Genomic DNA, 144179 nt, shown 5'->3' with positions numbered 1-144179 from the left:
ACCAATTTTTGGCCCAGATCCCTAAGTGGCCCCCTCAAGGATTGAACTCACAACCCAGCGTTTAGCAGACCAATGCTCAAACCACTGAGCTATCCCTCCCCCCAAGGAGAAGGAGCCAGAATTTACCAATGTACATTGCCAAAGAGCCACAGGAATATGTCGGCAGCCCTCCATCAGCACCCCCACCCCACTCCCAGCGCCTCCCATGCACCGGCAGCCCCATCTCCCCCTCCCTCCCCGCACCTCCCGATCAGCTGTTTCATGGTGTGCAGGATGCTCTGTGGGGGGAGGAGCGAGGGCATGGCAGGCTCCTGGGAGGGGGGCAGGAAGGGGTGGAGTGGGGGTGGGGCCTGTGGCAGAGCCAGGGGCTGAGCAGTGAGCACCCCCAGGCACACTGGAAAGTTGGCACCTGTAGCTCCAGCCCCAGAGTCGGTGCCTCTACAAGGAGCCGCATATTAACTTCTGAAGAGCCGCATGTGGCTCCGGAGCCACAGGTTGGCCACCCCTGGTATTGTACATCCTGGACCTGTTCCAAAGCTTGCTGAAATTGACAGACGTCATGACTTCAACGGGCTTTCGGATCAGATCCTATAGGCAGTGGAACTTTGCTCATTTAAATCCTTGTTACTGGACATTCTCGGTGGAAGGCTGGATATGTCCCCCAAGGTTAGACTTATTATTTCTATTTCTGTCATAGAGTTATAGCGTTCAAGGCCAGAAGGAAGCACTGGATCATCTAGTCTGACCTCCTGTCAATCACAGGCTACCAGGGCCTCCCAGCACCCGCACACTAAACCCAACAACCGAAAGGAGACCAAAGAATTACAGTCCTGAGAGTGCAATCATGGGCGACACACATACTCATGACCAAAGGTGTCCAATGAAAGTCAATGAGACTTTATTTACTATTTGTACTGTAGTAGCTCCACATCATGGACCAGGACTCCACTGTGCGAGGCACTGGGCAAACACAACCAAAAGAAGATGGCTTCTGCCCCAAAGGGTCCCGATCGAAGTATAAGACAAGAGATGGCTCCAGACAAGACTGACGGGGGAGCCCAAGGAAGCCACGAGGCAACACAGGTCAGTAAGATAGGCCGTGATCTCTGCACACCAGAGGCCTGACCATTGTGAAGTTTCTTGCAGGTTCTGGGCTAGAGGAGAGTTCTCAGGAGGACAATGAGGTGGCTTTGCAGATGTCCCAGAGGAGCTCCTCCCAAATATGAGGGCTAGCAAGGGACAAAAGAACAAAGAGGTTTGTTTGAAGTTTGAGTGAGCAATGGAGGCTCGAGTCCCGAGCAGAGGGGGAGGCGTGATGCTTTTGAAAGAGCCACCCTGCCTATTTAACGTACATACATGGCCCCCCTCACTGTTGTATCTGAGTGACTCACAATCTTAAATGCATTTATCCTTAGGGCACTCCTGCGAGGTAGGGCAGTGCTGTTATCCCCATTGTACAGATAGGAAGCTGAGGCACAGAGAGACCATTTGAAATTACTGGAAGTTAGGCACCTAAATACCTTTGAGAATCTGGCCCCAGGTGACTTGCTCAAGCTCATCCAGGAAATCTGTCGGGGATCCATGAATTGGATCCAGATATCCTAAGTCCCAGGCTTATGTGCTAACCATTGGACCATCCGGTGAGTCTCCAAGGTAGTGACTGGTTGAAATCTCTCCCTGGCCCCATGATGAACTCGAACACACTTGGCTGATTCAGTAACTCTTTTTGCTCAGGATCTGATGAAAACGTTAAGTCTGAGCTGAATTTATAATGCCTGCTGCCTGCTACAAACTCAGCAGGTAATGAAGTGCCAATTATTCCCTCTAAAGAGAGGTGTACGAGGAAGCGAAGAAAGATGCCTTCTCCCAGTCTAAGATGCTAGTCTCCCTCCCAGGGAGATGACTCAGGCATTTGAAGAAATGGATCTGAAATTAAATGACTCAAAGCGCCTTTGATGGTGTTTACAGGCGGAAGCAGATTGTTTTTCCTTCTTATCCGAAATATAAGTGCAGAGTTTTTATGAATCATCCCATATTTATTCATGCCTAAGAGATGGCAGCAAACTGCAGAGCCCTCCCAGACTGCAGAGCAGATACATAACGAACAAAAGCATAAGTGAAGCGGAGCAGATGGGACCAGAGTAAAACGTGTCTCTTGATGGGGGGGTTCGGTGGGAGAGATCGCTCAGTGGTTGGCGCATTGGCCAGCTAAACCCAGGCTTGTGAGTTCAATCCTTGAGGGGGCCATTTAGGGAATCTGGGGCAAAAATCTGTCTTGGGGATTGGTCCTGCTTTGAGCAGGGGGTTGGACTAGATACCTCCTGAGGTCCCTTCCAGCCCTGAGATTCTATGATTCTAAGGTGCTGAAAGTGAGGCTTGAAGAATGAACAGGGTCACTTCAGGGCTGGGCTGGGCTGGGCTAGGATGGATACATAGGGTGGGGGTGAGCAGTGCTAGAGAAGGCTCCTGCACTGTGTTCACCTAATCTGAGTAATCCTCAGTGGGAGAGTCTAAATTGCCCTCTAGAGGCCAATCCACATAAGAGGTCTGAGTAGGGTGACCAGACAGCAAATGCAAAAACCAGGATGAGGGTGGGGGGTAATAGGAGCCTATATAAGAAAAAGACCCTAAAATCAGGACCTCTGGTCACCTTAGGTTTGAGACTAGGCTGGCTTCTAGCTAACTTAGCTCATGATTCATCATGAAGGTCTTAGGGTCAAGTCCAGGGGCTAACCCACACAATAGGCACAGTGCTGGCCCTTGAACACGTGAAGGTGGCTAGTTCTAACAGCAGCACCAGCCTTCTGATGGGGGAGCTCATGCTCAACTCTATAGCAGCTGCCATTTCAGGGGGTGCGCCCACAGGCCTCAACACAGAAGCTACCAGCGTACCAGCAGGAGCTGGTGGCCTCAAGAAATCCATCTAACCAATTGCCATGCATGTGGCATTCAAAAGCCTTTGGCATTCCATTTCGTCACTCAGCTCTGACAAGGAGCATCAGTCAAACACGGCCTGAGCGGAGTCAATTAGCACCAGCTGACGCGACGCTTGGGACTGGAACCCTGTGTCGCTCAATCAGCAAAGACCAGGGCTGCAGCTGCAGCTGCTGGGAGCTGCGGCTTGAGCAATCAGGTTAATAGACACTCAGACTGGTGACATGCTGCATTCAGCTGACACGCAGCTCAGCTCATGAGCCAGAGCCTGATCCTGTGATGGGAGCACGGCAGGAGGGGTCCTTAGGCTGCAGGCTCCTCTTAGAAAGGGAACTGAGTCAACAAGCTGGGCTCTTCCATAGTCCATCCTGCACAACAGAGCGGGAGAGACTCTGCCCTCGAGCGCGGCCCTGAGCAATAGGCGTGTTTGTAACTGCGACTAAGCAGCAAAGGAGGATGTTCTGGTGGGCTGGGCACCAGCCTGTAACTCAGAAAACCCTGGTACTGGTCCCTGCTCTAACCACAGGCTCCCTGTGTGAACTTGGGTGAGTCACTGAGGCCTGGTCTACACGGGGGGGAATTGATCTAAGTTACACAACTTCAGCTACGTGAATAATGGAGCTGAAGTCGACGTACTTAGATCGACTTCCCATGGTGTCTTCACCGCGGTGAGTCGTCTGCTGGCAATCCCCCATCGCCTGCGCCTCTCGCGGCGCTGGAGTACAGGAGTCGATGGGAGAGTGCTCGGGGATCGATTTATCATGTCTAGATAGAGACGATAAATCAACCCTCCCTGGATCGATCGCTGCCCGCTGATCCGGTGGGTAGTGTAGACATACTCTGACATAGGTGGGTTACGCCTCTGAAATCAAATCCATTCATTTCAATGGGAGCAAGGCACTGAAACCGCTTTGAGGGTCTGGGTCTTCATTTCTCTGTGCCTCAGATGGGAACAGTCGCAATTGCTTATCACATGGCATGGTCAGGATAAATAGGTCAATGATTGTGAGGTGCTCAGATACTACAAGAAAGGGCACCAGATCCAGAAGTGGGAGTAGCTCTGGGAGCCATTGGCACTCAATGACTCCTCTGTGGGGCACAATTCTAGTGCCCCAGCAGGTCATGATCTGCTGTTGCCTAATAGCTATGGGTTTCAGTGGAACTCAAGTGCTACACAGGCATGGATTTCACCTGGCCGGCATGTGAAAGAGCGAGAAACAATCAAAACAAGGAAGCGAATGCAACATAAAGCCTGCACCAGTTTGCCTGATGGACCTAGAGCTCCAGAGAACAATTCCACGGGCGAGGGGGTGGATGGTTGATGGTTAACAAACAGCAACTGCTTACCGAGACAATGCTGAATGTGGTGCCGAACTCAGGAAAACAGCCTGATCAAGTTTCTTCTCCAGCTTTTCCAAGCCAGCTGCTGCCAAAGGAGAGGGAAAATAGTAGGAGCCATAAAATTATTATACATCGGAGCAAAACAACACTGTCAAACATAAACAAAGGGCTCGGCGCCCATACACAATGAGCCTGATCCACATTCTGTTGAAGTTAATGGAGAGACTTCCATTGACTTCCATGGGCTTAGATCAGGTCCAAAGTGATGGATACACTTGGCCTGCCTATTAGAACGCCCGTAGGCTTGGCCGGGTCAATCAAAACATTATCCTCTCAAGAGCCTATTGTTTTCGTGAGGTTAGGCTTGGCTTGGCTTTTGGAAACGACCCTCATCACAGCAGGACTGATGTCCTCATGGCCACATGCTGCCTGGCCATGTGAGACACCACAGGAGGGAACTTCAGACTGCAGGACGCATGCTCCAGCTTGTAGTGAAAAGGGGTGGGAGAGCTGCCGAAATATGATTGTAGAAGTGAGCTTCATAAACAATTATGTCTCATGTCCCTTAGCCAAGAGAACAAATCATGGGCGTGGTTAGAGTCTAAATGTATACCCCCACCGCAAAAAAAACCCAACAAACCCAGCAAGAGGACCAAAAAATGTCACCATGTCTAAACAACACAGTAAAAGAGGCAGTTAGAGACAACAGGACATCCTTTAAAAATTGGAAGTCAAATCCTACTGAGGAAAATAGAAAGGAGCATAAATTCGGCAAGTCAAATATAAAAGTATAATTAGGCAGGCCAAGAAAGAGTCTGAAGAGCTATTAGCAAAAGTCATAAAAACTAACAGCAATTTTGAAAGTACATCACAAGCGGGAAGCCTGCCAAACAATCAGTGGGGCCACGGGATGATCGAGGGGCTAAAGGAGCATTCAAGGAAGACAAGGCTGTTGCAAAGAAGCTAAATGAATTCTTTGCATCGGCCTTCTTTGCAGATGATGTGAGGGAGATTCCCACACCTGAGCCATTCTTTTTAGGTGACAGATCTGAGGCCCTGTCCCAGAATGAGGTGTCAATAAGTTTTGGAACAAACTGATAAATTACACAGTGATAGGTCCCCAGGAGCAGACGGGATTCACCCGAGAGTTCCGAAGGCACTCAGATAGGAAACTGTAGAACTACTAACTGTGGTACGTAACCTACTGCGGAAGTCAGGGCAGGTCTACATTGCTGCTTAAGTCAATCTAACTTACGTTGCTCAGGGATTTGAAAAAGCCCCCCCACACACACCCCTGAGCAACGCAAGTTACAGTGAGCTATGTGCTGCCCACACTGCGCTATGTCAGCAGGAGAGGCTCTCCTGCCAACATAGCTTCCGCCTCTCACAGAGATGGAGTAATTATGCCGACAGGAGAGTGCTTTCCCATTGACATAGAGCATCTTCACCAGACGTGCATCAGTGCAGCTGTGCTGTTTTAATGCTGCTAGTGGGGATAGCTCAGTGGTTTGCGCATTGACCTGCTAAACCCAGGGTTGTAAGTTCAGTCCTTGAGGGGGCCACTAAGGGATCTAGAGCAAAATCAGTACTTAGCCCTGCTAGCAAAGGCAGGGGGCTGGACTCAATGACCTTTCAGGGTCCTTTCCAGCTCTATGAGGTAGGTATATCTTGTTATGCTATATTATATTATTAGTGTAGACCTGTCTTCAGCCTCTGTACCAAATGACTGGAGGGGAGCTAATGTAACGCTGATTTTTAAAATGGGCTCCAGGGGCGATCCTGGCCATTACAAACTGGTGAGCCTAACTTCAGTCACAGACAGATCGACTGAAACGATAACAAAAGAAGAGAATTATCAGACACATCGATGAATACAATATGTTGGGGAAGAATCAACGTGGCTTTTGCAAAGGGGAATCTTGCCTCACCAATCTATTACAATTCTTTGAAGGTGTCAATAAACATGTGGACACGGGTGATTCAGTCAGTATAGTGTACTTGGACTTTCAGAAAGCCTTTGACAAGGTCCCTCGCCAACAACTCTTAAGCAAACTAAATGGTTATGGGATAAGAGGGAAGGACCTCTCACATGTCAGTAACTGGTTAAAAGATTGGAAACGGGGTAGGGATATATGGTTAATTTTCACAGTGGAGAGGGGTAAATAGCGGAGTCCCCCAGGGGTCTGTACTAGGACCAGTGCTGTTCAACATATTCATAAATGATCTGGAAAAAGGGGTAAGCAATGAGGTGTCAAAGTTTGCAGATGATATACAATTACTCAAGGTAAAAATTCCAAAGCTGAATATGAAGACTTATAACGAGATCTCAAAAAAACTGCGTGACTGGACAACAAAATAGCAGATGAAGTTCAGTGTTGATAAATGCAAGGTAATGCAGATTGGAAAACATAATCTCAACTATACATACAAAACAATGGGGTCTAAATTAGCTGTTGCCACTCAGGAAAGAGATTTGGGAGTCATTGTGGATAGTTCTCTGAAAACACCAGCTCAATGTGCAGTGGCCATCAAAAAAACTAACAGAATGTTAGGAACCGTTAGGAAAGGTATAGAAAATAAGACAGAAAATATCACAATGCCACTATGTAAATCCATGGTACGTCACACCTTGAATACTGTGTGAAGATCTGGTTGCCCCACTTCAAAAAAGATATGTTGGAATTAGAGAGAGTACAGAGAAGGGCAGCAAAATTGATTAGGAGTATGGAACAGCTTCCATTTGAGGAGAGATTAAAACGACTGGGACTATTCAGTTTAGAGAAGAGACGACTAAGGGGGCGGGTATGATAAAAGTCTTTAAAACATGAATGTCGAGGAGAGAGTGAATAGAGAAAAGTTATTTACTCCATCTCATAACACAAGAACCTGGGGTCACCCAATGAAATTAATGGGCAGCAGGTTTAAAACAAATAAAAGGAAGTTCTTCTTCGCACAGCGCACAGTCAACCTGTGGAACTCTTTGCCAGGGGATGTTGTGAAGGCCAAGAGTATAACAAGGTTCAAAAAAGAATTAGATAAGTTCCTGGATAGGTCCATCAATGGCTGTTAGCCAAGATGGTCAGGGATGCAACCCCATCCTTAAACCTCTGATTTCCAGATGCTGAGACTGGACGACAGAGGATGGATCACTCGATAACTGCCCTGTTATGTTCATTCTCCCTGAAGCACCTGGCATTGGCCACTGTCGGAAGACAGGATACTGGGCTAGATTGACTGTTGGTATGACCCAGTATGGCCGTTCTTATGTTCTCATGTATAGATATGCACTGAAAAGATTCCAAGCCAGATTTTCTCCTGCGATCCTGCCCCTCCCTGCCACTCTGGCAGTAAAAAGGGTCTGGAGAGCTACCAGATAGCTCCAACTGGATTTTCCCCACCATGTTGGAATCCCCAGCTGTTGCAGAGTCTGCATGGTCAGTTTCTAAGCCACCCACCCTTCAGCTCCTAGTGTAGTTGCAGCAGGGGGCCTGCCTTGGCTGCCGTACTGGCCACATAGGTCCATCGCTAGCCAGCATACTTTACAACAGCCCTCATCCTAAAGTGTGGTGTATTGAAAACTGCATTGAAGCAATCCCCTTATATCCTAAGGGGTTTTTTGGTGCTGCTTGCAGGGAAGCGGGCGATCTGTGTCCTTAGCAGTCAGTCTGCGAAGAGCCAGCCTACCGCCAACTGGGGCGAGTTGTGCCCATCTGCCTTAGGGAGCAGCCTGCTTTGTCTCACTCTGTTTTGGGTTCTTATGTGTTATTGTTCTGGATTCTACAAAATAAAGTTGTGTTATGGTGTAAGTTTCCAGCATAAGTATTTTATGTATTTCTCTAATTCCTCTGTCTGTATGCTGTGAACATAACACAACGTACACCAGGGCCGGTGTAAAACCTGCCTCAGAATCATGAAGAGCACCACATCCACGTCCTCTCCAAGCCACCTCCACTACCTGTGATTGGCTGACAATAGGCACAGCCACAACTCTAACTCTCTGTATCAGAGAGATGAGAACTTCCTGATGAGCAGGAACAGAAATAGACAAGAATGCTAAATGGATACAACTCTGAGCAAAATAATGGCACAGGATGAAACTTACCCAGAGTCCATACACTTCTCTTTCTCTGTTCAATTCAATGGTAACTGCACTGGAGTGCGACACCCCACCCACAGCCTGCTTCTTGCACTCCTCTTTACACACAATCTGTGCTTGGAATCAGGAAGTCAGCAGCCAGGAAATGTGAACCCTCTTGTGAGTCTCAAGCACAGCAAATTTTTTCAGACCTCGAAAATGGGTTGAGTTCTAGATGGAAGTTTGAGTCTCCTTTTAGCCCACTAGAGGGCTTCTTGCACCTTTTTCTGAATCAGCCAGTACTGGCCATTGTCAGAGACTGGCTAGATGGACCACTGGTCTGATCTAAGATTGCAACTTCTGCGTTCTTATGGGTCAGTGCTCACCCATCCCTTGACAGAACCTCATTAGTTTAGAGGATGGTTTTCTCTACCCCTCCTCTGCTAAGGAAAGCTCTGATTCATATAACAAATCTTACATCAAGTAAATTCCACATCACTGAAACTCTCAACCCCACGAGACTGCTGACATGGGGCCAGATCCTCAGCTGTAAATCAACACAGCTGTAATGTTATCGTTGGAGCTACGCTGATGTACACGAGGATTTGACCCAAAGAGATTTTAAGCTCCTGGGGCCTGACCCAAAGCCCGTTTAACTCAGTAGAAAGGCTCCTGTTGACTTCAGGTCTTTATTAGGGTCTGAAAATGCACTTGCACTCAATTTTTCTTCTGTTCATTTGCCAGAACGATGGAGGACGTGCTTGAAGGCGCTGTGCACTAGGCCAGGTCTCCTGCCTGGAGAGCCAACCGTGGTAAATACCAACGTCAGAGTTTTCAGTCAGACTGAAAGGTCAGTAGGGAAGGAAATCTGCACAGAGCTCCCAAACCTTACCAGGAAAACGGTGGCGAATGCTAGATCGCCTGAGGAAAGAAGGAAATTGCAAGCCGCCTCCACCTTGCTTAGGGGCCCATCGAAGGGTCTGTATGAGTGTTTGGGGGGGTGGCCTCTTTTTATTGTGGGAGGCAAGTGGCCTATCACTTGTTGGTAGCCGTGTTCAGCTGGGGAAGAAAGGGTCTAAAGTGCAGTTGTCCTGGGAAAAGCAACTGTTAAAACAGCTGTTGGGGGTTCCCTGTTTATTGTCTAGGACTTCTATAGTCGCCATCAGTCATAGGAGTTCGTGAAGGTCTTCCATGGGGTGCGAGGTGGCTCTCCATAGTCATCGGGACAGTTCCAATGTCCTCCTCTCTCCCTAACTGACCCTGCAGGCTTCCGACTATTTCAGTGACCCTGCATGTATTTTGGCAGATTCCCTTGGGTCTGTGCGGTACTTTGGCTGTGAAACTGGTGGAATTTCATTTTAAGGAATTAGTCTGCCGACATGAAATCCCTTTTATGTGCTTCGCTTTGGCTGTGACATTCTCCTCTCCCTGCCCTGCTCATGTGGCATTTCTGGGTATTGTTAAACAGCTGCTGCACTCCACCCAAGCAGTAGCTGAACAGTAGATGATTCAAATGGCAGTGCTGGGTGAAGTTAAATGAGAGACAGATAGGACTTTGGGACTGGGTCCAGTGGGTCAACTTTTTCTTTGGGATGAGTGAATTGAATATATTTAAAAATAGAAAACATGCTTCATCAGTCAGCTCTGTTGCTTTTATTCATGAGACGAAGGTGGGTCTTGGGGCTCAGGAAACCTGGGTTCAATTCCCAGCTCTGACACAAACATCCCCGATGACCTTGGGCAAGTCAGGTAGCAAGAGGGGGAAGAAGGAAGAGAGCAGAGAACAGGTTAACTCAACACTTTAGCTAGCTTGCTCAGTCCAATGATAAGACGCTGGCCCCAGTCCCAGGTCACGGAAATCTGGAGCAGCATTTATCTTTCACTCAGCCACAGACAGCCATGGAAAAGAAACAGTACACTGAACCAGGGCTGCAGAGATGGAAAACGCAGGTGAGACGACGAGGGCTGGGGGGAGAGGGAAGCAGAGCTGTGCATCCCTGGAGCTGGTGTGTTTTGGGGAAAGCTGAGAAGGCCACAGAAAGCCAGTATGAACTGGTACAAACAGCACCAGGAACAGAGGGCCCTGAATGAAAACACCCCCAAAAGAATCCAGGACTTAAAAACTCTCCTGAGAGCCAAAGCAAGTCAGAGATTACAGCGGACCCCGGATGACCTGGGCCCAGGACAGAACTCCCATCCACCCTACCCCCTCTTCTTATGTTACACCCAGGCTTGGCCAGCCGTGGGTAGAGCGTGTGTGAGTATGAAAGTGGGTTAGGGTTTGGGGCATTAACGCTCCCTTCCTTCCTCTGAGTGATGTGGGGAGCACCCATCACTCTCCGCTGTTATTTTATTAATAAAGCTTTAAAACTTAGAAACTTAGACACTTGGTGTATTTCGTCATCTCCTCCCCTAAAAAGATCCTGTGGCTTCAGCCTGATCACTTGATGCCTCGGCCAGATTGGTAACAGAAATCTGTCACACACTGAGAGTATAAATTCTGGGGCACTGACCATCTTTTTGTTCTGTGTTTATACAGCACCAAGCACAATAGGGTGCCGGTCCAGGACTGGGGCTCCTAGGTGCTCCGGTACTACAAATAATAATTGTAATAATTAATAAAGCATTGAGGCCCATCAGAGGAATGTGCAGTTCCTCCAGGAATCTCTGAAAATCTCTTCCAGAATCTTTACTGGAAAATGACACATCACTCACTGTTAATTCTCTGTCCTGCAGTCAGCGAGTGCCACGCTCAGCTGGGTTAATCTGACTCAATCTGCACAGCTGCAGTTAAAATTCTATTAGTTAGCTGGCCCTGTCTCCGCTCTAATCACACCAATAAGTGGTGTTGTAAATGGTAGAATCTTTTCGCAGCTCATCTTCAGAAGAACCAATTAAACTGAAAAGTAAATCTTTCTTCCCCAACTCCCACTTCCCTTCCCTTTCTAACTGTAATTATTGATTTGCTCTACAGACAAAGATACAGTAGGCATCTTACAGATCACTAAGAGGTCCCTGCCGCAGACTGCTTACAGTCGGGGTTGGAGAGGACATGCAGCTGAGTGGAAATGCAGACGCAAGGAGGAGATGGAGGGACAGGACAGGGTTCTCCTAACAAGATTATGAACTCTCTTAATTAGTCAACTGTGTTTTTATTGCACCCATCACTATGGTATCTGTAGTGCCGGCAGGGCCAGCTCCAGGCACTAGCCGAGCAAGCTTGTGCTTGGGGCGGCAGATTCTAAGGGGCAGCATTCCACCCAATCCTAGGGTGGCACGGCTGCCTTTTTTTTTCTTTTTGCTTCACCGCTCCACCCACCCTGCACCCTGTTTTTTTTTGTTGTTGTTTTTTTTTTTGCTTGGGGTGGCAAATGCTTGGGGTAGCTATGTCACTGTTATGATTTGCGAGGGTGGGGGAAGGGTTGCGTGTACGGCATCTTTACATTTTTAGCAGCTTGCTGGAGGCACCTGCCATTCTGTGTCCAGTTAAGATGCAGCCTGTTACAGAGAGAGCCGCATGCACTGTGCTCTCTCTCCTTGAGCCATTTGTTCTTTCCTCCCCTTTTACTTTCCCTTGATCTAAAATAAAAGTCATTCAGCCTGAAAGCCTACAGTCTCTTTTTGTGACTGGACAACATAATGTAAACATAACAATACCCAGACACAATATACAAACTGATAAGTAACTGTTATCTATATAAAGCATCAAAGAGTCCTGTGGCACCTTATAGACTAACAGATGTATTGGAGCATAAGTGTCCCACGAAGTGGGTATTCACCCACGAAAGCTCATGCTCCAATACGTTTGTTAGTCTATACGGTGCCACAGGACTCTTTGCTGCTTTTTACAGATCCAGACTAACATGGCGACCCCTCTGATACTTGGGGTATATGGGGCCAGATCTTCAGCTCTTGTAAACTGGCAGAGCTCCAGCAGAGCTACACCAATTGACATCAAGTGAAGTGATCTGCTCCATTATTATTGTGATTAATTATTTGTGTCGCAGTAGTACCTAGAGGTTCCAGCTGAGATTCATAGATTCCTAGGTCAGAGGGGGCCATTGCGATTATTTAGTCTGACACAGCACAGGCCATGATTACAGATCAGGTTCCCATTGTGTTAGGTGCTGTACATTGTCATAGTGTAATGCCAACAGACCCTGGTCGTCCACAGGCAGGATCGAACTGGGGAACCTCTGGAGCTTAGTGCATCACCACATGAGCTAAAAGCCAACTGGCTCTTAGCTAAGGCTGTAAAGCAGACTCATTTTAACTCTCTCTAAGTGGTCTTGGTGCCACGAGATGGGACAGAACACCCCACCCAGAAGGTATGTGGGTTACACTAGCAAGAGATAGTCCCAAGCCTGAAGACTTTCTAATAAACAAGACAGACAAAGGAAGTGGTACTGTCCCCATTTTCCATAACAGGAACTGAGGTGGAGAGAGAGATTAAAGCATAGATCCTGAAGATAACGAAGCCCCTAACTCTCAATGAAACCAATGGGAATTAGGCACCTGCATGCCCTTGAGGTCAGGTCCTAAGTGACTTGCCCATAGTCACACAGGGAATTTGTGTTGGCCTTCTCTGTACGGGGTGAATTTCACCTATTGCAGGCGGGGGTGGGTGGGGTGACGTGGGGGACTAGAATCAGGTCTTTAATAGCTTCCTGATCCCAGGAGAGGGAATGAGATGAGCAGTACTGTCTCGGTTCCCTGAACAGAAATCACCCATGGGAAAAGCTCATTGTTAACTTGCATTTCCTTGTAAGGCATCCTTCTGGAAAGGCATCAGCTGGGGCAAGTGCAGCTGGAACTGCGGAGCCTAAAAACATCTGCCATTGCAGGGACGCTGGGACAATTTGTATGGAGGAGCCCGGAGGGGCTGAGATTCACTGAACCAAACTGTAAACCCTGTGTATGATGAACACGACTTCAAGCCAAGGGAGGCGGCAGTCCCCCCAGTTCCCGCACCTATATGCCACTGTATTTAAATTGTGATGCAAGAAAGCAGCTCTCTTGGCCATATTTATGCATTTATTCACCAGCCCCTCAAGCCCCTTCAGAGCTGGCTAAACACGCTGGCGGAGAGAGTGCTTCTCCTTAAAGGTCGTTACTCACAGAGGCACTCGGTCCTCATGGGGAATAGGAGATGGAAAACGCTTTCATGGCTAACGGTGAATTTGTCTTTCCATTTTAACATTCATTTTTAGCCTCTCAACTACCTACGCCGTGATACAAGGGATCAGCAAAGGGGAAAAACAGCACTTCTCCCCCGCCCCATTAGCTTTAATAGCTCCGATTTTTCAAGTTACTCAGTGATGATCTTAGGTGTTCTGTATCCCTCTCTATGCTGTGATGTGCTCAGGACCTTTGAAATGCTAACAAGTTACCTGAGCTACTTTCTGCTTCCTTTTTTTTTAGAGGACATGAGTGGGGGAGAGAAGCTAACTGAAGCTGGATGGGTGCTCTCTTGGAATTGCAGAATGGCATGACTGTAGTGTAACTACAAGGGACCAGATCCTCAGCCGGTGTAATCAGTGCCACTTCTCTGATGTCAGTGGAGTAATGCTGGTTTACGTCAGCTGAGCCTCTGGACCTGCAAATGAACCGTTCTCTGGCACTTTCCTTCTGCAGAACACTTCGTGAAAGAGAGGAAGCCTCCCTCCAGGAACCCTGGCCTCTCCCAACATCACTATTTCCAAAGGAATGACTTGCACATTCCACCAGGAATGGCTCACTGGTGATCTGGGGACCACAGTTGGAGACCCACTATCCCAGAAGGCATAGTCAAATCCCTCCTCACACAACCCTGCTCTACTGCGATGCCTACAGGAAATCCAACAACTAAAGATGGCTGGGTTGACCTCAAGCCGGAATAAATTATATTGCTTATTTTAAAAAAAAATAGAATCATTTAACTGAGCACAATTTGATCCTACAGAACCAAGAATTGTTGTTATTTATTTATGGAACAGGCAGCAGGTTGAAACTAAATAGACGACAGTATTTCTTCATACAACGCACAGTCAACCTGTGTAACTCATTGCCAGGGGATGTTGTGGAGGCCAAAATTATAATTAGATAAAGTCACAGAGGATAGGTCCATCAATGGCTATAGCCAAGATGGTCAGGGACACAACCCAGTGGCCCGGGTGTTCCTAAACATCTCACTGCCAGAAGCTGGGACTGGACAACATGGAATAGTTCACTCGAAATTGCCTTGTTCTGTTCATTCCCTCCAAAACATCTGATATTGGCCACTGTTGGAAGACTGGGCAATGGGCTAGATGGACCATTGATTTACCTACTATGGCCATTCTTATGTTCTTATAATAGAGAAGTTCTTAGATGCCCCAACTAAGATCTTGGCCCCGTTGTGCTCAGTTGAGGCACATAGTGAGAGGCAGCCTGAAGCCCTAAAGAGTTACAGTCTAACTATAATCCACAGAGGGGTGAAGTGACTTGCCCTAGGTCACAATGGCAATAGAGGAGATGGATGGTCCAGTGGTTCAGGCACTAGCCTGGGAATTGGGAGACCTGCATTTGATTTCCTGCTCTACCTGCTGTTTTTACTGAGAAAGGATTAAATGGTTTCTGCTGGTTCAGCAGGGCAGGTCACTGGTTAGTCCACCTGGAGGGCTGGAAAGAGGATCCAGTGTAGGGGCTGAGAAATCCTGAAGGAGGAACTCTAGGAGCTCCCAAGCCTGGGAAGAAGGTGTGAGCTGATCTTTAAGTTGGAAGTGAAAGCTAGACATTCAAAATTGAAATAGGGCACAAGGTTTTAAAAGTGAGGGTATTCAACCATTGGAATAACTTACCTAAAGATATAGTGGATTGTTCATCACCTGGAGTCTTTATATCAAGATTGGATGTCTCTCTAAAAGAGATGCTATAGGTCAACCAGAAATTATGAGCTTGATGCAAAAATTATTGGGTAAAGCTCTCTGGTTTGTCTTCTACAGGAAGTCAGGCTAGATGATCAAAATGGTCCCTTCTGACCTTAAAATCTATCTATGTTACCTCATGGCTGTTTTGCTTGTCAATAAAGGCACCGCCTGGGAAGGGATGAGTTTGGACTTACTACGCAGACTGTTTGTGGAGCAAGCAGGGATAGGTGCCTACACTATCCAGATACCACCATGTGGTTGGAAATTGCTGACTCGTTCATGGCGACTGTGCAAGGCATTAGCCTTGGATGCCCAGATTCTCTAAGCTATTTAAGCACCTAATGGCCACTGAAATTAATATAAATTAATTAGGTGTGTAAATACCGCTGAAGATCCGGGCCTTATTAATTGGCCCTTCTCACTCCACTGAATTCTTTGCTTGTAGGACCTGATTGGTTTGGAATGCTGGTGTATGCTCCATTTTGCATTCTGAAAAGTGACAAACAAGTCAATAAGGTCAAGCGGTTCCCACAGTATTTCCAAGACTCTTAGACTCATAGACTTTAAGGTCAGAAGGGACCATTATGATTGTCTAGTCTGACCTCCTGCACAACGCAGGCCACAGAATCTCACCCACCCACTCCTGTAACAAACCCCTGACCTATGTCTGAGCTATTGAAGTCCTCATATTGTGGTTTAAAGACTTCAAGGTGCAGAGAATCTTCCAGCAAGTGACCCGTGCCCCACGCTGCAGAGGAAGGCGAAAACCCCGCAGGGCCTCTGCCAATCTGCCCTGAAGGAAAATTCCTTCCCGACCCCAAATATGGCGATCAGCTAAACCCTGAGCATGTGGGCAAGACTCACCAGCCAGACACCCAGGAAAGAATTCTCTGTTGTAACTCAGATCCCACCCTATCTAGTGTCCCATCACAGGACAATGGCATATTGGGCTATATTAGTAGGAGCATTCCCAGCAGATTGAGAGAAGTGATTATTCCCCCCAATTCTTCGCTTTCTCCCTGATTCTCTGGTTCAAAAACAATTTGCCACTCCAGTCTCCTGACAGGACAGATGGTGCAGGAGAGCCCACGAACGGCAGAATGCAAACTGAGCTGAGCACGGCGTGAAATGGAAACAGCTCAGTCAGTTGATGAATACGGCATATTAAAAGTCAGGATGGTTTAACCACAAAGTGCTCTTGGATTTTCCCAGATGGCGCGAGGAAGGCAAGGGGCTTAAGTTGGCTGGAGCATGTGATACCAGCAATAATCAAAATCATGCACCAATGCAACTGATTTGTCTGCACCTGGTAACTGCTGTAAGAAATAGCAGCCAGTTGGGGTATAAACCTGGTTGTAAACGGATTTGCATTTCAGTACATTATATGCTTCCAGTGTCTGTGGCTCCAGGGCAGTCCTGCCATGCCAGGGCTTCTGTGTTCCTTTCAGTGGAGCTGGAAGCCTGGAAACTCTGGTGTAGTAAGATGAGGCCCTGAAACATAAACTCTTGTGTCAGAGGCCTAGTCTGAGGCCTGAAGCTTGAACCAAAGTACTTCCAGGCAGGGCCGGTGCAACCATTTAGGCGACCTAGGGCGCTGGGATTTGGGGGGCATCATTTAGGCGGAGGGAGCTGGGGCAGGGGAGCGCGGGGAGGGCCGCCTGCAGCAAGTAAAAGGGGGAGGTGGTGGCACGCAGGGGAACTCCACGCCCCAGCTCACCCCTGCCCAGCCTCCTCCCCGAGCACGCCGTGGCTGCTTCACTTCTCCCACCTCCCAGGCTTGCAGCACCTAAGCTGATTGGTGCTGCAAGCCCAGGAGGCGGGAGAAGTGAAGCAGCCACAGCATGCTCGGGGAGGAGGCGGAGCAGAGGTGAGCTGAGGGGGGAGTGCCTCAAGGCGGAGGGTGGGCGGTGGGGAGCTTCCTCAGGGTGGGGTGCCTCAGGGCGGAGGGGGGAGCTGCCGTGGGTGGGGTGCCTCAGGGCGGGGGGTGCGGGGCGGGAGTGCAGGGGGGGAGGAGGGCGCAAGGTGGAAGTTTTGCCTAGGGTGCGAAACATCCTGGCACCGGCCCTGCTTCCAGGCATTGCTAAGCAAAAGCTGGGCTGTGAGCCAGATGTGGTGCCACATCTGGGAGCTCCAGTTTTAGCTGGGGCTCATCTTCCACCTCTACAACTACCATGGGGCCATGAGTTTGGAGGTCTGGGATGGGCTTCTAAGGTCTACAACTCCAGGACAGCCCTCTCCAGTTCCAGAGACAGCAGAGCTTCCAGCCTCCCAGCTAGCGAAGCCAGCTAGCTTGCGAGTTCAGAAGCCCAGGTGACTGTAGGAACCCTGGCTGCTGCTAAGTGAAACTGCCATGATGCTTGTCAGTTTCACCACCGCTTGCCCCACTCCTAATGAGGTCAGTAATTGAACGAGTTGAAAAATTCAGGGGGGGAGAGGGAATTGCAAAAAAAAAAAAAAATCGCAGCCATTTTCATTCTTCAGCCTTTGGAAGGGATCTCCTTTTAGCTCATTCCAAAGTTGTGACACCCATTTTTATTGAAAAATACGTCTCAAATATTTTGTTTTTTAATTTTGGGGGGTGTTTTGTTTCATCATTTTTTTCCCACTTGTTTCCCTGCTTCCCTCCCTCCCCTTTATGCTATTTTTTTAATTTTGTCCCTGGAAAACGCAGGGGGTTGTGGAGAAAAGAAAGAAGGAAATGGGAGAGAGGAAAAAAAGAAAACTGTAAAAAAGGAGAGAAAAGGATATATATATTTTGAAAAACATAAAACATTTAAAAAAATCATAACAATTTCTGATTTCAAAAAGAGGCTATTTCTGCTTTAACAATGATTTCATATACAAATTTCCACCAGCTTTAATGAACAGTAATCAAGCCCCAAATGAATGTCAAAATATTTCACGTATGCTAAGGAAATCCTAAACCCATAGTCTCCCAGCCATACTAGAGCAACCGCTTTAAGCTTCCCTAGACTATTGCGTGTTCTTTCTGACCTCCCTCCAAGGCACATTTTCTGCTTTGATGGCTTATTTTGGTCACTGACAGGCTGCATACGCATGGTCAGTTTGTCCTTTAAATTCTTCATCCAGCACCTGTTCAGCATTAAAACACAAGACTCTGCAAACGAGCATTTCCCAACTGGACATGAGGAACGTGGGAAACTCTGAACTTCGATGAACTCTCTCCTCCATTAACTTTTATAGTGGACGGTGTCCTTTGTTTTTGAAAGTCAATTGAACGGCCTTGGTTAAAGAAGGAACAACCTTGAGATCGGTCGAGCTGCAAGCGGCTCCTATTGAAAACAAGAGCTCGGTCTAGCTTGCCTCTTTTAGCTTGCTGCAAACTTGTGGCCAGCATATCTGTCCATTGGAAAAGAGTTGCTCTTTTGAATTGATGCTGCTTGCCTCGAAGGGGCCATGGGGAAGGTATTTTCCTCTTGGGAACAGAGACAAGAAACATGGAAAAAATAAGAAAAGAGAAAATAAAACTAATTAAACCCAAAATTAGGGGATTTAGTGTCTCCCCATATGGAATCTGTTCCATATTCTTGCCCTTCTCTGAACCTTTTCCAGCTCCACTCTATCCTATTTGATATGGGGCAACCAGAACTGGACATTGTATTCAAGATGTAGGTGTACCATATGTTTATATAGTGGTATTATGATATTCTTGTGTCTTTTTGATCCCTTTTCTAATAATTCCAAACATTCTATTGCCTTTTTGGTGGCTGCTGCACATTGAGTGGATGTTTTCAGAGAACTATCCACGATGAGACCAAGGTCTCTTTCTTGAGTGGTAACAGCTAATTTATCATCATAGATGCGTAGTTGGGATTATTTTTTTCATTGTGCATTACTTTGCGCTGATCAACAGTGAATGTCATGTGCCGTTTTGTCATCCAGTCTCCCACTTTTGTGAGATTCTCCTATAACAATTCGCAATCAGCTTTGGACTTAACTGTTATGAAAAATGGTGTATCATCTGCAAACTTTGATACTTCATTGTTCACTCCTTGTTTGAGATCATTAATGTATATGTCGAACCATAGGTTCCAACTCCATGGGTGCTCCCGGGCTGGAGCACCCATGGGGAAAAATTGGTGGGTGCTTAGTACCCACCGGCAGCTCCCCATCCCAGCTCACCTCTGCCTCCGCCTCCTCCCCTGGGTGCACCGCGTGCCTGCTTTTCCCCCCTGGCTCCCAGCACTTGCGCCACGAAACAGCTGATTCGCATGGCAAGCACTGGGAGGGAGGGGGAGGAGGCGGAATGCGGCGCACCTGGGGAAGAGGCGGGCCCGGGGTGGGGATTTGGGGAAGGGATCCAATAGGGGCAGGGAAGGGTTGGAATTGGGGCGGGGACTTTGGGGAAGGGGTTGGAATGGGGGTGGGGCAGGGGTGGGGAAAGGGTGGAGTTGGGGCAGGGCTAGGGGCAGGGGGTGCGAGCTCCCACCAGCACCGGGGAAAGTTGGCACCTATGTGTTGAACAGCGCAGTTCCCAGTACAGATCCTTGGGGGACCCTGCTGTTTACCCATCTCCATTCTGAAAAGTGACCACTTATTCCTACCCTTTGTTTCCTATCTTTTAAGCAGTTACTGGTTCATGAGGGGACCTTCCTTCTGACCCCATGGCTACTTAATTTCCTTAAGAGCCTTTGGTGAGGGACCTTGTCAAAGATTTTTTTGAAAATCCAAGTTCACCATATCAACTGGATCACTTTTATCCACATGCTTGTTGACACCCTGAAAAAATTCCAGTAGATTGGTGAGGCATGATTTCTCTTTACAATAGCCTTGGTGACTCTTTCCCAACAAATTGTGTTTATCTACATGTCTGGTCATTCTATTCTTTAATATACCATATATACTCGTTCATTAGCCCTTCATTTATAAGCTGACCCCCCAAGATGGTGAAGTAAAAATAGCAAAAACTGTATGACCCATAAGCCTATATTTCAGGGGTTGGCAAACTTTGGCTCCTGGCCTGTTAAGGTAAGCTGCTAGCGGGCCTGGACCTTTTGTTTACCTGGAGCGTTCACAGGCATGGAGCCCCTCGGCTCCCTGTGGCCGCGGTTTGCCGTTCCCAGCCAATGGGAGCTGCAGGAAGTGGCACACAGCCACAGGGAGCTGAGGGACTCCATGCCTGTGAACGCTACAGGTAAACAAAATGACAATGCATTAGATATTCAATTCAATGATTCCATATAGTTTAAAATCATCAAAAATATTTGGCTTATGAATAAGCATACACGGTAGTGTCTACCAATTTGCCTGATACTGAAGTTAGGCTCAGTAATTGCCAGGGTTGCCTCTGGAGCTCTTTTTAAAAATCAGAGTTACATTAGCTAACTTCCATGCTTCTGGGACAGAGGCTTGTTTACATGCTACAGTTACACAGTACAGGTGGCAGTTCTTCAATTGCATACCTGAGTTCCTTCAGAACTCTTGCGTGACTATCATCTGGTCCTGGGGACTTATTCCTGTTTAATTTATCAATTTGTTCCAAACCCTCCTCTATTATCTCCTCAATGTGGGAAAATACTACAGATTTGTTACCCAGAAAAACTAGCTCTGATGTAGGTATCTCTCCCGCATCCTCTGCAGGGAAGACCAGTGCAAGGAATTTAGCTTCTCTGCAATGGCCTTGTCTTCCTTCAGTGCTACTTTAACACCTTGTCATCTAGTGACACGACTGCTTGTTTTGCAGGCTTCCTGCTGCTGATGTACTTAAAAAAATTCTTACTGGAAGCTTTTGTGTCTTTAGCAACTTGCTTGTCAAATTCTTCCTTAGCCTGTGTTACTTTTACACTTAACCTGCCAGAGTTTATGTGCCTTCCTATGATCAACACTAGGCTTTGATTGCCAAGCATCAAAGATGCCTCTTTGCCTCTAACAGCCTCCATTACTCTACTGTTGAGCCATGGGGGCATTCTTTTGGTTCTCTCATTGACTTTTCTGATTTGGGGCACGCATTTAATCTGGTCATCTCTTATGGTGGTTTTTTAAAATAGCCCCCATGCTGCTTACAGGCATTTAACCCTTGTGACAGCTCCTTTTAATTTGCATCCTCAGTTTTTACTAGTTCCCCATTTTAAAGTGAAATGCTACTGGGTGGGTTTTTTTGGTATTCTCCCCCCTACACGGATGTTTGAGAAAGTTTGAGAAAGCTTTATTTATGGTATCAATAAATTCTATGTCTACATCATGCATGGAGGTGACAAATACCCGGTCTATGTGAGGATAGTTGAAATCACCCACTATTATTGCACTTTCTGCTTGTGTAGTCTGCCTGCTTTCCTTAGCATTTCACGGTCACCATCACCTTCCTGGTCAGGTTGTTGGCAGTACATTCCTGCTCAAACTTTTGTACTGGTGGCTCCTTTCACTCAGCAAGCCTCTGAGTGCGACCCCCCACTTATAAATTAAAAACACTTCTTTATATATTTAACACCATTATAAATGCTGGAGGCAAAGTGGGGCTTGGGGTGGAGGTTGACAGCTCGCGACCCCCCCATGTAATAACCTCGTGACCTCCACCCTCAGTTTGAGAAAGCCTGATTTATGGTGTCAATAAATTCTATGTCTACATCATGGGACAGACTGCAGTATCAGCCAACTCATCACTGGCAGGGAGGGTTTGGACCTGCTGCCTTGGCTTACCTGGGCTGTGCAACCCCAATACCTGTTAGCCCAATGCTAGGTGAGCCTGGGGCTTTCCAAGCTGGATCACCCAGCTATCAGCCTTTCTGCTTGTGTAGTCCTGGCCTGCTTATCCTTGGCATTTGGGGCATGGCCCCAGCTGCAGTCACCATCACCTTCCTGGTCAGGTTGTTGGCAGTACATTCCTGCTGCTATACTCTTATTGTTCAAACATGGCATTTCTGTCCAGAGAGAGTCTATGGTACAGTTTGTTTCATTTAAAATTTTTACCTTATTTGACCCTATGCTGTCTTTTCCATATAGTGCCACTCCCCCACCAGCGTGACCTACTCTGTCATTCCTATGTATTTTATACCCTGTATGATAGGGTCAGGCCAGATGGCTACAGGAGAGTGATAGAAGGCAGATATATTAGCCCCAGGTTAAGTAGGTCCCCTTTCTCTGGGTAAGGTAACAGGGAAGGTTTCAGAACAATCAGGAGCTTTCTGGAAACGGTTAAGGCAGACAGGCTGATTAGAACACCTGCAGCCAATCAAGAAGCTGCTAGAATCAATTAAGGCAGGCTAATCAGGGCACCTGGTTTAGAAAGGAGCTCACTTCAGTTTGTGGTGCGCGTGTGAGGAGCTGGGAGCAAGAGGTGCAAGGAGCTGAGAGTGAGAGGCTGTGCTGCTGGAGGACTGAGGAATACAAGCGTTATCGACACCAGGAGGAAGGTCCAGTGGTGAGGATAAAGAAGGTGTTTGGAGGAGGCCATGGGGAAGTAGCCCAGGGAGGTGTAGCTGTCATGCAGCTGTTCCAGGAGGCACTCTAGACAGCTGCAATCCACAGGGCCCTGGGCTGGAACCTGGAGTAGAGGGCGGGCCCGGGTTCCCCTCAAACCTCCCAACTCCTGATCAGACACAGGAGGAGTTGACCCGGACTATGGTTTCCACCAGATGGGAAGATCTCTGAAGCGAGCAAATCCACCAATAAGCGCAGGATCCACCAAGGTAGGGGAGGAACTTTGTCACGCCTGGTATTACCATGTGCCATTGATTGTCATCATTCCACTAAGTTTCCATGATGCCTAATATAGCAATATCTTCATTTAACGCCAGGCACTCTAGTTCATGCATCTTAGTATTTAGACTTCTAGCATTTGTATATAAGCACCAGTGTATTTTGTCAATATTCAGTTGCTTGGATGGAAGAGGGAAGAAAACTGTTGACTAAATGAAGCTACAGGGGTAAGCAGAATGTACTGAATACTCATCTGGAATATAGCCAGACCATTGGTGTTAACACCTTTATGCCTGTGAAAATTGGCACAGGATCCTTAATGGCCAGAAGTGGTGAGGACTTTGACATTACATTTTATTTGAAAGATACCACCTGCTCCATCAACATAAGAACATAAGAACATAAGAAAGGCTGTACCGGGTCAGACCAAAGGTCCATCTAGCCCAGTATCTGTCTACCGACCGTGGCCAATGCCAGGTGCCCCTGAGGGAGTGAACCTAACAGGCAATGATCAAGTGATCTTTCTCCTGCCATCCATCTCCATCCTCTGACGAACAGAGGCTAGGGACACCATTCTTACCCATCCTGGCTAATAGCCATTTATGGACTTAGCCACCATGAATTTGTCCAGTCCCCTTTTAAACATTGTTATAGTCCTAGCCTTCACAACCTCCTCAGGTAAGGAGTTCCACAAGTTGACTGTGCGCTGCGTGAAGAAGAACTTCCTTTTATTTGTTTTAAACCTGCTGCCTATTAATTTCATTTGGTGACCCCTAGTTCTTGTATTATGGGAATAAGTAAATAACTTTTCCTTATCCACTTTCTCAACATCACTTATGATTTTATATACCTCTATCATGTCCCCCCTTAGTCTTCTCTTTTCCAAACTGAAGAGTCCTAGCCTCTTTAATCTTTCCTCATATGGGACCCTCTCTAAACCCCTAATCATTTTAGTTGCTCTTTTCTGAACCTTTTCTAGTGCTAGAATATCTTTTTTGAGGTGAGGAGACCACATTTGTACACAGTATTCGAGATGTGGGCGTACCATGGATTTATATAAGGGCAATAATATATTCTCAGTCTTATTTTCTATCCCCTTTTTAATGATTCCTAACATCCTGTTTGCTTTTTTGACCGCCTCTGCACACTGCGTGGACATCTTCAGAGAACTATCCACGATGACGCCAAAATCTTTTTCCTGACTCGTTGTAGCTAAACTAGCCCCCATCATGTTGTATGTATAGTTGGGGTTATTTTTTCCAATGTGCATTACTTTACATTTATCCACATTAAATTTCATTTGCCATTTTGTTGCCCAATCACTTAGTTTTGTGAGATCTTTTTGAAGTTCTTCACAATCTGCTTTGGTCTTAACTATCTTGAGCAGTTTAGTATCATCTGCAAACTTTGCCACCTCACTGTTTACCCCTTTCTCCAGATCATTTATGAATAAATTGAATAGGATTGGTCCTAGGACTGACCCTTGGGGAACACCACTAGTTACCCCTCTCCATTCTGAGAATTTACCATTAATTCCTACCCTTTGTTCCCTGTCCTTTAACCAGTTCTCAATCCATGAAAGAACCTTTCCTTTTATCCCATGACAGCTTAATTTACGTAAGAGCCTTTGGTGAGGGACCTTGTCAAAGGCTTTCTGGAAATCTAAGTACACTATGTCCACCGGATCCCCCTTGTCCACATGTTTGTTGATCCCTTCAAAGAACTCTAATAGATTAGTAAGACATGATTTCCCTTTACAGAAACCATGTTGACTATTGCTCAACAGTTTATGTTTTTCTATGTGTCTGACAATTTTATTCTTTACTATTGTTTCAACATGGCATCCTCTAACACTGTATGGGGCCAGGGCCTGGGGAACACAATTTACAAGGAGAGGCTGAGGGAATTGGGATTATTTAGTCTGCAGAAGAGAAGAGTGAGGGGGGATTTGATAGCAGCCTTCAGCTAGGCTGGTCTCAGTGGTTGCAGATGACAGAACAAGGAGTAATGGTCTCAAGTTGCAGTGGGGGAGGTCTAGGTTGGATATTAGGAAGCACTATCTCACTAGGTAAAGCACTGGAATGGGTTACCTAGGGAGGTGGTGGAATCTCCATCCTTAGAGGTTTTTAAGGGCCAGCTTGACAAAGCCCTGGCTGGGATAATTTAGTTGAGGATTGGTCCTACTTTGAGCAGGGGGTGGACTAGATGACCTCCTGAGGTCTCTTCCAACCCTAATCTTCTATGATTCTTTGATCCTCAGCTGGTGTAAATCTGCATAGCTCCATGACCCAGAAGCAGTTCATAGGGAAGATCTTCTGCTATTGAATCATCACCCCTTTCTGCAGAACCTGAGTTTTCCATAAAGATCTCCCATCCAAGTTCTGCAAAGGACTTTCCTCCCTTTAGGAGTCTGTGGCCCTGGCTTGCTCAACAAGGGATGGATTTGACTCAGTTTGAAACCACAGAAGCCTGATGTTCAAATAGAGCATATGGACTAAACATTTAGCGTTGATCCCACAATGCTTGGGGTCAGCCCTTGGGAGAAGAGGAAAAGTTATGTAGCCAGAGTCTCTAGTCAGCAAAATACACATGGGAGCTGATCTTGTAACAAAGGGGAGTAGTTTGAAAATGACTGGGGCATTTGAGCAGTAAGCGACGCTGCTGCTCCAGATGGTGGGAACTGTGTTTCCTTATCGTGGTTGTTTGTGTTGTCGTACTGCCTAGGGGCCTCGTCTGAGATCAGGACCCCATTGTACTCGGCGCGGTTCACATGCATAGGTAATGAGAGATGCCAGATTGCATACTAGTTACATAGACACAGGAAATACGGTCAGCTCCGATTTACAGATGAGGAACACGGGCACAGAGAGATGAAATGACCCACCCAAGATCAAAAAGGAGACTTGCAACAAAAGCCTGCAAGTGAACCCCGAATTCCTGAGTCTGATGGCAGTGCCTTAGCCACAAGGTTTCCTCTGTAGCCCTAAAGAACTCTGGCCCTTGCTTTGAAGGTGAACCCCGAAGTAGGGGCAGGCAGTGCCTACCTTGAACGTCCTGCCCTAGAGAAAAGAACTCCTGGTTTTCTTCAATCATAAATGCTTCTTGTCTCCGTCTTGGACTAATTCATATAGTTCCTTTAAAATCTTTACAGCTTTGGCTTTGCAAATCAGTAACATTTCCCGCGCTATTCCCTGTAATAGCATAAAATATATACTTAGTAAAGGGAATATCTAGGGAGAATCGTGGTAAAGCTAATTGCCAAGGCATCTGTAAAGGATTTAATGGTGACCATTGTATAATGGAGTCACTGTTGCTGACTTTGGCAATTTGTTCCACATTTTCCACACCCCCCTCTATAAAGAAACCCATCCCAAATATTTTATTTGCTGCTTTGCCTCCAGCCCATGTCCTCTTTTTATTCAGATCTGCTGTAGAGAGAGTAGCCCATAAGTAGTTGACTTACTCGGCCTAAATCTGTTAAGGTTCAGGCTTTGCACAAAGGGTTTTCCCCGCCCCCTAGCAAATAAAGGGTTAATACTTGTGTTGATTGCATGTGGGTTAGTTAGAACACTAACTAATCAGCCAAGTATTGTGTGGGAGCAGACAAAAGGTGATGCACTGTTGCAACTAGTGTTCTAGCCAGCACCTGTTTTGTGAATAAGTCTGGACACCAGTCACTTGATACTGCTTCAGCAAAAAATGTGAGAAATTATGCATAAAATTAACACCTGCACATTTCGTACCGATTTTAAAGTCTCAGACTGAGCACCCCACTGCACGGGTTCCCCAAATTCAGCAACTACCTGCACATACATACATCAGTCCATCCTGCTCCCCCATCACTCTTATGTCTCCCCACAGGCCATGGCACTGGCCTCTAGGCTCAGGGTATACAGAGCACCCTACCAGACAGCTAGAAGGGACCAGAGCCTGGAGTGGGGGCGGTTACAGTGCAATCAACATCCGTTTAGCCCTTGGCTTGCCTTCTGCAATGGACAACAAAGATGCCAGTTACTGCACTGAGGTTCCCTCCTCTTTATTTTAAATAGGTCACAGATTAGCCATCAGGGGCTAACAACTTTTGGTTACTGCTCTCCTTAACTAGCTTCAAACTAGTGACCTCGCCCTCTCCCCCCACCGAGGCCTGCAGTAGCTGCCTTCCCTTAAACTTCTGCTTATCCTGATCTCCTTGGGTAGTGCTGGCCTTCAGGCAACTCTCGAAGTGTAGGCCTCCTCTTCTTCCCCATGGATCTGCAGGCACCGGGGTTGGTGGGACAGTTTTGGTCTTAAAGTAGGTAAGTGCTTCCCCCATTACTGTAGTAATGTTCAGTGTTTAACCCTGACAACCCCATTGTGAGGTAGGGCAGTGACATTGTCCCCATGTCACAGATGAGGAACTGAGGCCCAGAGCCTCACAGGTATTTAGAATCATAGCAGCATAGAAATGTCAGAGGAAAAGTTGAACAAAAAGGTTCAGTTTTTCATTTTGAAATGGCTTTTCTAAACGAAATCCCTTTGTTTCGATATGAAACTATTTTGAAGCGTTTTTAAAAGGTTGAAATCAGAGCAAAAGGGTTCGGTTTTATTAAAATGAAGTGTTTCAATTGACGCAAAATGAATTTTTTGAGGCATTTTGCGCCATGGGAAATTTTTGTAATGTTTTGATTTTCCTTCCGTTTCTGAACAAAAAAAGATTTCAACACTGTGGACTTTCACAGGAAGTGCAAAATCCAGGTTCCACTCTGCTTTACCCAGAAGCTCCCTCAGAGAATTGTGTCTGGCTTGTCTGTTTGACTGAGAACAACCACAGGAGGATGCGGAGCAGTCAGGGCTGATTGTGAGAGAAGCTCGGGACCGACAGGAAATTACGGCTAATGAAAAAGTGAATTTTCAGTGGAATGAACATTTTCACTGAAAGTGTTTGTTTCCCTTGAAAATTTCCGATTTTCCACAAGAAAACAAACAAACAAAATAACAGAAAAAAACCCCAAACAAACAGTTTTGGCAAAAATGTTTTTAGTTTTGGGGTTTTCAACAAAAAAGTTGATGGCTTCTGAGGAAAAATCCCCACCATTTTCCAACCAGCTCTATCTGCAGCTCCCAACTGGACCCCGTTCCCCACACAGTTAAGGGCCAGGCCCCATTTTGGGGACTGTAGCCCTGACCCTCCTTTGAGGCCCACCCATTGAACCGATGTGCCCTCTAGCATTGGTATGTTCATGTCATGGGGGTGTTTATACTCAGGTTAATTGCCTTGGAGCCAAAACAAGCATTTCTCTGCTGCTGAGGTGAGAATAGGGTGACCAGACAGCAAGTGTGAAAAATCGGGACAGGGAGTGGGGGGTAATAGGAGCCTATATAAGAAAAAGACCCAAAAATCAGGACTGTCCCTATAAAATCAGGACTTCTGGTCACCCTAGGTGAGAATGACAAAAAAAACCTGGTTAAAGGGCCGTCCCATTGGGCTGTTGAGAAGACACTTGCTTTGCGACCGACTCAGTGGAGTTTTGGTTACAATGAACGTCCTCCTGTTGGTAGCGGTGAAATGACTCCTAGATCACTAAACCGCTGCTCTCAATTGCTGCCAAGTGCCTAGGGATTCCCATCTCCTGCCCTCCACCGCTCACCCTCTTGTTTGCTGGCCTCTAAGAAACCCCTGCTTCTAGAGGTGCCAATGTGTTTCCAAACCTGTTCGGCTCCTCTCCAGAAATAACTTTCCTATGTTTTTTAAACAGTTACCAGGGCCTAAAAGTAGTTCATGTGCATAGAATTCCCCCGCCCCCCAATGATCTATTAAAAGGCAGCTTTCGCCAATAGCGAGAACCCATTCAGAGGTGTGAGTTATTTGGGATTTAATATTTAACTGTAAAATAAATATCCTGCCAATTTATAGAGTGGGATTCAAATGAGCCATGACCTTTTCTGACTGAGTCTGTTTCCTCCAATCGATTGAGCTGGAGAAGGGGATTGTGGGGGGAGTGGGGGAGGGGTGTTAAGTGATAAATTGGGTTAAAGGGGGTCGGGAATGAGATAAACAGTAATTTAGTGCCTCTGTACAGTGGGCTGCTCACTTGGAAACTGATATTCCACATGCATATGTACATTTTATGCACAATATCCCAGGTTTTTTTGTTGTACCAGTGCGGGAGGGCTTGTTCAGAAAAATAACCGAAGGGTAGAATATTAGTTGCAACAATGTCTCATCTTTTGTATGTTCCTAGGTGTTTACAGCTGACTGGAACACTGGGTTTTCAAGCTAAACCAGGTGCTATGGGCTCAAATTGTGGCTTTTTTTTTTTTGATGAAATAAACTATTGCCTTAAACACTTACCTACCAGCAGGAGATAGGGTGGATAGTCCAGTGGTTAAGGAATTAGCTTGGGATTTAGAAGAGCCAGGTACAATTCCATGTTCTCTTATGGAGTTTCTGAAAGATCGTCATCTTTTCTATGCCTTGATTTCCCTTTTGGGACCCAAGACATTAGCGCTGTCCTACCTCACAAGGGTGTTGGCAGGCTAACTATATTAAAGAGGTGAGGTGTTCAAATACCATGGTGCCTGGGGCCATATGTAAGAAAGATAGCTAACCCATTTATTTAGCCTTGTCTTTCGCATGGTCTACCCTCTGCGGTATCATTTTAAATCAAGAGGTCATACAGGAAACAGGCCATCTGGAATGAGTTCCTTTCAAGGGGGGATTGTGAAATGTGGAACAGACTTCCCAAGTCGGGTGATGGGTAACAGATTGAAACTGACCTGTAATAGGCAAGGAGACAGTGATAGATATGGAATAACTGCACCTTTTGGCACGGGTCAGTCAAATTCAGAAGGAGGCAAGAATGCCACGTCTACCCACTACCAGTCCATTTGAAATCTGCTGTTTGCTGCCCTCCCAGCCTCAGCAATGCACTCCTGGCGTACGGCTCACAGTCCTGAGGTCTGGAGATGGGAGTATTTATGGAAAGAGGTGAGCTTTGGATTTCACATCTGCAAGAGTTTGGGGTTGGGGCAGGGGACGTGAATTTCTCGTGGTTTTTTAATTTTGCCTTTTACAACATATTTTCCCCTCTTTTGACATCATGGTTATATAGATGAGAAAAAAGTAACCAGCAGTTAGATATTTACCCTCAAACCACTAAATCCAAGCAGTGGAAATCTATTCGGTCGTTTTGGTGCACACAGGAAAGCTATTGATGAAAGTTATTCCTTGGTTTCACTGCTGTAACGTGGGAGCATGTGTTACAGCTTTGAGGTTCCCTGTGGATGGTCCCTGAGCAATTTGAATCCTGAATGTCCATCGCAATGGGATTATATTTATAATGCCTCAGAGCCCAGCCTTTGGCTGCCTGTCATTTCTTCATCTTCTCCTTGTCTCTTCGATTAGCATGGCTCAGCGGGATGGACGTAGCTCCATGAGTCCCAGGGAAGGTGGTGGGATGGGGGAGGCCCCTGCCTTTGCACTGTAACTAAACCCAACAGTCCGGAGCAGGGAGCTGGGCCAGCCCCACAGGAGCTGCTCTGGGGTGAGTGTGGGGCAGGCTCATGGTCCAACCACCACCAGGGCCTCCCCTCCCCCTGGGGGCAGGATCTGACACATCCCACTTAGCCCCCCCACTTTAAATGGTGCTTCGCAGCCCCTGAATGGGAGGCTTTCTATTGGCTTTGATGAGCTTTGGTTCAGGCATTCACAGCAAAGAGGGCTGCTACTAAACCCGCCATTCATGTCACGGCCTCTTTTTGCAGCCGTTGGGCATAAAACAACAACAAAAACTCTTCCATTGGCAAGAGGGAAACTCTTTGGTGGGGGCTTTTCTTGGCATCTTTATTTCAAGAGGGAGCCGTGGTTGCAGCTCAATGGTGCGCTGGATAAAAGCAGAACCCATTAATATAAGAACATAAGAACGGCCATACTGGGTCAGACCAATGGTCCATCCAGCCCGGTATCCTGGCTTCCGACAGTGGCCAATGCCAGGTGCTTCAGAGGGACTGAACAGATCAGGGTATCATCGAGTGATCCATCCCCCGTCGTCCACGCCTAGCTTCTGGTGAACAGAGGTTTAGGGCCACTCAGAGCATGGGGCTGCATCCCTACCCATCCTGGCTAATCGCCATTGATGGACCTAGCCTCCATGAACTGATCTAGTTCTTTTTTGAACCCTGTTATAGTTTTGGCCTTCACAATGTCCCCCGGCAATGAGTTCCGCAGGTTGACTGTGCGTTGTGTGAACCCATTCAAGCACCTGAGTGGTTCAGGGTTTTCATCTACACCACAGCCAGTTGTTCCCAACAATGGCGGGGGAGAGAGTCAGTGTGCTTGGCCACCTCAGCTCCTGGCCCCGTGCCCACTCCCTGCTGTGGCCCCAGCCTCGGCTCCCTTACCCCCGTCCATGGCCCTGCTCCCGGCCCCAGCTCTGGAGGGGGTGGTGGAAAGGGGTAAGGGGGCTGGCTTTCAGCACCCCCACTATTAAAAGTGTCCCAGCACCCCTGCCTAGGTGGGGACTGTAGGTTGCTGAGTTCTTTTGAAAATCTGGCCCTGGGTGTTTATTTGTGAGAGACAAGGTGGGTGAGATAATCACTTTTATTGGACCAACTTCTGTTGGTGAGAGAGACCAGCTGGCAGCTTTCGAGCTCCACAGAGCAGAAGAAGAGCTCCACAGAGCTCAAATGCTTGTCTCTCTCACCAACAGAGGTCAGTCCAATAAAAGATATTACCTCCCCGACCTCGTCTCTTGCATATCCTGGGGCCAGCTTGGTTACAACAACACCGTATCCTACAGCTAAGCATTTTGTGCCCAAGAGGATTTGAAGAACAAATAGCTGAACTTCACCAGCAGCTGAACTTTAAAAGTGTCACCACCACCCCCCGCAGAAACTCCCAACTCTATGTGCAGGAGATGAGAAAGGGAATGAACTTGATTCCCATGTGTCTTGGCTGCAAGGAGGTACTGTACCTAGTTGAGGTCTGAGGTCACCTCATTTTGGGACCTCTATCTGCAAGGTGCTAAGCACATTCAACTTCCATAGTCCAAACCCAATATTATTAAATGATTAAAAATTTTTTTTAAAAACAGAATACCACGTCCAGCTGACACTTCAGGGGGATTACGAAATGCTCAGGGCTGAGCGTGGCCAGGATAAATGAGAATTACAGACCAACTCATACAAAAAAGTGCCACAGGGCCATGGTTTTGCCAGTGTGTTTAAAATATTCATCTTGATCTCACTTGATATATACTCCTTAGATCATGTCACTAGACATCAGTAGACTAAATAGCGCCTGCTTACACCTGCCTTTGAGCCAATATGGAACAGCTTACATACAAGGAGAGATTAAAAAGACGAGGAGTGGTCAGTTAAGAAAAGAGACAAGGGGGGATATAACAGAGGTCTATAATTCATGACTGGTGCAGAGAAAGTAAATAAGGAAGTGTTATTTACTCCTTCTCATAACACAAGAACTAGGGGTCACCCAATGAAATGAATAGGCAGCAGGTTTAAAACAAAGGAAATACTTCTTCACACAACACACAGTCAACCTGTGGAACTCATTGCCAGAGGATGTTGTGAAGGCCACAAGTATAACTGGGCTCAAAAAAGAACTAGATAAGTTTGTGGAGGATAGGCCCATCAATGGCTATTAGCCAAGACAGTCAGGGATGCAACCCCATGCTGTGCTCCTAAACTTCCAACTGCCAGAAGCTGGGTCTGGACGACAGGGGATGGATCACTTGATAAATTGCCCTGTTCTGTTTATTCCCTCTGCAGCATCTGGCACTGGCCACTGTTGTAAGACACTGAGCTAGATGGACTATTGGTCTGACCCAGTATAGCCGTGCTTATGTTTTTATTATTATTATTATTAACACCTAGAGGCCCCAACAGGGATCAGGGCCCAGGGACATCAATGGAAAGTCTCTCATCGACATCACTGGGATTTGGATCATGCTTCAAATAAACAGGAGACAGACCCCTGCCTCAAACTGCATGCACTGTAAAGAGAAAAAAAATGCAGTGTTAACAGTCCCATATTATAGATCACAAGCTAAATATGAGTCAACAGTGCAATGCTGTTTCAAAAAAAGCAAACATCATTCTGGGTTGAATTAGCAGGAGTGTTGTAAGCAAGACGCAAGAAGTAATTCTTCTGCTCTATTCCGTGCTGATTAGGCTTCAGTTGGAGTATTGTGTCCAGTTCTGGGTGCCACATTTCAGGAAAGATGTGGACAAATTGGAGAAAGTCCAGAGAAGAGCAACAAAAATGATTAAAGGTCTAGAAAACATGACCTATGAGGGAAGATAGAAAAAACTGGGTTTGTTTAGTCTGAAAAGACTGAGAGGGGACGTGGCAATTTTCAAGTACATAAAAGGTTGTTACAAGGAGGAGGGAGAAAAAATGTTCTCGTTAACCTGTGAGGATAGGACAAGAAGCAATGGGCTTAAATTGCAGCCAGGGCGGTTTAGGTTGGACATTAGGGAAAAGTTCCTGTCAGGGTGTTTAAGCACTGGAATAAAGAGAAGCTGTGGAATTTCCATCGCTCAAGATTTTTCAGAGCAGCTTGGACAAACACCTGTCAGGGATGCTCTAGATAATATTTAGTCCTGCCTTGAGTGCAGGGACTGGACTAGACGACCTCTCAAGGTCCCATTCCAGTCCTACAATTCTATATATGGGAAACTGAGGCACAGGGAGATCAAGGCCACACAGAACGTCTGTGCCAGAGCTAATAATTGAACCTGGATCTCCTGAGTCCCAGCCCAATGCCTTAGCTTCAAAATAATCCTCCCTTTCCTGGATGCTAGTAATGAAACTGAAGAATCTGATTGAGTGAGGCTGTCACTAGGGGCCCACTCCTTCTACATGCTGAGTGGCTATGGAGAGTTAGTTGAGCATCTTGAGTGACCTGAGGACACTTGGCACTGCTCAGGAGGTTTTCTGTGCAAAGCGACATTCACCCCTGTGCAGAGCCCCATCACAAGGTTCATGCATCACATAAGCCCTACGTAAGGCCCACATGGTCCTTGTGGTTGGCCTCTGCTTAATTGCACCCGAAACAGTGCAGAGTCTGCTCATTTGAGAAGCTGCTGAGTCGTCACCGGAGACACAAACCCCAAATGAGTTGCGTTTTCTTGCCCTTTTTTTAATGTTGCTGGTTTCCGAGGGTTCATGTGAGTGAAGGATATTTGCTGAGTGAGCTGAAGACCAGGCCTGAGGACTGTGCAAAGACCCCCCCGAGACAACATTTGTCCACCCTTAGGAAAATATTTAGCTTGTCTGTCCTTTCCCATCCCCGCATCCCTTCATCTCACTGCATTGTAAGCCCTGGTAAAACGCACAGGCTATGACTTCTCCGGGAAGCCAGGATGGGGTGAGGAAACTGCCCCCTGGGAAGCAAATCCACCCAGAACGCGCAAACTGATCCATGCTTAGCGCCGGTGTGGGGGCTTGGGTGTAGCCCAAAACTGTTTTCTTGGACAGAGTCGCTCTGTCACCAGATGCTTTCGGTCTCTCTGAGGTTTCCTTCTTCCATACGGTAGCTGGCTCTTCCTTGGTATTCTAGCTCCCTTCCCACATGGGAAAACAATTCTTTGTGTATCCAGCGACAGAGGGAGAAAGAGAGAAAAATAGGAGCTTTCCATAAAAAATAACCCATCTCTCCACTCAATCTCCGGAGAACTCTTCCAAAGACAGTGCCCTGAGATAGACTGGCTTTTATGAATAGCCAGCGGCTTTAAAAAAATGCTTCCAAAGCAAAACTAGCGATCCCAGTTCCCCCCCCTTGCATTACACACATCCTTCATTGAAGAAGGGAGAGACAGCGGGATTCTGCCTGACACTGGAGATGGTATTTCCTTTTCATCGCCCTGCGTCCCAGCCAGAGTGCAACTGGGGACCCAGCCCGTGTTGTGGCTTTGCTGAAACACTGTGGCTCAGCTGGGTTCCTGCCACAGCCTGGAGTGCTGCAGATGCCACGTCTGCCACTGGCACTGTCGCTTCCTTCACACGCACCCTGCTTGCAAGGTGACACACCTTCACAGAAGTACATGGGCATATTTTCCCTTTAAATACACCCAGAAGCATGTATTCAGACACACCTGGAGACAGACACCCATGTGCACACCTGGACTCTGACACACACATGTGCATAATCACACATATTGCCCACAGACAACAAAATACACCTGTATGTATAAGCACACATATGCAGAGAGATACATGCACTGCTAGACTCAGCTGCATGCAAAAACGTGTAATTATACATACGCTCACTCAGGTAAACACAGTACCCACACACATAGAAACACCTGCACACACATATATGTGCATATGGAGGAGGGGAGTGGATTTGTTCATAAGTAGCTGAAGTGTTTCTAAATTATAGTATCATAGATTCTGACAAGAAAGAGAATTCCCTAGAAGGGTGGAGAGAGCTGTCCCCAAGAAGCTGGGAGTTCATCTGACTCCAGCCTTCAAGTCCACCTTGATTCTAACCTCCCCAAGCTGAATTGGAAGGAGGTCCAGAGCTGAGCAAAAATTTTCAGCTGAAACTTGTTGCGGGGAGAGGGAAGAGATGCTAAAAATGTAGATTCAGTAACACCAAAATGTCTGGCAAATTCATGTCAGTTTCACTGAATTGTTTGTGTCCAAAAAGACCAATACAAATGTCTGAAAAAGTCAAACTGTTTAATTTGGACATTTTTGAAAGGAAACGGTTTTTGTTTCAAAATTTCCTTCAATTTTATTTTTAAAAATTCAAAAACATTAACCAGTGGTTCAAACAAAAACAAAACATATTCTTTCGGGTCCAAGAAATGTCTCATTTCACCTTTAGAGATTTTTTTTTTACTTTTTGATTCACTGAAAATTTTGAATATTTTTGGTTTTCACCCAAAATGATTTTCTTTCCCAATTTTTCAGAATTTCCAGCAAATTGATAAATCTGGTATTTGCACAGCTCTAATCATGAATTGTGCAGCCTGGTCAGTTACAGGATAGCAGCCTACTATTGCAGGCAGCTAGTGGAGTTACTCTTTTAGCTCACTGTGACATACCAGGGTACGATCCAGACCAGTGAAGGGTTGTATCACCCATGCCCTGTAAACTGGGGTGCCTTGCAATGTTATAGCATCCAACCTGGACTTCTCAACATCAGCCACCGGCATGCAGATCACTCTCAGATGTGTTTGTGTAACTGCAGCCTGCCAGTCACACCTTGGCTTTCACCAGCCTTTGTTATACTGCAGAGTGACCCCAACATACTCCTAGTCCTAGACTTTTCCCCAGAAATGTGTGTCCTTCACTGCCCAGCCCTCTCCTCGACAGTCCAAATATATTAAGTCTTTTATTCTTTTAATGGAATAATATACAGCTTAATCCCTTATATAGAGTTACCCAGAAACTTTGATTTATACACACTGGATTAGATAAAACAATAAAACAAATTTGTTAACAACAAAGAGAGAGATTTTAAGTGAGTACAAATAATGAGGCATAAAAGTCAGAAATGGTTACAAGAAAAATAAACTTGAAATGCTTTCCAGTGCCTAACTTAATAAACTATGCTAGAATCAAGCAAAGTTTCTCACGACATGCTTCCAGCAAGATTACTGACCAAACTCCCCTAGAGTCCAATGGCTGTGTCCTTTGTCTTCTCAGGTGCAGAGAATGCCATGGGCAGGAAGAGAGAGAGAGGTGTCCCTTGGGTATTTGCCCCTCCTTTTTATAGTTTCATTCCCAATCTTGAAAAACATTTCCAGCTGAGAACCAAGAGACAGTCTATGTGGAAGGATGTTCCCTGCTGGTTTTTTTTTTCACCTGTTTGAGCTTTATTTGTTTTCCCTTCTTGCTTGACGACTCTGTTTACTGCTTATATGCAAATTTAGCAGTGCACACATTCCTTTGTTCGGGACAGATCTCTTTGCCAACTTCTGCCTCAGCAGGGCTGTGGGGTTTGGAACATGTGTTAATAACATCATACGGGGGGATCTTATAAGTTCATGTATAATTTTGTCACACATATTTTATCAGGACAGTACTGACCAGCAAATTATGAGTTTCCAGATTATACCTTACAAAGCCTACCTTGTATAATGATTGTTATAATAGTGTTTAGGGTGTATTCCATCACACTCACATGTAAGAGGTCTGTCCTGATCTGCTAGAATGCCAGGTGTGAACCCTGCTGATGGGCTCTCTGAGGGGCGAAGGGGTTGTTATACCAAAATCTCACAGCTCCTTCTTTGACAGCAAGCAGCCCCTGAATCTTTATCCACTGCTCCATCCATTGCCTTTTCTCTCCACTTCCTTTGGTTATTGAGTTCTCAATGGCTCTTTGAAGTCATCCTGGGCACAGAGCTGTGTGTGGCTGCTTCATATAAAACAGTGTCTTAAATTAGCTTCAGTGAGTTTCCACAGAAAGCTGCTTCGTTTTCTCATTCAAAGAACGTCTATTAAGTTTTCAGTTGGTGGCTGTATTTTAATCTCAGCCCTGGGAGCAGCATGGAGTTGTCAACACACCTAAGACACACCCGAAGCCACCCACAATTACATACATTTCACACTCAATATAACCCTCACTGAGAGAGAGTATTGTGAATTATTCCAAAAATATAAGTGTGACCCTAAGAGCCCCTGTATGGCAACTGGCAAAGGGTTCTCCATTCTACAACAGCAACTCCTATCAGGCCAGACAAACTCACTACACTTAACACTCTGCTTTCCCGGTATTTATCCAGAAGGGGTTGTGAGAGGCATCTAATAAAAGGTTATGTCACACCGAGCCTCATGACTGAAGTGAGATGTATGTACGGGTGATATGTAAGGAGTAGCACAATATATTTTGCAGGCTGCGTCCCAGGCAGGGTTGGTGAGCAGGTTTTGCCAGACAAAATCATAAATCTGCATCCACCTCCCTGCCGAGGTTCATATGTCAATTATGCATCGTAAACCAACACCAGGGGATCCCGTTTTGCACAGGCAGTCAACACGAGGTTGTGAGGACAACTTGGAGCCAACACACTAGGAAAGGAACCCAGAGGGTTAGCGTGTCTATGGGACAAAAGATTGAGTTTGGGGAAAAATAAACAGAAGCAAAAGGACATGTTGTTATCCCTCCCTGAGGTAGCAAAAAGGACAGTGCTTTTTGTATTCATGGAAGACAAATCCCAGCCAGGTGGATGGTGATGCTGGGAGATTGCTGTAGAGGAGAAATGACTTTAGACAGAGATTTTAGCCTGCTGAAGTTAAGGTTAGACTCTAAGAAGTGTGTTATCCTTTTTGTTTTATATGTGTAAGCAGGGTCTGAATGAGCTCTCCCCTGACATCTAGTGATGAGCTGTAGAAGAGGACTTCAGGAGCTTATCTCGTTTGCATGGGCACACCCACCTTGCCTAGGTGCTCAGCATGTTGGGCGTGCTTGCCCAAATTATCACTTTTGGCTGGTGCTGGATCCCCAGTCCCCTTGTTATTGGGACAGGAGTAATAAAGTGTTATTATCCTTGTTGTGAATCAAGGGCAGCAGAACTGTGCTTGGCATACCCTGATTGAGGGACTCACCCTCAACTAAATGGCACTCCCTAGGCAGGGGACATGGGTCCCAACACCTGGTGGGTGGAGAAAGGGTGGGTTTTGTTTTGGGTGTTATGGAGTGTGCCTTTCTGCTATCATGTCATTAAAGAAAAAAGAAGCTAGTTAAGACTCAGTTGAGAGTTTTGTTATATACACTTGAACCAAAATCATTGATGCCTATGTCTAGGCATTAGACTTGTTTTGGGACAGTGTCTCTGATGCAAGAGATTGCCCAGTGTCCACTAGCAGTGAGGCTCCCCCACTAATAGCTGAAATCACTGAGAGCTGTGTTAAGTGGTGGGACCTGAAGACATCCTAGTGAGAGGATGGCCTCTGGCGAGGAATGGCAAGTGAGTGCCTGGACAGCAGAGTGAGCAAGGTATCTTCTTACCTCCCATCCACCCAGGGTGGGAGGTGAACTTGGCAGATGCACCTCTGGGCCTGCACTGACCAATGGCAACAATTGTGAGTGAGGTGTGGAGAAAGGACAGGCACATTGAAGATACTTTTGGTTGCTGGACTTAAGAACCTGAGGGAAAAGAACACTGCCCAGTCTACTTGGGGGGTGGGTCTTTTGCTCATGGTTTATGTTATGAACCCTGGATGTGGCGTTTTTGCAAATTAGTGCCAGGTGACTTCCCTCTTTTTATTAAAAGTTTCTTTGCTACACTCAGACTGTGCTTGCGAGAGGGGAAGTATTGCCTCTTAGAGGCAGCCAGGGGATGGTTTGTAAATGTCTCAGGTCACTGGGTGGGGGCTTGAGCTGGCTTTTGTGTCGTATTGTTGAAAAGGAACCCCTAGATACTGAACTCGGCCCTTGTTGCTGCCAACTCTGACTGGCAGAAGGGTCAAATATGTAACCATTTCTGTTTCCATTATCCTTATTCAGAGATTGTCTGCACTCACAGCACTGCACCGGTGCAGCTGTGCGGCTGTAACGCTTAGGGAATCATAGAATCATAAAGTCGTAGGACTGGAAGGGACCTCAAGAGGTCATCTAGTCCAGGGATTCTCAATCTTTTTCTTTCTGAGCCCCGCCCCCTATGCTATAAAAATTCCATGGCCCACCTATGCCATGACTACTGTTTTTCTGCATATAAAAGCCAGGGTCGGCGGTAGCAGGGTAGCAAGCAGGGCAATTGCCTGAGGTCCCACACCACAGAGGGCCCCACAAAGCTAAGTTGCTCAGGCTTCAGCTTCCACCCCAGGTGGCGGGGCTTGGGGCAGAGGGGCTTCAGCTTTTTGCCCTGGGCCCTAGTGTGTCTAATGCTGGCCCTGCTTGGCAGAACCCCTAAAACCTGCTCACGGACCCGTAGGGGCCCTTGGACCCCTGTTTGAGAACTGCTGATCTAGTCCAGTCCCCCGCTTTCATGGCAAAACTAAATATTACAGATGCTACCTACACCAATGGCACCTACACTACAGAACCGAGCTCTTTCTGATTAAACTGGTTGGACTGCACTGGTTCAAGTCTGAACAGATTCATCGATCCCAAGGCCAGAAGGGACCGTTGTGATCCTCTAGGCTGACCTCTTGCATAACACAGGCCAGAGAGCTGCCCCAACACAATTCCTAGAGCAGAGCTTTTAGAGAAACATCCAATCTCAATTTAAAAATTGCCAGTGATGGAGAATCATGATCCTTGGCAATTTGTTCCAGTGGTTAATTACCGTCACCTAATTGCACAATGGGATCCTGGTTCTTGACTGAGGGTCCCAGATTTTACTGTAATACATGTAATAGCAATAAAAATACACCACAGCTAACACAATGAGGGCCTAGGCCATAACTGAGGCTCCCAGGTGCTACCATAATACACCTAATAGCAATAAAAATGTACAGCACCTATCACAATGGGGGCCTGGGCCATCACTGGGGCTCCTGGTTTCTACCACAACACTAAAATTAAATAATAATAATAATAATAATAATAGTTAATTAATAACGTCTGCTCACTCCTGTTTTCTCTTCACTCCAAACATGGTTCATTGTACTATAAATTCATTCTGCTGGACTGTTTGTTCCTAGTAAACTCAGAGTAAATTTCACTTGTCCTATTAGCATGTCTCTGAAACAGGGTAACTGGGCCCTCAAATGAAATCAGGCCCAGCATGCGTGTCCCAGTCCAGGTACATGCTGATTTTGTATAACAAGGAGGGCGGGGCTGCCCTTGAGAGTTATGAATGAGAGACAGCCCAATGGCAACTGGAGTCCAGAGTCCTGAGAGGAATGAAAAGGGAAACTGAGGCAGACACAACATTTGTGCCATGGCCTGCTGCAAGATGGCATCCCAGTAAAACAGGGACATGTTAGCATGGATGGAAAGTGTTCTACAAGCACAGTGTTGCCATTGTTTCTTACAGTAGCATCTAGAGGCCGCAACTGAGAGCAGAGTAGTTCCTACTGCCATTCCTACAGCAGCTCCTTGGAGACTGGCACCCTGGGTGCTGATGCCCCTCTGCCCCCCACCCAGCTGCCGTGCCCTGTCCTGCCCCCAACCCCCGACCCCAAGGGCTGTCACATGTGGTCCTGCCCCTCTGCAAGCCACGTGTCTCCGATGGGACCAGTGGCATCTGGAAGATGTGGCCAGGCTGGGCCAGGGAGCACTATCCAGTACATGAACTTGGCAATGTTGTTGCTAGTGTACTAGGCACTAGATATTTATGTAACTATATCCCGGCTAGTACAGATATATCCCCATCTAGGACAAGATAAGATGGTTTGAAAAAACAATGAATACGGATGTTTTGCCTAAGACATCAGGAACAAGGGAAGGTAACAAACAAATGTCACGACATACGTAAGGCGGGGTGTAAATTGTGTATGTTAGTTGTTTGTTTTAGCCTATAAATGTCGGGGTACTTCGCTTTCATTCTTTGTTTGGCCCAGGGGGCAGCAGAAGGTCCCGCCTCTGGCTGAGCCGTTTCTTGCCAATAAACCTGGCCTGGTGCCTTTGTCACTGAACCGAGCCTGTGGTCTTTCTTTATAAGTAACATCAAGGTCTGGTGAATGAACGTGCTGCACTATCTACTAATAATGTTGAAGCTTCAAGGACAGAAGGCCGGAGCAGCCTAAACTGTGTTATTGAGGTAACAACATTCCAGCCTTCAGTACTTAACAAGACCGGGTGGTATTATCGAGACCTGCTAACCCAGCTAGCTGTGCAGGGCAGCACACTGAAGGAACACAGAAGCATGCAAGCCCACTAACAACAGCCCTCACACAAACAAGCTGGAAAGATGTCCAAGGGTACATCGACACTGCATTGTAAACCATAGGTGCCGAGTTTCTAATCTGCTGGGGTGGGAGGGTGCTCCCCCCAGCTCCACCCAGCCCCTCCCCTACTCCACCCCTTCCCCCACTCCCACCCTGCTTCTTCCCACCCCCACCCCACCCCTTCCCTGCCCAGTTCTACCCCCTCCCCCAAGTGCACTGCGCCCTCGCTCCTGCCCCCTCCCCCACAGCGCCTCCTGACACCGTGAAACAGCTGATCTGCGGCAGGCAGGAGGCGCTGGGGGGAAGGGGAGGAACTGCTGGGGGGCTGCTCAGAACCCACCATTTTTTCCCTGTGGGTGCTTCAGCCCAGGAGCATCCACAGAGTTGGTGCCTATGTTGTCAACCCAGGTTTGTGGGATGCCGGCTTGTGGATTCAGTGTTTCCAAGCCTGTGACTGAGCATCCTCATTGTATTGTAAACCTGGGTTTACAATTACTTGACCCAGGTCCCACAGCTGTGCTAACACGTCCATACTGCACTGCACAGATCTTCCGGCTCGGGTCTGTGGCTTAAGCTGAATCTACATGGCAAAAGGACAGAGCTTGGACCCAAGTCACAGGGGGACCCGGGCTCTGACCTTCCCCCTTCCCCTCCCCAGCAGGGTCCTAGGACCTGGGTCATGAGTGTTTGCTATCCCTAGTCACACTAATTTGTGTGTGGACATAAGTGAGGCTTGGGCTCAAACCTGAGTCAGAGCCTGGGCGTAGTGTATAGTGTAGACATACCGTAGAAGGTCAGCCATGCATCCCCCTAGGCCAGGACACCTGCTCCATAAGGCAAGTCCAAGCCATTTTAACCACCATCATTTCTGCACTTCTCATGGTTTATACAGGCCTGGGCAGCCCAGAGAGTACTGTGTATCTGCCTCACTTGGCATCATTGTGAGATTCCATTGCAAGCTTGCAGGGGATTGGTGTGGAGAGCAGCAGCACAACTGAAACAAATGGCCTGGCCGAGTAGATAGACACTGGGCCTCAGGAGACCCTGGTTCAAATTCCGGCTCTGCTACTGGGTGACCTTGGGCACTTGTCTCCCTGTGCATCAGTTTCCCCAGCTGTAAAATGATTTTGATCAGCTTAGTAAAGCACTTTGAGATCTATTGATGAAAAGCACTACGTAAGAGTAATTGTAGGTTATTATTATATCTCCAGCAACACGATCTGCCAAGATGTCCCTGTTATTAACCCAGTAGGTCATGTATTAGACAGTAGGGGTGTATGGTGGAAATCCAGTTAGACTTTCCCCAATAGGCCACTGTTTTGAAAGCAGTTGATTGGCCTGATCTTGTCAGGTGAAATGTTCAGGGAAGGGTGGGAATGGCAGGAGATAGGAGGCAGAGGGGTGGGTGGACCTACTCTCAGCTTGGTATTTTCTTTCATCCCATCTCTTATTCCACCAACGACCTCTTCATTTCATTGGGCCAAATAAAATGCCATTCCCCTCTTCAGAATCCCATCGTCACACCCAGGTCTTTTCAAAGCCTTGCAAGGCCAGGTGTGTAGGAACGTCTCTCATGCTTGACTTATGAGCTGTAACATGTTCTGGACATGTCTATACGAGACGGTTACCGTAGTTAAACTTAAGGTGTGATTGTAAACTGATTTAGTTATAGCAGTGCAAAAAGCTGTGTGAACCTCATATTTTGGTTTAAACCAGAATTATTTCTATTTAGCTTAAATCCATCAGAAACAGGTTTAAGCTAAACCCAAATAAGCCACTCATCAACCAAAATCAGGGCACCCACACTAGTTTAATGAAATCTGTTTTAAACCAGTTTAACTTCTCTGTGTAGAGAAGACCTATAAATAATTACATAAGGAAAAAAGTAGGTGAAAATAATATTATTTAGTATGAACATAAGAATGGCAATACTGGGTCAGACCAAAGGTGCATCTAGCCCTGTATCCTGGCTTCTGCAAAGTCAAGCTCTCACAATTTAGGAAATGCTCAAATTAAGGTTGCCTGGATAACCTTAACTCTCCCCCCTTGTGGATCTACTTTATGATACAGTCTTAGACGTGATCACATACTATTTGTTTCATGATGGTTTGCAGGGATTAGCCCTGAGACAGCAAAAGGCATCTTTCTGTCCCTGCTCTGATTTAGCTGAGTTCAAAGTTGTCTTCAAACCGCTCCAGGAGATTGGCGGAAGGGTATTCCTAAATGACGAAGGTAAAATTTCTAAAACTACCATTCAAGTAAACGAGTATTGTCAATGACCTCAGCAGGGGCAAGATTGGGTCCTTTGTGGCAATAAATATTCAGAGCTGTGCTAACCACTAGCAGATGGTGAAATGAGCTGTTAGGAGAAAGAGCCTATTCTGTGTCAGAAGTCAATATAACTATATTTAGCTCTTGATAACAACTGCACATTGAGACCTGGGCAAAAGTACGAGATCCCTCAGAAGAATACTTGGGGGGATGGGAAGGCCTTGGGGGGTGAATTTATTGCTGTGGATAGTTGAGGCAGCAGCCAAATACCCGTATTTCAGTCATTATCAGCTCTACCCACCTGCATCAGACAGCTGGGTGGATTAAGTTCTAGGTTTTGTTCCTGCTGGCAGGGTTTGTGCATAGGGGTTTTTTTTGTTTGTTTGTTTTTTGCTGAGTGAACAGGTGTTCGTGTCATAAAACACATGAAGACTGGCAGGAGAAAGGCAGGACAAAGTGTCACATGCCTGAGCCGTGAACAATGTACTCCGAAAAGCTAAAATTATCAGCGGGAACAACTGATGACGCCGCCCCCACCGCCGCGCAGAGAGACAGACAGCAAGGCTGTGATGGAGGGGCAGGGAAGCTGGGCGCAGCGTACATTCATGGCTTCTAAGGCAGCTGAACAGAGTGAGGCAGGTTTTCTAGGTTTGGAGGAGGGGGGCACAGAGCCAGTCCCCATTTACTCAACAGCCGTAAGAGCTGAAGAGGTTGGTGGAAAGCCACCAAAGCTGAAAACTGGGAAGAGGGGATAATTAGCTAGTTAGGAGGAGGAGGAGGGGAGCCAGAGTCCATACTGCAAACTCCCTGTTTGTCCTTCAACAAGAAATTGCTAAAATCCCCAGGGAAATCATCTAGGGCAGCAGTTCTCAACCGGGGGTCCTGGGCAGGGGGGCCGTAAGCAGGTTTCATGGGGTCCATCAAGCAGGGCCGGCATTAGACTCACTGGGGCCCAGGGCAGAAGGCCAAAGCCCCACTGCATGGGGCTGAAGCCCAGGGCCCCGAGTCCCGTCACCCGGGGCCGAGGCCAAAGACCTGAGCAACTTAGCTTTGTGGGTGGCATGGGGCCCCGGGGAATTGCCCTGCTTGGTACCCCCTAACGCCGGCCCTTTTCTATGCAGAAAAACGGTTGTGGCACAGGTGGGCCATGGAGTTTTTATAGCATGTTGGGTGGAGGGTGTAGAGGGGGGTGCTCAGAAAGAAAAAGGTTTGAACCATAAGAACGGCCCTACTGGGTCAGACCAAAGGTCCATCCAGCCCAGTATCCTGTCTTCTGACAGTGGCCAGTGCCAGGTGCCCCAGAGGGAAGGAACAGAACAGGTCATCATCAAGTGATCCATCCCCTGTCGCCCATTCCCAGCTTCTAGTAAACAGGGACTAGGGACACCATCCCTGCCCAGCCTCCATGAACTTACCTAGTTCTTTTTTGAACCCTGTTATAGCCTTGACCTTCACAACATCCTCTGGCAAAGAGTTCCACAAACTGACTGTGCGTTATGCGAAAAAATACTTCATTTTTTTTTGTTTTAAATCTGCTGCCTATTAATTTCATTTGGTGGCCCCTAGTTCTTGTGTGATGAGAAGGAGTAAATAACACTTCCTGATTTACTTCTCCACAGCAGTCATGATTTTATAGACCTCTATTATATCCTCCCTTAGTCGGCTCTTTTCCAGGCTGAAAAGTCCCAGTCTTATTAATATCTCCTCATACGGAAGCCGTTCTGTACCCCTCATCATTTTTGTTGCCCTTTTCTGAACCTAGATGCGGTTGCTTTGCCTTGCCATAAGCAGAAGTAAACGGTTTGTGTCTTTCGGCTATAAACAGGGCGGGTTCTGTTTTGTGTTGGAGGTTAATTTCTTGGCATGGGTCAGTAGCTAGAGCACTGGAGAAGGAGCCAGGATACCTGGACTCTATTCCTTGGTCTGCCAGTGACCTGCTGCAAAGCCTTGAGCAAGTCCCTCGAGCATCCCCATCCCACCCTTTGTCTAGTTAAAGTGGAAGTTCTTTGGGGCTGGGACTCTCCCTTGCTGGGGATACGTCTCTGCTTCCAGCTCGGGGTGTAGTTCCCAGCTCGAGCAGATATACCTGAGCTAGCTCTGATTCAGCAAGGGTGTAGCTCAGATGGTAGGAGAGACGGTTAGCTGCTTGTGCCGTGGCTACACTCTGTGTTTAGTGCGCTAGCTCAATCCGCGATATCACCGGTATCTCTTCTAAAGCTGGGACTCATAGCTCCAGGGGTGGACGTACCCTGGGAGTCTGTACAGTGCCTGGCACAAGGGGCCCCTAATCTTAGTAAAGCCATCTAGACTCATAGACTCATAGACTTTAAGGTCAGAAGGGACCATTATGATCATCTAGTCTGACCTCCTGCACAACGCAGGCCACAGAATCTCACCCACCCACTCCTGTAACAAACCCCTAACCTATGTCTGAGTTACTGAAGTCCTCCAATCTAGGATGCTTGCCATAATAATATGGTACCTTTATGACTGTCAAACAAACCCCTGGCCACCAAAGCTGTGGCAGTTGTCGGTATGTGACATGCTGCGGCCTCTCAGAACTTTAGGGAAGACGAGAGAGGGCTTCCAGCTTCTAAATCAGTGGTTCTCAAAGGCCGCCTGCCACTTGTTCAGGGAAAGCCCCTGGTGGGCTGGTTTGTTTACCTGCTGCGTCTGCAGGTTCAGCTGATCGCGGCTCCCACTGGCTGCAGTTCACTGCTCCAGGCCAATGGGGGCTGCAGGAATGTGCTGGCCGCCCTTCCCGCAGCCCCCATTGGCCTGGAATGGCAAACCGCGGCCAGTGGGAGCCGCAATCGGCTGAACCTGAGGACGCGGCAGGTAAACAAACTGGCCCGGCCCGCCAGGGGCTTTCCCTGAACAAGCGGTGGACCGGCTTAGAGAAGCACTGTTCTAAATGACAGGCCCCTGTCACCTGAACAAAAGGAGACTGCCAGCTGCTGCGGGTACAGAGTTCCAACGGAAGCGCACAGAGTCCACTATGAGTAGCGCCCTGTCTAATTCATGGCCGTGAAATCTGGTCTCCCCCGATGAAATCTGGTCTTTTATGTGCTTTTACCCTGTACTATACAGATTTCGCAGGGAAACCAGCGCTTCTCAAATTGAGGGTCTTGACCCAAAAGGGAGTTGCCGGGGGGGGGGGTGTGTCACAAGGCTATTTTAAGGGGGTGGCAGTATTGCCACCCTTACTTCTGGGCTGCTGCTGGCGGCCGATCTGCCTTCAGAGCTGGGCAGCTGGAGAGTGGTGGCTGTTAGCCAGGTGCCCAGCTCTGAAGGCAGTGCCCTGCCAGCAGCAGTGCAGAAGTAAGGTTGGCAATACCATACCATTCTTACTTCTGCACTTCTGCTGGCGGCAGCTCTGCCTTCAGAGCTGGGCTCCCGGCCAGCAGCCGCCGTTCTCCTGCTGCTCAGCTCTGAAGGCAGCGCCGCCGTCAGCAGCAGCGGTGCAGAAGTAAGGGTAGCAGTACCACAACCCTCCCAACAATAACCTTGTGACCCCCCACCCCACCCCACAACTCCATTGTGGGTCAGGACCCCTACAATTACAACACCATGAAATTTCAGATTTAAATAGTTGAAATAATGAAATTTATGATTTTTAAAATTCTATGACCATGACATTGACGAAAATGGACTGTAAATTTGGCAAGGCCCTAACTATGGGTGTGTATATACACTCCAGATCTGATCCTCATGTGGTGTAAAATAGTGTAACTTCAGCAGAGCTATGGTGATTTACACCTGCTGGGACTATGACCTTATGCGTAGCTGTATATTTTGAGCTTTGCAAAAAAGACAACACAGTATAACCTTGGTTATTTGAACCTTGAATCCCCCCCCCACATGTCCTGTTTTCCACCATAGGGTCACGTCTTCTCACAATTGCTATTAATACAGAAATGTCCCTGGATAACCAGAAGCCTCCACTCTCCAGGCATAGCCAGGGCCCCCAGTGCTAGCTGGACAAGCAGGATGCTGCAGCGTATTGAAAGTGCCACAGAAAAACTAGAATGAATGCTTTCTATTACAAAACCAAAAGGATTTGTGCTTATGAACTAGCTGTTCCTGGGTTCTCGCTCTCTTCACCACAGTAAACACTATCCTTAGAGAGTTATGACTCATTTAACACGTAACAGACAGGAGAAGTAAAGATTCAGATTGCATATTTGTGCAACTGCTTCTGAATGGGGCTAAAGGAACTGGGATCCAGTCAGGAGAGCATTTAGTTTGGAACTGAACTTTCTTTTCTCCTCACCAGGAGGCGTAAGCACACACAAAGGAGCTGTTTGAAAAACAGGAAAGCTATTTTGTGAAAAACTTCAGAATTTCGCAGTTGTTTCCATTTGCAGAGTTCAATATGGGCCCATTTCCATCTTTTTTTCTTGCATTTTGTAGATCTCTTTATATTCATTGTAACTGAATTTGGATAATAATAACACCTAGCTCTTATCTAGCACTTTTCATCAGTAGAGCTGAAAGCACTTTACAAAGGAGGTCAGTATCATTAGCTCCATTTTACAACTGGGGAAACTGAGGCACAGAGCAGGGAAGTGACTTGCGCAAGGTCACCTGGCAGTCCAGGGGGAGATCTGGGAATAGAATCCAGGTCGCCTGAGTTCCAATCCCACTGCTCTATCCACTAGGCCACGCTCCAAATCATTACCAAAAGTTTTTGTACGCCGTGACTACCGTTATTACACGAAACACAATTGTGTCACTGTTGCTTTGTCCTTCCCATTGTATCCCCCGTTTATTTATTGGGTTCACCTGCTGTCTCTCATTATGTGCTTAGATTATAAGCTTATGGGGGTGGGAACTGTCTTTTTTATTGGGTGTGTACAGCACCTAGCACAATTCAGCCCTGATCCCTGATTGGGGCCTCTAGCCGCTACTACTAGGCAGATAAATAATAATGTGTGTTGTGTCTTTTGCTCTTTACCTGACATACTTAATATAAAGGAGCCGCACTAGGCACAGCGGGATCCAGATAACTATGGACAACATGCCAGGCCTAGCGCCGTATTTACACTGCTGCTCTGGCGTCTTTCTAAACATAGAGCACAGACAGCGCCACTCAAGAGCCCACAATCTATTTAAAGGGATACTACCCTATGGCTATACGTTACAAGGGTCATGTTTCATGAGCAATACTTGAGACAGGAGTTGCAGGAAAGAGATCTTGGTGAGAAGCCATTGTTGCGCACTGAGGCTCTAGAGTGGATTAACAGCGAGGCTTCTGCTTGCGTTCTTGAGCCCAGAAGGTCTGTCTACATTGCAGTGTAAGCCCAGGGCTAGTAGAACTTGAGTTAGCAGACCCCGGGTTTGTTAATCTAGGGCTTGAGCGTCTACACTCGTTTGTAACCCCAGGTTAGGAATTGTTGACCCCTGGGCCCCAACCTGGGTCTCCAGTGTCTACACTGTGTTATGCCGGTCCGAGTCCAACCCCCATGTCCCAGACTTCCTAATACCCTCCCAAAATGTGGCCACCAGCCCTTTGTTCGTGATGCAGTATAGGAAAACTTGACTGTCCATCACACTTGACTGTGCAGAGCACAAAGAAAGTCAGCCCATGGGATTGCGGGATAGTTTTGGCAGACGCCCAGAGCAGGAATCCGGTGGGGCTGTGTCTACACTGCAAAGCAATAGGGCTTGAACTCTGGGTCCTGCTTTGACTCACGCTTGGACCCTCCACCCTTGTAGGGTCCTGGGTTGAAGCCCTGGGTTAGTACGATTTGTGGGTAGACGGAAGAGAGGGTTAGGCTTAGTCTTAGTCTTGAGCCTGAGTTCGAAACCAGGGATTACATTGCAGTGTAGACATACACTTAGTGTCACACCAAACTAGGTCCCTCCTGAAACCTGACCCTCTTTCTCCAGTTCCACTCATCATAATACAGTACTAGATAAACGTGAGTTATAAGGATTCTTTATTAAAGCACTATTGAAGTTACATCCCAGAAGCCTTCCCTTCCCCCGTGGTTCCTTATCATTCCTATTATGCGTTGTACAAACACAGAGCAAAGAAGTCAGTTCCGGCAGCAGAGGATTCAGGAGCAGACCCTCAAAGGTATTTTGGCACCTAACTCCCTTTTATTTCAGTGGGAGTTAGGCGCCTAAGTAGGGAGGTGGAAGCGGACATCCCAGCTTCTGCTGAGGCTGCAGCTGCTCCGGGAGGGTTAGTGGTCCGAAGCAGGAGTGGAGCGGGAGTGTGGAGTGCTGGTTCTATCTCGGGGGGCAGAGGGCAGGTCTCACCGATGGCCAGGGTGACGAACACCACCAGCAAGAACCAGCTTAGTGTGTAGATGAGTCACATGGTGCCAACCAGCCCAGCCCAGCCCAGGCAGGGGATCTAGGCCGCTCCACACTCAGTTCCAGCCCAGGCTGCCTCTGCTGCTTCCTGTCCGGCCAGCAGGGGGTGGTGCTGACAATGTGGCGAGCCGGAGGCCCGGCCCAGCTTGGGGGAGACACCCCAGTGCTGGCTGGTGAGGAGCTGAGATGGGGATCCATCTGGCTACCCCAATCCCTGTGCTGGGGCAGGCTCCCCCCTGTCCCCCCACACAGCTGCATGTGTTCCAAGCTGCAGCAGTGCTGGGTACTGCTGGCTGCAGCGGTGGGATGGATCCTGGTCTCTTAGCTTCTTGCGTCTGGTTCTGTGGTATCTAGGGTGACCAGATGTCCCGATTTTATAGGGACAGTCCCGATTTTTGGGTCTTTCTCTTATATAGGCTCCTCTTACCCCCCACCTCCTGTCCCAATTTTTCACATTTGCTGTCTGGTCACCCTAGTGGTATCAGCACCTCCCATCTCTTTTCCCTGTCAGCCAGCCAGGAAGCAGCAGTCCAGGCCACAGCAGAGCATGGAGCAAGTTGGGCCCTGATCCCTACCCTGGCCCGGCTGGTGCCACATGGCTCATCTATGCAGTGAACTGGCTTTCGCTGCCTATGCAGGGGACGATTGTCACTTTAGCCATCAGTGAGACCCACTTCGCACCCCTCAGGATAGGACAAGCAGAGGTGGGATAGCACCCGCCTCCCCACCCCTCTCCAGGAAGGAATCAGCCTGCTAACCCCCCACGAGCAGCACCAGCATCACAGTATTGGGCTAATTTCGCGATTTCCACCCGGTCCATGAAATCGCATTTTCTCAGACCCATAGTTCGGAGCAAGGGAAGCCGAGTGAGCCCTGCAAACCAGCCACCTACCCATTGGCAAGCGTTTCATAGGCAGCACGGCAAGGCGAGTTATCAGGCAAGACGCACAGAGTGTGGCCCAGCAGGTTAGTTACATCCTGAAGCAGCATCTGCACAAAGAGCCGTCATACTGAAAACTGCTGCCGACTGGGCAGTGTAATTCCAGCAAACCTATTGGTGGTCAATGGGCTCAAACTGCCCAAACACCTAATGTCTGGTGCTAGAAAAATCAGCAGCGAAGGCGGCGGCCCAGACAGTCAGTCCATTAGCAGCTTAACCACAGCAGATGTAAAGCCACCAACTCTACTCCCAAATCTCCCAGCGAGCCAGATGCTCCTGCTATAAAAAGATCTGCGAGAAACTTGGCAAGTCTCCTGGCCCCATTTTAGAAAAAAAAGCAACATTCTCCAGATAGGATGTTGTTTTCTTAAGGGGGGTGGGGGAGGATATTGTTTGTTTATTCTTGTTAACTTATGAGTGAATCTTGTGCTCATGAAAGCCAAACGCTGTAACAGCACGTCCTGGGACAAGCCGAGCATGGACTGAACACTAGGCAAACTTCCAGCCCTCTCCCACACACGGCTCGGCCAAGTCGCCTCAGCACAGCACCTCCTGCTATTCCAGTTCCGTTCCCGCAAATAGCTCTGCTGATGCACATCACCTGGAACAGCGCCTGCTGTTTCGGTCTCGCCCCCTCACCCTGTTCTGCCAATTCACCTCCTTCCTTCCCCACCTCACACCCTCCCAAGGGCCCTGTGACTGCCCCCCTCCCGAGACCCCTCTCGTGGCCCAGGGCGGCCCTGCAGCATCCTGCCTCAGTTCCCTCCATAGCACCACAAAGGCTTATGGGTGGGACTTTTCGGCGCCTAGAAAATTACAGGGACGTGAGGTGGGGTGGTGCCTAAGCTAGTCAATGGGAAAAGCCCACCAGTGGGGGGCGCCCCAAGCCCCATCCCGCTCTCGGAGTTCGGCACCTAAGTCTGGACCGCCGGGAGGTGCCTAGGTCTGCTTGTGATCCACAAGCCAGGGGGAAGATGGGCATTCAGGGGCTGAGCCAGTCGGTGTGCCCAGAGGACGCTCACCCTGCCAGGTCCTTCAGGAGACGTCACACAAAGCCACCGGGGCTGGAGGACCATTTCCCTTCTAACCTGTAGCCCAATGGTTAGGGTACTCGAGTAAGGCGTTTGCTACGTCCCCCAGGTCAGGTCCCGCTGCTACCTGATGGGGAGCTGGGATTGGAACAGGGCCGTGCTATTTCTCGAGTGAGTCCCTAACTGCCAGGCTCTAGAGTCATTCTGACTCCTTCTCGGGCCCAATTAATATTTAATTATTCAGTTAATTAAAATGGACCGGCTTCAGTAGGAGAGACTGGGGGAGCCGCCATGGGAGAATCTCACAGGGTTTAGAGCACTTACCGCTGCGGTGGTAGAGCCCAGTTCAAATCCCCCCCTGAGGTGGAGAGGGGACTTGAATGGGGGAGGGTCTCCCACCCCCAAGTGAGTACCAAACACTGGGCTAAAGGTAATAAGGGAGCTCTTCCCCTTCCCCTGCCCAGCTGCTTTGTGTTGAACCTGCCTGAGGGGCCCGATCCAGGGGGTGGCCTCTGAGCACGCTGACTGGGTCAGGCCCCGCATGCAGCGTAGGCGGCCGAGCGCCCGTCTTCCCGGGGTGGTGAATCTCCCTAGGGCCCAGGCGGGAGCGGGGCGCCTCAAGAGAGGCAGCAGGGCACAAGACCAGAGGCAGACACCTCGGCGCCTAGGCAACGTTCGCTGCCAAGTGAGGTGAGGGGCCTACAGCGTTCGGCAGGAGTTTTGTGGCACCTAAAACTGGGCCTTGGGCATGTAAACCTGAGATTTAGGTGCCTAAGTCTAGGGTGTAGTAGCCTATGTACCTTTGTGGGTCCCACCCTAGGTGCCCAATACCAACAACCCATCTTGGGGTCTGGTTGAGTCACCTAAAATTCAAACTAGACACAGAAGGCCCTGTCCTGAGCAGCGGCTCCCAGGCCTGTCTCCCCAGAGTCTGTCCCTGCACTTTATAGCTGCAGGACTCCCTGGACTCTGCCACAGGCTCCCAGCAGCCAAGGGACCCTCCCAAACCCTTCCGCCAGCCAAGGGTCTCCTGAAGGGGCCTCCAGAGCAGAGCAACTGTGGCCACAGCTTCTTTTCTCTCTCTGTTTTCTGGCCCCTTCTGGCTCTGACAAAATATGGGTACCAATGGGATACTCGTTTTCATTATCAGGTCACATGACTTTATCAGGTCACATGACATTATCAGGTTATATCAGGTCACATGACTGGGAAACGTCACGGGTATTATCAACGTGGGCATCGGTGACCCTGAGAATAATGCTCTACCCTGTTAGGTTATATTTCTCTCCTGTTTAATACAATGACTTTGTGTTTGCGTTAATTCTTGGAAGTCTCCAAATCTCTGGAAAGTAAGTCGGGGTCACCCTGTGGTCAGAATTTTCCTCCCAAGCTGCCCTGGTGACCCTGCCAGGAAGGAGCAAGGAGGGGAGGGAAGCACTGCCAAATAAATGCCTATGGAAAGAGAATCAAGAAGTTACACACTGAGGAGTGGGTGGCAGGCTCCAGAAGAGCCCAGGCCTGTCCATCACAACCCGTAAGGAGATCGGCATTTAAGAAGGTAACTGGGTGATTAGGGGGTTCTACATACACAGCTTTCTCAGTGCCACCAAGGTTCTATCGCTTGCATGGGTAGCAAGTATTTGCAAAATGTTTTATATAGAACAGTGCATAGCAAATTTCATTGTGACCTAAATCATTTCAGGGGCTTGCCTAGCAGGCATCGAAGGGATGTTTTGTCTCCCCTTGGAGAAAATGGCTGAGTTTTATCTATTCAGTTGGACCTAACCAGAAACTCAGCTCCGGATTCAGATCCAAGTTTGCAGCTTGAAACTGTGCAGACTGTCTCAATGGAGGTTTTAAGCACTTGTGATCATGGACTCTGCATTCCTGCATAACACCAGCCATAGAAATTCACCCAGGGATTTCTGCAGTAGAGGGAAGTAAGCTCTAAAATGTACGAACACAGAATCCAAACGTCCTGCCATCAGATTTGGAATGCACCTCAAACCACCACAGTACAGAAGGGTTGGAGCCATGATTTTGTTATGCCCCTCACAGAAATGAGAAATTCAGACCCCGATCTGCAGTTCAGACTTGTGGCTTTATCTATGGCCCCTCTCTAATACACACCCACACGCACACAATGCAGCAAACAAGGAACACAGACCCCCACACATGAGAAAAGAATGCTTTAATGAGAAAAGCTACAGTAACAAGAGGCATGTGTATCAGAACATTCTCCAATCTGAACTGGGGTAGATGTTTCACTTACTCCATCATTCAGGCGGTTGAACTGGAAGAGCCCTTTATGGACAAGGTGGACTTTGTGACACCTTTTAACTGACACAAAAACAAGTTAAAATGCCCATACTTCATGCCAAAAAAAGGTGCTTTATTCAGGTTGAAACTAAACTTGTGCCTTCTACATCCCAGAAGGTGATGCATTAGGTTGCATTTGATGGTGCATTGGTGGGTATTACGCATCCCTTCCCCACGTTTCCTCAAGGACCAATACACCCCCAGAGAATATTTCCTGCACACCAGAGAGATCTTTACACTAATCGGTGTTAATTCCACCTATTCCACCCCACTTGTGAGCTAACTTTGAAGCCTCAAATTCCTCCAGACACAACAAATGCAAAGAGATGGATCCAGTTGTGTTAGAGGGAAAAAAAACTCTGCTAAATTTCAGATCTTCCAGTTCTTTTTGGTATGAAATAAGTGAAATATCCTTCCCCCAAGCCTATATCTATCAAGTCACTGTTTCCTCTCTTGTATCAGAGAGCAATGAGACTGCCAAAGAACTCATAATTCACCCCAGTTCCTTCTGATCACCACATTTCTGTAAAGGCCACCCATCCTCCCATGGGAAAAAAAATTATCCAAATAACCTCAGGGCTGGGACATTTTGTAGCTTTGTAACAGGAATCTGGGCTGGAAAATGAAGAGACATTCCTGTTACTTCGAAATCCAAGGCCAGCATTGGGGGTTCGTTGGAATCTGTCTTGTCCTAAAAACAAAGTTATTTTTAAGCACGAGGGGGAAAAAAAACAGCAAAAAGCAAAGCCCCAACAAGCTTCAGATTCTCTTGGATCTGTACTCGGATTCTCAATAATGAAACATCAAATTGATTCTCACTCTCGTGTTATTATTTAAATTGCAGTAAGAGCCAGAGATTGGGGTCCCACTGTGCTACAAAGTGAAAGACAATCCCTGCCCTGAAGAGCTTAGGGTCTTAAATAAAAACACAGAAAAGGGAGAAGAACAAAGAGGCAAAGTGACTTTCCCAAGGACATATGGCAGCCCAGTGGCAGAGCCAGGAACAGTGAGATATAGCCCAGTGTCCTATCCTCTATACCATACTACCTCCCTATCTCGTTTCTTATATTGCACTCATCACTCTTATCTGACCACAGTTTCCATCCCACAGAGAGGGAACAGCATCGCCTGTGCCTTGTACCTTTTCTGAGTTATTAGCGTAAGAAGTGAAAAGAGCAGCAAATCTGAGAATGCTTCCCTACGGCCAGGCTGAATGTGAAGCAACAAGAGCTGGCTGAAAGCCAGAAAAGCACTTGGCTGAGAGATCTAACAAAATAAACCGAGGATTCACTAGCAGAGGATGTAACAAATTATACTGTATTATAAAGAGTTTGCAGCAGCCGGTTGGAGAGTAAGTGGAGGGACCAGTCTATGGTTGAGAATAAAGATGCAAACAGGCAAACTAGTTGTGATAACCAATGACCATAAACAAGAAGAACACAGATCACTTAAGCTACTGCATTTGGCTCCAGATCCATGCTTCCCTCGGTGCTTGGGATGTTCAGGCCTGATGCTTTGGTTTGACCCATTAATCAGAGCCACGCTCCTAATTCAGATTCAGATCTAAATCGCCACAAAACTCAGATGGATTCATATCCAGGGTTTGGAGTTGGCTTGTTATACGGTTAGAAGTCTATTATCAGTTTGGGCTCCAGATCCGAATTTTTCCAAAGCTGCGGTGGGGAGGCCCGCGTTCGATTTGGGACTATCTCTAAATAATAATCATGAAGAATTATGTTAGCTGTGGACACGGTCCATTCTGGATGTGGGATGGGGGGGATTTAAATGTGCTAGGCATTAGCTAAAACAGTGTGTACATAGGGATGAGAGAGAAAGGCCTGAAAGAAAGAGAACTGGATGGTGACAAGAAAACAGCAGCTGTTTAAAGCCAACTCACATTTTGGTGGCAAATTATATTTTGGAACCAAAGTACTGGAGACCTGGACTTGACTCTGACTCAAATGAACTCACTCCCTTGGGCCTCGGAGAAACACAAAACCAAAAAGCTACAATTTTGCTGTCCTATCACTGTGGGCTGTGACAGTGTCAGATCTCACAAGCTAAGCAAAGCTGGGCCTAGTCAGTGCATGGGTAGAAAAATAAACCAAAGCTGAAGAGAAAGGAACTGGTCCAAATGAAGCCAATCTCTTTCCTGGCCTATCAGATCCTTTGCGAAACAAATGGGGTGGTTGGTTCTTAGGTCAAACTTTTCCCAGGGGCTGTCAAGATATAAATACGGGGATAAGACACGCAGAAATGTTTTCCAGGAAGGGATAAGAAAACCATGGGTAGTAAATACTGGAAATGAAGTTCAGCCAGTTTGGAACGGCGAGACTTGGGTTTGAGGTACTTAAGCTCTATTGTGGTTTGGAGAACGCATTGCTGAACGGGAGGCCAAAGGTACTGCCTGGAACAACCGAGGGCTTCATCTGGAAAACTGGGCGAGCTGCCCATAAAGATGGAGAATGAGTGTTGTGTGTGGCCAGTAATAGAGAATCTGGATTTAGAACCATAAGCTTGAGTTACTTCTTTCTATTTAGACAACCATTTTCGTTTACCCGTGACTTCCTCCCAAATCAGTTTCTTCTCGTTTTCCCTACAGGGAAAGACTATGACAGCAAAGCAGGGGTGAAAGTAAAATTGAGCTTTCACTGGTATGGGCCAGCTCTGACCCCCACCCACCCGACCCACCCCAGAAAAGGGGCGGGGCCTCGGGCAGAAGGGGTGGAGCTGGGGTCAGCATCCACCAGCCAGCCCATCTGTGCTGCCTGGTCCACACTGACCGGGACTTCAGCAGCGATTTAAAGGGCCCGGGGCTCCGGCTGCCGCTGCTGCTACTGCAGGGTCCTTTGCCAGGGCAGAGCTTTAACGTCGCTACCCCTTTTTATGCCCCTCATCACTGCCTCTTTTGTGCCCCCCCTTTGGCAGCCCTGCTGGTAGGGACCCAGCAGGGCTGCCCATGGGAGATGCCAAAGGGGCAGTGATGTTAAAGTGCTGCCATGGCAGCGTTTTAAAGTCAGCGGTACGGGCCGGTACTGGTGGCTACTTTTTCCCAGCACGCCGTACCGGCCCTTACCGGCTTACTTTCACCCCTGCAGCAAAGCCTTTAAATTACACAGCTATATTTTCAAAAGTGATGAGTGATTTTTAGGGTCTTCAGTTTTCAGGCGTCCAGCTTGGGACAACTCTAAGGGGCCTGATTTTCAGAAAGTGCTGAGCGCCCATCTTCTGAAAGTGAGGCCCTTTTAGGGTATCTTACATTGGACTACCAAAAATGTAAGCACCCTAAATCACTAGAGTTTTCAGAAGGTAGGTCACAGGTTCATTGCACTTTAGATCCAGTGTGGTGTGGAAAATTACGCGTAACTCCCTTGAACGGAAGTTCTCGTCCGAGTTCCTCCTACAGCCCACTGAAAATGTTCATCCCTTGTGACTGATCATTTGCATTTCACACAATGATGGGTTTTCCAAGCCCAACTCAGAGACATAGATTGATTCCATGGTTCCCGCATCCACCCTTCACCCTCTTCTCAAAGGCCTATATTATGGCAGCTAGCAAGAGATAAGCCAAAAGTAAGGGCGAGTTTCATTTTACTCTCCCCAAAATTGGTGGGGTGGGTGATCAGGCAATAGGTTCTGAATTGGGCCTCTTGTTATCAGGGTAATGGGGATACATTATTTCCAGCCTCTTGTGCAATGAACTATTGATTTAAGAGCTGAAAATCTAGCCCTGAAAGATTTTGTCTCTGAAATGCCCTCACACCCAAAAGTGCTGTTTTCCAGAACAGAGATGGAAGAGCAAATTGGAAATATAACCCTGGACAAAACTGAAATGAAAACATAGCTTCAGATTTCATAATGACCATTCACAAGGGTATTTGCCTTGTGGTCTCCTGAAAATGATCGGAAGGGGATAAATATCCCCAGTATATAACCTGAACTGTAGATACCAACTCACAGTGGAGGGCTAGCTGCTCAGGCAATTCTCCTCAGCATCCAGGGCATCTTAGACTGTGGCTTTGGAAACAAGGTCTTTGGAGAAAAAGGCTGAGTTCCAGCTACATGTGACCCCACACCCCCCAGATGAGGAGGAGGCTGAAAAGCCAACAGGGAAAACTGAAAACATGATGGGATTGAGGGATGAAGAAGGAAGAGGCTCACCGAGTGTTCAGTTGGTCATGATGTGCTTCACAAAAGCTGGAATGAATAGAAAGAGATCGTTTAGCATCTATTTCCTTCACTTCAGGAGCATTCTGCATCTGTTCAGCACTGTTGTTATTTAATTCCACTCCTTTCTCATCGTTTTGCATAATGAATGCAATTTAGCTTTGTAAATAAGCCCCCAGGTGCCATGGTGACAAGTACTCTACAGATCCTTAAAATAATATCTACAGTATGTTCTAATGGTCTCTCTAGCCCATATCTGAGTGGCACCCAAACTTTGGGGAAGGTCAGATCCAAATCATAGCTTTGCGGTTGAGGCCCATCGTTGAGCCAAACTTTCGCAGGCTTATTGACACTAAGTCTTGTGAGATGAATCCAACCCTAACCACCTCATACCTTCATAGTTGATACAACCATTGGCATCTTCCTGGCCAGCCATTAGCTTATCGACCTCCTCTTCACTCAACCTCTCACCTGGATAGAAAAAAAAACAAATTCCTGCTCAGTGTTTAGGAGTGTTGGTCCTGCTTTGAGCGTTGGACTAGATACCTCCTGAGGTCTCTTCCAGCCCTAATATTCTATGATTCCATGATTTTATGTGTCCGAACCATCGCTTGGGTTGGGTAGTGGTCACCATCCAAAAACTGCCTACACAATAACAGCACCTTCTTACTCATCTTAGCGGCTATCTGTCTGTTTGTCTTCAAGTCATAGCTGCTGACTTGGTGTGGAGAAATCAAACTTTTCAATTCTCCCATACAGGTGTGGGAGAGAATCAGATTTTGTGCTACCTCGCATACCTTCTTCATTTCACACTGAAGATCGAAGTAGCAAAAAGAACTCAGATGAAATAAGGTGTTGTTAATGTGTGTTTTTAATACTTAAGAAGTGCTCAGGTGCTATGGTGATGGATGCCACATAAGAAAAGAGAGAGAGAGAGAGAGAGAGATCCCAATGTTGAGTGTTAAAAATCCACTTTAGGGCTTGCAAATGGAGGAAATTTGATTTAAAAGCCAGTGACTCTGAACAAATGTGGAAATCCTCACCATATCATTTTCACATTATCACTTTTCTAAGTATAAATATACTTTAGGGGCAAAATCTTAAAGTCCTGAGGTCCAGATTTTTAGATGTGTTTAGGCACCTCACTTCCACTGAAATTAATGAAATCAATTAAAATCAATGGGATTTTGGCATCAATGGGACCTTTTCCCTCAGTTATCACTCAAGGAAATCTCATGGTAATGTCACTTCAGTTTAGCTTTGAGTTTTAGATCCAGAAGGGATCCAAGATGTAACCCAGGACCTCTGGTCTTTCAGGGTCTGCTCCAACTCCCACTGAAATCAGTGGCATGACACATATTGATTGAAATGGTGCTCTTGGGAGCAAAGCATGGAGCCATCTGGAGTGTTAACAGAGACTAATTTATAGAAATAATGTATTTTAGATAGCACTAACTATGATTATGATTTACAATGTTGCCAACTCTGGCAATTTAATTGTGAGTATAGTTTTCTTAAAGCCCCAACTCCGGGAGTCCTGTGATTAAGTGAGAATCTCAGCTCTCGTTTTTTTTCTAAAAAAGTGAGTTTCTAGTTGTAGAGAAAACCCTAAGACCATGACCCAGGTTAACCTAATTGCTCTGAGACCAGAAGACAAATAAAAAGAACTTAGTTTATTTTTTAAAAACTCTCATGTTTTTAAACTGATCTCATGATTTTTGAATACTTCAGGTTAGCAACACTGTGATTAATATTTTTATGGTAGTGCCTAGGGATTGCTTAAGAATGTGGCCGCATTGTGTGAGGTGTTGTACAAAGAGTAAAAGACAGTCCTGGCCCCAATAGTCTAAATAGGCAAGACAGATTCAGGATAGGGGACAAGGAGCATAACACACAAGCAAGGGTGATCATTTGTGATGGTTGGCAAATGTCATTTGAGTTCTGCTCTGTTAGGAGGGGATCAGAGAATGGAAAGGCAAGGGGAGGGAGAAGACTTAAAGAAGGAGGGCCGGCAAGGCAGAAGAGGGAGGAGAGAGAGAGGAGGGGAGAATGGGGGGCAGTTAGAGTGAGGCTGAAGTGAAGATATTGTGGGAGAAGGGTTGGGGAGAACAGTCAGTCAGCACAGGGCAGAGTCTGTCCAGAGTCCAACCTGTAGGAAGCATCCAGATGACATCATCAGTGCCTGGCCAATCCTTGCTACAGTTTCTGCATGGGCTGCGACGCTGCCTGGCCCTGTCCACAGAGCGGGAGGCCAGAGCATGGGTCCTATTGCCTCCATCAGTGGCTGGGAGTTCTCCCCTGCACTGTGCTGGTTCTGTGGGTGGGCCCCGCTGGGCCCCATCTCCCCTCACCTTCCCCCAGTGCTGCAGAGCCTGCACAATCTCTCCTGCCCCTTGGTTTGGATTGAACTTTCCTGCCCAAGTGACCACAACATGAGCTGAGCATTTAGCCCGTTCCCCACCTCCCTGCCCCCAGCCTGCCATGGTCTCTGCCCCTGAGCCCACTCCTGGCTTGTCTGCTCGTCTCCCCCTTGGCTTCCCTGCACCTTAGCACTTCCCATTTGAAACTGAAGACTGGCGCGGTGTCTGCTTTAAAATCAGAATTCTTCATGACGGCCCCATCACGACTGCACTGGACCAATCTGGATTTCAACGCTGGTGTAAACGAGAGCAGAGTCAGGCCCAAGGACTAGTCACACGAAGAAGGGAGTTTCTGCCTCTCTCTGGGCCCCTGTTTCTTCTCCCAGCCTGTGTCTGTCTAGTCTCTTTAGAGTGTAAGCTCTTTGGGGGCAGGGACTGTCTCTTTTTATGTGAATGGGGCCTCGGTCTTTACTGGTACCTTTAAAGCAACCCCATAGTAGCAGTATATAATAATCGCCTGGCACAGGCCCACAATGAGCTAACAATTTTACCCTGCTTCGCATGCCTGTTGCAATGAAACTTCAAAGTCGGATGCTGACAGAGCAGCTACATGTCTGCCTACTGGTGTGCAGAACGGGCCAAATTTTCAGCTGGTATAAACTGCTGGAGCTCCATTGAAGCCAAGGAAGCGACACCAGTTTTCACCGGCTGAAGATTTGGCCTTGCTCAAAAGTCCTTTGAAGTCAATGCAAATCTTTCCAGTGACTTTCGTGGGGTTTGTTTAAGGGTCTTATTCAGCACCGTATGTGACTGCCAGGAAAGTATGTTGCAATTTAAGTGTCCATGGATGTGAAGTCATACTCAACAGGTTTTCTATTAACTGCTTAATGGCAAATTAAAAAGCTTTCCCCCCGACATATAGAGCCAAATACATGCAAAAAGCCACTTCAGATCTGCTAATCAGTAACAAGATACGTGTGCAGATTTTAAAATGCCGGTGTCAACCTATTTTTCAGCTGGAAAGTGAAATTGGCAGGTAGTTTAGCCAAAAATATAGATGGCATTTAAAATAAAATATACTGGGCTGACTTCACCGCTGTGTTAATCCAATTTTACACCATTGATTTTGAGTGCATTGGGCCAGCTGGTGGAAATCTATGTCATTCCACTGAACCCAGATTTACACCAGTTGGGGCGCTTAGAAGTCTTAATCTGAATTAAAATGTACTGACTTTTTTGCTAACTCAATGATTTTCCTTTGGATTGAAATATTCCCCACTGGGGCTTGAAAGCCAGGCATGACAGTGTTGTGCTGGGGCAGGAGAACCAGAAAGGGGAAATGTCTAGCTAAATTGACAAAACTGAGCAAACTAGTTTCTTTGTCCAAGATGCTTTGAATGGACGCAGCTCCCCTGACCTCACTGGCATTGGGACCACTTGCCTCGGCACTGAATTTGGTCTAGGGTGACCAGATATCAAGTGTGAAAAATCAGGACGGTGTGTGTGGAGGGGGTGGTAATAGGCGCCTATATAAGACAAAGCCCTGAATATTGGGACTGTCCCTATAAAATCGGGACTCTGGTCACCCTAATTTGGACCCCAAAGTAAACAAACAGCATCAATGGTGAAAAGGGAACTTGCCATTTAAAATTGTGTTTTAATCTTGTCAAGTGTCATTAGCAGAGATAGACCTAAAATGGAATGCCTTCATCATAAGTCTATGCAACTAAAGAAAACCAGCAAAGACACAGATGAGTTTTTCACAGTTTACAAAGAAAGTGTCTGCCAGAGCTGGGCAATTCTTTGGCCATATAAATGAACAGTTATCAGGGCGAATAGGATGATAGAACTAGAAAGAGAGAACTCAGAACTCGGAGAGAGAGAAAACCTGTGAACATTTGAGCTGAAAGACAATGATCCTGAGCTGGAATCATTTTAGGACTTCTTATAACCCCTGACACTAGACCAGGCCTGCACAACTCGTAAAGCGGCGAGGGCCACATTACTCCAAAGAAAACAGCTGAGGGCTGAAACCTCCCGGCCCTGCAGAAACACCCCGCCCCAGGGCCGCCCAGCCCTGCGGAAACCAACCCTCCTTCCCCAGCGCCGCCCCACCAAAACAGCTGTGGGCCAAAAAGGAAGGTTAGGGTGGGGAGATGATACTTGATTTTAAATCAACCAGGGGCTCCCAGCTGAAGAGGTGGCTGGGAGCCCTCAGGGGCAAATTAAAGGGCTCGGGGCTCCGGCGGCTGGGGGAACCCGGCAGGGCCGGCTCTAGGTTTTTTGCTGCCCCAAGCAAAAAAAAAAATTGGCTGCCCCCCGTCCCAGCCCTGGGCTCCCCCCTGTACCCTCCTGCTGCCCCAGTCCTGGGCACCCCCCCACCCACACCCCCTGCCGCCCCAGTGCTGGGCTTCCCCCTTTCCTCCCCACCAGTGCTCTCCCCCCACCCGCAGCTGCCCCAGCCCTGGGTCACTGGTAACTCGCTCCCAGGGTGGGTCATTCAGCAGGAATTTTGGATGTGCACAAAACACGGACAGGATTGGTTCCCATATGGTTACAGAGCTGCAGTAAAGTAGAACAATTTTCAGCTTGTGTGATTGGAGGATATCTGGATGCATATTATAAGACTGTCCTCCATAAATGAGGAAAAGTTGAGGTGCCTTTATTATTCTTTTGTTCCACTCTTTCTTTCTATGGGGAATTTGCCAATGCAATATCACTGTCTTCCTTTTAAACAAACAAAAAGGCAATGGCTGTTGAAAATAGCAATTCCAGTGCTAATAAGCATTTCTTGCTCAATTTTATCTACTTTTTCTACAGCAAGTTACAGTGGATCAGTATATTTGATTTGGGAGAAATGAAGTAACAGCTGCCCAAACTGAGCTTGAGCAATCCTGAGGTGTTCAAATCGGGAAGGCAGGTGTGGGGGGGGGGGCGGTGGGGTCCGTGGGGGAGCATGGCAGCAATGTGTCTGGAGCTGCACGGAGCCAGACACGCTGGTCTGAGTGGCACGGTACGGGGGCTGGGGTTGGAGAAGGGGTAGGGAGTTCCAGGGGCAGTCAGGGGACTGGGTGCGGGGGGGGCGGGATGGGGCAGAGGTCCAGGGGGCCAGTCAGGGGACAGGCAGCAGTTGGATAGGCATGGGAGTCCCAGGGGTTTATCAGGGGACAGGTAGGGGGTGGGGCCCTGGGGAAAGTTGGGGGTCTCAGGAGGGCAGTTGGGGACAAGGAGAAGGGCGGCTTAGATAGGGGCTGGGGTCCCAAGGGGCAGTTGGGGCAGGGGTCTTGGGAGGGGGCAATCGGGGGACAAGGAGCAGCGGCATTTAGATAGGGGCAGGGGTCCCGGGAGAGCGGTATCAGGGGACAAGGACCAGTAGTGCTTAGATGGGGGTGGGGATGCTGGGGGGAAGTTGGGGCAGTGGTCCGGGGAGGGGGCAATCAGTGGCTGCGGGCCGGGATTCAAAGTGCTCTGGGCTGCCCGCAGCCGCAGGAACCCCTGAGCCCTTTAAATCCCAGCCAGCCCTGCCGCCGGAGCCGCAGCCGGGATTCAAAGGGCTCTGGGCTGCCGGTTGCTGCGGGGAGCCCTGAGCCCTTTAAATCCCAGCCGCGGCTGGGAATCTCTGCGGGCAGCCCAGAGCCCTCTGACTCCCAGCCGCGGCTGGGATTTAAAGGGCTCAGGGCTCCCTGCGGCTGCCGGCAGCCCAGAGCCCTTTGATTCCCTGCCACGGCCGGGATTCAAAGGGCTCTGGACTGTCCGCAGAGCGCCGTGTGCGGGGGATTTAGAATCCCCCTGCGGGCCGCACAGTGAGGCTCGGCCCACGGGCCTTATGTTGTGCAGGCCTGCACTAGACGGAGACATAATCATCCCAGATGCTTAAGTGCACCTGCCTTTCTGTCCAGCAGAGAGCAGTGATGCACATTCACAGCAGTCAGTATGTTACCAGCTGGGTTGAAAAGACCTCAAAGTTGAAATTATATGAAGAAAGTTTCTTCTTACCCAGAGTAGCCAAAACATGGCGGAGCTCAGCACCCATGACTGTTCCATTCCCCTCCTTGTCGAACACCCGCAGGCCTTCCACAAAGTCCTCATAGGTGCCAGTGTCTTTGGTCTTGGTGATGTGCTGGAGCATGGGCAGGAAGGTCTCGAAGTCAATCATTTTGCTGTTCATTTCTGTAAGAGCACAGGTTCAAAAGAAAGATGCAAGGGAATCTGTGGAGACGGTGGGGCTCAGGGACATTCAGAAGGTGAACAACACCTTGCAGGATGTGTGTGCCAGGGAGCTTGGCAAACTGTCAGCTAAACGGAAGGGCAGGAACATGGGACCACGATAATAACAGAGAGAGAGAGCGAGGGAGAGAGAGAGAGAGAGATGTATGGAGAATGCTAGGTAGATGGATATTTGCAGTGATGTTGTAGCCATATTGGTCCCGCGATATTAGAGAGACAAGATGGGTGAGGTAATGTCTTTTTACCTCAACAGAAGTTGGTCCAATAAAAGATATTAGCTCACCCAGCTTGTCTCTCAGATAGATAGATAGATAGATGTTTGAGTGTGGATGGATGGATGAAAGGGTATGAATGAGTATAGATGGTCAGATGGGCATGAATGAGGATGGATGGATGGATGGATGGATAGAAGGGTATGAATGAGTATAGATGGACAGATGAGTATGAATGGGGATAGATGGATGGAAAGGTATGAATTAGACTAGATAGATAGATAGGTATGAATGGGGATGGATGGATAGATGGATGGGTGCATAGATGAATATGTATGGGGATGGATGGATACATGAGCATGGTTGGGGATGGATACATGGGTATGTATGGGGATGGACAGACAGCATCTGCAAGTATTTGAAAATATGTAAATGTCAAGGAGTGGGAAACAATTGTTTAGGGTTAATCAATGCTTATTAATTAAGACTAAGTAGATGAAACTGAGCAAATGAAAATGAATATCTGGAAAACAGCCCTGGCAGTGGAATCAGTTTTGCTGTGCGGTTGTCTCCCAAGGGCATCAGGGTAGTGGTGGCAGCCCTGTAGCATAGACATGTTTAAAACTGCAGAGCAGGCAGGAGAGGGGCTGGTTATCAAATGGGCCTTTTCCATCTCTAATTTCTATGATCCTGTGCCCCCCCTACTGAGCTAAGGAACGAGGTCCTCGTAAGGTACAGTTCATTCTTGGATAGCCCTGAAGTCCACCCTTGTGTCATCCGCCAAACTTGCTGTGTCTTGATTTATCACAATTATTCAACAAGAGCCTGATTCTCCAAGGTGCTGAGAGGCCTCCATTCCAATTCGCTTAAATGGAGGTGGCAGACAGTGTGGGCAGGACGCCAGGGCTAGATTATAGTTGTGGGTCTGGGAGTCTCAGCCCTGCATTCCTATGAGCAGATATATTGTGTATGGGGAGCTTTCAGAGGAGACCTGAAAACCCAACACTAAAGTTCACTTGACACTTTTTTTTAAAGAGCAGGGAATGCCCTACAATCCAGTCTACCTATCTGCTCATTTTACCCTCAGAATATCTGAGCACCTGCTAAATATAAATGAATTTTATCCTCAAGGCAATCCTGTGAGGCAGGAAAGTATCATTATCCCCATTACAGAGATGGGGAATCGAGGCAGAGAGAGATTAAGCACTGAGGGCTGAATGCACAAAAGAAGATAGGTGCCCATGTCCCTGTTTTAGGTTCCTCAGTCCCCGTTTTGGGACCACTCAATGCTGAACCCTGTAGGCACCTAAACACGCTTGGCGCCTATGTTTCTGCAGCGTGAGTTCCCTTGTCACCTATGTTTCTGCCTTTGGACATGCACACGGCTGCCTTCTTGTGGGTGCCCACGGGCCTGAGCCCCAGAGCCATCCACAAACTGGTGGAAGATGGGCACGCTGATGCCTCGCTCACCAGAGAGGCCTGATCCAGCAGGAGTGCCCAGAGGCTGCCTGCGAGTCCTAAGAGGGGAGCTTACCCAAAACAGATGGGGGCGAGGAAGAGGAGAAGATGTGGACTAGGCTTTCCCTCATAACTTACAGCCCAATGGTTAGGGTACGCATCTGGGAGAAGGGATCTGAACAGGGATCTTCCACCTCTCAGGTGAGTGCTCTAACCTTTGGGCAATGGGCTTTTCTCATGTGGGGCTCCCTCAGTCTCTCCTGCTGCAGAGTCTTTAAGACACACGGAGAGAGGGAGAGCACACTCATATGAGCATGACCCCATAACCTGCTGGTTAGAGCACACCCAGGATGGGGGAGACCCAGGATCCAGATTTCCTGCTCCAATGAGTCCTTAATTATATATCTGCAGTGCAACAGCTTCTCTACTTCAGGCAGAAGGAGACATGAACCCGGGATCTCCCACATCCCAGGTGAGCACCCTCACCACCGGGCGAAAAATTATGAGGAAAGGCCTCTTCTTCACCTGGCTTCTTGCTCAAATGGCATAAGGCGCCTAATTCCAAGGAGGGTTCTCAGCTTCAGAATCACAAGCAGAGTTAGGTGCCTCCCTGCAGCCAGAACTTAAGTGCCTATCTCTGTGAGAGGGGACACACCCCTCTGGCCAGCATCTCCCAATGGCTAGCTTAGGCAGCTGCCCGCCTAGCATGGTGGCTTTGGTGAATGACAGTGCAAGGTGCCTATGTCTCCCCATTCATTGTGTAGGAGCTTAGGTGCCTAACTCAGGCTTTGAGAATCGCCATGATTTTTCCAGGTACCTAGAAGTTAGTAGTTGTGACACTCAGCATCACGCCTAATTCCTTTTGCGCATTCAGCCCTAAGTGACTTGCCCAGGAAGTGCATGGTCGAGGTAGGAATTGAGATCAGAGACCCCAGATTCCGCTCAAGGGCCTTGACCACATGACCATCACTTCTCATTGCCCCTGATTGACTTGGAGCCACGGAGGAGGCTGTTCTAGGTTTTTATGTTAATTTCAATCAATCTTGCCACCAAAGGAGAGAGACACGATCCGATTGGCCTGACAATTTAGTCCTGGAGATCTCTCACTGAAAACAAACAGAAAGAGGGTCACTGACCTTCTGGTTTGGGTCTGCCAAGGACTTTGAGGACCTCAGCTTGGGTTGGATTCTGCCCCAAAGCCCTCAGAACATCTCCACACTGTGCATATGTGATCTTCATCTCAGATTTAGGAGTTCTGTCAAAGAGCGAGAAGGCTTCCTTAAATTCTGGGAGACACAAAGAGAAAAACACAGAGAGAGAGAGAGAGAGAGATAAAGTAATAGCCAACCCGAGCCTTCCCGCCAAACTCTTACTCAACCTGACCCTGAACCTGTTGTTTTGCAATTTGGAAGAGTTGATTAGCATTGTTGTTGTCTGATATGTTTGCATTCCTCCTTCACCACACTTCCTGCTTCCAAACGGGAATGGAATTAAACAGGTCAAACAGTTCTTCTTGTGGTATTTCCAACTCAGGGGAAATACAGGAAAGCTCATGGGAAAGTTAGACCTTGAGAGCTATGCAGACCAATGAGAATGCTCTCCATGGCCCAGACCTCTCATTGACTTCAATAGCAGCTCTACATGTTAGTTGCTTGGGTAACAATCCTCTACGTGAGTCATCAGTAGGGTTTTACAATACAGGAGCTTTCTATTCCTTCTGAGTTAAGGAGCATCTCTACTAGCTGGTAGCATTTGTAGGCTGTTATCTTGTAGTGGATGCTCACTTGACACATACTGCCAGTGTGGGGATCAACCCCCAAGACTTTGGGGTGCTTATCCAGGGTGAGCCCTACCTCTGACACTTGAGGTGACTAATGATAATACTTCCCCTTCAAGAGGTATTGTCAGTAAAGACAGGCTAATGTAATGGCCTCACTTACAGTCCCTGCTCAGATAAAAGCCCATTGACCATAATGACTGAACGATGATTGAAAGAATTCAACCTAAGGGAACTATATAGTGAGAATTGACTGCTAAAGATGACCAATGTAATAGTAGTTAGCAACCGACTAGGAAGCTTCCCTCTTGGCAATCTGATGAAGCAACGGTACAACGGGGAGCATCGGTGTTGCTATTTGAAAGCTCTGGGAATCAGAAAGTCGTGTAGGCCTTAAAAGTTAAGGACTAGATTCTGAGCAGCACAAAGGAGTAGCCGAGTAGCACAATGGAGCCAGAGTTTGGCTGTAGTTGGAAGGGAATTCTCATCTAGCGTAAAGCTGGTAGGAATCGGTTCCTGTACCAACAGGTCACCTTTACAGCATAGGGTGTGTGTCAGGGACAGGCATAGACAGGCAGTGGGCATGCAGGACATAGCAGGACAGAGCTCCCCTCTCCGCTACTTCAATTCACAGTTGGCATATGGTCTCTTAGGGATCGTAAGCCATTGTCATAATCAAAAGCAGCCCCTAGGCTACTCTAGCTGCTGTTGGGACAGCTTGAAAATCAGCAAATAACTTAATGGGTGAAAACATCTGTTCAATTAACCTCCACAAAATGTTTTCAAGAGTGATAGCTGTTACTGGCTGGTGGATTTGAAATGTTCTGCTCTGTGATGGGGAAACAACTTTGCAACACTAGAACTGTCAAACTTCCTGTTTCGCTGTTCCTGCGTGAACCTTGCTTCGCTGTTAATGTGAAGACCTTGTAGTGCAGCGATAAATACATAACCTCATGATCAGTGCTATGTTACCATCCAGATCTGTTATTTCAAATTGGAAAGAAAAGCCCAGGCAGTCAGTGATGTGTAATACACCCATTGTCACAAGTTCTCCTGGTTGGACTGGGAATGGATTGAACTGGCATTGGCAATGGGTATGTATTGGATGATATATTTCTGGCCCTTTTTAGCACCTGATTCTTTAATGGTTGGAAGGGGGAGAAGAATACAGGCTATTCAAGCTGAGAATGTAGGTAGCAATTAGCCATAATAATATATCCACTGAGTCTGCCAGTGGTTTAATGGCTAACTTAAATACAAAGGAGAGAAGAGCAGTCCCGGTTTCACTGCTTTGAGGGCAACTGGGTGCGCCATTGAGCTCAGAAAGAGGGATTCTTTCATATACGGACACAAGCGATCCCCCAAAGCCCTAGACCTTGTGCTCTGGTAAGAGTGCATTCTCATTAGGATAAAGAAACCACCTGAGCTGCAGGTGACTCTGGTGCATCATGTCCTATTACAAGATGTTGCAAGAGGCCCAGTTGCAAATCAATCAAGTTCAGGCCTGCCCTTAAGCTTCTCAGGGCTTCCACGGCACAGTGAGAGGTCCTGAATCCCAAGAGAACTGCTGGAAATGGACCAATCCTATTCAACTTATTCATAAATGATCTGGAGAAAGGGGGCAAACAGTGCGGTGGCAAAGTTTGCAGATGATCCTAAACTGCTCAAGATAATTAAGACCAAAGCAGATTGTGAAGAACTTCAAAAAGATCTCACAAAACTAAGTGATTGGGCAACAAAATGGCCAATGAAATTTAATGTGGATAAATGTAAAGTGACGCACATTGGAAAAAATAACCCCAACTATACATACAACATGATGGGGGCTAATTTAGCTACAACGAGTCAGGAAAAAGATCTTGGAGTCATCGTGGATGGTTTTCTGAAGACGTCCACGCAGTGTGCAGTGGCAGTCAAAAAAGCAAACAGGATGTTAGGAATCATTAAAAAGGAGATAGAGAATAAGATGGAGAATATCTTATTGTCCTTATATAAATCCATGGTATGCCCACATCTTGAATACTGCGTACAGGTGTGGTCTCCTCATCTCAAAAAAGATAGACTGGCATTAGAAAAGGTTCAGAGAAGGGCAACTAAAATGAGTAGAGGTTTGGAACGGGTCCCATATGAGGAGAGATTAAAGAGGCTCAGACTTTTCATCTTGGAAAAGAGGAGACTAAGGGGGGATATGATAGAGGTATATAAAATCATTAGTGATATGGAGAAAGTAGATAAGGAAAAGTTATTTACTTATTCTCATAATACAAGAACTAGGGGCCACCAAATGAAATTAATGGGCAGCAGGTTTAAAACAAATAAAAGGAAGTTCTTCTTCACACAGTGCACAGTCAACCTGTGGAACTGCTTGCCTGAGGAGGTTGTGGAGGCTAGGACTATAACAGGGTTTAAAAGAGAACTGGATAAATTCATGGAGGTTAAGTCTATTAATGGCTATTAGCCAGGATGGGTAAGGAATGGTGTCCCTAGCCTCTGTTTGTCACAGGGTGGTGATGGACGGCAGGAGACAGATCACTTGATGATTCCCTGTTCTGTTCATTCCCTCTGGGGCACCTGGCATTGACCACTGTCAGAAGACAGGATACTGGGCTGGATGGACCTTTGGTCTGACCCAGTGTGGCCATTCATATGTCCTTATGTTCATTTGAATACCACTCACTATGACATTCTCTGTCCAGCCATCAGCAAGGGTACCATGAGATGAGCCCCAAACTGTAGCAAATCATTCCCAGGGGATCTGCCCTATCAATGGGAACAATGCCCAGGAGAGGGAAAGAGAGAGAGAGAGAGCAAGAAGAAAAACAAAGAGAGACCCAGGGAGAGAAAGAGAGACTGTGCATATCTAGGAAGGGAGAGAGGGGATGCAGAAAGAAGCAGTGGAAGGAAAAAGCAGGGGGTAGAAACAAGCAGAGTGATGCAGGAGGAAAAAGGAGAGTGGAGGAGGAAGGGACTGAGAGGAAAAGAAAGAGAAAGCTGCCGGGAGATGCCAGTGGAAAGAATGAAAAAATGGAATTAAAGGAGAAAGGTGATAAAAAATGAGAGAAGAGAAGTGAGCAAAATTCCGAATGCAAAACTAATGAATAAGGGAATGAAACAGGATCCAGGGAGGGCTAAGGAAATCTCGTCTAGCCAGACTCCCAGGAGATGCAGACTTGGGGAGAGAAAGGCAGACAGGAGAGGAATAACAGCTCTACTAAGGGCCAGATTCAGAAATGTGTAGCTGTTAAGGCTAGAGTGACAACTGTGATCATCCAGCCTGGGGTCCTGCATCACACAGGCCAGAGAACCTCATTCTTGCATTGAGCCCCACCACCGGTGATGGAACTGGAGCCTAAAGGTTGGTGAGCATGGACGCCATGAGACCGCCCGTGTGAATAACTGCTCACCAGCACCAGGGGCTCATCCTCTGACCCGTAGCCCACAGAGCACTAGGAGGTGGAGGAGAGATGGAATTAGGAGCGGGCTGTGATGGGAAGTACCTGCTTGATCATGCACCCAAGCACAAGGGGTGCAAGGTGGGTGTAAAACCAATTCTTTGGCAACATTTACTTCTCCTGACATGAGACACATTTCTGGTGACTGTTTTTGTTGGCGTACAAAGGTGGAAAAGTCTCCACAAGCGATCAGAGCTGGAACCAGGGTCTGGGGCATGGATTGAAGGGTTAGAGGATCTTTCTCATAGACTTTACGGGCAGAATGGACCATCATGATTATCTAGTCTGATCTCCTGCACATTGCAGGCCGCAGAACCTCACCCACCCACTCCTGTAATTGACCCCTAACCTCTGGCTGAGTTACTGCAGTCCTCAAAGCATGGTTTAAAGACCTCAGGTTACAGATAATTCACCATTTACACTAGTTTAAACCTGCAAGTGACTCATGAGCCATGTGCAGATGAAGACAACCCCCCCACCCCCCGCTCCCTGCCAGGGTCTCAGCAAATTTGACATGGCGGGAAATTCCTTCCTGACCCCAAATATGGTGATCAGTTAGACCCTGAGCATGTGGGCAAGACCCACCAGCCAGATACTTGGGAAAGAATTCTCTGCAGTTACTCAGAGCCCTCCCTCTCTAGTGTCCCGTCTCCAGCAGTTGGGGATTTTCTAGATTTGCCTGTCCTTGTTATTAACTGACTGCTGGCTCATTGGGCCTGACTCACCCAAAGGCCCCTTTACATTCTTTGGCAGTGTAAAGGGACCTTGATGTGAATCTAAATGACCCTTTCCACAGGAGCCTTCGTGTAAATGAGAATCTGGCCCAATAACTTGGCACTAAACCAGTTTCCCAAGAAGCAGCCCTTTCACCAGAGAACCGTCCTTTCTTGGCCTCGCCTCTCCTTTACCATCCCAACCCGTGTGTGCTTGGCTTTCAAAACCATTTAGTTTGTGACCCTCCAGCGGCTCCTCTGTAGCAACCCAGGGTGACATATGCTGTCAGGGTGGATTGAACCTGGCACTTTCAGCACCCATCTCACAGGCTAACGATAAACTCCCTTAGGTGTAAGTAGCAGGCCACACACTAGAGGGCGTTATGATCCTGGGATATGCTTATAAAGTGTGGGTTCTGTCCCCCTCCAGTGGCTGCACCATGCTGAGGATAACAGCCTGCTACTGCTGCCAGCTAAAAGAGTTACTCCTTCAGTTCTCGTGGTGGCGGTCTGTGCTAAAGGCGCTAGATTCAAACCCTGCTGACTGCTGGAGGTTACAGTCTCTTCTCTTCACCCGCAGTGACACACCCAGACCACAGTCTGAGAATCACAGAACTAGATCAGGGACCGCTCAGGGCACTGAAGGCTGGTTGTCTAGAAACAAGAACCACAGTCTGCTCTTGGCTAAGCTCCTGCACTTGGATGGTTTGCCAGGGACAGAAAGAGGCTCTTTCTGTGCTCTGACCAATTAGACATCTCAGCCTCTTAACAATGCACAGCCTTTGAGACAGAAAGCAAAATTCCCTTTGATCATCCTGCCTGGAGTGAAACAAATTGATGCCTCTGGAAAGCAGACGTGGAAAGAGAAAAACTTGGGGATAGATGCCTGTTCAGATTCCACACCAGACACGGCACAATCTGTCTGTTTCCTCCACCCTTTGATGCCAAGAAGGAGGTTCTCCCCGGCCTGGCTGGTTATCACCACTTCATTTGCTGCAAACCTGTCCGAGGATCAGGGCCTTTACGTCACCATGGGCTGAAGGTGAAAGCAGCTGCTCTGGCCTGCCGCTGTGGCAGCCCTTGCCTGGCTGCAGCTGGACAAACACGCGGGGTTTTGCTCGCAGCGTTTCTCTCTCGTTTGCTTTGGCCTGTCCTTAACTATTCGAAAGTCCTTGTCAGCAGGAGCTCCGACCTCCGTCTGGCTCGTTCGGGAGCGCTCACAAAGCTGTGGCTTTGAGGTCCACCGCAGACCTTGGGCCGATGCTGCCGTGCATTGCTCGAGGGGCAGGCGGGAGGGAAGGGCTGTTGCATTGTGGGAAAGCAGCTCCGCTCTGATTCCGTTAGTCCCCTCGGCAATGCTATGGTTTGGAAACTTCCACAGAAACACCCCCTAGAAGACATTGCTGAGGTTCCCATGATCTATCCAGCGTCTTAGACTGACCAGACCAAACAGCAACGGGACAGGCCTCTCTCCGTTTCCCCGTCTCCGTATTTCTCCTCTGTCCTGGGCACTCTTCATTTCAGGGCTCTTCCCCGCCCCGTCCCTCTGGTCTCTCCTCTCCCTGCAGTAGCAGGATGAGCGGCAGTAACTGCACTCCACTCCACGGGAGGCGAAACTCACTAGAACGCCTCCACTCGGTCTCCCTCTTCCTGCTGCAAAATCAAACAGACTAGGGTGCTCTCATCAGTTTCTTGCTGCAGACGACTCCTTACGCAAAGGGAAAAGGGGCCAGGCATCGCCTTTGATGAAGCTCGTAGGCTGAGCCCAGAAGGGAGCAGGGAAAGACCAGGGCTTGATCTAAAGCTCATTGAAATCAATGGAAAGACACCCACTGCCAATAACTTCAGGGCTCCAGTCCACAATGAGGGTCAGGAAGGAATTGCACCAAGGATGGGCAGTATTTTCAGCTCATGTGATGCCTTTACTGTCCAGTGCTTCTGCTGACAGTACCCTCGCAGCACCCACACCGCGTTATGCAGAAGCGTCACGAGTGGAGTTGGCGTGGGCTGGGATTTGGTGTCCTGTAGTGTTCTGCCTCCCTTCAGTAACTCACACTCTTGCTGATGCAGTGCTGGAGGGGTGTGTGGTGCTTTATGGCTGCATGGGCTGACGTGTTCTCTGCCTGCGGGTTCCACTTTGAGACTGTCACTAAATAATATGGCAAACATGGATTCTCAGCTCTGCCCGGTAGCCTGTGGGTGCAACTGCTGGGGCGGGGGGGGGGGGGCGGGGGCTGCGAAGGAGATGGGAATGGTTCCCTGATTCCAGGGATGGTCTATAGCATCCTCAGGGCTATTTCAAAATACACCATCTATCTCTGGTCTCCAGAGGTTCTCTTCTGGCTGAAGGTCAGCAGAGTACAGCAGTCCTCCAGCCATGCCCTCTCCTCTACCCTCCCCTACATATCCCCTATACCAAGGGCCATTGGAGCAGTGGAAGGGGACAGAACATAGGAGCCAACAAGGGACTATCCCACACAGGGGAATCTCCTTTTAGGGGCGATCCAGCTGTTTTCCAACCCCTTTGTGCCACTGAAATGGTGCAAGGGGTGCGGCTTGCAGCTCAGAATGTGGCCCTGTGAGCTCAGCATTTGCTCACACACAACCCTGGATCCCAGCAGCTGTGTTCAGTGAGATGGGAACTATTGCCCAAGACCTGGGGCGTTTCGCTTACCCTTTGTGGAAAGCTCTCTGGGACATGATTCGGTGCAGCATCTCATCGGGAGCAGAGTGGCTCTGTGTGTCAAGCCACACAGTCTGGACCCCAGAAACGGATGCCCCTGGAATCTCTAGTCATTTTTTTAAAATGATCTATAATTGTCAGAAGGGAAACTGAGGCACGGGGTGGTTCAATTACTTTCCCAAGGCCATGCAGTACATCAGTGGCAGAACCTCTGGCTCAAGACAAAAGGCATGAATCCAGTACATCCTGGATCAGAAAAACCCTCCAAAGTAAGAAACCTATCCTCCTTCCCTTCAACCAGCCTGTGGTCCCCTAGCCAGAGGGGAGATTTCCCTGTGCCAAGAAGCAGTTTGTCAGCTCTACCTTTCAAGCATTTGAGAACTTGTTAAAAACCCCGTCAGACGCTCAACCACAAAACATCAATTATGTCTAAACAAACCGACACGTCGGGTGCGGAGCTACTGGCAGCCAGCTACAGCATGTGGTATTTGCAGCACCGCATGAGATCAGCTTCCGTATCGGTTTCTGGGACTGGGGTGGCCAGCTAGGAAATTGAACTTGACATTTTCCTTCGCATGAAATAAATTAAAATAAAATAAATGCCCTGAGTTCCATTATGTAACTGCAACAGATTAAATCCAAATTGAACTCAGGGAAAAGTTTTGAAAGGCAAAGAAGGGCTGGTTGTTGGTTGTTTTTTTTTAAAGAAAGGACATATGGTTAGATTGGGTGATTTTTATTCTTTCTCATTGGGGCACTTGTGTTGTCCTTAATGTAATAAATCTGCTTTGCATGTCTGTAATCTGAACGATGTGTGATTTGCTATTGCAGAGCCATTTGGGAATGTGTCTTAATTTCATCAAGGAGGAAATTAAAGGGCCCTTCCCCTCAGTGGATTGTGCAGCATGTCTCCATGGGCAGGCATGATAAGAACAGGGTGGACATGGCTCAGGGATCAAGTGCTGTGAGACGGAGGAGGAGATGTGCATAGCTTATGAGAAAGAAAGAGTTTGTCATTGTGGGGTAAACAAGCTCTGCTCATCCAGGTGGGTGTGGGGTCAGGAGATACACCTCATCCAAAGGGACAAACAATGGTGCTAAAAAACCCACTTACTGTTCTGAAGGAACAGCCATGTGGAAAGTCTTTGTTCCCCTCTGCAGCATCTCCGTGTGACCAAGCGTCACCAGGCCAAGTACCATCAATGATCACTTCTCCAGACTCCACCAGGGGGCTCGCCTCACCCCTGCTTTACATGCTAGATGGTGACTTGCCCAAGGAAGTCAGTCTCTCTTGCAGCCCTGCAGGGTCTGCCCAGATCTTGAGTCCAGCAGCACAGGGGCCAGAAGGTGCTACGCACCTGCTTACTCCCTGCCCAGAACAAGGAGCGGGAGGGGCACTGGTGGAGCCTTGGTTCTGTCTCTCCTCTTCGCAGGTTGGAGCAGCTGAGATGGCCTGGGGTGGAGGGATGTTGTAAATTGCTTCTGACATAGACCACTACTCTCCCCACCACGTAGCAAGGCACCAATGTGCTAGACACTGTACATACATACAGCCAGGGGACTGCTGTGGAAAGATCTGGACCCAAACAAAAGTAGCCATCAAAGTGAGGAAGAGAAAAAGGAGAGAGGGACATTTCAACAATTGTTTGCTACACAGGCCTAGTCTACACTACAAAGTTATGCCAGCACAGCTATGTCAGCAAGGAGTGTGAAAAAAAATCACACACAGCCCAGCCGATATAGCTATGCTGACAAAACCTGCCGCGTAGACTCAACTAGGCCATACCTACAGGATGGGGTGGAGGGGCCCTCTGTCCTGGGAAGCAGTGACTCTGACAAAGGTTTGGAGTACATGATGGATAATCAGCTGAACATAAGCGTCAACTGTGACTGAGAGTGTGTCTACATTGCTTTTAGACACCCGCCGCTGGCCAGTGCCAGCTGATTTGGTCTAAGGGGCTCGGCTAAGGGGCTCTTTAACTGTAGTGGTACGGGCCAGCCATGGGTTTTTAATTGCAGCAGCGACATACCCACTCAGACCAAAAGAGCTAATTCAATTCTGGGATGCATAAGCCGGGGAATCTCAAGTAGGAATGGAGAGGTGATTTTACCTCTGTATTTGGCCCTGGTGCAACCGCTGCTGGAGCTGTGTGTCCAGTTCTGGTGCCCACAATTCAAGAAGGATGTTGATAAATTGGAGAGAATTCAGAGAATGATTAAAGGATGCAACACATGCCTTATAGGGCTAGACTCAAGGAGCTCAATTTACCTTACCAAACAGAAGGATAAAGCGTGACTTGATTACTGCCTATAAATGCCTAGATGGGGAACAAATATTCAGTCTAGCAGAGAAAGGTCTAACACAATCCAATGACTGGAAGTTGAAGCTAGACAAATTCAAACTGGAAGTAAGGCATAACTTTTTATTAGTGAGAGTAATTAACCATTGGAGCAATTTACCAAGAGTCAAGGGTCCTTCCATGGATGCAGGGAACTTGACTGGATGACCTCTCGAGATCCCTTCCAGTCCTATGATTCTATGGTGGATTCTCCATCACTGGCTATTTTTAAATCAAGATTGGATGTTTTCCTAAAAGAGCTACTCTAAGAATTATTTTGGGGAAATTCTATGGCCTGTGTTGCACAGGAGACCAGACTAAGATGATCACAATGCTCTCCTCTGTCCTTGGAATCTATGAATCTATGGCGAGAAAGTGCTAAAGTTGTATGGGGAGGTGGTGTAGCCATGCCAGCACGTCTGTTGGCTTACACTGCATCTCCACTAGGGGCCTCTGCAGGCATAGCTATACCGGCAAAGGCTCCATAGTGTAGACAAGCCCTAAGAAACATGACCACTGACATCACTTACTGTAGCTGAAATCAGTGAAACTACCTCAGTTTACACCAGCTGAGGATCTGGTCCAAGAAGTGAAATTAGGGACAACTCTATTTTGCTTAAGCACAGAGAAAACCACAGTTGTGATGTGTCTTTTACTCCATTGGAGTACGCACCCACTATTAGGTTCTGCACCCCGGCTTTTAGAGAGAACTTGCCATGCCAGAGCATTTATCTGTTGTCATGGAATTTGCCCAGCTGGACTGCAGGCATTATATGGTAGAAGCATGGTAGAAAGTTGGGGTGATATGACAGTTTGTTCAGTGACTACGGTACTGGCTGGGAACTTGAGATAGTGAGATTCTATTCCCCACTCTGTCTGTTCCCTCCCTCCCACCCACATTGTCTGTCTTGTCTATTTATCCAGTAAGGGGCAGGGATTGTCTCTTTCTATGTGTTTGTACAGGACCTAGCACAGTAAGGCCCCGAACTCAGTTGAGGCCACCAGGTGCTACCATACCACAAATAGCAAAGCCGTTAATTAAGTATCCTCTTTGTCAAGTGAATTATGAGCTCCAGAAGCTGTGTTCATTCCGCCCACCGCCACCGCCAGGAAAGAGATGCAAATCCTCCTCACCTTCAATCTGATCGTTTGTGAATTCAAGCTGAAAGAGAGCAATAAAAAAGCCACAGATTAGCTCCTGTGCTGATGTACCTCAGGGGTTGTGATCTCGGACGTATGGTGCTGGCCACTGCTGGAGAAAGGCTACTTGGCTAGGTTGACCCCTGGTCTGATCCAGTCTGGCATTTCCAATGGGCCTATGGAAACCCTCTGTGTAGAGAGGGTCAATGTGAAATAGGATGAGGGAAATAGGGCCCCACCACTATCAACCCAGCCCCTTTCTCTGCTTTGTTTCTGATCAAGGATTGCTTTTTTTTTTTTAATTGAAAATATGTCCCATTTTCACTCGGATGGATAGAAATCAAAATCTGAAAATTTGGCCACTTATTTAGGTGACTCAATCAGCCATAATGCCCAAAGCTAGACACTGACTAAATGATTTCACTAGTCACTGCTCTTTGCCTCAGTTTCCCCATCTGTAAAATGAGGATAATGACACTGACCTGTTTTGTAAAGTACTCTGAGATCTACAGATGAAAAGCACTAGAAAGATCTAGGGATTATTCTCAAGGTAACTTTTCTTTCCCAAGGACAATATTTTACACCCACTATTACTTGTGAGTGAACCACGGTGATTGTTTTAGCATTACGCTGTAATTTGGAAAGAGTTCAGCTTTCACTAGTGTTTTATCTGCCAGCCATTGTGTTTTTTAGCCCTTTGGGGCAAGGACAGTTACTGATTATATGTTTGTACAGCACCTAGCACAATTAACTCCATGTGGTTGTGGCCTTTGTGTGTGTGTAGGGAGTTCTGGGCTCTCATCCTAGCTTGGCTGCTGATTCATTGCATGGACTTCTGCAAATCTCTCACACTTCTTGTTGCCTCATCCTCCCGCCCCCTGTAAAAGGGGGATGATGACTAGAGCACTGTGCGGGACTATTTTTTTAATCCCATTCCTGTCCCGCCCCGCAATACCCACTCCCACTTGCACTGGCATTGTTTCTTGCATTCTTATCCACTCCCACACGCAAAAACCTTAGATCCTGCAAAGCCTACATGAGAGACAAATCTACTATGCTCCTTAAAAAAAAAATCAAACAAAAAATGGTCGGTTAATATAGTACATATATAAACAGAATTCAGACACAATTTTTACCACTCAAAGAATTAACCAAATCTTTCTTAAACCATTTATTGATATAGAGTTTTCCTGCAACTTGTCACAGTCTTGTTTTTTTATGCCCACCCAATCCCACCCACAACAAAGAACATTTTACATTTTAGCCACTCCTGCTATTACGGCAGCGGGTCCTGCAGGACCCGGGGGATCCCAGTCCCGCTGCAGGTCTCTGATGGTGCCTTGAATGCAAGGGGACTGGACTGGATGACTCTTGAGATCCCTTCCAGTTCTATGATTCTATTCTATGATTCTATGGGGACTTTTGTTGCACAGTGTTGTTGTGAATCTTCATTCATTTATTTCCACAATGATTGGAAGGGTGTGCACTGGATCCTTAAACCATCACCGCTCTATTGACTTCAGTGGAACTTCTCTGGGTTACACCAGGTGGGGATCTGGCCCTCATGTTAAGCACGATGATTAGTGCCCTGCCTTGTGTGTGAGATATTGTCCAGTTTTCTGAGCAATGGCACAGAAGTATTTTATCACTGAATCAGAGCAGGTTAGAGATGAATGGAAGCCAATCGGATCATACAGGCTGTCCCCAGGCCAGTGCAGGATTGTTTCCTAGAGTGCATTTTATCCAATATCCAGTTTTGCCCAGTTCCAATATCTCAAGTGATGGGGATCCAGCACTCCCCAGGGGAGATTATTCCACAGCCTAAAATAGCTCAGTGATTTTTACACCTCTATCTCAATCAAGCAGAAGGTTACTAGGAAATAAGTCCTATTAATAAAACCGTGCCAGTGCTAAACTGGCATTTATTAGGGTATTACAGGAAAGCATTTAAACAGTGCAGACAAGGAGTCCCCAAAATGGAACCAATGCATTTCTCTTCTACGGCAGGCTAAGGAATTCTAATGTCAATAATGAGGTTCTTATCTAACCGGGGCAGGGGCTGGGTTGGAAAGAGGAAGATACTTTTTCACAGGAGCCCAGTTTAGGGATTAGAAATGCTGAGGATGGGAAGAGGCCCGGAAACCCATCAAGGTCTGTATCATGGTGATGAGGTGGCATTCGTGCCCTGCAAGATTTTTTCCACTATTTAAAGCTATTAACACACATTGTGCTGGGCAGCAAAACCCACAGACCCATCGGTTTGTGCACAGAGCTATTCCCTTGCATGCAAAAGCCTGCAGTGCCTAGGTGATGCCTTTATTAGTGTCAGGTCATGTTCCCTGGTTCAGTAGTCCATGAGCTCTGGTCCCATCTGCTTCTTGAAATTCTTTCTGATCTGTGAATACCTGAGGTTCTCCATTGCATAATCCATACAAAAGAGGATGGAGAGAGAGAAATGTGTGTAGGCAGGGGATGGAGATAGATAGATAGATAGATAAAGTGTGTGTCTGGGGTAGATATAGAGGTGTGTATGGGGATGGATGGATGGATGGATACATTAGATAGATATTCAGGCTGCTCTTAATACTAAGGATAAGTATTATTGTCTGTGCAGTGACCTCTTTAACCTTCTTACCAACCCCCATCTGCCTCAATGCTCCTTTCCACCTGCTGAACCTACTCCAAACCCTCTCATAAATGTTCTGCTCTGAATTCCCCCCTTGCTGGTCAACCCCGCCCCCCACTAACCCTTTCTCCTCCAAGTCCCCACGCCCTCCTCCCTCTTTCCCAGTCATTGAATCCTCCCGATCCCCTCTTCCCCTGGAAGGCAAATGGGAACCCGCTCTGGGTCCCAGGAGTTCCTGGGCTTGCTAAAAGAATAGGGCTTGGCTGGAGCAAGATATCTTGGGAGTTGCTTGACTGGGGTGGCCCAGGAATGGCCTGTTGTTTGGACTAAGTGCCCTTCCTGATTATCGCTAGTCACATCTTCTGTAGTCATTGTGGAGCACAGAAACTCCCCAGGGATCCCCACGCAGCTTCTATGACTCGCAGCAGCCCATGTGGAGTGACTTGCCTCAGGCCCTGACAGAGCTAGGAACAAAACCCTGGTCTCCTAGCCCTGCACTGTAATCTTAGCCTGTTCTTCCTCTCCTCAGGCGTCAGCTGGTCATCTGAGATCTGTCCTCATTAACTGGGTTTCCTGAATCTCTCTGTCCACATTACATGGTAGGTGATGTATCACCGTTGTCTGGCTTGTTATTCCACCACTTATACTCATGGTCCTCGTACAGATTAAGGCCCAGATCCTCAAAAGCCTTTGGCAGTTAGGAGCCTAAATACCTTTGAGGCTCTCGGCCAGCTTCCTGTGTTTGGGGCAACCACTGGGGCACTGTGCTGGGAAGAAGGGAGGTAGGGCCAGGTCAGGGCTTTAGCCTGCAAAGATCCGGACAGGATCTGCCATGCCAGGAACCTCTCCCTTCCAAGCTGCACTCTCAGACCCTTCTCCTCCCTCAGCCTGTTGAGAAGCTAGATGGGAGAGGCTGTCTGCATGGGGAGCAGTGGCTCACTGAAGTTCTGGCAGGGGTCTCATTGTTGCTTCATGCAGAGACCAGTGCTCTCAGGTGAGGAGGAAGCATAAGGCTCTCTACTTCCTGTGTGAGAAGCTGCCGGAGGTTGTGGCGAAGGCTAGGGAGATGGAAGAGAACAGTGCTGCTGCTGGGACTAGGGTCTGACTGGTTGACTGGTCTTGCTTAGAGAAGGGCCCAAGCTACAAGACGTAGCTACAGGTCTGCTCAGGGGCAGGGTTTCGTTGTGGGCCCATCTCTTGTAGGGGAAACAAATTCCGTCTTCTGAAAAATGTCAACATGGCCACATTTGTTTTTGTTTCCACATCGGAAGGAGCCTAGCCCTAGCGAAAATGTTCATGAAACCTCAATGAGAGCCCCACCCTGTGAGAGCCACTAGCCCAGCGGGGAGCACGCTCTCCCTGATTCAGAGCAAGCTCTTGAACTTGGGTTAGGTTAGGGCCTTCAGCTGAGCTGTTGGAACCCAGGTTCTGGGCTATTGGCTATAATGGGGCAGGCCAGAGATTCTACCCTGGACCTGAGGAGCCTTCCTGACATTTCTGTTGACACTGATACATTTTTCGCAAAAAGTAGCGGTTTTGACAAATTGACACTCTCCGATGGAATAAGCGTTTCTGTGAAAAATTCCCAACCCGCTCTAATCTCTAGCTTGCAGCCACTAGAAGAGAAATCCACACACCCTCAGGGTGTTAAGGGCTAAACCTAGCAGCCCATGGGGAACATAAGTCTCCAGTGCTCAATCACCATTTCTCCAGGGCCGCCAACCAAAGAGGAACATGAACCACATGTTCACACTTTAGTCTCTCCTTTACTATTGGTGCTTTGGTCCCAGCCTGCGGCCAATCCACCCAGAGGTCTTTGGATGACTGACGAAGAGCAACCCGCCTTGACAGGGGACGGCCATCCCTAGCCTCCTCCTTGCTAGCGTACTTTTTCAGAAGAGAGTTTTCGAGGGCCTGGGGTCACTCTTTGTTCTTTTAAACGCTAAGCCAAGTTGGCAGGGAGGCTTCAGCCTGTAAAGCGATAGCCTCTTTCTTTGATTGAGAACATGTTCCTTTTCCATAGCACGGGGAATTCTGAGGCATCAGCAGGAGAATTAGAGCCGCTTTGGAGAAACTGAGACAGTTTCTGGCAACGTTCGGCACCAGAAATGTAAAACATTTTAGCCTGATTCTTCCCCTTCAGCAACATGAGCTTGGATTCTCTGACCACTTATTGAAGGCTGGCTCACCTCCTTTCCCCGCCATCCCCCACACCACAAGCCTTGCAGCAGATGTTTGTTCAGATGTTCTTAACCAGCAAAGTAATATGAAAAATTAAAAACACCATTGGATAAATGGCAGGAGAAGTCAAATGTTGTGTGCACTGGCTGCTTAAAGGAGAAGACCATAAAGGGCTGGCCTGGGTAGTTGGTGTGTTGCAGGGATTACCCTGTAGCTGGGACCCCAACGGTATGTCTACACAGCAACCAGACACCCGTGGCTGGCCTGTGCTGGCCAACTCAGGATCGCGGGGCTGTTTCATTGCTGTGTAGACGTGTGGGCTCGAGGCTGAAGACCCCACTCTAGGACTCTACCAGGTGGGTGGGTCCCAGAGCCCAGATGTCTACACAGCAATGAAACAGCCCAAGCTGGAGTCATCTGGTGCAGGTCAGCCAGAGTTTTTCCTTTGCTGTGTAGACATACCCCAAGAGTGAATTCTGGCTGACTCAGAATTTCCATACAGTCACATAGCAGAGGTCCAGGACTGACTGGGCTATAGAGTCCAAAATATCTTCTCAGCCCTAAAGACAGTCCTCTCAGACACAGCCATGTTGTTTTTCCACAGCTCCAGTCCCATATAAAACAATAAAAAGGTTTAAATGCTCACTAAACGTACCAGGAAAATTGGTCATCTTTTGCAGTAGGCCAATGTCCCTTCCAACTCTTCAGCAAGAGTCGGGGCTTCCCCTTGGACAGAAGGGCCTGACCCTTCTCTGAATCAAAATGAAGCTCCTGGGTCTGTTTAAACTCAACCTTTTACACCCAAAGCCCTCTCTTTGTCTCCTGGTCTCTGGAAAAGAGAGGAAACCAGTTCCTTGCCCTGCCCTGAGAGTCAAGCTGTATAGATAGGCATGGGATTCCAGGAACCCACAAATACACATCACCTGTATTGATACAAAAATTCTATGACTGTTATACAACTCATCACAGAATCACAGACTTTAAGGTCAGAAGGGACCATTATGATCATCTAGCCTGACCTCCTGCACAACGCAGGCCACAGAATCTCACCCATCCACTCCTGTATAAAAACCCCTAACCTAGGTCTGAGCTATTGAAGTCCTCAAATCGTGGTTTAAAGACTTCAAGGTGCAGAGAATCCTCCAGCAAGTGACCCGTGCCCCACACTACGGAGGAAGGTGAAAACCCCCCAGGGCCTTTGCCAATCTGCCCTGGAGGAAAATTCCTTTCTGACCCAAATATGGCGATCAGCTAAACCCTGAGCATGTGGGCAAGACTCACCAGCCAGCACCCAGGAAAGAATTCTCTGTAGTAACTCAGATCCCACCCCATCTAACATCCCATCACAGGCCATTGGGCATACTTACTGCTAATAGTCAAAGACTCATACTGCCTGGTCCATCTCAATATAATGGCTTTTTGAGGTTTTCATGCTTTCAGTGTCAAATACAACATGGTCCCCAAAGATACTGGCGGTGCTTGCAATATATGTCACAATCATAGAATCGAAGGACTGGAAGGGATCTTGAAAAGTCATCTAGTTCTGTCCTTTGCACTCAGGGCAGGACTAAATATTATCTAGACCGTCCCTGACAGATATTTGTCTAACCTACTCGTGACCCCGTGACACTGTGGTGAAAATCCCACAGCACTGTCGTTATGATTATAACCGGCAGGCCGTAACAGTTTTAGTTAGGCATGTAACGACTCACTCGTATGCCATAGGTGGTCCAAAATGGAGTCTTCCATGTGGCGTGGACAGAGATCATTCGTCTGGTTATAAACTAGACACCTCTTTGGGGGTGTTTTGTCCCCTGTCTGGTATTAAGACAAAACCGGATGTGGGTTTGTCCAGTATGGGACAGGGGATGCCATAATGGAGAGTGCGCCACTCTGCCCCTGCCTGCGTGACCTCAGGCACACCATACATGCAAGGTCATGCCGGTGGGGGCGGCGCAGTGAGCTCTTCAAAGTGACATCCCCCAAGAGGCATGACCTCACATGCACCATGTGTATGAGGCCACGCTGAGGGAGGCAAGGTCACACTAGCCGGGGCAGGTTCATACCATTCCTGAAAGTACCAGAATGTCTAGTATTCCAGGAATGTGTGAGTGGCCACCCTAGCGGCCTGACCGTGCGCATATGGTGTGTGAGGTCATGCTGTGCCGAGGTTTGTTCTACAAAATGGTGTCCTCCATGGAGGCCAAACGGATTTGTGCCGTGGGCCAGATCTGGTCGGCAGGCCACCAGTTGGACAACAGCCAGCCAGTCGGCCATGCAGGACATACAGTGCTTTCCTGGCATACATAGATGCCTCCCCATAGCCATCATGGCCCCACCAGTCTGACTTCCTGATGCTGCAATGAAGGCCTCCTGATACTGTGACACAAATGTCCCAACAGTGCAACCTACACTGGAACGATGCAACATGCCCCTGAGGATCCAGGCTCCTTGTAGGTTGAATACGTGCCTTTGTACCTGACGATATTAGAATTCCAGCCGTGTAAACCATATCTAGCCAGCTAGAAATGTCACACTGCCTGCTGTGCTGTGTAACTGGGTCCATGAATAATTAGGGTCACTCTGGCTCTTCCAAAGAATTGCTGCAATAAAGAATTGGCACTAGAGAGAGCTCTGGTTTTGTTTCAGAGCTGGCAGTCAACCTACATGCCTCTCCCAAAATAATCACCCTGGAATTCAGCCATGGTCTTAATGGGCCAAATTGATCCCCCGAGCAAATCATCACATCGATGGATCTGCCCCCAGGGCACAATTGGACCCATTACTGTAATTTATTATTGTCCTACAGCGGACACTCTTCATTGCAAGCTGACAAACATTGTGTTCTGAGGGTTCTTTGCAATCCCAACTGTTCCAGACACTTAGCCTGGATCGAGGCGTTTGCTAAAAAAAATGGGAAGCTCAGATGAAGTTTTCTGCTTAGTATTGTTGGAAATGTCAAAATTTCGATGCATTTTTTTTTCATCAAAATTTCAAATTATCAAAAGGAAGGAGAATCAGAAATTCTCCTCCCACACACTTGACCCACGGCCCAGCTGCTTTGCTGCTGAACTAGATGGGGTCGCAGCTGCAGTGCTGAACCCAGATCCAAACCTTTACACAGCTCACGGGTGCTTGGATCCAAGTATTTGGTTCAGCCCATTAGAGCATCCAGGCTTGAAGCTTGGAGCCAGATGGGTGTGTTCAAACTTTAGCAGTGTTAATGAGGCGTGGACCATGACTGGTCCAGGCTGTTTAGTGAATCTGGGAGTTAGAAGCCAGAGAGAACTCCACAGTTTGTCTGGGTCCAGCAGCCTCATAAAGAATGCCCATTGCATTCATACAGCTGGGTCTGTCCCTTTTCTACCTCAAAGGATGCAAATCATTCAGATGAATGGATTGTGGGTCAAAAATCTTGGGAAATCCACTCCCTTGCCAGGTTTCGACCCCTAAACCAAGTGAATAATCTGCAATATTGCCTGTATTTTTCTTTCAGTTTGGGCTCAAACCTGTCATTCAAAATGAAACTCAGGATGAGGAAGTGTCCAAATCCAGACAGATCCAAGCCCCAAAATATGTGCTGATGGGAAACCTGAGACTTTCAACCTTAGCCATAAATCCTGAGGGAGTTTGCAACTCAAGTATGTTTCCTTACCAATGTTTTGTCCCCACGTCCATTGTACACCCACTAGTTTGCTATTGTAAGGTCGCGTCTAAGCACAGTTGTGTCTTTGTAGGGTTCTCTCTGGAGGGCATGGATCAGCGTTCACGTTTCACTCCCCATCAGAACCTGGCCTGGGGAAGCTAATGATCCAACCAGACGACCAAATTTGGTGATGAATCCTGGTCACATGCCACCTAAGGCACGTTGCGCAGAGGCTAAGAAGGAGGGTTCTCTCTAGACATTGTTTTGTTATGGTAGGGTTGCACACAGGCACTGTTTTGTTCCCAAAGGGTCAGTAATAAGCACTGCTTTGGTGTCCCAGGGCTGGTCGTAGGCATGGCTTTGTTATGATAGCGTTGTCTGTGAGTGTCTGTGTAGCGGGGTGGTCACCAGCTGGCCTGGAAGGAGTTAAAAGCCAGCCCTTGGAGAGTACTGGCTGGGCTGGGCTGGGAGGCAGCCTCAGATGTGGCCACACCCCAAACAGACTCAGCTGGCCCTATAAAAGCCAGGGAAGCCAGGGGGCAGACACATAGTCTCTCCTAGCTGTAGAGGGAGACAGGCCTGGTTGCAGGGAGCTAGAGAAGGTACCTGGAGTGGAGCAGGGCTGGGGGAAGACTAAGGGAACTGAGGAGCTCCGGCCTGGAAACCCGCCAGGCTGCGGCCTAGTAGAAGGCCAAACAGGTAGTGGGGTTGCCGGGGACAGCCTAAGGCTAGGCAGAGGCAGCAGGTCCAAACCCAACCTTGCCTGTGATGAGTGGCTGGCACTGCAGTCTGCCCCCGGGAATGGGGGCTAGTTGGCGACAGGCAGTAGCCTGACACTGAGGTGAGGTGGGGATAGGAGGGGGTGTTCCCTGTGGAGGGGAGACCCTGAGAGTGAGAGGTTACTGCCAGGGGCCAGCACCCCAGATAACAGGGCACTGGAGTCCAGGGAGGGATGGTGGGGGGGCCTAGCGGCAGTGGGACACCGGCCTGCAGAGGGCGCTCCGGAGGCTGGATGAGCTTATTCCCAAGACACCAGCAGGAGGCGCCGCAGGGGTGAGTCCCGCACCGTTGCAGTCTGACTGATGGTGGCATTATTATTGGACTATCTACATGTGCTCATGCACATCAGTGCTTGCAGGCTCAGCGGAGAGACCAGGGACTGAACGCCATCATCCCGTCTCGGCGCGATCCCTCCCTGCACATGAGTGGGGTGAGGTGGGGGCAAGCTTGCAGCTGCTGCCCCTGTTTTAGGGCTGGCGAGAGGCCTCCTCTCTCCAAGGCGATCATGCCATCACCTCCCCCCAGCTCTGTATTTATGTGCCATTAGCACCCCGCCCAAACTGCAACCATAAAGGGCCATATCCTCCATGGGTGTAAATCAGCACAGCTCCATTGACATCAATGGGCCAGAGCCTCCATGGGTGTAAATCAGCACATCTGCATTGAGATCAAGGGACTGTATCATCCACTGGTGTAAATCAGTGTAGCTTCATTAGACTCAATAGGCTGGGTTCTCAGCTGGTGCAAATCAGCACAGCTCCACTAAAGCTAATGGGCCAAATCTGCAGATGGTGAAAGCGGGTGTAGCTTCCTTGAAGTCGGTAGCTCGTGGATATGGACAGATTTTGGGAATTCAAGAACTCTATGCTGATTTTCACCAGCCGAGGATCTGGTCCTGAGTGCAGAGAGACACCATAAGTGAATGCGTCTGAATCTTCCTCGGGCACTATTATTAGCAATGATAACACCCGGCTCCCTGTACGTGACCATTTGGTACATGATTCTAGGAAGCAGCCATCTCATCCAGGAGAACTTGGCTCCTGGATGACCGCATACCCTTGGCATAACTTAACGCTTTCAGTTTAAATTTAGTTCCTGTGACGCCCGCTCCTTGTGATTCGGAGTACAGGCCAGACAGAGAGAGCAGGGAACAATGCCTTATAAGATGTCTGCCTCCAGCGTGAGATGAAATTACACTCGGGAAGGGATTTTGCTCAGGAACAATTCTATCGCGGGCTTGTGGTTGCATTGTCCCTCTGGCCATATCGCTTCACTTTCCTTTCCCAGGTTTCTTTCCAAGCCTCTAAACTTGCCAGCATAAAAAAAAGAGAAAGGATTGCCGAGTGTGCTTCCTGGCTCTGGCCCAGATTTGTAGCATGACCTTGGGCATGTCTCTTGACTTTTCTGAGCCTCCAGTCCCCGCTTGTCAGATAGGATTAATACCTCTCTAGCGCTCCTTCGAGTGTTCATTTCCTGCCATTGCAAGGGTCCCATGCACTGGCGCAGCTCAGTCCCTCCTGTTCTCTGCCTGTGGCACATAATAATCTAGTCTTCTGTGGGTCTCATTTCCATTGCTGGGTTTTGTGTGGAGGAGCCAGGTGGTGGGTGTCAGACTAGATGGTCTGGTGGGTCCATCTGGACTTAAACTCGATGACTATGACATAGTGCTAACCATAGGGGGAGGCAGTGTGGCCCTGTGACTACACCACTGACCTGGGATACCAGAGGTCTGGGTTCTGCTGCTGGATGATTTTAGGCAAGTCCTGTCCTCTCCCCCTGTGACTCAGTTTCCCCATCCATAAAACAGGGTAATGCTACTGGGAGCTTTGAGATCTACAGATGAAAAGCCAGCGTTGGTATTATCCCCATTTTACACATGAGGAACTGAAGCAGAGAGAGGCTAAGTGACTCATCCGAGGTCATATAGAAACTCTGTGGCAGAGTCAGGACTTGAGCTCACATCTTGCTCTACTGTTCCAACCAACAGGCCGGCCTTTTTCCACATACGAATACCTCCATTGTCTGGCTGGTCTACTTAGATTGTAAACTCTTGGGCTCAGGGGTTGTCTCTTACTGAGGGCTCAGTTGTGAATCCAAATGATCTCTCTCCTGCCATCCATCCATCTCCACCCTCTGACAAACAGAGGCTAGGGACACCATTCCTTACTCATCCTGGCTAATAGCCATTAATGGACTCCATGAATTTATCTAGTTCTCTTTTAAATGCTGTTATAGTCCTGGCCTTCACAACCTCCTCAGGCAAGGAGTTCCACAGGTTGACTGTGTGCTGTGTGAAGAACTACTTCCTTTTATTTGTTTTAAACCTGCTGCCCATTAATTTCATTTAGTGGCCCCTAGTTCTTGTATTATGGGAACAAGTAAATAACTTTTCCTTATTCACTTTCTCCACACCACTCATGATTTTATAGACCTCTATCATATCCCCCCTTAGTCGGCTCTTTTCCAAGCCGAAAAGTCCCAGGCTCTTCAATCTCTCCTCACATGGGACTAGGGTGACCAGACATCAAATGTGAAAAATCGGGACAGGGTGTGGAGGGTAATAGGACCCTATATAAGAAAAAGACCCCAAAATCGGGACTGTCCCTATAAAATCGGGACATCTGGTCACCTTACATGGGACCCAATGAGAAATCGAAGGGCATAAGAAAGGAGCCCCTTTAAGCCCATGTATATCTGCCTGCATTGCCACAGCTTGGAGGGAGATAGCGGCCAATGGTAGGCAGGGAGTGGGTGGACCCTAGGCTCTGACCCCCTAATGCGGGGTCAATAAGCTGTGCCACGAAAGGGACTGATATATGGTACTCGCCGAGTCACATTTCAGTCCCTTTAGGTTTTTCTGGTTTATGGGTGAAATAAATACTCCATGCCTACAGGATGGCTTTTGAGTCACTTGGGGAAAGTATATCACTTTGGCTCCAGCCTCCTGCATGCACTTAGTTGTGCGTTTAACTTAAATTTAATAGAACAGTTATTGCACATTAAACAAATAGCGATTATAACCACATTGATTGAGGTTTAGCAGCTATGTGAGAAATGCAGCTCTTATTACAGAGTTGCTCGGTCTCCAGAGTGTGCTTTTAATAACTCTCCGCTCATCAAGACACACCATGGTTGGGTGTTTAAAAGAATCGACAGGGGAGGGCCAAGGTCCGGGAGGGCTAGTGGATAGGCACCGGACTGGGAATCAGGAGACCTTGGTAAAATTCACAAGTCAGGTAAAAATTGCCCACGTGACCTGAGGTAAGATGCTTAAGCTCCGCTGTTCCTCCATTCCTTATCTGCGAACTGGGCGTAAAACTTCCCTACCCTTGTAATGACCGTGAGGTGCTCAGATACTACAGTGATGAGGGTAGCTAAACATGCAACTAGAGAGCAAATAAGATACTTTGTTGGTGCAAATCCGGGTCGCTCCAATCTCAAGGTATACTAGCTGAAGCACAGTGCTACTCCCCAATCTTCTGACTGTTATCGATAACATTTGTAACTCTGCAGACTACAGTAGCAAGGATAACACTAAATAACCCTCATCCTTCAAGCACCATCAACTAGCCTGCGAGGGTCAGGAAGGCATTCTACTCTATCCCCCAAGTACATTGATGACTAGAGCTAACCGGTTGCATTCTCAGCTAGTGTAAATCAGGGTAGCTCCATTGAAAATAAAGGCCATATCCTCAGCTAGTGTAAACCAATACTGAAATCAGTAGGCTGGATTTTCAGATAGTATAGCTTCTCTGAAGCTAACCATTGACTTCAATAAGAGCTGGATGGGGCCATGGATGCACACCAGGTCCTTTGCAGGAGCAGAGTCTGAGCATTATTAGACATGGGTTATCGTTAGAATAATTACACCAGTGTCCTGATCCGGACACAGCTCTATCCCCGCGCTCCTGCTTTACTGAACATTCCTGTTTTGACTAGAACCTTAAAAGCCACAGGCCTCACCTGGCTGACACCACCTTGGCAATGCAGTGGGAGCAATCTCAGCACATCCTGACTGAGCTCAGACAACAACTTTAAAGCAAAACCTGAAAAAAAAAGATTTACAAACGGGGCATCTATAATGCTAATCCTTAGAGCTGTGCAAAACTGTTGTGCCAAACTGAGATGCCAGGTGAGACTCTGAAAGCAGGTTATACTCACCCACCTCTGAGTTTCATTACACAGCTAAAATTCAAGCTAGAGACTATGATGGTGAGAATCATATGAGAGAGAGAGAGAGCACGAAATGGGTACCTATGGAGATGATAGATAATTAGGTGTATAGATGGACAAGTATGTAAGGGGATAGATGGATGGACAGCTATGCTTAGGGATAGATAGATAGATAGATATGGTGTATGGGGATGGATAGATATGGTGTATGGGGATAGATAGATATGGTGCGTGTGGATAGCTAGATAGAGGGGGTATATGGGGATGGATAGATATGGTGCGTGGGGATAGCTAGATAGAGGGGGTGTATGGGGATAGATAGATATGGTGCGTGGGGATAGATAGATAGATAGATAGAGGGGGTGTATGGGGATAGATAGATATGGTGCGTGGGGATAGCTAGATAGATAGAGAGGGTGTATGGGGATAGATATGGTGCGTGGGGATAGCTAGATAGAGGGTTTGTATGGGGATGGATAGATATGATGAGTGGGGATAGCTAGACAGAGGGGATGTATGGGGATAGATAGATATGGTGCGTGGGGATAGCTAGATAGATAGAGGGGGTGTATGAGGATGGATAGATTTGGTGGGTGGGGATAGTTAGATAGCGGGGGTGTTTGGGGATAGATAGATATGGTGGGTGGGGATAGATAGATAGATAGATGGGGTGTATGGGGATAGATAGATAGGATAGATAGATGGATAGATATGGTGCGTGGGGATGGATAGATATGGTGCGTGGGGATGGATAGATAGAGGGGGTGTGTGGGGATGGATAGATATGGTGCGTGGGGATAGCTAGATAGAGGGGGTGTATGGGGATAGATAGATATGGTGCGTGGGGATAGCTAGATAGAGGGGGTGTATGAGGATGGATAGATATGATGAGAGGGGATAGCTAGATAGAGGGGGTGTATGGGGATGGATAGATATGGTGCGTGGGGATAGCTAGATAGAGGGGGTGTATGGGGATGGATAGATATGGTGCGTGGGGATAGCTAGATAGAGGGGGTGTATGGGGATAGATAGATATGGTGCGTGGGGATAGCTAGATAGATAGAGGGGGTGTATGGGGATAGATAGATATGGTGAGTGGGGATAGCTAGATAGAGGGGGTGCGTGGGGATAGACAGATAGAGGGGGTGTATGGGGATGGATAGATATGAGTGGGGATAGCTAGATAGAGGGGGTGTATGGGGATAGATAGATATGGTGTGTGGGGATAGCTAGATAGAGGGGGTGTATGGGGATAGATAGATATGGTGCATGGGGATAGATGGGGGAGTGTATGGGGATTAGATAGGTAGATGTGTTTGTCTGGTTTTGTGGTAGTTTGGGCCAGGAGTTGCCCAGTGCCAAGTCCAGTTTTAAGCAATCCAGGGTCTGCTTTCAAAGAGCCCCCAGCTTGAGTTTTGAATGTGCTCAGGCCTGAGTTTCCTGCAGTTCCATAACCTGGACTGAATTAGGGTAAACGGTGAAAAACATGTGACACTTGGAGGGGTCCCAGAGTGGCTCCAATCTCCTGGGTCCCAATATAGTTCCTTAACCACAAACCCTTTCTTCCGCTTGACTTTCTGATCCTTCTATCTGCCCTTCTGTATCTAACCTGGCAGCTCTCCTGTCCCTTTTTCCCCCTCGCTAGCTTTCAAAACCAGTTCCTTCTGGGAATACCCCTAAACATTGGGCCTGTTTGTGCTCCAAGAGCTGGAGCAAGTTCTGGTGACTCAAGCCCCATCTCTACTTAGAAGGAAAGTGCTCGATCTTCCCCCCTTTCTTACTCGATTAACCCCCGAGGGACTGTCAGGTCCAGGCCAGTGCTACTTCATACACTTGTTTCCTAGAGTCCAAATACCACCCGCCGCGTCAGACAGTGACCAACTCCTGCAGTTAGTTGCCAGAGTCAAATCAACCCAAGGCAGCTGCTCAGAAGGGAGAGAGGGGGGAAAAGGTGCTTTCTCCGAAGATTAAAAGCCCACCAGTGCCCAGCCTGATGGAGGACAGTCTGTACCTCTGACGTTACAGACGCTGCGATAAATAAAGGTGTGAACAAAAGAGCAAAGCTGCCTTTAGAACTGTCCCATGACTGTCTGGTGTTTCAATTATCTTTGCTGCTGGGATCCATCCGTAAGCGCCAGAGTAAATTACTAATAGGGTATTCGAAGCATGGCATGGGCTGTATTGCATACATAAAACAGACCCAGTCTTGGCAGCAGGCTCCTGAATGCTGAGGGAGAACCGGCTGGAGGTAATTGAAGACAACAGCCCTTCGCCGCAGAGGAGGCTTGTGAGAGGAAACAGAGATTGTGTTGACAGGACAGATCTGGATCCCTCTTGCTGAGATGCCCCCTCCCTGGGTGTGTATGCTGTGTGCAACATCACACTTTCCTGCCTCCTGTTACAGAAAGGGGACACAGCGCGGGGGGGAGAAAGACCCTTCCATTTATAGAAGACGAGCAGAGGGGAGGCAGGACTCAGCTGTGGTGTATCCCAAGGGTGGCTGCTGGATCCGGATAGAACACGGTCTGCCTCTCCTCTGCTACCCTGCCAGGGCACAGCACGGGCTCTCCGAATGCTCTCCATGCCTGTGACCTGAACCCATGCCTTTGAGAATTGGTAGGGAACTCATCTTCCCTGTCACCTGCTGCAATATCTGCTTCACTCCCTCATGGCTGCAGTAGTCCCAGAGCCTTAAAATCCTTCCTTTCCTGCCAAAAGAGGAGGGGAGCTTTTTAACCAGAAACTCAAGATGTGCAATCTGCAAGGCAAGAAATCCCTGCAGGAGAGGTGGGCTTTCAAAGTTCTAGGATGGTAGGTGCCCAGTGAAAATAAACCAGGCCCATCCCGTCTCCAAGACACGGACGTTCATGAATATTGTTACGATAGGTGTGTGGAATGGAGACGTCTAACCAAGCTTCTGGAATGGTGACTCTTAGCTCAGCCCTTCTAGCTCCCTGCATAGACCTAGTTGGTGTTGGTCCTGCTTTGAGCAGGGAATTGGACTAGATGACCTCCTGAGGTCTCTTCCAACCCTAATCTTCTATGACCTACTGCACTTGGTCTTCGGACTCCAAACCCCCTGGACTCTTCACAGGCACCACTCTGGGGCCAAATCCTGCCTCAATGTATGCCCTGTGCAGTCCATGGGAGCAGAATGCAGGACAAAATTTGCCCCCCTGCTACATTAGGAGCATCCTACCGGGAATGAAGGCAGTTCGTGCCATGTGTATAAAGAACCCAATGTTCTGGCTCCAGAACGTCTGAAGAACAATTCATCCCCCAGGAGTGGGAGGCTCAGGCGCAGATTTATCAGTGCCAAGAGACTGTGCAGAAAGTTCATGGTATTGGTCACAATGAGAAAAAATCCAGGGAAGGGCTTATGTTCTTCATGGGCCCAATCCAATGTCCACCCAAGTAGATAGAAACCTTTCCACTGACTTCAATGTGCTTTTGATCCCGCTAATGTCCTTTACAGTACCAAAGTGTCAGACCAAATCCTGCGCTCCCATCCACCACTACAGCTCCCGAATCACTCCATTGACTTAAATGGAATTACTCCAGATTTACACTAATGTAACAGAGACAAGAATATAGGGCCTGATCCTGAACTCATCGACGTCAACTGCAAAAGTCCTATTCATTTCTGGAGTGCAAGATCAGGCTTTTAGTCCATTATTTATTAAGATAGAATCTAGAGGTAGAAAAGATCATTTATCTCTGGCCCCGAGAATCAGAGTAGCTACGCTCCCTGCTGTGCATTTACTAATGTTTAGCCAGTCTAGTTCTAAACGTGCCAAGTAATGGTTTTCAATTGGTTCCCGTGGCGCCCATCCCACAGACCGATAGATCTCACCCCTGGGAAGTTTTTACATTTCCCCACAAAAAAAATGGCCTTTTTCCCTTTTATAAAATATGTTGTATTTGAAAATTCTGGTCTGGGAGGATGAAAGATCATTCCGATGGAGAAAAGGTGCAGCATATTTGTTTTAAAATGAAAAATCTGCCCCTTTGGAAAACTAGTAGCATGAAACTGTGTTCAGATGTTATGAAAAGTTGGTGAATTTTAAATATATATATATATATATATATTTGAATGTAGTGATGCCCATCTCTCTAGCCTACTAATATGGCTTTCATTACTGTAGAATCTGAGCGCCTTGCAACCTTTAATGTATTGAGGATCAGAACGCATCATGAGATAGGCCGGTGCGGTTATCCTCATTGTAGAGATGGGGAACTGAGGTACAGAGAGGCTAAGTGACTTGTCCAAGGTCCCAGAGGAAATCTGTGGCAGAGCATGGACTGGAACCTACCCCTCCCAAGTCCTAGGCTAGACCCATAACCACCATCATTAGAGTCCTTTTATGCCTGTTTGTCCTCTCTCTTACTAGGAGGCTATAGATCTCCTCTTCCTGGTCCGTCATTTGCAGACTGTTATGTCTGGGGCCCTTGCTATGTGAAAGAAACCAGAGGAGGTCCCAGCCCAGCTCTTCCTTTCTCGGAAACCCTCAGCTGGAATGTGGGGGTGACAATCTCTCTGGGGGGCAAAGCACCCGCCATGTTCTGCTACTCTGCCTGTGGGCCTTGCTCTGAGCTGAACGAGCACCCCACGTAGGCAGCAGAGTGACCCATTCATGCCCTTTGGCGTTCCCCGGTTCTTTTATTTGCCTTGACTTTTTAACTAGCAGGAAAGGCTGCTGGGGGTATTACCATCCCCCCCCCCCACACACTCACAATGTCCCAGAGAAGCTGGGCAGGATCCTTAAGTGGTGTAAATCAGCATGGCTCCATTGACCTCAGTCAAACTATGCCAATGTGCAACAGCTGAGGGTCTGGCCCCATGAACTTTGTACCCTAGCTGAGGATCTGACTCCATTCAATGGAGTGACACCAGTTTACACCAGCTGAGAGGCTGTTCTGCTGCAGGTTTCTTTGCCCCCTCTCTCCCCGGCCTTACCCATTTTATCACCGTTGCCTTAAAATCTTCTGCTTGTCCTAAATGCAGACAGTCCTCAGGACACTTCCCGAGCAACAAGTTGGATCATTATGAAAGCAATGGGCCAGATCCTCAGCGGTTGCACCTTGGCATCGTTTTAAATCAGTCCGTGGAAATATTCTGATTTACACCACCTGAGGATCAGGCTCATGTTCCCACCAGAGTTCGCTGTATGAAAGGCCACGGTGGGTCCTTCATTTCCTGGCTCAAAAGCAAACCCTTTGCAAAAGGCAGACAGACCTGCCACTGCCTGATGGCCTCTGTCTGTTGCGTAGCCTTTAACGTGCAAAGGGTGTGAGAAAGTGATTCCTAAAGACATCTAGGGGGCGTCTGGATTTCAATCCGGCCCAGAAAGAGCGAAGTGTAAATGTAGCTGCCCCGCCTTCAAATATTTCTTTCGTTAATTTTGTATGAATCAATGCGGCAAACCCTCTGGTAATTCACCTCGGACACTGACATTTGGATGCATTCTTGCTCTCTTTCTCAGTCTGGGCCAGATCCTCAGCTCATGTAAACAGCCACAGCTGAAGTCAAAGCAGCGACACTGATTTACACCAGCTGAACATCTGGCCCTCTCTGTGCTATATAGGAAAGGAAATACACACCAACACAGGCATATGAACACGACAACCAAATTCTCAAAGGATCAAGAGTATCAGCTGTGTAACAGAGATGATCTGAGAAAGGTAGAATGGAATTAGGCTCATTGCACTTGGTTATCCTTCGGGGCAGTCCCTTAAGACAGAAGGATGCTCAGCATGCATGGACTTTTCCCCGGGTTTCTCTCTGCATACCTAGCATACGTGCACACTGAGGTTTCATATGCCACTGTGTTATGCTGCTCTTAGAACCCGTGGGTGGCTTTACTCACTTGCTTTCAGGCAAGCAAGTATTTTTTTATTGGCACGGCAAAGCCCGCTGCGTTAGAGTTCCCATCCCCATGTGGAAAGGCGGAAGGGATGGATTTGCCTCTAACCGTGCCTGCTGGGGGAAGAGGATCAAACGGAACCCGTGTCAAGTGGAGTTCAGCCCTCGGCTTTTCTCTTGGGAAAAGAGAAGCCCAGGGAGGTTGATTTCGTTGCTCAACTGCAGATTTGACTCCAAGAGCTGGCCCAAGGGCGCAGCCCCTTTGCTGCCCACCTCCCGCAGCAGGACCCGGCCAAGTGACAAAGGGTAACTCCAGAGAGGCTCGGCCCTAACCTCATAATGGCCAGAAGGCAACAACCCTGCTCCAAACAGCCCTGGCCGCTCCTGCTGCGCTAGGTCGAAAAGATACCTACTTTGATGTTAGCTGGGTCAAACGGGATGTCCTTGGGCGGCTCCGGCTCTGGTGGTGGCGCTGGCTTAGGTGCTGCCTTCGGTTCCTCTTTCTTTGGTTCGGGCTTCTTTGGTTCAGGCTTCTTGGGGGGCATGTTGCTTTTTCGCTTGTTTTAAAAAGAGGGGGGGGAAAAGAGACGGAGAGGGAGCGAGAGAGACAGAGCAGAGGTGGCTGCTCAGGGATAAAGCAGAGCACAAGTCACTCCTCCAGCAGAGGTCTTTATCCCTGCCGGTCCCTTAATGTCACACATTGTGTCATACACCCAGCCCATCACATGCCAGGGCCCACAATAGGGGCACTGCTATAAAAGGACAAGACAGTTACCCTGCTATTTTAGAGCGGTCGGTTATGGCATTGTTATGAATTAGCACTTAAATGGAAAGAGAGTTTAGGGATTTTAGGCATGAGGTTGGAGCTTGGTCAAATTTTTCCGGGGAAGGGGTGTGTGTAGGGGAGGGGGGAGCGGATTGCACGTCAGGTTCCAATCTCTTTGTTCTATGTCCACTGGACTGTGCCAGGTACCTTTAAAGTTCACCTACTGCTGAGTGACCAGCCCTTCCAGCAGTGACGGAGCTCTGAGCCTTTGCTGTACCGTACTTAGCTGATTGTCAGTCTTAGTTCCCATCTGAGACAAGAACAGTCTCAATTTTAGACGTCAGCTCTCTGATTCCTAAGAGAGGATAAGGCACAACGGGTCTGCCACACTGCAGTTAGACACCCGTGGGCCAGCTGACGCGGGCTTGGGCTGCTTAACGGCAGTACAGACCTTGGGCTCGGGCTGCAGCCTGAACTCTGGGACCCTCCCACCCTGCAGGGTCCTAGAGGCAGGACTCCAGCCCGAGCCCAAACGTCTACACAGCAGTTAAACGGCCCCATGGCCTGAGCCCGAGTCAGCTGGCACGGGCCAGCCGCGGGTGTCTAATTGCAGTGTGGACAGACCCTAAGACCCCTGGCACCATACACACAGGCCTCTCCCAAGGAAGATTAAAGGAGCCAAGGTGGCCGGATATGTAGCCGGCATCCTTTATACCGCAGAACACAGCTATGTGCATGTGCACAAGCATTCACACTCTAGTGCGATACCAAAAGTCTCTATAGAAAGAAGGGTTTGACCACAGTGGCTGCGATTTCCGAAACTGCCTTAGGGACTCGACCAATGAGTTCCCATTAAAATCAATAGGATCTGTGTGCCCAGTTTCCCAGGGAAGCTTTGATAATGTCAGCTTTTGTTCTGATTAAAAAAACCTCACCACCATCAACGTAGGGACTAGGGCAGCCTGACTTTTTTCAAAATATCACTGTTTTTCAAGCATTCCTAGAAATGACACAATTTCCCCAGTTCAAAATCTACAATGCTCTGGGAGTGTCCCCAGTATTTCAGAGGAACAGCAGTTCCAGCAATATTCTCTTGTGCTCTGTCATTCTTTCTGGGTTAATGCAACATTCAGGGGTCCCATCAGGCAAGCCCCTATGGGACCTATATTGATTTATGTTTGACGTCATTGGTAGCTTACGGGCTCTGTCCATCTGTCTGTCTCCACCTGTTGTCTCGCTTGCACTTAGTTTTTAAGCTCTTTGGGCCACAGACCGTCTTTTTGTCCTGTGTTTGGACAGTGCCTAGCACAAAGGAGACCTGGTCCATGACTAGAGCTGGTAGGTGCCCGGGTAGTACAAATGATAAACAATAATACTATGTTTACTTGTGCGTCTTGAAAAACCACGATTGTCCATTATGTGTTGTCCAGCCAGAATTTCCCTCCTGTAAACCAAGGTGGATGTGAAAATAACCCAGACACTTGGTTTGCTTTTCTAGCCTGATGTTCAGTTTCATTCTGTGTTCTGCTGGCTAGTCACTGATTTCCAGAAATCACTAGTGAGCTGTGGATTATTAGAGATGAAGATCATTTTTGAGAAGTAGCTTCAAGTTACTATGCTGGCTCTTACTCAGGACACTGCTTCACCTTAAGTATATGGAGGTATACCTAGCTCAGAGAGCTGGAATGGACTTTAGAAGGTCATCAAGTCAAGTCCAGTCCCCTGCTTTCATGAGCAGGACAAGGTACCATCCCCATCAGATTTTTGCCCTTAGATAGCTCCCTGAAGGATTGAACTCACAACCTTAGGTTTAGTAGGCCAAAGCTCAAACTACTGAGCTATCCCTCCTCCACTTGTAAGGAAGGCAGAAAAGATTAAAGCTCCTATTTGGCATTTGGCATTTGGCGTCCAATCCATAGGCCTCAGAATCTACCGGCTGGTGAGCACACTGAAATGATACGTACCAACAGCCCCTGCCAAACGGAAGGTCGTCTGTTCTTCGGCAATCTTAGATTCAATGCCAACAAGAGTTGCACGCCCGGCGGGCATCTCACATTTCTTTCTGCTCTATTTGGTCCTGCCAGAGCTCCCGTCTGCAGTTGTCTCTGCTCAGGCACGAGGCAGGTGAAACACGAAGTGCGAGAAGCGCTGAGGGTCCAGCTGAAATGACACACTCAAGACCCACCCTGTGACGGGAGGAGCACAGCAGCTACCTCGCTGGGGCAAAGGTTGGACAAGCCTCCCGGCATCTAAAAGGAGAACGTTGACGCAAAGCTTCCCAGGCTTCTTTGCCTCTCCAGTTACCAGGGCAGATGCTATGCCAAAGCCATGTCACCTGGAGTGTGAGAGATGAGAGCAATCAGCCAGGGCGGTGCTTTGTCTGCTCGCGCTAAAAGGACGTTGCATTGCTGGCTTGACGGCCCTCCAGCCTGACACCTTCTCGCAGGGGCAGGACTAGGGGTTGCCAACTTTCTAGCTGCTGAAAACTGGACACCCTGCCCCACCCCTTTCCCTCCAAGGCCCCAATCCCAGCCCCGCCTCTTCCTCCAGGCTCTGCCCCCTGCTCACTCCTCTCCCCCCTTCCTGCATTGTCACTCCCTCCCCAGTCATCTCTTGCTCCCCCCAGTCCTAGGACTCACCTGACACCTGCAGAGATAGGCTGGGAGGAGCTGATGCGGAGCTTGCCTGCCTACTCAATCAGGACATGGCAGGGCAGAGGGAGGGGGGGCAGTGCCTGCAGCGAGGGGGTGGGGGGCAATTGAGGGACAGCAGGGCAGACGGAGCTGACAGGATCCCCTCCCCATACCTACTTCTCTGCTGGAGAGGCTGGAGCCACTCAGAATCCAGCTGGCCACTGCTGTCCATGAACAACGTGAGATGCCGCAGCTACTGATCTTCCCACCCCGTGGTGGCAGAGGCCAGTAACTGCAGGTAACCGGACTATTCCCTTTTCGACTGAATTGGACATGGCCATGAGGAGAGGGAAATATCAGGCATGCCAGAGACAGCTTAGCAGCAGCTCAGCATCTCGTCACCTTGGAAGTTACAAGGGAATCATAACAACAAGGCGTTTTCTCCACCCAGGAGTTCACAGATTGCAATTAATTTCTCAGCCCTATTCATAAAAAGACAGTGGAAGCCTGATAGTGCAGGTGGAAGACCTTGTCAGGTCAACCTGTATAGGCTTGAAAGCCCATCACAGTCTGCTTGTTCGCCCAAGTGCTGACAATGGAATCTGCACCGGTAGGAACAAAGAGCCCTGGAAATGCTGAATTCTAAAGTCAATGGGAGTCTTTCCATTCATTTCAAATGGCTTTGACTCAGGCCCTTGCTGGAGAGATGCTTTTTGCCCTGGGCCACCAAAGACACAAGGCAATTTGTCATCAATTAAACAGCGTCCTCAGCCATGCACGGCTCTGGGATGGGGTCTCGTCAGAGCTCCAGCTAGCCAGCTCTTTGAGGTTTTGGGGGTGGACGTAGTGAATTAAGAGGAAAATGGGCAGTTCTCAGACACCAGATGGGACCCCCCTGATAGGAAAGGCTGCTTCAGTCAGGGAGAGAGCGGTGCACAATGTAGGGACAGCAGTGTTTCACGTACCCAGCACCTCCACCTAACCTCCAAGTGCTAACCATGTAAACCTAATAACATCGCTCTGGAATGACTCTGCATTATTAGTCCCATTTGACAAGCTGGGAAAGCAAGCCACAAAGAAGTTCAGTAAGTTGCTTGACATCAATTACAGAGCTGGACGTAGGAACCGGGAGTCCTGATTTCCTCATTCAATGCTCTAATCCAGCAGTTCGCAACCTTTTTTCATTTGCGGACCCCTAAACATTTTGAAAGGAGGTGCCAGACCCCTTTGGAAGTCTTAGAGATAATCATTCGAACCCCAGAGGTCCGTGGACCACAGGTGGAAAACCACATTTCCATGTTAATGGCACTGTAACAGTCCGGTGCGGGGGCTCGGCCCTCTCAGGTGCGGCCGGGAGCCAGGCCGACTCGCTACACGGCCTAAGTTCGTTATCAGTCTCCGAAGGTCCAGGGGGTTCCGCCCCTCAGGCGGGCTGAACAAAAGGCAAGCAGTCAATAAGGCCCACGCCCTCAGTCAGGGCGGGGCAGCAAATAACAGTTCTAAGCTCAGACCCTCAGTCCGGGGCTGAGCACACAGAGTCACTGAGATAAACCCAGGCCCTCCGTCAGGGCAGGGCAGCAAATAATAGTTCAAGGGGCTCAGGTCCTTACAGCAGGAGCTGAGCAATAACACAGTCAGAAAGCCCAGGCCCTCAGTCAGGGCGGGGCAACAAACTATAGTTCAAGGGGCTCAGGTCCTTGCAGCAGGAGCTGAGCTACAGCAATAGTTCAGGGCTCAGGTCCTTGTGGCAGGAGCTGAGCAATAACAAAGTCAATAAGGTAAGCCTGGGCCCGCAGTCCGGGTGGGGCAACAAACAGCAGTTCTAGCCCAGATCCTTACAGCAGGATCTGAGTAACCAGAGTCAGAGGTTTAAGCTCCAAGCCCTCAGTCAGGGCTGCGCAGCCAGCATTAGTCCAGGGCTCAGGCCCTTGTGTCAGGCGCTGAGCCACAGCAGGTACGTGCAGGCTTCTCTGCCTGAACGCTGGTGGGAGGGGGAGTCTGCCACCTGTGAGTGGGGTGGCAGGGGGGACACAGGCCCACCCACTCCACTGTGTCCCAGCCCGGGGCCCTAGTAGCGGCTATCACTGCCGCCGGTCAGTGGGGTCCTGACCGCAACACACTGACATGGGCATGTCAGTGCCCTCAGCCTGACAGGGGTCGGCTACCCCCGGGCTCCACTCCATCTCCCCCTCCTCGGGTACCTGCTCGTCTCTGGGATCGGGCGCTGGGTCCCACACCATGGGCTCCTCGCCGTGCTGAGAGCCGGCTAGCTCAGGCGGCTCCTCCGGACTTGGGTCGGGGGGATGCTCCAACAGCTCCTCGGGGTACCGAGCTCGGGGCAGGCTCGGCCAGTCCTCTTCCGGGTACCTGGCTCGGGGAAGGCTCGGTCCGTCCACCTCCGGGTACCTGGCTCGGGGAAGGCTCGGTCTAGCAGGAGCTCGGGCAGGAGCATCTGTCCTCTCCGGCCGCCGGGCTCCAACTGAGCGTTGGGGCCGGGCCTTTATACTTCCTGTCCCGCCCCTTGACTTCTGGGGGGCGGGGACAGGTGGTGATGGCTCCGCCCACTGAGGTGGCTGTTCTGGTTCCTCTCTCTCCGGTGCGGCCGGGAGCCAGGCCGACTCATTACAGGCACCCATTCGCGGATGTCTTACACATGGTCTGCGGACCCTCAGGGGTCCACGGATCGCAGGCTGAGAACCACTCTCTAATCCCTAGCTGCCGTGCCATAGCTATTCTGTTGGCATCCCGGGAGCAGCAACAGATGCAGTAGGCATTAGCAACAATCTTGCTTCCTATTAATAGTCTTTCAGGTGCAGAAAAACATGTTTTTCTGATTTCAGTCATGCTCACACAACAGATGTTGGTGGCAGCTTTCTGTGCCAGAAAGCTGTTCTGGAGTCACCTGAGCATCTTATACAACATAAGAACGGCCCTACTGGGTCAGACCAAAGGTCCATCCAGCCCAGTGTCCTGTCTTCCAACTGTGTCCAATGGCAGGTGGAGGGATAGCTCAGTGGTTTGAGGATTGGCCTGCTAAACCCAGGGTTGTGAGTTTAATCCTTGAGGGAGGCCACTTGGGGATCTGGGGCAAAAATTGGTCCTGCTAGTGAAGGTAGGGGGCTGGATTCAATGACCTTTCAAGGTCCCTTCCAGTTCTAGGAGATTGGTATATCTCCAATTATTAAAAAAAAAAAAAAAAAAGTGTCCCAGAGGGAATGAACAGAACAGGGAATCATCAAGTGATCCAGTCCCTGTCACCCATTCCCAGCTTCTGGCATAGGCTTGTTGTGGAGTTATTGAAATACCCTTCTTTATTACATTTTGAGAAGTTCCTCCTGGGAGCAGGGTTGGGATAATCACCAAAGACAGTAGAGCTCATTGGAAATGGGCATTTTCCACAGATAATTTCACCCTTTATGCCAAAAAAAAAAATCAAAAGCCAAAATATTTCAGGCCCAAACCAGAATATTTCAATTCAGAAATGCTGCCGTGGTGCCTCATGGGAGTTGTAGTTCAGGTGTCTCATGCTCCCATTCTCCTCCATCAGTCCAGCTCCCTATTCAGACTACACCTCCTGTGCTCCTCACAGTGAGGTGTGGAGAGTGCATCATGGGAATTCCTGGGTGTGGTGAAAATGGGAGATGGGGGCCAGCCCGTGTAACAAAATGAGGGCATGAGGAAACTGACCTACAACGCCCAGGAACCACCACAACGGGATATTTGAATTTAAATATTTTGATTTTCAGCCAAAATTTTTCAGTTTTCAGGTGCTTTTTTTTTTTTAACAAAAAAATTACATTTTCCATGGAAAGCAGATACTTTTTGTGAAAATTTCATTTAGTCAAAATCTCAATTTTCCATCTAAAACTAGGTTTGATGGAAACATTTTTACGAGACATAAAAGAGATCCCAGGGGCACGTCACAGGAGGCTGTTGTGTGGCATTCCCCAGACCGGAATCCCCTAAGACAGTGATCACTTCCAGCATCTTTCCTGGCAGGAGCGGCGCCAGGGTTTTTGCCGTCCTAGGTGGCAGCGCTCCCTCCTCTGAGCATTCGGCGGCGGGGGGTCCTTCCACTCCCCGTCTTCGGGGAACTTCAGCGGGGGGGTCCCAGAGCGAGTGAAGGCCCCACTGCCGAATTTCTGGCAAAGACCCGGAGTGGGAGGACCCCCGCCACCAAATTTCACCAAGGATGGCAAAATGCCGCCCCCCAAATCCTGCCGCCCTAGGTGACCGCCCAGGGTTGCCTAGTGGAAGTGCCGGCCCTGTTTCCTGGAGAAGAATAGCAGAGAGGTTTTTGCTGAGTTGCCTGCAGAAGCTGGTGCATGTTCATGTTCTTTCAATTCTCACCCCAACAGAGGCCATGTCAGTCACTGAATGGAGAGGAAAAGCACCAAACCATATCTGCTCAGATGGCGAGTCGAGATCTACACACTGAAATGGCCAAATATTTCAAATTTTCAATAACATTTCAAATTTTGACAATGAAAACAAAACATTGGAGAAAATTATATTAAATTGTCGCCATTTCCCCCCTAGTTTTTGAACAAGCTGTTGAAATTCTTTTCATAGCCGGAAATTTTGAAGTTCACAAATTGAAATTTTTCAGTTTTCAAAATTTCAAATTTTGGAAAAAATGGGGAAAAATTGAATAGCATTGTCCCTCCTCCTTCCCCCCCCCAGCTCTATTCAGTTAGTTGTGTTGAAAAATCTGCTTTAATGTATGGCAATTAATATATATATGTTTTCAATTTGTAGTCACTTTATGTTAATCTTAGAAGTGGAGGGTAAGAGAAGGGTTGGATGGATGAATGTCATACAAAAGAAATTGATTAGCTGAAGAGTTTCCCAAGATAAAAAGACCAAGAGTACTTGTGGCACCTTAGAGACTAACAAATTTATTTGAGCATAAGCTTTCGTGGGCTACAGCCCACTTCATCGGATGCATAGAATGGAACATATAGTAAGGAGATATATATACATACAGAGAACATGAAAAGGTGGGAGTTGCCCTACCAACTCTAAGAGGCAATTAATTAAGATGAGCTATTATCAGCAGGAGAAAAAAAAACTTTTGTAGTGAGAATCAAGATGGCCCATTTTAGACAGTTGACAAGAAGGGGTGAGGATACTTAACATGGGGAACTAGATTCAATTTGTGTATGTATATGTATCTTCTTCCTATATGCTCCATTCTATGCATCTAATGAAGTGGGCTGTAGCCCATGAAAGCTTATGCTAAAATAAATTTGTTAGTCTCTAAGGTGCCGCAAGTACTCCTGTTCTTTTTGCAGATACAGACTAGTACAGCTGCTACTCTGAAACCTGCTTCAAGATAGAGTCCTTCTTAGCCATTCCAGTCTAAGAACTGACCCCATATAGATGAGAATAAGGCTAGTAGAACAAGGAGATTTTTAATCACTTTATTACCTATAAGCACGATGGAGCAGCACAACCATTCTGTGCTAGACCTCTGGGCAGCTATCAGCTGACCTGACCTGGAGTGTGTCGTCGATGACTATACCAGAACATAGACGTTAGTTTCTGTATGTCTGTATCCACTTGACACCTTCTAAAATGCTGCTGTAGGCAGACGTTATTCATAGAGTTGGTCAACAGTTTTCCAACTTGAAAAGGCTGTTGAAATTTTTCCTTAAAATGTTCAACTTTGATGACAAAATTAGCTTCACTCAATGGGCTACAGTGGACCTGGGCCGACTTTCAAACTCTTTCCCAGTCTTCCCCTCCCCTCTTCTTTTCCTCTCCCTCTCTCTCCCGCTTTGGTGACAAGCTAGATCCTAGGTTCATATGACACTGTGACTATTTTTTACAGCCTTCGCCTGTCCCCACATGTACCGCAATGCGGCTGCTGTAAATTAAAGGAGCTGAGCATTGCGGAGACAGCTGCAGGACAGGGGGAAGGTGGATTTCTTTTCTTCTCTCTGGCTCTGTTGTTTCCAGCCGGGTCAACTGGAAATCAATCCTGGGGCCATACAGTAACAGCTGCTTGCTTCTGGCAGCCTGTAACGCATGTAGGAGTTGACATAGGCCTAGACAAGGCTAGGAATATGACTCACTGCGTGTCCACAATGGAACCAGTGCTGCATGTGGTTTGCCTGAAAGGTTGGACCAGGAAAATACATGTTAAAACCTTGTCAGGGTTTTCTGATGCAGCGCTCGGTCGGCAATTAAATCATGCTCCTCCCTGTAAGAATCAGAAGGAGAATTTTAACATAGTATGTTAAGCACAGGCCTCCACCCCTTCAGCTAACTTCTTTAGCTGATTGTATGCTGTGATCCTGCAGTGTATCCGCCGTGAGAGAGGAATGCAACACATTCTCTGCCAGAACATCACTCTGCACCCCTTATCATAGAAGATTAGGGTTGGAAGAGACCTCAGGAGGTCATCTAGTTCAACCCCCTGTTCAAAGCAGGACCAACCCCAACTAAATCATCCCAGCCAGGGCTTTGTCAAGCCGAGCCTTAAAAACCTTTAAGGATGGAGATTCCACCACCTCCCTAGGTAACCCATTCCAGTGATCAGCAATGGCTATTTCTCCTACTAGTGTAGACAACCTGAGATGGAACATAATGTGCCCTTGTGAGACTCACACTGTTCAGAGTGTGCTCCGGGTCTCCCTTCAATGGCTCAGGTTTATGACTAGGCTGCTGCTTCTACTTGTCGGGCTTATTTATTTAGCTCAAGGGGTAGCGATTCCTGTTTTCAGCACTGAAGGAACTGGCCACAGGTCCTGCTGTTCATCACCCCTGTTCCATGGGAAGTGTGAAAAGCCTGCAGGTGAACATGAAAACTGAGCTTGGATCCAAACTATGGGCTTGGCTACACTACCCGCCAGATCAGCGGGCAGCGATCGATCCAGCGGGGGTCGATTTATCGCGTCTAGTATAGACACGATAAATCAGCTGCTGAGCGCTCTCCCATCAACTCCGGTACTCCGCCAGAACGAGAAGCACAAGCGGAGTCGATGGGTGAGCGTCAGCTGTCAACTTACCGCAGCGAAGACACCGCGGTAAATAGATCTAAGTATGTCGACTTCAGCTACTCACGTAGCTGATATTGCATATCTTAGATTGACCCCGCGCAGTAGTGTAGACAAGCCCTAAAACTGCAGCCGTCCCTGCCAAGTCCTTTTTTAAAAATAATTCACATGCAAAAAGCTCCCAAGTAAGAGTAAAGACACAGATCCGTTCACTTACAGCGGTTCTCTCTGCCCGCACCACGGACATGTCTGGCAGGGGAGCTGGAACAGTTTGTACTGTGAGGGTGCGGAGAGCCATTTAGCCAAACTGTAAACCCTGGATATGATGGAGACCACTTCAAGCCAAAGGGTGTGGCAGCTCCCCCTTTCTCCCCCAGCACCCCTAGTTCTAGCACCTAAGATGTCAGGGCTCTGACACAATGAGATTGTGTTCTAAGCACCAGTGTTTATGGCTGCAGAGTTGTAATTACATCACAGTGTGACTGTTGGTTTAATATCCTGTTCAACTGAGTTCTGACAAGCATCTGCTCAGGGTAAAACTGTAGGGATAACATAACCCGCCGCTGTGTCTTATGGGATTTCCGATGGGCCTGATGCTCAGAGCATAGGAGTGTGTTACAACCCCAGTGAGAAAGCCCAGCCTCCTTAGCTTACACTGTAACAGCTTGGGCGGTTAGCTCTGGAGGTCCCGGGGTTCTGGCCAACCTGGCAGCCATCACAGCAGCACAAAACTGGCATCGGTGCGGGAAGGTGTTTCACTGTAGCTCCTTGACTGATAGGGTGGCAGCAACAGGATGGTAAGAAACGAAGAGAGAAATGGTTCCTAGGGATGCTTGGGAGAAGCTGATGAGATGGGGATGGACCCAGCAGCTGTGGAACATGTCTCAGACCATGAGGCCCCTCGGTATGGCTGGGAATCAGCTACAGATGATTACTGACTGACGACTTGCGTTGAGTGAGATTACTCATCCCAGCAGCACTGAAGAGCCCAGCACAGGAATGGAAGACGAATGGGTGGGTGATCCTGAGGCTGCCAGGGAATTCTGGAATGGCTTCCCTAGGGATGTGGTGGAATCTCCATCCTTAGAGGTTTTTAAGGCCCGGCTTGACAAAGCCCTGGCTGGGATGATTTAGTTGGGGTTGGTCCTGCTTTGAGCAGGGGGTTGGATTAGAACCTTCTGAGGTCTCTTCCAACCCTGAGATTCTATGATTCTATGAATAGCCAGGGCTTTGAGGCAACTGGGAAGTAGCTGAGGTGCAGGACCACCCTGGCCTGCCCATGAATTGGGTCCAGAGGACCTGGGTGTGACGACTGAGCGGGTTCAGAGCACTTGCAGCTCCTGTTGAAGTCAATGGGAGCTGAGGGTATCTAACATCTCTTGGGATCAGAGGATCGCAATCCAGAGATGGAAAAGAGTCCTGTCCCAACATGCACCGGGTTGAGCGTAAAACCGGGGATCCGCCCTCTTCTTGGGTTGTTGCCAAGTCCTGGTCAGGAACCGGTAGGGGACATTCCCAGGGCATCACAAACCTTTCCCATAAGCACGCACGGCGGCGCTCAGAGTGCGTTGGACACACTCCTGTGCTAGTGGTGACGATCATACGCCTAGTACACAAGATATGAATCCCCCTTAGATGTGAGTCGAGATGGCGGGACACCCCAGCTCACAAGAAACTGCCAGAGCCACGTTAGGACTCAGGACGCTGGCGGTGCTTTCTGACCAGAGGTCAGCAATAGAATGGCTGTGCTCAGCGGCGTTCGCCTCGGGCCTGACCCTGACAGGAGCTGAGCACTAGCAACTCCCATTAGAGTGATATGGGCCAAGCGCCTTTAGGGCTTATCTCTGATTTCCATGTCACCAGAGCCCTGCTACACCCCAGCCCTGGTGCAGAAAGGGGACAGTGTCCCCAGCAACCCTGGTTAAAGCCACTCGAGCCCTATGATCATTTGTATCACAGGAGCACTTTGAGGCCCTTGTGCCTTGGCTATCACTTGCCTCTATTTCCCCTTCTCCAGTGCCCCTTTAAGAACCCAATGTTCCCCATTTCCTTCGCAGCCCAGAATCCTTTAATTCACCCTTCACCAGCAGTGCTTGTTAAAACCAGAACTCAAAATCACAAAAGCCCCCCCACACCTTTCATCAGTTCCAGCTCCACACAGTCTCCTTGGGTTCCCCAGCTCCCTGCCAGGCCTCCTGTCTTGGAAAGTCCCAATAACTCCTCCAAGCCACGCTCCTCCCTGCCAAATCCTGCTGCCTTTTATATTTGGAGTGCCGGGCTCCTCTCAGGTGAGTCGCCTCTTGTAACTCAGGCTCTCCAGCCCTAGGACAGCCGCCCTGCCCCAGGCCCCAGCAGAGACTGGAGCCCCATTGCGTTAGGTGCCGGACAGACATGTAGATACAGATAGTCCCTGCCCTGAAGAATTTACAACAGGGGTAGGCAACCTATGTCACACGTGCCGAGCTGATTTTCAGTGGCACTCACACTGCCCGGGTCCTGGCCACCGGTCCGGGGGGCTCTGCATTTTAATTTAATTTTAAATGAAGCTTCTTAAACATTTTAAAAATCTTATTTACTTTACACACAACAATAGTTTAGTTATATATTATAGACTTATGGAAAGAGACCTTCTAAAAACGTTAAACTGTATGACCGGCACGTGAAACCTTAAATTAGAGTGAATAAATGAAGACTCGGCACAGCACTTCTGAAAGGTTGCCGACCCCTGATTTACAATCTAGAGAGACAAGGCAGCCAGAGGGAGTATTTTCATCTCCACTTCGCAGGTGGACCTGAGGCACAGGGAGATTAAGTCATTTGCCTGTGGTCACATATGAGCTCTGTGGCAGAGCTAGGTATTAAACCCAGCTCTCTGAAGTCCCAGGCTAGGGCCTTAACCCACAACAAGACCATCCTTCCACACGTTATTATACTACCCAGTGGCTGGCTACAATCCCTCTATAAGGCACCTGGCAAGAGCGATTATTAATTCTCATGATAGTGATTCTCTCTTATAGTGAGAATATTGACGGTGATCAATTTCTTTGGTGTGAACTTGGATGTTTCTAACAGGATTTCCACAGGGGACTTGGCACGCAGACATGGAATCCTTTTGCATGCTGTCATGCATGTACAGTAACACTGCCTCCCAAAATACACGCCTTCCTTTTTCATTCAGTGGAATGTCTGGCCCGAGAGCGAAATCCAACTCCACTTGTGAGAGCTGTAACACAATCTGCAGCAGCCGCACAGGAACAATGCTTGCCCGGGCTGACGGCAGAGGCACCTAAAGCCTGGCCTGGTGGCGGGGACTTCTGGGCTGCCTGTCTCCTCTCTGTGCTCTCGAAAATGTGGGACACTGTATGACAGGTCACTTGGGTTGAGAAGAGAAGCCAAGCATATTGGAGGGGGCTGGTGGCATGGAAAAGATATGGGCCCATGCATCCAAATTATGATCCAAATCCAAACTTCTCCAAAGCCTGTGGGTGCTCCGATGCGGCTTTGGTACTGATTTGTTATAGAAATACAGTCCAGCCATGGAGTGGGACTAGCGATCCACAGTTCACAGGTGTTCATCCAGGTCTCGGCTTTGGCCCATTTCTATTTAGGAGCCACGCTGTATCTTTCTTGTAGTACGTTACTCTCATTCTTTTTTGACAGGAGCGTTTGCCGGGAATGGAGAAGCCAATTCCCATATAGAAAGCACCAAGCAGAGCCCACTCCCCAAACTCTAACTGAATCTGCCTTGAGCTGTGAAAGCTTTGGTTAGCTTTTCTCTCCTGTTCTGGGTTCCACCTGTACTTTTGGGCTCCAGCTGTGACGTATCAAGAGAGATTTCCAGCCCCGTTTTGCAGATTCCAGAGGGTTGGGCAAGGATCAGATACACAGCTGAAGTTTGAGGTGTGATTGGAACCTCCCAGCTGTTGTCTGTTGCTAATATTTGAAGGGATCTTTATAATCATCTCATCTGACCTCCTGTATAACGCAGGCCAGAGAACTTAATTTGCTCCCACTGGGTAAGGGCAAGTCTACACTACAAAATTAAGTCGACCTAAGTGACGTCGATGTACAGCCACTGCAGTCATTCCATTGCTTTTGCACGTCCACACTATGTTCCTCGTGTCAGCAGTGCGTGTGCTCACCAGGAGCGCTGACACCAATTTGACTGTCAGTGTGGATGGCTTCTGAAAAAGCCAAGGTTCAAAAAATAACTAGATAAATTCAATTGCTATTAGCCAAGATGGGCCAGGATGGTGTCCCTAGCCTCTGTTTGCCAGAGACTGGGAGTGGTCGGCAGGGGATGGATCACTTGGTGATTGCCTGTTCTGTTCATTCCCTCTGGGGCACCTGGCTTTGGCCGCTGTCAGAGGACGGGATACTGGGCTAGATGGACCTTTGGTCTGACCCAGTACGGCTGTTCTCATGTTCTTAAAGGCAGCAATGGGTGATGTAAGCAAAGCAGTGTCTACATCAGAGGTAGGCAACCTATGGCACGAGTGCCGAAGGCGGCACGCGAGCTGATTTTCAGTGGCACTCACACTGCCCGGGTCCTGGCCACGGGTCTGGGGAGCTCTGCGTTTTAATTTAATTTTAAATGAAGTTTCTTAAACATTTTAAAAACCTTATTTACTTTGCATACAACAATAGTTTAGTTATATATTATAGCCTTATAGAAAGAGACCTTCTAAAAATGTTAAAATGTATGACTGGCACGCAAAACTTTAAATTAGAGTGAATTAATGAAGACTCAGCACATCACTTCTGAAAGGTTGCTGACCTTTGGTCTACATGGACACTACGTCAACATAACTGCATCGACCTAGGCAATCCGCCTCTCACAGAGGTGGAGTTATTAAGTTGGTGTCGTGGGTGAGTTCCATTGGTGGGAGTGACATTTTAGTGTAGACGCTTACAGAGTTAGGTCGCCATAAGCTGCCTTGCATCAACCTAACCCCGTAGTGTAGACCAGGCCTTAGAGTCACCTGAAGTCTCTGCTTTTAGCATAGAGCTGTTGCTAGTAGCAGTAGGGCCATGCAAGGCAGCTCCCTGCATGTGAATGGAGTGCTCTCTACAGGTATGTCTACCTGGACGGCGGACACTGCACGCCCCACTAGCTTGGGGTGAAATAGCAATGTAGACAGTGAGGCACAGCTTAGGTGAGCAGAGTAGGCACAGTGCCCTATACACTTGAACTCTAAAATATATAACCTCCCTGGCTCTCTGCACATCCAAGCAGTGCCTCCCGCTCCTACACTGCTATGTAGTGTCCTCCTGCCTCCCCTTTGCCAGAGCCTTTCCCTGCTGCGTCCCCGCTGCCAGAGCCTTTCACTGCGGAGTGTAGCTATACACGGAGTGCCTGTATACTACATGCCGCCACACATGTAGACAAGGCCTATGCAATACTCCCCCTTCACTGATCCAGTGCCGCTGGAATGGCCTACCAGGCATGTGTGTACATGCACACGCAGGGATTCCAGCTTTCACTGGTCTCATAACTGGTGACTGGATGAAGTGAGATAGGATGTGAGGAAGGAGGAGGGCTGGCACTCCGGGCATTTGATGCCTCGTAACTCCTGTAGCTTTAACTGTAAGACCAGGGCATCCAAAGTGCCCTTTGGCGTGGAGTATCTTTTCGATCAAGCACCGTCCCTCTGAAAATCAGGGCTCCTTAAGGCATCTTGAGTTGAGCAGCCAAAAATGGAGAAACCTCAACTCAACTCAAAATCTTGACCTAAATGAATGATAATAAATAAACATCAGTCTGGTCCTGTCAGGATCCCACTGGCTTGACTAGGAGATGAGGCTGGCAGGTGCGTGGCACCTGAGAGGATTGGACCCAAAGAGGGGATTGCGACATCAGATGGGGAACAGGCCATGCAAGCATAACCCTCTGGTGAACATGTGTGATGTACCCCCATCTGCGCCGATTCATCAAAGATACGAACCTGTTACGGCAAGAGTTCCGCAGTCGCGGTGCATTTAGCTTCAGAGGTGGTTCAATTCCTGGTGTTTTGGTCAAGATCAGGGCCAGCTCCAGCTTTTCTGCCATCCCAAGCGGCGCAAAAAAAAAAGAAAAAGAGCGGGGGCACTTCGGTGGCAGCTCAGTCACACCACTTCTTCTGCAGCAGTTCGGCGGCGGGTCCTCCCTCTCTCCCTCTTTGGCAGCAATTCAGTGGCAGCTCAAAGAGGTAGAGAGGGAATGAGGGACCTGCCCTCGAATTCCCGCCACAGACCTAGACATGCCACCCCAATATTGGACAGAGTCCCACCCCTTTGAATTGGCCACCCCAAGCACCTGCTTCCTACGCTGGTGCCTGGAGCCAGCCCTGGTCAAGATGGCAGCCAGCCCTCAAGTACCCTGATAATTACAGAACAGGGGAAAGCAAACGATGATAACGATCTTACATCGCTAACGAGAACTTTCCTTCCACCTGGGCCTGAGTGTGCTTCGCACATGTTACTAAAATACATATCTCCAGGAGTGGTTCCACTCACCACAGAAATGCAGCTACCTCTGGAATAAAATGGGGCAGCTGCTTACCCATGTGCAACCGTTGAGGGAGAGGACATGGAGAGGAATGCTGTCTCCTAATGAAACCTCAGGGGGAATTTCACATAGGCAGAATGCAATTTAGCCACAAGGCTGGTGCCAAGACGCCAGCTCATGCGATACGAGTCATGTGATCGTTAATAGCGAAAAGCGGTCGAGTGCTTGGTTTTATGACCCATCCCAATGACGTAGTACAGAAGCAGTATGGTTAAGGACAGAATGAGCCCAATTCACATCCACTGATACCTTGTGGATGAATTTGACCAATCTATTTTACAAGAAATGCCAGTGGTCGTATAAGAATGTTCTGAGGTTCTGAAATCAAAGGGTCATTTCCTTTCCTTTCTACAAGCTCTATTGATTCATTTGTGGGAAGAATAACTGTACTTTTTCCTTGTGTTCTTTCTTTGTACATTTGAAGAACTCGATTACCCAATTTTTTTTTATATACGATGGTCATACAAGACTGCAAAGGCTCAGGAAGGATAAGATGAATGCTAGGATGATGAAAGAGACAAGTCCTTATTCATGAAAAGAATGAAGGAGTAGGACTGTCAAGCGATTAAAAAATAATAATCCGGGTGAATCGCGAAATTGAAAAAAATTAGTCACGATTAATCGCAGTTTTAATCACACTGTTAAACAACAATGGAATACCACTTTACATTTATTATACATATTTTGGATGCTTTTCTACATATATATAGATTTTAATTACAACACAGACTACAAAGTGTACAATGCTCAATTTATATTACTATTGTCATTACAAATATTTGCACTGTATAAAAGATAAACAAAAGAAATAGTATTTTTCAATTCACCCCATACAAGTATTACAGTGCAGCGGTTCTCAAACTAGGGCCGCCACTTATTCCAGGAAAGCCCCTGGCGGGCCGGGCCAGTTTGTTTACCTGCCGCGTCCGCAGGTTCGGCCGATCGCGGCTCCCACTGGCCGCTCCAGGCCAATGGGGGCTGCGGGAAAGGTGGCCAGCACATCCCTCTACCCATGCTGCTTCCCGCAGCCTCCATTGGCCTGGAGCAGTGAACCACGGCCAGTGGGGGCCGCGATCAGCAGAACCTGCGGACACAGCAGGTAAATAAACTGGCCTGGCCCACCAGAGGCTTTCCCGGAACAAGCGACGGCCCTAGTTTGGAACCACTGCGCTACTGCAATCTCTTTATCATGAAAGTGCAACTTACAAATGTAGAATTATTATTATTATTGTTATTATTATTATTACATAACTGCAGTCAAAACAAAACAATGTAAAACTTTACAGCCCCCAAGTCAAAGCATAAAGGTTTAGCGTATCTGGCATGCAACACTGGCTACAACAGTGCCATGTGAATGCCTGTTCTCACTTTCAGGTAACATTGTAACTAAGAAGCAGGCAGCATTATCTCCTGTAAATGTAAACAAACTTGTTTGTCTTAGTGATTAGCTGAACAAGAAGTAGGACTGAGTGGACTTGTAGGCTCTAAAGCTTTACATTTTTTTGTTTAACAGTGCGATTAAAACTGCAATTAATTGAGATATTTTAAAATCTAGTTAATTTGTTTTGTGTTAATCACATGCATTAACTGTGATTAACTGACAGCCCTCGGGGGTAGCTTTACACTTATCAGACTGGTCAGATTTCAGTTTGTTATTTATTTACCTCCAGTCTGCAGCGTGATCATCCCAATACCTTTCACCAGCATAGAGTTTGGGCCAGGGTTATTTCATAGCAACTGCTGGCCAGGAAGTCTAACAAACTCAAATACAAGCTCTTTCAGCCTGCATTCTAGTGACAGCTCCTGGGAAACAGGGCTCCCCTGCTGGCTGCATGGTAACCACTAAACCTCGCCTCCATCGATTGAGCCACCACCTATGAATCATCAGCAGAGTGTGAATCCTTGCACTAAAAGCATGAAGCATTTATTGGGATAAAGGACAAATGTCCACATTTTTATGGGTATTTAGACACCTAATTGCTTGATTTCGATGGGAAGTAGGTGCCTAAATACATTTGAGAAGCTATGCCAAAGTCCTGTTGTTGGAAGCCATTGCAGACTCCTAAATCTATTATGTGGATCATTCACTAGAGGGCGACAAAGACCCATATTCTGCCAGCATGAGTTCCCCAAAGAGGACTTTTGTATCTCCACGTCCTCACGCAATCACGATGCGGCCAAGCCTCCCTGCAGGAACAAAACAGAGTGGATCAATAGACGGGAAAGCAACTGCCTCTGCCATGTGAGGCTTGAATTTCCACCCAAACCTTCTGCCTAAATTTATCCCTGCAGAATGGGGGGTTGGGAAATGAAATCAAGTCTTCCCTGTCTGACGTGCAATCCTGCTGCTTGCGGCAAATGGCAGCGGATGCCAAGCAGTGACTCTTCAGCGGGTATGTCTATTTGTCATGAACTGATCTAATTTTCCACTCTCAATCAAGTAGCGGCCTTCCAAACTTTGCAGGCATTAAGGCATATCCCTTACATGACATTCACACCTAGGATTCAGTCCAATTTCTCAGCAGGCAGCCATAGTCTAAGTGTTTGAGCCACTGACGTAAGAGGATGAGATTTTTGCAACCGCACGGTCATCATCTGCTTGCTATTTGCATTTGGGTGCTTGCAATCCATCCATTCCAGCTCTCCTTCCCCACTCCCGCAGCCTGCAGGGAGATTGATGACAGCAGTGTGGTGCTTTCACTTTGCTTTTCCATCACATCATCCCAGATCTTCAACAATCTCCGGTCCTAGGGGTCAAGAGCAGTCGGTGGAAGTCCATGTTCTTGGTGGTGAATCCCTGCCGAGTGGCCTATGGTATAATTCCAGTAGAGACGCTGTCCTCTGTAACTGGAACCATGCCAAAGGGAACAGTTGTCTCAAACAACGGGCCAACTCCCATCGCAGAGACAACGAACGCTGGACAGGAAGCAGTTGCTGGTCAGGAAGTCATTTTCTTTCTAATGTGCAAAATTTGGAGGTTTTCATCAAAAAACCCCAAATTTCTCAAAACATTTTAGCTTTTCACCCCAAACGTGAGCATGTTTGGGGGGGGGGGTTGGCAATCAAAAACTGAGCAGTTTTGGTTTGTGAGGAAAACTCGAACATTTTAAATGGAAGTGGGATTTTTTTCTTTCACAAAAAAATGTCTGTTTGGTTGGAAAGTTACGGCTGGAAAAGAAGTTTGGACAAAAAGTTTACAGTTAGTTGTGCATTTTCTTCTCATTGCATCATTAGGCATCCACAAGATACTTACCCAGCCCTCATCACTAGGGCCCTACCAAATTCACAGTCCATTTTGGTCAATTTCAAGGTCAGAGGATTTTAAAAATCATAAATTTCATGATTTCAGCTATTTAAATCTGAAATTCCAGGGTGTTGTAATTGTCGGGGTCCTGGGCCAAAAAAAGAGTTGGGGGGGGGTCTCAAGGTTATTGGGGGGGAGGTCCTGCAGTACTGCTACCCTTACTTCTGTGCTGCTGCTGGCAGTGGCGCCGGGCACCGGGCCAACATCGGCTGCTCTCTGGTTGCCCAGCTCTGAAGGCAGCGCAGAACTAAGGGTGGCAATACTGCGATCCCCATAAAATAACCTTGCAAACCTCCCCCTGCAACTCCCTTTTGGGTCAGGACCCCCAATTTGAGAAACACTGGTCTCCCCTGTGAAATCTATATAGTATAGGGTAAAAGCACACAAAAGACCAGATTTCATGGGGAGAGACCAGATTTCACAGTCCATGGTGCATTTTTCCCGGCCGTGAATTTGGTAGGGCCCAACTCATCACCATAGTGTTTATTTGCCTCACACACGTTTACCTCCGTACACCCCGGTGTGGGAAGTGCTGTTATTACAGAGGCGTGTCAAGCCTAAGGGTAAGTCTCCACTGTAATAAAAACCCCACCGCACCGGGTCACCTGACTCAAGCTTGCGGGGCACAAAATAGCAGTGTTGATGTAGCCCATGCTCTGAAACGCTCCCTGCTTGAGTGAGCTCAGGGTCCAGTGCAAACCCCAACATCGACACTGTTATTTTTTAGCCTTGCAGAGTGAACCCTGGGAGCCCCAGTCAGCTGAGGGGCTTTTACTGCAGTGTAGATGTTTTCTAATCAACTTTCTCACAATTACGCAGAAAGCCTGCGATAGGGCAGGGGACTGAACGTGGCCTCCTGAGTCACACGTTAACATACTAGCCGCTGAAGCCCCCGCCTCTCTGCTGCTCCAGACTGGCTCTCCTCTTTCCGTGCTTTTTGGAGACTGGGTGATGTGATCAGAACCAGGACTCCTGGAGCCTGATTTTGCTCAATCTTGCTGCATGGAGAGGAGCAGCAGGCCCAACAGGTCGGTGGAAGGAAATTGTGTGGGACCTATGGAGGGAAAATTAACTTGGTCAGTACAGTGCTTCCTATAAGCTCTGGAGAACGTAGAGGCTTAGCAGACCGAAAGCCCCACTTCAACTCTTTTGAGGTTCACCCTTCAGTATTGAACTGAATTGAACTCAAAGTGGAGGCTGGACACTGACAGTAGCACAGTGTGTGTCACATCACCCTCTAGTGGACGGTCTGAATAAAAAGAAAACAGCCTACTATTGCTAGCAAAGAAAGCAGCCAATCCTATACTCCCACAATAGAGGTCTGTGCTGCAACTGTCCTCCAGACATACCAACTTCGAAAACTATTTTTTTTTAAAAGAAAGAAAGACAGAAAAAGTGAAAAAAATCAAGTGTGTGAGAGAAAGTGTGCCTGGTGGGTTTTCTGAGCTGTTAAGAATTTGTAATTTGCCCTGGCTGTGTGCTTTGAATGACATCTGTAATGAGAACAGCCACATGTAGCCTAGAAATTACACATCTTGGAACACAGCAGCTTGTCACTGTCGCTCCCAGCTGGGTTGTCAAGAAAGAAAGACTTAAGTGTGAAGCGATGGCACTGCTGCGCTCCTCATTGTCTCATAAAAAGCAGAGCCTGCCTCCATTTGTCATGTGCACTGTTAGCTGGGAAACTCATGATTTCCCCAAACATCAGATAACTTTGCAGCTTTCAAGGTGTTCATAATATATTCAGAACTGTCAAGGAGTTGTGTGAAATGACAAGTGCAGCTCATGGTGAGAACGGCTAGAGAGAGGCAGAGAGAGAAGCGGTCAAAAACTTTGGCATGCAGTGAACTTTTTTTCGAAAACGGAAAATGTTCAGGAAAAAACGTCCATCTAGAAACTTTCCACTTTTCACAACCATTTCAGTCCAACTGTTCAGCACAATTAGTCCTTTTATTTTTCATTTACAAAAAGGGGAACATTATAAAAAAGATTTGGTAAAGATTTGAGAAAACGTTGATTAAAAAATCGCCCAAAGAAATGTCAAAACAGAAAATGGGCCGGTCCATTGCAAACCTTGTGAAATGCGAACAACTCTGAAATTGTTTGCAAAATTGTTTTCCCATTTTTCAACCACTTTCGACAGATTGCTAGCCAGCCAACAAACACTTGTTCACTAAGAATGGACGAGAGCTATATTTGTTTTCACATAGGCCAGAGAGCAGATTCTAAAAAGGTAATCATTTTTAGGTTATAAATCTAACCTACAACCTACATCAGAGGTAAAATGCTCCATTTCCCATTGCTAGTCCCCTGGCACATCCTTCCTCTCATTAAGCGCAATTTAATTGTGCTTTGCCATTGCATTTCATCCAGAGCACTCTCTCATTAGAAGATAGCAATCAGCAGTTGCCTGTTATTGCTTTTTTGAAATTCTTTTCAGTCGCGTTGATTTAAAAAAAAACACCAAAAACAAATATCACTAAATATAGCTGACGCCAGCTGGGTTTAATTAAAATAGTATAAACTCACGCCTGCCAAAAGCAATCTACGCACAGTCCCGTTTGCATTATATGTTGATCATGCTACAGCTTTGGGTTTTTGTTGGTTTTTCTTTTTCCATTCCCCTCAGTGAAATCATGCCCCGGTGTAACAAGATCTCAATGCATTCCAGGCATATCTTTTTGCTGACAGTCAGTGTTTTGGATGCAGTGGAGTGATTGGTGCCACACGATATCCAGGCTGTGGTTTGAAATGAGAACATCATGTCGGACTCTGCCATGGGATCAAGTTACCAAGGTGATCTCATGGACAGGATTCTCTGTAGAGATAAAAAGAGGTGTTAGCTGATCAGAGAAATATCAATGAAAAAAATTCCACAAATTTCCCTTCCGTTTTCTGACTAACTCTATGTCATCGCATTGAACGAGCTGAGTTTTTGTTGGATTAGGCCTGGGTCTTGGGTCAGGTAGGAGGTGCTAGACCACGGAGTGGGGAAAGCCTCCTGAGACAGGGTCAGAACTCATGTTTCAATGGATTGTTAACCAGTCCCAACTTCCTGCTACTGGATACCCTTCCTGATCTGTAGAACATGGGCTCTTTGTCGACAGACTTCCCAAGAGCAGGTTCCGGACCCAGCTCTTGATGTCAAGATACTACTTTGGGGAGTGATTCTGAGGGAGATGGCACATCTAGTAAGGAAGTGTGGTAGAGATGAGGTTCTCCCAGGGGGTTGCAGGACAATAAAACTGCTGGAAACAAAATCTGAACTATCCTCTAGGCAGTTAAGGCATAGTGTGATCCAGTAACTAATGGGTCCAGACAGGCAAAGGGGAGAGCTGAGTTCTTCTATGCTTTGAATTGCAACTGAGCTGCTGGGTGACATTGGGCCAGTCACTTCCTCTTGCTGTGCCTCAGTTTTCCCATCTGTAAAGTGGAGACAATGACACTTATTCACCTTTGTAAAGCACTTTGAGATCTGTAAACACAGTCAGTACGTGAGTGTGATTGTAACATGCAGTATTTGTAAGGCTCCATCTCTTTGTGGAAGGGATCCTGTGATCCGCAGAAGCTGCAAACCAAATACCAAGGCTCACAGCAGGCAGCCAAAGGGGAGAGGAATATCAAGGGCAGGAGTATGTGTAGTGATGGCTGGGAACTGTGCAGCTGGGAACGTATAGTATCCCTGTTTCCCCACAGCTGTCTCTGGACTGTGCGTGATAATTGGCCCTTTGGCTACAGCTAATAACAACATTCATTGGTAATGGGGTGTGTACCCCACGCAGGTGATGATGGGTTAACCGGAGCTGGAGAGCTCAGTTAAGACACCTGGGGGGTGGGCCAGGCCCAATTAAAGATGGAGCCCAGCTGGGGGAGTAGCTGGGTCGTGAGCATAAAGGGAGGAACTCTGGAGCAGAAGCGGGTCTGAGGGGTAGGGCAAGCTGGAGAGCTGAGTCTGAGGGGAGCAGCTGGACCGGGGCTGATGTGTGGCCGGCTACAGCTCTGGCTGGCAGGCCAGGCAGAGTGAAATGGAAGGGAGAACAAATGAAACTGAAACCAAGCTAGAGCATGAGGCCAGGGAAAGCATTGAGGGAGACGGGATGCGAACAAGGACAAAGAAAAGGGGAGATTCTCTGGAACCAGAAGGGGGAGCAGCAGACAGGGGAGCAGGAAAGAGAAATGGGGGGAAATGACACACAACTGTGAGGGAAGGAGATAAAGATGGGGAATCCCAACCCCCTGGGGATTTCAGCAGGGATCCAAAAAAGGGCTGGAGATTGTCGGAGAAAAACTCAGTTCTCGCTTTTTGTTTGGGTGCAGCAAAATCAAATACTTTATTATTTCTCCAGTAATTACAATGGAGGGAGAGAGTGCCATAGGACACAGGGTCACCCCAGTCCCGGACAGGTCTCTCAACTGGTAAACAATTACAGCAAGCTTTATACCTTTGTTACAGACAATTTCTAGCAATAATACAGACGGTAAAAAGCAACAAATACATTTTGTTTATACATAAGCTTTTCTGCTATCTTATTTGTCTCACTCCTAAGAAAAAGCAAGACTGCATATTCGGTTATCTGAATTGCAAGGTCGTAATAACTTTTCACACAGTTCACTCTGTCTCACATTATCTTGCTTCTACAAATCTCACGTCATTAGGGTCACAGCTAGCCTAACTCATGCTAACTAACGGACATGCATTAAGATCCCTTCAAATCCTTGTTAATTATTTCCTGGCTTCCACAAGATCTAGTAAGAGCTAAGAAACTACCTGGTGGGGACTTGCTGGTGGGATGTAACGCAAAGAAGAAGTAGGAAAGCTACTAACGATGGCAGGTAGAATAAAAATAAGCTGTCGGCAGCCCAAAGAGGGGTAATATATAGCCAAATGAAATATCAGAAGAGGAAATAACGCAAGGAGTAGGTGAGGATAAAGTGATACTTGCTAAGAGGCTAATTAGCAGATGACTAGCAAGCTCTCAACAGCTGTGCTGGCCACATTTAAGAGAAGGATGCCACCAGACAGACTAAGCCAAATATTCCTCTGCTTCTAAGATGCTTCAGATGCCAAAGATTTGATCATGCAGCAAATAATTGCAAAGGGACAACGCAGTGCAGGAATCATAGCATCATAGAATATCCGGGTTGGAAGGGACCTCAGGAGGTCATCTCGGAAGCATGGAGATGACCATTCATACCATAACTGGGAGGAAGGAAAACACAGCTCAGTATATGAAGGATGTCCTGAGGCAAAGCAAGTCACAGAAATGCAAAACACCTCCTAGGCAGAAGCTGCTGGGAGATATCTAAAAGCGGAAAAAAGACAACCTGATATGGGGAGAGGTATAACCAGCAACAAGTGAACGGGAAGGAAGTAACGAGTGACAACAGGGTGCAAAGCTGGTGACATCTGAGTCATAGAAACAAAGAGATTGATTAATTGTGTTTATGGGTGAAGCAATACACTGTTTGTCTCAAACTGGAAAGAAAGCAGAGAAAATGAGAAATTATAGTTAAAGCTGCTGAAAAATATCTACGGGGTAGCAACTTATCAGTGGAATGACTTCATACATTCCTAAGTGAAGGAAATGAAGTTTAAAAGAATGGTGGTGATTGTTTTTAGCGGGAATGTCCATAGCCTAATAGCACATGGGAAGGAATTAAAGAAAAATATTATTAACCTGAAAAAGCCTGACTTAGTATGCATACAAGAGACTTTGGCTAATAGGAAAACTAGACTCTAAAATCCCAGGATATGGCATATACAGACATGATAAAGAAATAGGAAAAAGGTGGATCTATCTGCACCTTCAAGGAGAACTCCTTGAAGTAGAGATTAAAAAGCTAACTATTGAGTATAATGACCGTGAGATATCTATACAAAACAATCCTGCATCTGTAAGACTTTATAATGTCTATAACCCATACAGGAAACTAAAGGCTATGTACCTGAAAGAACTGATTGCAGATGTCACAAGCCTGTTCATTATCTGTACGGATCTGAATAGCCACAACAGATTGTGGGGAAGTGAGAAAAATGGAAAATGTTCAGAGCAATTCTTTATGCAGAATAATTTAATAATAGTACATGATGGAGCACTGTGAATTAAATAATAATTTATTTGCAATTAAAATGCATAAAGATGGAATATGTGTAAGGTCCAGGAAACAACAGATCATACCCTTTAGGAATGTAAAGACTGCATCAATGAAAAGAGTCAATCTAGAAAATTCAGAAGCCTTGAAGTAACAACATTTTCCTTGCAAGGTCTATCAAGAATACAAGGCAAATGGGGCCCAATTAAAAAGTTCTTTCAGAATACCAGGAGATGTGCAAGACTGTAAGTCATGCAAAGATACAAAGTACAGTGCATGGCAGTCATAGACTCAGGAAGCGAGCTGGCTACGCCCCACAACCGAAGAAGGGGGTTGTAGGGAGAGAGGGAAAGGAATTCTGCAGTCCCTCTCTGGGTGTACAGAGTTGTGGCAGAACTGGGGTACCATGCCAGTGGAAGGATCATATGGGGCCCAGAGGGAAAGGGGAGAGGCTGAACCCAAGAGCAGGAGGTGATCCTAGAGGAGCTCAGTAGGGGTAGGACATGCAGGCAGAGGGGTCTGGGGAGTGGAACACTGCAAGGAGCCCACTTGCAGGAGTCCTGACATGAGAGTTGAAGTGGATGAGGAACACAGCCCAGGGCAGAGTCTGGACTTCCAGGGAGAGAGCCCGGAAAGGCAATTAGCTGAGAAAGGGAAACATAACAGGGATGAAAGGTCAAGCCCAAAGGACTCAGAAGTTGGTACTTTTAGTTGGGGGTATTGTTGGAGGATTCCAGAGGACAGTTCTGCCACTCCCAGCCTTGAAGGAAGGGTGATCGTAGAGAGGCTGGGGGAGAGGTCTGCTGACAGACTTGGTGGGAAGAAGTCCAGGGAGACAGCAGCAAGGCGTCTGACGGAGCAGATTTTTGGTGGCTGGTTTTAGGCTCCCTGGAGTGGAACCAAGCGTGGTGGGAGGGCCTGGGTTCCCCCATCGGCCACTCGGAAGGTGGTGGAAAGCCTCCTGAGAAGGGGATAAGGACAGCCGAAAGCCCTGAGAGAAGGGTGTCGGAACCAAGGAGGCCAGAGTTGAGGCCCCAAGACCCAATGGAGGGATTGGGACTATTATTCTGGACTTTTTGTTCTACTGGAAGGGATGGGACAAAATCATGATCTGGCCCGAGGGCTGAGCTGAAAGACCCCCGTGGGACCGGCGCAATCATCGGCAGTGGGCGCTGGGGAGGAAAGATCAGTTACGCCGCACCCAGTCGCTAAGGGGAGCGTCGCTTCTACATCACAGTACAGCACCTTTCCACCCGGGAACTCAAAGCACTTTACTCACACTAAGCCACTTCCTCCGGGGGATCAGAAATGTCGCAACTGGCAGTTATAGACACATCATCTGACACCCCTGTATCTGTAGCCATACTTTGTACGTCGGGGGACCTGTGGAAAAGCACTTGTGGTTACTGAAGGTACCTAGGGCAGTTATTGTGGGCTCCGCGTTGCGGGGCAGGTCCAGCACTCATTGCAATCAGTAGGCTGTGGAGCGGGCCGTGGAGGGATATCGGGGAATGTATAATGTGGAAACACAAATTACATTCAGGTTACATTAAGGTCTCACACAGAGGTAGCGTTTCATCTTCCTGAAGCGAATTTGCCACGTTATCCATTATCAAAGGGCCATGATCTCATAGCAAATTGAGAATGGACCATAGACATCGACTTTCTAATGTGCCTGGGGGTGCTTGATGCCTGGTTCTGCCCCAGGCCCCACCCCCCACTCCACCCCTTCCCCAAGCCCCCACCCCTGGCTCCACCCCAGGCCTCGCCCCCACTCCACCCCTTCTCCCAAGCCCCAGCCCCCACCCCGCCTCTTTCCGCCCCCGCTCTACCCCCACCCTGCCTCTTCCTGCCCCATTCTGCCCCCTCCCCAAAGCAGGCGGTGCTCTCGCCCTTCCCCCAGAACCTCCTGTATGTCGCGAAACAGCAGATCACGACAGGCGGGAGGCGCAGGGAGTGAGGGGGAAGGGCTGATTGGTGCGGCCTTCCGGTGGGTGGGAAGCACTGGGGGGGAGAGGGGATTTGATAGGGGGGTTGCTGGTGGGGTGCTCAGCACCCATCACTTTTTCCCTGTGAGTGCTCCAGCCCCAGAGCACCCACAGAGTTGGCGCCTCTGCTATGAACAGATGACCCCTTTTTTTGAAGGGCTGCTGCTGCTCTATCTGTGGCGCGTCCTCTCGCGGTTCCTTATTTCACCAACCAGCTTCCAAGCACTAAGGGCTAGTGTGTGGATTTAGCACTAGCGGGGAGTCAGGGATGTGGATAGCTTCCCTGTCCTGGGGGTAGACCCGACACTGAATCCTGACTCAGCTTTCCCCTTGCTCTGGGGGAAATGACTCCAGTTATTCCCCCATCTTTACCAAGCTGATTTATGGGGGCTGGAATCGCGGCTCTGCCCGCCACCTGCTCCTGCCCGCCCAAATATATGTGGAAGGGGGAGCTGCATCCCCACAGGGGCTGCTCCCCCTTTCCTCTATGCGGTGACTTGTGATAGGGGAGCAAGACATCACCTTACCCTCATTTACTTCCCTGCGTGGGCATGTAGCATAGACGCCGACTCCGTGGGTGCTCTGGGGCTGGAGCACCCATGGAGAAAAAGTTAGTTGGTGCTGAGCACCCACCAGCAGCTCCCCATGGCCCCTCCCTTCCCCCCTGCTCCAGCTCACCTCCACCTCCGCCGCCAAGTCCTGCTTCGGCCCCCTCCCTCCCAGCGCTTGCACCGTGTCGCAGGGCAGGGATGGAGGGAGGAGAAGGAGGGGGAACGCAGCGCGCTGGGGGAAGAGGTGGGGCTGGGGCGGGGATTTGGGGAAGGGGTCCAATAGGGGCAGGGAGGGGGCAGAGTTGGGGCGGGGACTTTGGGGAAGGGGTTGGACTGGGGGCAGGGAAAGGGTGGAGTCACAGCGGGGCCTGGGCAGGGGGGCGCGAGCCCCCACCGGCGCCGGAGAAAGTTGGCGCCTATGGCACGTAGGCTGAGCTGCGTTCTTGCCCTAAATAACCTGGCTTCATGCAGCATGGACATCACCAAACTTCTGAGGGAAAACTGCTCAGATGGGAAATTGTCTATCAGCTATTCAGTGTATGGGAACAAGGGGCGGTGGGAACAATTAGGAGGTGCCTGTGCTATAGAGGAACTGAAAGGGTCCTAAGGTCTCCTGACCTCTCCTGCCACCAAGACTATGTGCTGTTCTGCTGGGTCAGCCCACTGCTGGGGTGGGGTGAACTCTGCCAAGATTTCTCACAGGGAAGCTCATTTTCAGCTGGGGTAGCTTCTTTACTCGAGCCTTCTTAACAAAACATAATGAAACCCTTGGCAGACTCTTTCCCTCAGAAGTTTGGTGATCTCCATGCTGCATGAAGCCAGGTTATTTAGGGCAAGAACGCAGCTCAACCTACGTGCCATAGGCGCCAACTTTCTCCGCCTCCCCCGCCCTGGCCCCGTCAGTCTCTCACACCAGTAATCCCGGTAGCAGCTTTCCTGGCTCTGACCTCAGAGCCTCGGCAATACAGAGCTCCCAACCAACCACCCCTCTTGTCCCTTTGGTTTTTCTGGAGCGCTTCCCCTCAGCAGTTGCTTCAGCAGCAGTTTGTTGAGATGCCACCTCTGACCTGCCGACCTCCTGGAGGGTGTTGCAGTTTTTCCTGCCCCAGCCTTTTCCTTTTGTCTTCTTTATATAAGGGGCAATTAATTAAGTTCCACCTCTTTCTCAGGTGAAGCAGGCAGGGCTAGTCTGACAGCCAGGCCAGCTCCAGGCCTCTGACCCCAAAGGAATGGAATCTCTTGTTCCTCCACGAGCTAGAATCTGATTTTACTTATGCCAGATTGACACTGGCATAAATCCCTTTCTAGCTAAACTCCACCCATTCTACCCCCAAGAGAAAATTTTTGGAACTAACGTGACATTTGCTTCCATTGCATTGTGCACTTTGCTTGTGTATTATATCCCTTGTGCCTAATCTGAGTCTATCGTGTCTATTTGGATTGTTAGCTCTTTGGGGCAGGGACTATCTGCTCTTGTGTTTATGCACCACTTAGCACAATAGGGCCCAGCGCTCATCATAGAATCATAGAATATCAGGGTTGGAAGGGACCTCAGGAGGTATCTAGTCCAACTCTCTGTTTAAAGCAGGACCAATTCCCAACTAAATCATCCCAGCCAGGGCTTTGTCAAGCCTGACCTTAAAAACCTCTAAGGAAGGAGATTCCACCACCTCCTTAGGTAACCCATTCCAGTGCTTCACCACCCTCCTAGTGAAAAAGTTTTTCCTAATATCCAACCTAGACCTTCCCCACTGCAACTTGAGACCATTACTCCTTGTTCTGTCATCTGCTACCACTGAGAACAATCTAGATCCATCCTCTTTGGAACCCCCCCTTTCAGGTAGCTGAAAGCAGCTATCAAATCCCCCCTCATTCTTCTCTTCTGCAGACTAAACAATCCCAGTTCTCAGCCTCTCCTCATAAGTCATGTGCTCCAGCCCCCTAATCATTTTTGTTGCTCTCTGCTGGACTCTTTCCAATTTTTCCACATCCTCCTTGTAGGGCCCAAAACTGAACACAGTACTCCAGATGAGGCCTCACCAATGTTGAATAGAGGGGAATGATCACGTCCCTCGATCTGCTGGTAATGCCCCTACTTATACAGCCCAAAATGCCATTAGCCTTCCTGGTAGCAAGGGCACACTGTCGACTCATATCCAGCTTCTCGTCCCCTGTAGCCCCTAGGTCCTCTCAGCTGGTTCTTAAGTACTATGACAATAATAATCAAGTTGTAACTCTCCAGACGTCAGAGGCATTATTCTCAATTTCCACCAAAGTAAATGAGAACAGAATTGAACTATTATCTCCACAGCCAATGGATGTACTTCAAAGGGGAGTGGGGGAGGAAAGGCAGAATAAAAGGATGCAATTTTAGCAACAAAATGTTCCTTTGCAGTCCACCTCTCTTTGGTACAGTTCAGAACTCCATGGCATTTTGAATATTTGTTCCTCGCTTGCCAGGATAATTAATTAATATGGAAATTCTGCACCCAGAACAAATGCACCCGATAAGCAACGGGAAGCCAGCAGTGCAGTTGGAAAGGGGAATTTTGCCCATTGATTGGAGCACATGGGAGTGTGGGGGTTCTATAAAGTTTATATCACCACTTATTCGGGGAGCTCGCTCTTGACTAGCAGAGCTCCGGCTCTACTGCTGCTTGAGTTCATGTGGTTTCTCCCAAACTTGTGGCAATAAACACTTCACTGGACCATCACATTCATATACTATAGGAAATGCAACTAGGAAAGGGAAAGAAAAATTGGCTGTAGTTACATGAGAAGGAAGCTGAACAAGGATTGTTGTGTTACAGCGTGACCAATAAATGTCACAGAGAGACAGAGGCTAGTAGGTTGACCGCACTGAATGAAATCACATTGGGCGTTTCTTCATTGTGGATGGCAGGAATGTCTCAGACTGCTCCTTTTCATAAACAATCACAGGCAGAAAATGGCCCATTAGATGGGATGCACAAATCAGTAAAATCCCCTTTGATTCAGGGACTAACAATAAAAAGACATTTGGTGCATTCTGACATTCCTGCATTACTCATAGGTTTTCAAGCCAGAAGGGACCATGGAATGACAGGGTTAGAAGGGACCACAAGGGTAATCCTGTCTAAACCCTTGCCAAGATGCAGGATTTGTTGTGTCTAACACACCCAAGACACCCGGTTATCCAGCCCCTTTTTTGCCCTGTGATCCATACTTTGGATCCTCAGGTTCTCAACCTGGGGCTGTGATCCAGAGGGTAGTCACAAACAGGTTTTGTGGGGTTGAAACCACCCTCCCTTTCCTTATGGCTGGACAGGAGAGAGATCCCCAAACTTTGTTCTGTTGTGACACGAGGTCACGGTATGGAAAGTGTTGAACATCACTGCTCTAATCTGATTTCCTGCCTGGCCCATGCCATAGAATCTCACCCAACGATTCCCGCATGGAGCAGAGAAACTTGTGGTGGCACTAGAGCAGGTCTTCTTGAGATACATCCAACCTCATTCTAAAGACTCCAAGGAAAGGCGAATCCACCACATCCTTGGATTACCTTTTCCAGTGGTTAATTAGGTGTTATGGACAGAGTCTTTGTCCAAATGGTGCAGCTGTTACCATCTGCTGGCTGTGTGGTGAGCTGCCTGACGTCAGTGTGGGGTTCCAGTCCTGCTCAGTCACAAAAGCTCCTGAAACAAGTACCTTCCAGCAGTCTCAGCAGAGAGGCCAAGGAACTGATATTCCATGGGCCATGGAAAGTGAAGTGTCTGCTCAGTTCTGAAGATGATCCATCCAAGTCTGGACTGAGGCCATGGCACAGGCAGTAGCCCTGTTGCTGCTTGTGTGACACCAGTCCTGTGGAAAAGCAGTGGACTTAGTTCTTCAGGGCAGTTAATCTGTCTCCTTCCCTGAGCACTACATTACCTTGTGGGGCGGGAAGGGAGATCATTGCCAGTACAGCAGTGCTGTGCAGTTGGCCACACATGTATCCCTTCCCGGACCAGCTTCCAGGAGCTCCCGGAAGCACTGGTACTTTGAAGAACCAAACAGGCAGTTAAGATGGAGGGTGTAAATCTAAGAAGCTTAACTGAAAGATCTGGCATGAAATATCTGAATAAAAAAAGGCAGGAGCAAAGAGATCCAAAAGTCATCAACAGAGTCAGCAACTGGTGGGGTGAGGCAGCACTTTGAGAAGAGCATTATATGAAAACAACTTAGGGCCAATTACATCCCCCCAACAGGTACTGCTGAGCTTGTCCCTTAAAGTCGTACATGTGGTGCTTGGGCTGTCCTTTTTAAGTGCTATCACCCCAGGAAATGTCTCTCCAGTTCAGTTCTTGCAGCCAGTCTGGAGGATATTGGTCCTGATACACATGCCCCATTCTAACTCCTAAATAGTCCAGGTATATCCAGCTGAAAGCAGATCAAACAAAGGTAACTGCTACATATAGAACAACGGTTGACTATTGCACAGAAAGTTCTTTTCCTTTAGTAATAATAATCATACATGTGTATAATGCTTATCATCTCAGCATCCCAAAGCACTTTGCAAACATATATGGTACATATATGTACATATGTTTTGAGACAAAGTTCCTCCTCTACTTTGGTGGGTCCTGCGCTTATTTGACAGATTTGCTCACCTCAGTGATCTTCCCCACAGTCTGGGTCAACTCCTCCTGTGTCTGATCAGGAGTTGGGAGGTTTGGGGGGAACCCGGGCCCGCCCTCCACTCCAGGTTCCAGCCCCAGGGCCCTGTGGATTGCAGCTGTCTATAGTGCCTCCTGTAACAGCTGTGCGACAGCTACAACTCCCTGGGCTACTTCCCCATGGCCTCCTCCAAACACCTTCTTTATCCTCACCACAGGTCCTTCCTCCTGGTGTCTGATAACACTTGTACTCCTCAGTCCTCCAGCAGCACACCCTCTCCCTCTCAGCTCCTTGCGCCTCTTGCTCCCAGCTCCTCACACGCACTTCCTCTCCTCTGGCTCCCCCTGGCCTGACTGCAGTGAGCTCCTTTTTAAACCCAGGTGCCCTGATTAGCCTGCCTTGATTGGCTGCAGGTGATCCAATCAGCCTGGCTGCCTTAATTGGTTCTAGCAGGTTCCTGATTACTCTAGTGCAGCCCCTGCTCTGGTCGCTCAGGGAACAGAAAACTACTCATCCAGTGACCAGTATATTTGCCCTCTACCAGACTCCTGTACCCCACTGGCCTGGGTCTGTCACAGTTTATATATGATATAACATACATGCATATGTTCACACATGTGTGCGCACACACTCAAATCCTGTTGTGAAGCAGTTAAGGCTGCTACACCCATTTCTGCCCCTCTCAGGTTCCATTGTAGTTCCCTGGATGGCTCTACCTCAGGGTTTCCCCTGTAGGGCCCTAACCTGCTCTTATAGAGTTTTTCTGCCTTTTCCTGTTTGGTCAAACATCCCAGGGATCCTCTCTACCAGAGAGACCTGTCCCCTCTGCAGTCACCCCGCAACTGAGCTCCCTGTGCCTAGGTCTGCCTCCTCCATAGAATCATAGAAGATATGGGTTGGAAGGGACCTCAGGAGGTCATCCAGTCCAACCCCCTGCTCCAAGCAGGCCCAATCCCCAACTAAACCAGTCAAGAGGCAATTTGTTAATCACCCCCAGGTCTGGAGCATGACTATTTGGGGTTCTTCCCCTGGGTGGTGGGGGTAAGCCCAGCACATGGTCCTTCATTCATGTGAGAGTTTGTTTCACAGTCTTGGCTCAGCCCCTGAGAGAGAGATTCAGCAGATGTAAACCAGCCTGACTTGACTGAAATGACACTAGTTTATAACATCTAAAGATCTGGCCTCACACATTTTAAGGGCTTTTACGTTAAACACCCGAATCCCTGCTAAGTTACCTAAATCAGCAGCCTGATTTTCAGAAGTGCTGAGTGTCTCGCAGACCCCTTTGCCTTCGGTCAGAGCAATGTGAGCTTTTAAATGTGCCCTTGTCTAATTTACGTAAATGTGGCTAACTTTGGGCCAATCAATCTAAATCCAAAATGCACTAATACGTCAGGTACTAATGTTTGCTAAAAAATAACAAGATTTTGAGATTGATAGATTCCAAGCCAGAAGGGACCATTGTGATCATGTACTCTGAGATAAGGGGCAAAGCATCACAGGTTGCTGTCAGGGAGAAAAAATTGGTTTGAGGGGTCGCAGGTTGGAAAAAGTGGAGATTTTTGGTTCAGGGCTTTAGCCTATGACCTGTTGTAAGTAGCCCCATTAGGTCACTAGCTAGGTTTGAACTTAGTACCAAAAGACCCACATTCTCCTAGTGTTGCACCCCTCCCCCTTGCCTGGAGAAGTTTGCCCTTAGACTCTGAGATCTAAATTCTTGAGCTAAATGGTAGCTGTAAATTGGTATCTACAGCAGGGGACTTACATACAGTACATGAATGGAGCACTTTCTGGAGGTGAACAAGCTTCTCTTTCAATGCATTTTGATTTTAGTGAGAGCATGGCCTGATTGTACACACAGTGTCGGTATTTCTATCCCAGAGGATCATTACTTTTTTATTTGATCCATCAACACATCATTGATGGGTTGCTAATGGAAATCTAACACACTTAACTGCCTGGTGAAATGTCAGGCTCTACAAATCTATTTAGCCTGTCTCGTGTATTACATCATGCTTGCTGTTCGTTGTCTTATTAAACAAAACATTTTGGTTCAGCTCACTGAAGACATTGTAATACTTGGCATTATCAGTGATCAAGTCATGTGATCCTCCGAAGCAGAAGAGAATGTTCCTCTCCTCTGACAACCTCTGAACACTACGATCACCTAAAGATTCCAGGTTGTTGCTTCAAATCTAAAAAGGGCTTGTGTTGCTCATTAAGTAATAAAGAACAGACAGAAACTGATGTACTAGAGGAGATGGCGTATTGATGAAGGCAGTTAATGTTTTGTGGCTGCAAAATTCAGCAAATCATCCACTAATCTATGCAGTTTATGAACGGAGATAAGTATTCATGGCATCAAAACAACAGACCCATTGAAAGTCATCATGTACTAGACATGCTGGTGGGAAAAGAACCTCTTCTGAGGGAGAAGGTATCTTCCCCTGAGGAACCCTTGTGTCAATTTGAAAACATGCCTTCCTTCAGAGATAACCAGGTAATGTGACGGGCTTTTGTCTGGATCAAGCAATGCCTCAGTTGGTCACCATTTATTGTTGGATCTTATCTCAGATCTTTTTGCCTAGTCAGCCATCACCGTCTATGGAAAGGCCATCAAAGATTTCTGGTCTGAGTACCAGGGTTTATATGTGATAACGCTCAGATGCAGTAAAATGCATGCTCACCTAGCTCCTGTTCCTCTGTAAGAGAAACATTTTATAACTAGAGGTATCTTGACATTTTTTTAATTTGATTTAAAAATTCATCAGAAAGGAGGAACATTGTACATTTTCATTCCCTTCCCCTTGCTCCGCAATTTCTCAATCATCTATTGAGCAGCTAGAAGTATTTGACTTCTGAAATGGGTGATATTAAGAGTAGCCCAAGGGCAGAGGGGAAGGGGCACCCAGATATCTGTTAATGAACTGAAGCTCGCTCAACCAGTTCAAATATACTCCCAATTCTTTAATGCCATGAAACGTACTTGATAAGTGTCAGACAAGGTGTCATGAAAAGCTCATGACTCACTGGTTAATATCATCACGGAATGGAGGTACAAGCAACTGATGCAAAGTTATAGGCATAAACCGAAATGATCATTCTTAAAATGTGTTTGCCAGCCAACCTGGCATTACCCCACCCTGGACAAAAGAACATAGTTTCCTCACCTGGTAGTTACTTCCAAAGTACTTTGAAAGACAAAGAGAATGTGTTTATATATCACATAGACAGACTTACCGAGCTAACAAGGGGTGGAGGCAAACCTCAAGTTATTACGACAAGAGAGGAGATTAACAATCACATGTATAATGTTCATTCGTTTGCACCAGAGTGGGTCAGGAACTAAATAATTTGCATTTTCACCGACAACCCCAGGGTGGGAAGAAGCAGCAGGACACTTCCTTCAAGACAGACTCCATGTTGCCTATTCATATCTGGAAACACACTTTTATAGGGAGAGAGCCTTCAGAGGAATCCATTTCAAAGATTCAATGGACTATAAAAGGGAGGAGTACAGAATCCCAAATTATCTATCTTTCTCCTAAGAAGACAAAGGTACCAACCCTTTTAATCTGGGGATCAATCCCAGGAGTTCAATCATCCGTCTTAATGAAAACATGGTGAAGATTTTACCTTGAATCAAGTCTAGCTTGTTAAGTGTTAGTTCCTAGGAAGCATTTCCTCTTTATTTCTATTGTAACTATTTCTGACTTTAAGCCTTATGCTTGTATTCACTTAAAATCTAGCTCTTTGGAATCACATAAACTTTTTATTTTTAGTCCAAACCTCTGTGTTTGAACTGAACTATTTGGTAACTCCAGTTAAAGAAACAGAGGGTTGGATATTGGCTCTTTAAAGGAGCAATGAATATTTCTCTGATTGTCCCAGGACAGGGCTGAACATTTCAGAACACATGTTTCCGGGGAAATTTGGGGATGGGGAGAGCATGGTATTATCTTGTCAACTGTTAACCAAGGCTGGTGGAGACCAGTGGAAGTCTCTGGTATTGCAGGCAGGGTCCTGGATCCAAAGCATTGGACCAGGGCTGACCAATATATCGACACAAAGAGCATGCTTGTTGCTGACTGCGGGCATTGCAGGCCGAGAGCTGCATTAGCAAAGCTTGAAGCCACTTAAGGTTATAGTGTAAGAGTGAAGATACCTCTTCACTGGTCTGGATTACAACCCAGAACATAACAAAATGTCAACTACATTTTGAAATCCAACGAGGGGGGAAAAAACCCACGGGGAAGAGTGAGGGATGTGATTTCACTGCCACCCCCTCTTTTTTTCAATCAGCCCCATTTCTACCACTTAGTGTTGTGCAGCATCCTGAGAGGTGCTAAGCACCTGCTCAGCAGTTGTTGGGGTTGAACAACTGACAAGGAAACCTCAGGATTTGGCCTGTAATTAATATACGAAGTTAGAAACTTGATCTGAAGGGGAGTTGTCTAAAGGTTAGGGCTGGGTACCAAAGGCAAGGATGCTCCAATCTTGTTGAATTGAGCTATAGCTGTTTACACTAGAACCCCAGTGCAGCAAGGTACTTACGCATGTGCCTAACTTTAAGCATGTGAGTATTCCCACTGACTTCAGTGTAACTGCGTGGTACTTAAGTTAAGCGCATCCTTAAACACCCTTACTGAATTGGAGCCATAAAAGGGTGTAACCCAATCCAATACTGGACCCTTTCACCTCCTCAGTTTCCCCTTCTTGCGTTCCCCAGTAACCACACACAGGATCTCGTGTAAGAGGAATTGCACTTTTTAAATTTTTTTTCAATGAAATGGTGTTTCCATTCACTTTATTGATTGAAACATTTCAAATTCAGTGGGAAAAAAATGTTTGGGGGGAAATTTTCCATAGACGATACCTGCTGGATTGTGATCTTTCTGTAAATTTCTGACCAGTGACATACTCATCATTTTTACAGAGAAATTCCCCCCATTTTGTAGTAGTCACTACCCAACTTGGACAAGCACCTTTCATTTTTTTGTGTGCGCGCACACACAGTTTTAGCTGGACTATGAAATGTAGTCTCAGACCAACATTTTCAAACCTGGTTGTCTAAAGAGAGCCTCCTAAATCTGGATTTAGGTACCTGTAAGAGGGTGGCTTGTCCTTTAAGGTCTGGAGGCCTTAGGATCATCCAACCCTGATTATTGAAGGAACTGCTCCAGCTAAGGTTGCCAAGTTTGGTTGGACCTATTCCTGGAGGTTTCATCACATGCCGGTTAAGTACTCAGAGCCAGGAGGCTGAACTCCTGTCAGTTTGGGAATAAGTGTGAATTGGGACCTACCTCTGGAATGAAAGAACGGGCACTCCCTACCTAAGGGGAGAGAGATAGTCAACTGGGGTTGAGTCCTGGAGGGCCAGTGCATACCTACAGGACTAAATTGGACCCCCAGAAGGAGAGAGATTTAATGACCTCTGAACAGAGTGAGTTATTAAGGGGCACTGAAGAGGGAGAAACAGAGGCCGGATGCCACAGAGTGACCTCCGGCCATAAGGGGGTGCTCAGCCAGTGGCTGCTCCTGCTACAGTACCCATTTAAAGCGGTCCTGATTATCAGAACTGCAGGGCACCCACAGATCCCACTGAAGTCAATGAGGGCTGAGATGCTCCACACCTTTGAATATCAGGCCACTTTTATCTGGGCACCCAAACAAGGCATTAAGGTCACATTTTGAAAAGTGTGTTAGTCACATAGGTGCTTCTGAAAATCCCACTAGGCACATATCTGCCTCTTTAAGCCCCTAAATACCTTTCAAATACTGACCCTTAGGGTCTTGAATCTACACTCATTGAAGTCAATGGCAATGCTCCCATTGTCTTAATAGATAAGGCCAAAATGGACGACTGTGATCATCAAATCTCCGCTTCTGTATAACACTGGCCAGAGAACATCCCTGAATTAATTCCTAGTTGAACTAGCGCAGATCTTTTAGGACAACATCCAATCTTGATTTTGCCATTGATGGAGAATCCATGGAGACTAACTCTGTGGAATCAGGGCCTATGAATCCACCTTTAGTCACTCTGGATTGAACATTTTGGCTCAGATCTCTTTCCAGAGTGGCTTCCTCCTACTCTTATTTGCCATCCAATAAAAAGAAGCCTAAGTAGCAAGGATAAAACTACACATTGAAAATCCCAGCTCCAAGCCTTTAAATCCATGTCACGCTTCCCTACCAAGTGATAATCCATTGTTCTCTGTTAGCAAAGAGCTGCCAGCAGCTGCCACTTGATTTCACCTGCATGGCCTTAAATGAGTTCATTATTCAATTAGACAAAGTCAAACAACTCTACTGAGCCTGGTATAATCAGACACACTGGGTATAAAACTAACTCCAGTTTTACACTTGCGTAACTATTGCCTTGGTGGAGTTACTCTGGAGTTACTCTGGGGTAGTGCCAAAGGTGTGTTTAGTGCATTACAAAGGAGTCCTGGTCCATGTCCCATTACAATCTAATTCAGATACAGGCTGAATAGATCAGACAAATGTATATACAAAACTATAGGCCTGATTTTCATGTTGCCAACTCTCAGGAATTCATTGCAATATTTTTTTTTGGGGGGGGGGGGTGGTTCTATATCTCTATAGCTCCTAGGTTCATGTGGCTATTGGAGAATCTCAGCTTGCTTTTTTAAAGAAAGCTTCTAACCCAGGGGCGGCTCTAGCCATTTCGCCGCCCCAAGCATGGTGGCACGCCACGGAGGGCTCTGTGCCGGTCGCTGGTCCCGCGGCTCCGGTGGACCTCCCGCAGACGTGCCTGCGGAAGGTCCGCTGGTTCCGCGGCTCTAGTGGACCTCCCGCAGGCATGTCTGCGGATGCTCCACCGAAGCCGTGAGACCAGCGGACCCTCCGCAGGCACGCCTGCGGGAGGTCCACCGGAGCCGCCTGCCGCCCTCCCGGCGACCGGCAGAGCACCCCCCGCGGCATGCCGCCCCAAGCACGCGCTTGGTGTGCTGGGGCCTGGAGCTGCCCCTGTTCTAGCCCTCACAGTTGCAGAGAAAAACCTGAAAATGTGTCCCTGGTTTCACCTCAAGTCTCCACCACCAGAGGGCAAAGAAAAATAACCCCAAATCTATCATACATAAAACCTCATGATTTTTAGGGGCCTGGGTGATGACTTCTGAATGCGTGAAGCTGCTGACACTGCAAATCTGAAATACTTTTATGAATCGGTTGAGAGAGCCATAAAATCTGAGAGTCCATAGGCCAGACCCTGGGACAAGATGCCTTTGATTAAACCCACTATTATTATTATTTATTATTTGTATTCTTGTAGTGTCTAGGAACCACGGACATGGATCAGGACCCTCTTGTGCTAGGCACTGTACAAAAACAGAACAAAAAGGGAGATAGGAATGTCCACTGGGTATTTCCCTGTTCTTCACTGCAGTCCTCATGGGTGGGACATTACTAGAGATGGAGTCCAACAGCAAAATGCAGTCCAGAGTTCAGCACCTAAAGGTCAAGGTTTTCTGGAATCCCCGTTTTGGTTTGGTGGCATCTCTAAATGCAACAGGCCTGATTCTCCTCATGCTTAGCTTGGTTTTGCTCCAGAGTGATTCCACTGGTGTCAGTGATGTTGCACTTGATTTACACTGTGAATGAAAAGATAACTCGTAATGTAGAGGCTAGATTCTCTGCTGCAATGTGGTCCCAAAGCAGCAAGATTTCTACAGCTGGTTTCCATGCTACCCCATCCATCCCTTGAGGTAGGGGGTATATCAGGCTAATGACACTTAGTGCTTCCTGAGAGTGGATGGATCATAACCAATCAGCTCAGAACTGGATTCAGAACCAGGAAGTCACTATAAGCATCTGTAGGACTAGAACCTGGGCCCTAGGACACCGACCCTTCTGCAGCACTACCAGGAGCACAGGGTGGGATTCTACTGGGGGACCCTGTGAAGCTTGATACTGCAGGAAGTACCACCCAGCGGGGCCTGTGTGGTGGGCCAATGATTGGCCCAAGCAGCTATATAAACCAGGAAGCCAGCATGGGGAGCTGTTTGAGCAATGGTGCAGACGCTGCCTGCTGGCTTCTGCTCCAGGCCTTGCCTTGCCTTGCTGTTAGACTCTGGCTCCCGACGCCAGTGTGTCTCCGACTCCTCTACATGCAGCCTGTCTGTAACCTGGTGCCTGACCTGGCTTGACCGTAACTCTGTGGCTCTCTTGACCGCAGCTCGGTAACTGACCGGTGCCCTCCGGCTGCCTGCGTCCCAGCACAGTCGCAGTCAGTGCCTTTCTGCCCCCGAGCTGTGCTGAGAAGGTTCTGTGCACAGCTGAGAATCTGGCCACTAACCGTTCCTGGGTAGATAACTGAGGCGTCACTCAGGTCCAGCTCCCCAAAGCTATTTAGCTGATTTCAGTGGGGTTAAGGGCCTTAAATAGTTTTGAGGATTTGGGCCTCAGTGTCGTATCTCAGTGCTCTGTGCTCTCGTCTCAGTGCATTCAGTACTGCGTGGGGCCTGCAACTCTAGGTCGGGCAGGGGTGAGGTTTGGAGCCAGGTTTCCTGCAGTGCTCCAGGGAGTTTGATATATGTTGGAAGGACCAATGCCCAGGCGGTTGCAGGGTAGAAATAAAAGTGAAGGTCAAAAGTGAGATAAAACCCCAGTGCTTCTGCAAACACTCAAACTCCTACATGTCTTTTCCCAAGGGTCGACCCGCTCTGCTTGGCTGACCTCTTCCCCTCCGCCCCCACTGCTGTGGCTCACGTCCCAACCTGTCATGGCGCCTCTAACAAGAACCAGTGATAAAAGCATTGGCTTGGCTCCAGTTCTCCTAGGAGCCACTTAAATATTAGAGCAAATGGGATGGAGATTTTCTGAATGAATAGGAGTAGATGGGGTGACGGCGTGCTCAGAATTTGGAAATGCTGGTTCGTCCCTTGAAAAGATCTGAACGCCTCTGCTTCCTACTCAGAAATTTCCAGTGACCTAACAGGGCTCATGCCCACCTCTTCAGCGTGGCACCTAATGCACGGGGAAGAGCCTGATCCATACCCCCTGAGGTCATCTCTAATGACAGTTCTCTCTTCTGTCTCCAATAGGTGTTTGATCAGGCCATAAAACAAGACACAAATAGTGAACATTAATGGAAGTTGCTACAGATTTATACACTGTATAGAACAGTAAAGACCAGATTCTGTTCTCGGTTACACGGTTGTAAATCCAGAGTCACTCTGTTGAAGTCCTTGGAATTATCCAGATGCAAATGAGATCAAAATGTGGTGCCTAGACAGTAGGATGAGGACAACCTACTGGAGCATCCAGAGTCACCACCAGCCCAGAGAAGAGAATGTGGTCTAATGGCCAGGTTACTGGAGTCAGGTGATATGGCTTCTCTTCCCAGCTGTGCGACCTTGAGCAAATCACTTCATCTCTATCTTGTCTATTTAGGCTGTAAGCTCTTCAGGGCAGGGACCAGCTCTTCCTAGGTGTTTCTACATCACCTAGCACAATGAAGCCCTGCTGTCATACAAATAACAGCACTAGAAAACGAGAGAATCCTGTTAGAAGAAGCTGCCAATGCAGAATTATTCCTCAGGGCACATTTCATGCCCAATGTTATTAAGACAATCTAAGCCCCGGTGCAGATACCACTAGGTCTACTGAAGAATTCTTCCATTGACCTGGCTATCTACCACCTCTCGGAGACGTGGATTTATTATAGCAATGGAAGAACCCCTGTGCTGCTGTAGTGTTTTTAGCGTAGACACTCCCCTACTTCTATACATCTGTTTTACAATCTGATGTCATGAGCACGTAGAGTTTTTTAAATAAATGACTTTTTGCTTGATTAATACTATTATAAATCAAAATAAATTAATAATAATAATAATCAACGCAGTTTGAATGTTTAATAGCATGCCATAGATCAGCTGAAATTCACAAGACAAAATACAGGATATCATAAAGTAATTTCAGCTAATGAATGTATCTGAGAAAAATGGAATCTGCTTATGAAAATGCTATGGTCCCAGGAGTCTAAGAATTGCCTTATAGGGTCAGATCAGCATTCTGTCTAATCCAGAATCCTGTCTCCAACAGTGGCCTGTACCAGCTGTTAAAAAGGAAAATGCCAGAAACCCTACACTATGCAGTTATGATATAACCTGCCCCTAGGGAGAGTTACTTCCTGACCCCATCAGTTAGAGGCCGGCTTATGCCCTGAAGCTTAATGATTTTAACCCTTCCAAAACTGTTATTATTTTAATATTTACTATAATAATTCTGGATCATCTTGTAAAAGTGCCTGATCCTTTTGGATCATGTTTTATTATGAATGATTGGGTCAGTCATGGTGCCATTTCAGTAATATACACATATAGAAGTTCTATTAAGCAAGGTATTATTATCAAAAGATAGAGCCTGTTATTTAGTGAATGTCTTATCAAAATTTCCCGACCCAAAAGGGGACTATGGGAGGGATCGCAAAGCTATTGTAGGGGGGTTGCGGGACTGCCATCCTCACTTCTGTGCTGCTGCTGCTGCTGGCAGTGGCCCTGCCTTCAGAACTGGGCTCCCAGCCAGCAGCTGCAGAGCTGCCTGCAGCCAGGGGAGGTTCCCGGAGATGGTGTGACGTTATGAGTGTAATACAGTATCTCACTGAAAGGCGACACAGGGCCAGAAAGAGTTAATTAACTCACAGACTGACATGACCCATGGCCCAATTTTAAAGACTTGTTAGGAAGATATGTAAATGAATAGAGCTTTGAAATGCAGCGGGCATTGTTAGAGATAGAAGGGGAGCTGTTTGCTCAGGTATTGTGATGTAAGCAAACAAGTCTTGTCTATTACTATGGCTTTGATTCAAAGATCAAAAAAGGAGTATTAACATTTAGGAAGACACTTGAGTGATATAGTATTATTGTCAATATGTCTTTTTGGAGGTTGTGGTGACCTGTATCTGAACTGTTTCAAGGATAAATTACCCTGTGCTAATTGCCAGGATGTTTGGGAGACAAAGTTAAGCCTATTGTTTTCTCAGGCCAAGAGGCTGCTGGAAATGTATGAAAACCCTGGGACACGATCCTTCTTCTTCTCAGATCTGCTCTGGGTTTCAAGAAGGGGAAACCCTAAGCCATAAGAATTGAGATTCCCAGTCACTGACTGGAATCACCCTGAATATGGACATTGGACTATAACCTCTGGACTATTTCTAAAAGAACTTCTGGCAACTACAAACTCAACATCTCTGCTACGTATCTGGACCTCAAGACATTAAACTCAAGTCTGTATATATATTGATCTTTCAACCAACCAACACTCTCTCTCTCTTTTATTTTTTAATGAATTTTAGTTTAATTAATAAGAATTAACTATAAGCGTGTATTTTGGTTAAGATCTAAGTTATCATTTGACCTGGGTGTGTGGCTGATCCTTTGGGATATGGAGAACCTTTTCTTTTATATGATGAAATAAGATTTTCAGAATTTATCATCATATGTTTGACAGGTGTGTCTGGATGGAGGCCTGAGGCCGGGTACTTTAAGGGAACTGCGTTGTTTGGACTTCTGAGTAACCAGTGAGGTACTGCAGAGGCTGTTTTGGGCTGGCTTGGTAAAGCTAAATATCCACCAGTGTTTGGGGTTTCTCTGCCCCGTTCTGTTTGCAGTTCACTCTGATTGAGTGACCTCAGCTGGCTCCCACTGGCACCGGAGTCATAGATGGGTCTGATCCGGCCCTAGCTGATGACCAGGAGCCACCCAAGGTAAGCCCACACCCCAACCCTGTGCCCCAACCTCCTGCCCCAGCCCTGAGCTGCCCCAAACTCAGAGCCGCCTCCTTCACCCCAAACCCTCCTCCCTGGCCCCACCCCAGAGTCCATACCCCCAGCCAGAGCCTGTACCCCTCCTGCATCTCAACCCGCAGCTCCCTCCTGCACGCCAAGCCCGTCATCCGCAGCCCCACCCAAGAGTCTGCAACCCCAGGCCAAAGTCCTCACCCCCTCCCACACTCCAACCTCCCGCCCCAGCCCAGTGAAAGTGAGGGAGGGTGGGGGGAGAGCAAAACACCCAGGGAGGGGGAATGTAGTGAATGGGGGCGGAGCCTCAGGGAAGGGGTGGGGCTAGGTTGTTCGGTTTTGTACTAGTAGAAAGTTGGCATCCCTACCCAAAGAACAAGGGGCGTCCTTATGACACCACCCAGTGTGGACACAGTATGGCTTGACTAGTGCTTGGCAGTGTGACCGCCCATACCTGGGCTAGGCTAACCCAGGTGCCAATCAGCCGGGCTAACTGAAATGAACGTTCTCTTACTCTGTAAATATGGCAGAGTTGGCACCA

General features: G+C 47.9%; 1 protein-coding gene across 1 annotated transcript; it reads right to left on the bottom strand.

Moving 5' to 3' along the window:
- Window positions 1-54414: 54414 nt before the first annotated feature.
- On the bottom strand, window positions 54415-99046 carry MYL3 (myosin light chain 3). The gene is made up of 7 exons (XM_039525166.1): window positions 98770-99046; window positions 79082-79109; window positions 68120-68269; window positions 65083-65256; window positions 59120-59197; window positions 58721-58756; window positions 54415-55250 (listed from the first exon to the last, which is right to left on the bottom strand). The coding sequence occupies exons 1-6, from the start codon at window positions 98899-98901 to the stop codon at window positions 58728-58730; spliced, it is 591 nt and encodes a 196-aa protein (XP_039381100.1). The 5' UTR covers window positions 98902-99046; the 3' UTR covers window positions 54415-55250; window positions 58721-58727.
- Window positions 99047-144179: the final 45133 nt, after the last annotated feature.

Source organism: Mauremys reevesii, linkage group 2, assembly GCF_016161935.1.
Source record: "Mauremys reevesii isolate NIE-2019 linkage group 2, ASM1616193v1, whole genome shotgun sequence".
Taxonomy (NCBI): Eukaryota; Metazoa; Chordata; order Testudines; family Geoemydidae; genus Mauremys; species Mauremys reevesii.
This window is presented reverse-complemented; position numbering and strand designations above follow the sequence as displayed.

Bases quoted from the DNA above. Each gene is read 5' to 3' on its own strand.
- MYL3 (XM_039525166.1), bottom strand. From the start codon at position 98,901: ATGCCCCCCAAGAAGCCTGAACCAAAGAAGCCCGAACCAAAGAAAGAG. The intron at 79,110-98,769 runs GTAGGTATCTTT...GCTCTCTTTCAG, and splicing joins TTGACCCAGCTAACATCAAA to CTTGAATTCACAAACGATCA. The intron at 59,198-65,082 runs GTAAGAAGAAAC...TTTTCTATCCAG, and splicing joins CCATGTTTTGGCTACTCTGG to GTGAGAGGTTGAGTGAAGAG.